The sequence below is a fragment of the Lathyrus oleraceus genome, chromosome 2 (genome assembly GCF_024323335.1).
Source record: "Lathyrus oleraceus cultivar Zhongwan6 chromosome 2, CAAS_Psat_ZW6_1.0, whole genome shotgun sequence".
Taxonomy (NCBI): domain Eukaryota; kingdom Viridiplantae; phylum Streptophyta; class Magnoliopsida; order Fabales; family Fabaceae; genus Lathyrus; species Lathyrus oleraceus.
The window spans coordinates 162,800,597-162,944,775 of record NC_066580.1 but is presented as its reverse complement, the minus strand read 5'-3'; positions in this window follow the sequence as shown (position 1 = coordinate 162,944,775).

Below are 144,179 nucleotides of genomic sequence, written 5' to 3'. Positions count from 1 at the left end.
AGGTGTAATTGAAATACTTCAAAATCGCGATGCTGATGATGAAGTCAATGTGATATCTCCGGTGTTTCGGATCCCAGAGCCTATTGTCATCAGGTATGATAGCAGCAAGCAGAAGCCTTCTCCCTCTTTGATTATTAAACCAGCTGGCCCTGTGCCATACTCTTATGATAAAGCGGTCCCCTATCGTTACAATGCTGTGGCATTGGAAGATGGGAAGGAGGTGCCCCTGCCCTCTACTTCTGTTGTTAATATTGCCGATGTCAATGGCCTGACTCGTAGCGGTCGTGTTTTCTCGGCTCCTCCGAAACCCCAAGCTGACACCAGAAGGGATGATGTTGCTGATTATGCGGAACGCTCGGTTGGGAATGCTGTTATTGCTCTGAATCCGACACTTGTTGCCAATAAACCCGCCACCGTTGTAAGAACTCCTGTCTCTGCTGGCCAGAGTGGCACGATGAAAGAAGATTGTGATGAGATGCTGAGGCTCATCAAAAAGAGTGAATACAACGTTATAGATCAGCTTCTACAAACGCCATCAAAGATCTTTGTGCTATCTTTGTTGATGAATTCAGAACCACACCGTGAAGCTCTGCAGAAGGTGTTGGATGTGGCGTATGTAGATCATGACGTCACAATAGAACAACTTGATAGTATTTTTGCAAACATTAGCGCTTGTAACAATTTGAGTTTTTGTGATGCTGATCTCCCTGAAGAGGGAAGAGACCACAATTTGACACTTCACATATCTATAAGCTGCAAAGATGATTCCAAGTCCAATATGCTGGTGGACACTGGATCATCACTGAATGTGTTGCCGAAATCCACTCTCGCTAGATTGTCATACCAGGGGCCTCCCATGAGGCAGAGTGGAGTAGTGGTTAAAGCTTTTGATGGATCCCGCAAAACTGTGATTGGAGAGGTTGAGCTCCCAGTCAAGATCGGACCAAGTGATTTCCAGATCACTTTTCAGGTCATGGATATCCATCCATCATATAGCTGTCTGTTGGGCAGACCATGGATTCACGAGGCAGGCGCCGTGACATCCACCCTACACCAGAAACTGAAATTCGTCAAGAACAAGAAGCTGGTGGTGGTAGGGGGAGAGAAGGCTCTCCTGGTTAGCCATTTGTCTTCCTTTTCTTACATAGATGCTGAGGATGAAGTTGGAACGCCGTTCCAAGCTTTATCTATTGCTGAGCCTACTAAGAAAGGAACTTCTTCATTTGCGTCCTACAATGATGCTAAGTTGGCCATTGAGCATGGAACAACTATCGGTTTAGGACAAATGATCAAGCTGGAAGACAACAAATCCCGGGCTGGCATAGGGTATTCTTCTGGCGCTTTCAACAAGCATGGGCTGTTTCAGAGTGGTGGATTCATCCACACCGTTCAAGACGAGCAAGCTGCTGCTGTTGAGGAAGAGGATACAGAGGAAGATTCTGGCAATTTTGTCATCCCTGGAGAGGTCTGCAATAACTGGGTCGCTGTTGATGTTCCAACAGTTGTCCATTAGTCAACGTAATGTTCACTTTGTTCAAAAACCCTTCTCCCATGCCAAAAGGCGGAGTGATGACATTGTTGGCTCATAAATACAATGATATTTTCATTCAATAAATTCATGTTAAATGTTTGTTTTTCCAATTATTTTCACTTTTCGCTTTTTGCATGAAATTGGTGATCACATAAAACCTTACAAAATAGAATAAAATCAATCTTTTCATCTGCATAATGATTTGCCTTGTTTGAATTCTAAAATCTCTTTATATCCAAAATCATTATGCAGGTTGATCAAACCCATTTTACATAATGATCCAACACCATTTCCCAACTTTGAGTTCCCTGTATTTGAAGCTGAAGAAGATGATGTTGAAGAGATTCCTGACGAGATTACCCGTCTGCTTGAGCACGAAGAGAAGATCATTCAGCCGCATCTTGAGAATCTGGAAACAGTCAACTTGGGGTCTAAGGATTTTGTGCGAGAGGTGAAGATTGGGGCACTCCTAGAAGAATCTGTTAAGAAGGGGTTGATCGAGTTGCTACGAGAATACGTCGACGTCTTTGCCTAGTCATATAAGGACATGCCTGGTCTGGATACCGATATCATGCAACATTTCCTACCTTTGAAGCCTGAGTGTGTGCCTGTGAAGCAGAAGCTCAGAAGAACTCATCCTGATATGGCAATGAAGATTAAAGAAGAAGTTCAGAAGCAGATTGATGCGGGGTTTCTGGTGATTTCTACATATCCTCAATGGGTGGCCAATATTATGCCCGTGCCTAAGAAAGATGGAAAAGTCCGAATGTGTGTGGTGTAACACCCCGATAATAATATGTATTTATTTAAATTAAATTAATAATATGTTTATTAATTTAATTAGAATATTTGAATTATTATTATTATTTTGGAATAATAATTATTGGGATAATTATTTATTGGAATAATATATAAGTTGGAATTTAGAAAAATCCCATTTTTGGTAAAAAGGTTAATTTCACGTGAAAAGGGAAAAGAGGCAGAAAGGGCAAAAAGCAAAAGAACGAAGGTTGAAGGAAGGGAAAGCTTGGAGCTCAGAGACTGCCGGATTTACTCAGGTAAGGGGGGTTTATCATCGGTTAAAGGGTATTATCTGATAATATGTACTGGGTAGTGATAACCATTGGTTGTATCTCTGATTTGATGGATGCATGATAAATTTGTGAATGAAATTGGATGAACGAAATTGGATGATAATTGAAAAGAATTCGTACGAATTAGAAGAGATAATGTTAGGATTGGTGAAGATGAATAGGATATGATTCGTGTAGATGATATGGACGATTATTTTGTGTAATTTGGACTGTGGAAGGTTGGATCGGATAGGTTTCGTAACAGAGAAAGCCATAGCAGATCTGAGAGTTCTGGTTTCTGGTCATACGCGTATGGCACTAGGCAATACGCGTATGAGCTGGCTGATACGCGTATGGAGGAGGCCTTACGCGTATGGGAGAAAAAGATGATATTTTGAACATAAATTGGTCTCTGTTGGTACGCGTAATGGGAAGTTGTTACGCGTAGCGTACGCGTATGGGATAGGTGGTACGCGTATGAGTTGGGCGAGGAAATACGCAATACGCGTAAGCGAGTAGGCATTACGCGTAATGGAGTTGGCCAGGTTTGGGCAATACGCGTATGGCATGGACAGTACGCGTATGGGCAGAGTTGGGATTTTCCTGAACTGTTGTTGTGCAGTTTTTGGTTGTTTAGGCTGAGTGATGTACTTAGCTGAGATATGATGTTGTAGGGGTCATTTCCCGTTGTTTTGAGTGGTATAGGTATTAGTAGAGCGGGCTAATACTGTGGTTGATTATGTGGCATGATATGATGTGCTTTTGTGATTAATTATGTTGATGATGTGTGATGGTATACATGATGATGTGAATGTATACGTTTGTGAATAGACTGTATTATGGCTTAGAGTGTGAGCATGTGTCTATTCTTGATTATTGTTGATGTTGCATTGCTAGGTGATTAGCATGCATGTTGTGGCCCATTTGGGGTGGTAGCTAATTCCCATGGTGAGGAATTAGTGAGTATATCATTTGATTGTTGTTGTTGATGTTTGCATGCTAGGTGATTAGCGTGCATTTCATGGCCCATTTGGGGTGGTAGCTAATTCCCATGGTGAGGAATTAGTGAGTGAGTCACTATGTCTCAAATGAGTGGGACTAGTGAGCTTGGTAGCCGTGCCTGGGTTTGGACGGTGAGGTTGAACTATATGTTCACAAATAGTCGGTACCGCATGCATAGAGTCTCATTGCATAATGAATGTATGGCATATAATATGAATGGATGTATTCCAGTATTATATGTGTATTGTGTGTTGTGTTATTGATGTTGAATATGGTTGAGAATCTACTGTTGAGTATGATATTTGAACGAATATTGCTGTTGCTGAATGCGTAGTCTGATTAGGGTGAATTGATGTGTTAATTACTTGGCATTACATATTGTTCTATAATGCTTATTATATTGATTGAGGAACTCACCCTTACGCCTATTTTTCAGGTAACGAGAAATGAGTTGAGTAGAAGCTAATGCTTGGAGTCTAGAGTAGTTTCTTATGGGTCATGCTCTGATAGATGTAACATCGGGAGGGGATGTTTTAATTAATTCGATTTCTGTTGTTGAATGATTGACATGTATTGTGTACATGTTTTACATTGATGTTGAATTGATTCCGCTGCGATTTATGCAAAGAATCTTATTTTGATTAAAGAAATGAGCATGACAGGATATTTTGATAATTGTTGTGAAATGATTGTGTGACACCCTTCGGGGCATAATTACTCTGATGAATATATATTGTTATTTTAATTATAATAATTTGGGGTATTTAGAAGGGTGTTACATTAGTGGTATCAGAGCATAGTCGGTCGAGTCGAGTCGTAATTTTTCTGTTTCCCCTGTACGGGATAGGTGTTGTGTAACCCTATCAGTACTTATTGTTTTAGCTTGTTGGGTTTTCAGAATAGAGATGGCTGGAAGAGGTAGAGATGATGCTGCGATTGCTGAGGCTCTGGGTATGCTAGCTGGAGTACTTGGAGGGAATCCAAATGTTGTGGGAATGGGAGCTGCTCGTCAGTTGAGTGAGTTCCAGAAGAACAATCCTCCAATGTTCAAAGGAGCATACGATCCAGATGGTGCTCAGAAGTGGTTGAAGGAGATAGAGAGGATCTTCAGAGTAACTGAGTGTGCTGATAACCAGAAGGTCAGGTTCGGTACACATATGCTGTCAGAAGAAGCTGATGATTGGTGGGTTGCTACCCGCACTGAGTTGGAAGCTGCTGGAGATGCTGAGATTACTTGGGCTGTATTCAGAGAGAGATTTCTGAGGAAGTATTTTCCCGAAGATGTCAGAGGAAAGAAAGAGATAGAGTTCTTGGAATTGAAGCAGGGTAACCGGTCTGTTACGGAGTATGCTGCTAAGTTCACAGAGTTGTCTAAGTATTATACTCCCTATGCTGAGGCTGCTGGGGAATTTTCCAAGTGTGTGAAGTTTGAGAACGGGTTGCGTCCCGAGATCAAGCAGGCGATTGGATATCAGAGGATTAGAGTGTTTTCTGATTTGGTTGACTGTTGCAGGATTTTCGAACAGGATTCCAAGGCAAGAGCTGAGAGCTATCAGCAGAGAGTTGATAGGAGAGGCAAGAATCAGATGGATCGTGGAAAACCGTATGCAGCTGGCAAAGGTTTTCAGAGGCAAAGTGGGACGAAGAGGACTAGTGGGGGAGATTCTAGTGCTCCTGTTAAGTGTTACAGATGTGGTCAGGCTGGACATCGTATCCATGAGTGTACCAGTAATGAGAAGAAGTGTTTCAAATGTGGAAAAGGTGGTCATTTAGCTGCAGATTGCCGGTTGAAGACTGTGACTTGTTTCAACTGTGGAGAGTTGGGTCATATCAGTCCACAGTGTCCTAAGCCGAAGAAAGAGAATCAGTCAGGAGGCAAGGTTTTTGCTTTATCAGGTTCTGAGACTTCTGCAGATGATCGTTTGATCCGAGGTACGTGTTATATTAATGGCTTTCCTCTTGTAGCTATTATTGACACAGGTGCGACTCATTCCTTTATATCTTTGGATTGCGCTGTGAAACTTAAGTTAGAGATATCTAAGATGTTTGGAAGTATGGTGATTGATACTCCTGCGAAGGGTTCAGTAACTACTACTTCAGTTTGTCTAAGTTGTCCCTTGAGTATTTTTGGTAGAGACTTTGGAATAGACCTTGTGTGTCTTCCACTAGTGCAGATTGATGTTATTCTGGGTATGAACTGGTTGGTGTTTAACCGAGTTTCTATCAACTGTTTTGATAAGACAGTGATATTCCCTGAGATTGAGGAAAGAAAGAGTTTGTTTCTATCAGCAAGGCAGGTGAATGAGGCAGTGGCAGATGGGGCAGAGTTGGTTATGCTGTTAGCGACTTTGGAGGCTAAAGATAAACTGGTGATTGGCGATCTAGCTGTGGTGTGTGATTTTCCTGATGTGTTTCCGGAAGAAGTGAATGAATTACCGCCAGAGCGTGAAATTGAGTTCTCGATTGATTTGGTACCTGGTACGAGACCGATATCGATGGCTCCGTACCGTATGTCTGCTGTTGAGTTAGCCGAATTGAAGAGTCAGTTGGAAGATCTGTTGGATAAGAAATTTATTCGTCCGAGTGTGTCACCGTGGGGTGCACCAGTGTTGTTGGTTAAGAAGAAAGAAGGTACTATGAGGTTGTGTGTGGACTACAGGCAACTGAATAAAGTGACGATCAAGAATCGGTATCCTTTACCGAGGATTGATGATTTGATGGATCAGTTGGTTGGTGCAAGTGTGTTCAGCAAGATAGACTTGAGATCTGGGTATCATCAGATACGTGTGAAAACTGAAGATATTCAGAAGACTGCTTTCAGAACAAGGTATGGACATTATGAGTATTCTGTAATGCCTTTTGGTGTGACTAATGCGCCTGGAGTATTCATGGAGTATATGAATAGGATTTTCCATCCGTACCTAGACAAGTTTGTTGTGGTGTTTATCGATGACATTTTGGTGTATTCGAAATCTGAAGGAGAGCATGTTGAGCATTTGAGAGTGGTTTTGGGAGTTCTACGAGAAAAGAAGCTATTTGCTAAACTATCTAAGTGTGAATTTTGGTTAGAAGAAGTTAGTTTTCTTGGTCATGTGATTTCAAGAGGCGGCGTGGCTGTTGATCCTTCTAAGATAGAAGCGGTATCTAGGTGGGAAGCTCCGAAGTCAGTTTCTGAGATAAGGAGTTTTCTTGGACTTGCAGGTTATTATAGGAAATTTATTGAGGGATTTTCCAAGTTGGCGTTACCGTTGACAATGTTGACTAGAAAGGGGCAAGCGTTTGTTTGGGACTCAAAATGTGAAGAAGGTTTCCAAGAGTTGAAGAGAAGGTTGACTACTGCTCCTATTCTGATATTACCGAGTTCGTCGGAACCATTTGAGGTTTACTGTGATGCTTCATTGTTGGGTTTGGGTGGCGTGTTGATGCAGAATAAGCAGGTTATAGCTTATGCTTCGAGACAGCTGAGGGTTCATGAGAGGAACTATCCGACACATGATTTAGAGTTGGCAGCTGTGGTATTTGTTCTGAAGTTGTGGAGGCATTATTTGTATGGATCAAGATTTGAAGTTTTCAGTGACCATAAAAGTTTGAAGTATTTGTTTGATCAGAGAGAGCTGAATATGAGACAGAGAAGATGGTTAGAATTTCTGAAGGATTATGACTTTGGTTTGAATTACCATCCGGGTAAAGCAAATGTAGTGGCTGATGCATTGAGTCGGAAATCCTTACATATGTCTATGTTAATGGTTAAAGAGTTGGATTTAATTGAGCAGTTTAGAGATTTGAGTTTGGTGTGTGAGAGTACTCACAATAGTGTTAAATTGGGGATGTTGAAGTTGACGAGTAATATTCTGGATGAGATCAGAGAGGGTCAGAAATCCGATATGCTTTTGGTTGATAAGTTGACTTTAGTAAATCAAGGTCAAGGTGGTGAATTCAAAGTTGATGAGAATGGTGTTTTGAGATTTGGTAATCGGGTGTGTATTCCGGAGGTTACAGAACTTAAGAAGAGTATTCTTGAAGAGGGACATCGTAGTGGCTTGAGTATTCATCCTGGAGCTACGAAGATGTACCATGATTTGAAGAAGCTATTTTGGTGGCCGGGAATGAAAAGAGAAATTGCGAGTTTTGTTTATTCCTGTTTGACTTGTCAGAAGTCAAAGATTGAGCATCAGAAGCCGTCTGGGCTAATGCAACCGTTGGCTATTCCAGAGTGGAAGTGGGATAGTATCAGTATGGATTTTGTTTCTGGTTTGCCGAGGACAAGTAAGAATTTTGAGGCTATTTGGGTGATTGTTGACAGATTGACAAAGTCGGCTCATTTCATTCCGATCAGAATGGATTATCCGTTAGAGAGGCTAGCCGAGTTGTATATTGAGAAGATTGTAAGTTTGCATGGTATTCCGTCGAGTATTGTTTCGGACAGAGATCCTAGATTTACATCGAAGTTCTGGGAAGGTTTGCAGAGGGCTTTGGGAACTAAGCTGAGATTGAGTTCTGCATATCATCCGCAGACTGATGGTCAGACTGAGAGGACGATTCAGTCATTAGAAGATCTTTTGAGAGCTTGTGTTTTGGAAAAAGGAGGTGCTTGGGATTGTTATTTGCCTTTGATTGAGTTTACCTACAACAATAGTTTTCATTCGAGCATCGGTATGGCACCGTTTGAAGCTTTGTATGGTAGGAGATGTCGGACACCTTTATGTTGGTATGAGTCCGGTGAGGGTGCTGTGGTTGGACCGGAAATTGTTCAACAAACTACAGAAAAGATTAAGATGATTCAGGAGAAGATGAGAATTGCTCAGAGTCGTCAGAAGAGTTATCATGATAAGAGGAAGAAGTCACTTGAGTTCCAAGAGGGAGATCATGTGTTTCTTCGTGTTACTCCGATAACTGGTGTTGGTCGAGCTTTGAAGTCGAAGAAGTTGACACCTCGATTTATTGGTCCCTATCAGATTTTGGAGAGGATAGGAGAGGTAGCCTATCGTATCGCCTTACCACCGTCGCTTGCGAATTTGCATGATGTTTTTCATGTGTCTCAGTTGAGGAGATACATTCATGACCCGTCGCATGTTGTCCAAGTAGATGATGTACAGGTGAGAGATAACCTGACTGTTGAAACATCACCTATGAGGATTGAGGATCGAGAGTTGAAGCAGTTGCGGGGTAAAGAGATTGCCTTGGTGAAGGTAGCTTGGGGAGGACCAGCAGGCGGCAATGTGACTTGGGAACTGGAGAGCCAGATGAAGGAGTCTTATCCGGAGTTGTTCGCTTGAGGTATGTTTTCGAGGACGAAAACTCTTTTAGTGGGGGAGAGTTGTAACACCCCGATAATAATATGTATTTATTTAATTAAATTAATAATATGTTTATTAATTTAATTAGAATATTTGAATTATTATTATTATTTTGGAATAATAATTATTGGGATAATTATTTATTGGAATAATATATAAGTTGGAATTTAGAAAAATCCCATTTTTGGTAAAAAGGTTAATTTCACGTGAAAAGGGAAAAGAGGCAGAAAGGGCAAAAAGCAAAAGAACGAAGGTTGAAGGAAGGGAAAGCTTGGAGCTCAGAGACTGCCGGATTTACTCAGGTAAGGGGGGTTTATCATCGGTTAAAGGGTATTATCTGATAATATGTACTGGGTAGTGATAACCATTGGTTGTATCTCTGATTTGATGGATGCATGATAAATTTGTGAATGAAATTGGATGAACGAAATTGGATGATAATTGAAAAGAATTCGTACGAATTAGAAGAGATAATGTTAGGATTGGTGAAGATGAATAGGATATGATTCGTGTAGATGATATGGACGATTATTTGTGTAATTTGGACTGTGGAAGGTTGGATCGGATAGGTTTCGTAACAGAGAAAGCCATAGCAGATCTGAGAGTTCTGGTTTCTGGTCATACGCGTATGGCACTAGGCAATACGCGTATGAGCTGGCTGATACGCGTATGGAGGAGGCCTTACGCGTATGGGAGAAAAAGATGATATTTTGAACGTAAATTGGTCTCTGTTGGTACGCGTAATGGGAAGTTGTTACGCGTAGCGTACGCGTATGGGATAGGTGGTACGCGTATGAGTTGGGCGAGGAAATGCGCAATACGCGTAAGCGAGTAGGCATTACGCGTAATGGAGTTGGCCAGGTTTGGGCAATACGCGTATGGCATGGACAGTACGCGTATGGGCAGAGTTGGGATTTTCCTGAACTGTTGTTGTGCAGTTTTTGGTTGTTTAGGCTGAGTGATGTACTTAGCTGAGATATGATGTTGTAGGGGTCATTTCCCGTTGTTTTGAGTGGTATAGGTATTAGTAGAGCGGGCTAATACTGTGGTTGATTATGTGGCATGATATGATGTGCTTTTGTGATTAATTATGTTGATGATGTGTGATGGTATACATGATGATGTGAATGTATACGTTTGTGAATAGACTGTATTATGGCTTAGAGTGTGAGCATGTGTCTATTCTTGATTATTGTTGATGTTGCATTGCTAGGTGATTAGCATGCATGTTGTGGCCCATTTGGGGTGGTAGCTAATTCCCATGGTGAGGAATTAGTGAGTATATCATTTGATTGTTGTTGTTGATGTTTGCATGCTAGGTGATTAGCGTGCATTTCATGGCCCATTTGGGGTGGTAGCTAATTCCCATGGTGAGGAATTAGTGAGTGAGTCACTATGTCTCAAATGAGTGGGACTAGTGAGCTTGGTAGCCGTGCCTGGGTTTGGACGGTGAGGTTGAACTATATGTTCACAAATAGTCGGTACCGCATGCATAGAGTCTCATTGCATAATGAATGTATGGCATATAATATGAATGGATGTATTCCAGTATTATATGTGTATTGTGTGTTGTGTTATTGATGTTGAATATGGTTGAGAATCTACTGTTGAGTATGATATTTGAACGAATATTGCTGTTGCTGAATGCGTAGTCTGATTAGGGTGAATTGATGTGTTAATTACTTGGCATTACATATTGTTCTATAATGCTTATTATATTGATTGAGGAACTCACCCTTACGCCTATTTTTCAGGTAACGAGAAATGAGTTGAGTAGAAGCTAATGCTTGGAGTCTAGAGTAGTTTCTTATGGGTCATGCTCTGATAGATGTAACATCGGGAGGGGATGTTTTAATTAATTCGATTTCTGTTGTTGAATGATTGACATGTATTGTGTACATGTTTTACATTGATGTTGAATTGATTCCGCTGCGATTTATACAAAGAATCTTATTTTGATTAAAGAAATGAGCATGACAGGATATTTTGATAATTGTTGTGAAATGATTGTGTGACACCCTTCGGGGCATAATTACTCTGATGAATATATATTGTTATTTTAATTATAATAATTTGGGGTATTTAGAAGGGTGTTACATGTGGACTATAAAGACTTGAATAAAGCTAGTCCGAAAGACGATTTCCCTCTACCACATATTGATATGTTGGTAGATAATACAACTAAATTCAACGTCTTCTCGTTTTTGGACGGATTTTCCGGATATAACCAGATTAAGATGGCACCCGAGGATATGGAGAAGACAACATTCATTACACCTTGGGGAACATTCTGTTATCGAGTGATGCCCTTCGGTTTGAAGAACGCCGGAGCCACGTATCAACGAGCCATGAGTACCTTGTTTCATGACATGATGCACAAGGAGATTGAGGTGTATGTTGATGATATGATCGCAAAGTCGAGAACAAAAGATGAACATGTAGAGCACTTGTTGAAGCTATTTCAGCGTTAGAGGGAGTATAAGCTTTGTCTGAATCCTAACAAGTGTACATTTGGAGTCCGTTCTGGCAAGTTATTGGGCTTTATTGTCAATGAGAGAGGTATTGAAGTTGATCCTGCCAAGGTCAAAGCAATACAAGAGATGCCTGCGCCCAAAACTGAGAAGCAAGTCTGCGATTTTCTTGACCGCTTGAACTATATTTCCAGATTTATATCCCACATGACTGCCACATGTGCTCCGATATTCAAGCTCCTCCGGAAAGATCAGTCTCATGATTGGACCGAGGATTACCAAAAAGCCTTTGACAATATCAAAGAGTATCTGTCTGAGCCACCGATTCTGTCTCCACCTATGGAAGGGAGACCTTTGATTATGTATCTAACTGTTCTTGAAGACTCAATGGGTTGTGTATTGGGTCAGCAAGACGGATCAGGGAAGAAAGAATATGCTATTTACTACCTGAGTAAGAAGTTCACTGATTGTGAGTCTCGATACTCAATGCTTGAGAAAACATGCTGTGCTTTGGCTTGGGCTGCTAAGCGCTTACGCCAATATATGTTAAATCATACAACTTGGTTGATATCCAAAATGGATCCAATCAAGTATATATTTGAGAAGCCTGCTTTAACTGGGAGGATTGCCCGTTGGCAGATGTTGTTATCTGAGTATGATATTGAGTATCGAGCTCAGAAAGCTATTAAAGGTAGTATCTTGGCTAACCACTTGGCACATCAACCAATCAAGGATTATTAGTCAGTTCAGTATGACTTCCCAGATGAAGAGATTCTGTATTTGAAAATGGAAGATTGCGATGAGCCTATGCTCGATGAAGGGCCAAAGCCTGGTTCCCGATAGAGCATGGTGTTTGATGGTGTTATAAATCAATATGGAAATGGTATTGGGGCAATGATTATTACTCCTCAGGGCACACATTTTCCTTTTACAACAAGGCTAACTTTCAAATGCACGAATAATATGGCTGAATATGAGGCCTGTATTATGGGATTAGAAGAGTGTATTGATCTCAGGATCAAGCACCTTGATGTTTATGGTGATTCGGCCCTTGTTGTTAATCAGATTAAGGGTGAATGGGAGACGAATCAGCCTGGCCTCATCCCATATAGAGATTATGCGAGGAGGATTTCAACATTCTTTACTGAGGTTGACTTCCATCATATTCTTCGAGATGAGAATCGGATGGCAGATGCACTTGCTACACTTGCTTCGATGATTGTGGTGAGACTCTGGAATGAAGTTCCCAATATCACTATGATGCGCTTGGATAGACCAGCTCATGTATTTTCCGTGGAAGAAGTGAAAGACGATGAGCCATGGTATTATGATATCAAGTGCTTTCTTCAGAGTCAGATTTACCAGCCTGGGGCATCTCTGAAAGATAGAAAGACTTTGATGAGATTATCAGGCAGTTTCTACCTCAATGGCGATGTGCTTTATAAGAGGAACTTTGACATGGTTCTGCTCAGATGCGTGGATAGACACGAAGCAGACCTGTTAATGACTGAGGTCCATGAGGGTTCATTTGGTACTCATTCTAATGGACATGCCATGACAAGAAAGATGTTGAGAGCAGGCTACTATTGGCTGACAATGGAGTCTGACTGCTGCAAGTATGTGAAGAAATGCCACAAGTGTCAGATTTATGTGGACAAGATTCATATTCCCCCGACACTTCTGAATATGATTTCATCGCCATGGCCTTTCTCCATGTGAGGAGTTGACATGATTGGCATGATAGAGCCAAAAACGTCCAACGGTCACAGATTTATTCTCGTAGCAATTGATTACTTCACCAAGTGGGTTGAAGCGGCATCATACGAAAATGTGACAAGGCAAGTGGTTGTGAAGTTTATCAAAAATCAACTCATATGCCATTATGGTGTGCCAGACAAGATTATTACTGATAATGGATCTAATCTGAACAACAAGATGATGAAAGAGCTATGTAGTGAGTTCAAGATTGCACATCATAATTCTTCCCCTTATAGACCCAAGATGAATGGGGCTGTTGAAGCTTCTGATAAGAATATCAAGAAGATTGTCCAGAAGATGGTTGTTACGTACAAAGATTGGCATGAGATGTTGCCATTTTCTTTGCATGGATACCGTACATCTGTCCGCACTTCAACAGGGCCAACCCCTTTCTCTCTTGTTTACGGTATGGAGGCTATGCTCCTAGTAGAGGTGGAGATCTCATCAATGAGAGTCTTGATGGAGGCCAAGTTGACTGATGCTGAATGGGTTCAGAGTCGTTATGACCAACTAAATTTGATAGAAGAGAAGAGATTGACTGCCATGTGCCATGGTCAGTTATATCAGCAAAGGTTGAAGAAAGCCTTTGATAAGAAGGTCAAGCCTCGTGTGTTCCGAGAAGGTGACCTCGTGCTCAAGAAAGTTTTGTCTTTCGCGCCCGATTCCAGAGGCAAGTGGACTCCAAACTATGAAGGTCCATATGTTGTTAAGAGAGTCTTTTCAGGCGGTGCTTTGATACTTACAACTATAGATGGGGAGAATTTCACTCGTCCTGTGAATTCAGATGCAGTCAAGAAATACTTCGCCTAAAATAAAAATAGAATAGCTTGCTAAGTTGAAAACCCGAAAGGGCGGCTTAGGCAAAAATGAGCGTCTCGGTGAATTGAAAACCCGAAAGGGAGATCCAGGCAAAAATGAATATGTATCCCGCTAGATTGAGTATCTCACCCGGGGGCAATCTTGGCGAAAATTAGGGATTTGGCAAGTAACTGCGTCCTGACAAGACTTTGTTCTACAACTGTCATCTGTCAGAGATTCTCGCTCAGTCATCGTCAACTGAAGCTTCAAATACATCAGATTCAGAGTTGGTGGAGAAATGGTCATTATGTTCAATGTAGCCCTTTTCCAATATATATCACCAATTTCAAATTTGTAAAGATCCATGGAGTCTTGCCATTTGCGGACTACCATCCCATCAAATAAATTTGAGTCTTTATCCAATTCTTTGCACTCTTATTTGTTTCTATTCAACAAATATTTTGCATGTTTTAATTGAAAAATATCATTGTCTTAAATAAATAAAATTTTCATAAATTATTTTTAAATTAAGTGAACATTCACAACGGCAAAAACTATACTTGGGACATCTTCAGTTCTCTCCCAAGGATGGTATGATTCCCAAAAGGGTAAGACATTTGTTCATATTCCCAGCATACTTGTATCCTCTTCATTATCTTTCAGGTTGTCTCCTCCGCGAGCACAGAAGAAATTTGTACATCCCACCAAATCCCCAAAGGGTTTGGAGTTTTGGATGCGGTCTCAATCTTCTAGACCCCAGTGAGTCTGGATTTTGCATTTGTGCTATCAATTATATGGTTGTCATCCCTTGTGTGGATTGACCTAAAATCCCTTATAGATTGATAAATTGAATATGCTAATCTTTCCAAAGAAGTTGGTATTCCCTCACTTCAAGTTAGAAATTTCTCCAGAGTGAGCAGGAAATCCCCAGTATAAGCGGAGTCATCATCAAGTTTGATTTGTAGCTTTCCACTGTGGACTTGTCTACCTTTGATCACCAGAAAATTATCTCTTCGACCATCCTCGCCAGGGTTGATCCCACTTTTACTCCCCAGTATGGTCCTCAGCAGGGTATCCCCAGTAGTTGCCTACGGGTAATCCCCGATTCGGTCGTCAGCAGTGTTTCCCTAGTTGAATTGTCTGATTAGAGCCCATTTGTCATTTTCTCCTGAGCAGGGTGGTTGATGAAGATGTTATTCTTTCCTCCCCCAACGGAATGGTGTTCACTTCTCCTCGGCAGATATGATTTATTCAGCAGTACGAGGAAATGTGGCAGCATTGGAACCTTCTGATTGGTGGTTGTTCCCCACAGAGTTTCATTTCCCTCTTCGATAACTTCCCTAGTAGAGTTATTTCTATGTTGGATTTTATCCATGTTTAGATCCCTGCAGAGATCTTTGCTTCCTGGTATCGGTTGCCCCCATCAGTTTGGATGTTCTCCAGTGGGTCTGGCTTTCTCTCTTGAGATGTAGTACCAGATGTTTGTCCATTGATTCTTGGACCTGTTTGTGTTAGATATATCTGTTTGTCAGCATTCATCATATATAAACCACGCATATACATGCATATTCTTAACATTCAGATATTCATGTTGCATTCTTTGCCATTTATCTTTGTCTGTTGTCTCCTGCTAGTTGGTGATATATTTCTCCAAGCAGACGTTGGTGTGTGGTCTCTCCATATATAGAGTTAGCCCCATAGGCAGAAAGTGTCTACCCTTTCTCCCATATTCCCCACTGAGTTATGTCCTCGTGGATGATTGTTATTTTAGTTTCCTCCCAACACATATATTGGGATGGTGTTTTCCCCTAAGATATATCCTCATTGGGTCGTGTCTTGTTTCATTGTGTCTCTCTAGTTTGTTCCTAGACTGACTGTTCTTTTTATCTCCCATGCACTTCCCCGCAGTTTAGGTGAACGATTGCTCAGTAATCGGTAATTGTCCATCTATTCCCCGCAGTTTAGATGAACGATTGCTCAGTAACCGGTAGCTGTAAGTCCTATTCCAGTGGTTTTCTACCCTCATACCAGTAGTTGTAAACCCCATTTTATCCCCTTGCAGAGTTAACCTTATTTTTGTTCATCTTAAACTATGGCGGTTACTCTTCTGTGGTTTTCTGCCTAGTATCTGGTAGATGTAATCCCCTCCCTGTTGGTTATCTTTGTCCAATATTCGGTATTGATATTCCTTCACTTTTTGAGTATATCTCCCAGTAATCGGTGATATATCTCCCGGGTCATTGCCTTTGTCAATATATCCCCAACGAGTCATCTTTCATTTACCCTTGGTGGGTAATGATCGTTTCTCTCTTTGTTTGGTCATCATTTTATACCTAGTATTCGATATCCCGATGTCCTTTTCGTTCGGTTGATTTATCCTTTATTAACCCAGTAACCGGTTGTGGATAATCTTCCATGCGAGTATGCTATCTACATTCTGACGGTAATAGATAATATATCTCATGTGCTCTTTGGTCGAAGTCTTTTGTTCTTCCCCAGTCGAGTAAGATTCATATTTCCTTATGGAATCGAATGTCCATCCTATAACCGAGTTTGCTTTTTCAGACCTCTTTTCGGATGATGAGTGTCTTAGGAGTATTCCCCTAATTCACGCCTGGTTGGTCACCTATTATATGCCTAGTAACCGGTATCCCTGGTGTTCCTTCCCTCCTTCTCCCTATTATGAATTTTGTTCCCTGCGGAGTCAGATGTCCTGAGTCGAAGTATACCTTTTTAGGTCTTCCTCAGATATTTTTGGATGATTGATATCTATCACCCTTATACCGGTCTTAGATATTCATTCTCCCCGAGCGTGTTGTTCTCTCACCCTCATACCGGTGTTTTGATCACACGTCTCCTTGAGTTTATTACCCAGCAACCGGTAATACCTCATCCTATTGCTTCCTCAGATGAGTCCTGTTTGGACATTTCCCAGTGGAGTCCCTTAGTGGACTTTACCTATCTGAGTCCGGATTTTTATCCGAAGTATCCTTTGCGGATAGTTTTTGCTGTATTGGCATATTCCCCAATAGATGCAGCTCTGAGTCAGCTCGAGTCTTTCCATTGATTTATTTTCATGGAATCCCTCTCGTGTCTCTCAGCAAGTCTTAAGTCGTGACCTGCTCACGCATTTTATTCCCTTTCTTATCCCCATAAGAATCCCCAGAGTCTCTGTCCCATTAAGTGTATTACTCCTATGGATTTCTAGTTTCTCCTGATTTCTTTTCTTCTTCGTGGACACATATCTCCACAGAGTATTACCTTTTTGCATGCATACATTTGCATCATGAGGTCTCTTAGGGACCAAAATTCGTCTCTTTGTTATTATTTAAGCCCATTCTACCTCGTCGAGACGAAGATTTTAACCTTCACTTCTCCGGCTAGAATGACCTTAAATAGGGGCATCTGTAAGACCCCAATTTTGACCCTAAGATCCCTCATGGCATCATAACATTGCATTTGCATCTTGCCTCAAGGATCATAACATCTTGGCTCCTTACCTTTGGGTGGGAACTTTTGAAAGTTAGTTTGAGATCACCAAGCATTCTTGAATTGTATACTATTTCTTTTCTCATTTTATTCACTTACCAAAAGCACAAAAATATGTCACTAACATCTTTTGTTTGTAGCTTGAGCAACCACAAGATCCAAAGCTTCTAGAAGATCCTATGTCAATTGATATGGCCAATTGAAGATGAAAACAAGCATGGAAATGGTTCCCAAAGATCTCATCCTTCAAATATGCCTCCCAAGTATCTCAATTCATCATTTTGACCAAAGCAAACCAAAGGGTTTAAGGCTTGTTTCCCAGGGAAACCTTAATTCATCTGTGTATCAACTGTGCCTTGCTCATGAAGCAACCTTAACCCATGATCAAATGCAATAAAGGGAAGTTCTTTAATTCATCATTACATGCATATTTTAACTTATTTAAGTGTCCTCAATCATCAACTCATCAAGATATGAGGCATAGACTTGAGAAGTTGATCAGTCAATTCATCTGACTATTTTGAAGTACACTGAGACCTAACGTTTTATGTGTTTGTCAAATGGAGATGACCCCAAGAGAAAAAATGTTCTTCAGAACCATATGAACAACGTTCATGTTCATCAAAAATTGATTTGAAGCTTGGAAGGGCATCATCCATTTCAAAACATTATAGGTCATTTTGACTGAAACCCTAATTTTGGGTCAACTTCCCAAGGACATAACTCACTCATTTTTCATGATTTCGAGGTGGTATCGAATGCATTGGAAAGTTTAAGATGTCTACTTAAAATGTTATGTTGGGCAAAATTTCAAAATCCTAAAATAAATACATGTGATAATGCAAAACATTGAAGGTCACTTTGGACCAAAGGCATTAAAATGTGAAAAAGTCTAACTTCTAGTGTCCATAACGTCTTCATCAAAAATCCAAATGATTCAAATTTTAAATCCAAATTGATCGTCCTGAAAAGATCTACAACTTTGATGTTGAAGGTTTTGTCATTTGGAGCCCGCATCATTGAAACAGAAGTGCTTAAAGTTTGGCCATTTTTGAAAATCTCACATGTACATGTTTTGCACCCTACACTTCATGACCACTTTTCATCAATTTCCAAGTTTCAAATGAAGTTTTGATTAACATAACAAATGATCCTCATGCAAAAAGATTTCCAACCATTACTCATAAGGTTGTGTTTCAATTATGGACATGGCATTTTTGAAAGCATGAACAAGTTGGTATAATTTTGGAAACCATTTAAATTTGCATTGCATGAGCCAATACTACACCATTTGCACGTCCAATTTGCATTTGCTGATGATTAGCTGCCAAATCCAAGTGGAATTGGGCCCTTCATGCGCCTGTACATGCCCATGCATGAAGGCCTTTTCTATTCATGCAATGAAATGTTCATGCATATCAGCCATGCTTTTTCTATAAATACAATGCTCATGCCTCTCATTTCAGCAACCTAAAGGCGCCCTAAATGCTGCACGACTGATCCCTTAACCACACTCAAAAGGAACTCACCAATTTTCTCTCAATTTTTCAGATCTAGAATTCAATTTCATTGATTGTTTTTTAGATCTAAAGTTCCTTAGCCTTGCTCACTTTGATCCCTAGAGTATACTGCAAGCATCCATAGCAAGAAATTATGCTCTCAAACTCTGCAAATCAGAGGTTTAATTCAAACTTTATTTTCTTCGAATCTGCTCATATACTGATTGTTTCTTGTCATTGTTGTGTGATCTGAAGTCCTCTTCATAGACGCAGTTGATTTGAGCTTTGAATTTTCAAATTCTAGCAAGTTCAGTTGAACACCATAGAAATTCCATCTCTGAATTCTCTCAATGTAGAAACCTAGAGTGGATTTGGTTGGTATAGGGGTGATGTACATCGCCCTAGCTTTCGATTGGTACCTAGATCGTGGCATTAGGTGCACATTTATTTCTCTGTAAATTTTTCCTTCGCCGAAAGTTGGCCGGAGAAGACGGTGGCGCAGGTCACCGTCCGATCTCCAGATTGAATCTGAACCATCCATTTGCTTTTCCAGATTTAATCCAGGCCACTCAATGTTATGACTTATTTATTGGCCACGTGTGATTCAGTTGACTCGTGTGTATGGTGAGCGTGCGCTTCCTGGCCACGTGATGTTCCACGTCAATTAATGAGATCACATCAGACGCTCCACGCTTTTTCACATTTTTTAAATTCTGATTTTATTTTCTTTTATTTCTTTTAATTCCATTTCATTTTAAAAATTCATATCTCCTTCATTATTGGTCCAAAAAATGTGAGACCAATCTCATTTTTCTTCTTTTAATTTCTATTTCTAAAAATGATTTTTAATATTTTTTATTTTATCATTGGATATTTTTAGGAATGTTCTCTTTTCTGCTTATTTTTAATTCATTTTAAATAGTTTTTGATATTCAAAAAATACAAAAATATTTTTTCAACCTCTTTGAATGATGATAGATCTATGAAAAATATTCTCATCAATTTATTAATTGATTTGAGATTTATTTGAGATTTTAATTCAATTAGGTTATTTTTATGCATTTTTAATTGATTAAAAATAGTTTGTGACTTCTAAAAATGCTGAAATTTTTTGTCAAACTTTGTTTGACCTTGTTGAACTTAGGATAACTCACTTGGACTTTTCAAAGTTGATTTGAAGTGAGTTTGAAGTTTGACCTTTCTTTATTATTTTAATTCAAGTATTATTTTACTTATAAAAAAAATACCAAAAATATTTTATTTATTTCTTGACTTCTAATCTTCATCTTACTTTTGTTTACTATTGTTTGAGCTTGATCTTCTCTATCTTTGGTCAATGCTTGTTGATTATTTCATTTCATTTCCATTAATGTACTTTAATATTCATCTTCTTCTTCTTCTTCTTCTTTTTCTTTTTTGATCAATGAGTTAAAGATTGGTGGTTAGCCTTGATACATGGGAGGTTTAACCTTCCTTGATTCAAATCTAATTCAACTTGATCATGGATCAAGTGAATGGCTTTGCATTAAGGATAGGTTGCTTCCTAATCAAGCAAAGAACCTAAATCAATACAAGATCATTTCTCATCTTCTTTTTGGCATGGCAAGTTGTAGGAGTTTGATTCACTAATCAAAATCTCTAACTTGTGTTGTTGCCTACATTATTATTGACCGGCCTCAGATAGTTGTGACTTCTACATAAGTCCAATTACGATTGCTTAACATAACGCTAAATTGCCTTATGGCACACTAACTCTAACACTAACCATTAACCATTAACATTTAATTCTTGCTCTTTACATTTATGCAATTTACTATTCTTGTACATATTATTCATTTGCTTTTGCCCTTTGCTCATTTGAGCACATGTTTATGTTAATGCAATTTGCCTTTTGCTCACTTGAGCACATATTTGTGTATATATTATTGTGCTTGTCTTTTGTTTTGATTGTTGTGGACCAAATGCAAAAATGGACAAATGGACTTAGATTCTAGGACATTCCCTATGCAAAAATGGAGTAAAAAGGCCTTAATGTTGAAGATGGATTAGAAGGACCAAATCTCTAAACTCACTCTTGTCCATTCTTGATTTACTTCATGGAACCTTTTGATGTGTGTGCTTTTGTGCTAGGGAATCCTATTGGAGCCAAATTGAAGAATCATTGTCATGTGCTTCAAAAGAGAAAGATACAAGAGCTATTGAGGATCTTCTAAGAGCTTATTTGATTAATTTGATTGCTTGAGCTTTTACTTATTTGCTTGCATATTCCAAAGGATGAGAGCTACTTGGATCATCAATATGATCTCAAGAGAGGAACTCCATTTGTGGTCTTTTTTCTTATCCTTCATCTCTTTTATGATTAGGACTTTAGCCATTCTTCTTCTTCCCTCCACTCTAACCCAAGCCAAAACTTTTGTGCAAACATTAACACTTGTTTTCAAAGATTAGAAACCTAAGCATGACGCTTTTGATTTTCAAAACTTTCTTTTCATAATACTTATTTTGAATTGAATCTTTAAGTCAACTTTGACCATATTTTGTAAATACTTTTCATTGGTAAATATAACTTATTCAAATGCTTTTGTGGTTTCAATGGCCACTTTCTTATCAAAAACTTTTCATAACCTTTAGCTATTAGGTTTAAGTTATCCTTGAGGTAGATATAATGCTCACCTATATCCTTAGTGATGGACAATGAGTCTTCCATGCTTATTATAAGGTTAACCCCTCACTAGCATGTTGAAGCTATCCTCACATGGTGGATTTGTGATTTTTTTAGGTTGAGTTTTCTCCCTTGGATAACAAAAGACCTTAAGGCTTTTGGATCAATCAATCCACCAACTTGTTTTTTTTGAGATTTTTACCCCGAACTACGAGGTTTTGATCCTAATCTTTTTTAAGATGGTACGTAGCCAATGGGTTTATCCATTCAAACACAAATTGTAAATAACTTGTATATTATCTTCTCATCTCCTCAATCATGTTTGCACAAACAATTTTTTCACAAAATACCAACCTTACAACAAGTGTGAAAAGGGCTCCCTAGGAGTACCTAGGATGTTTTGGGTCCTTAACACCTTCCCATTGCATAACCAACCCCCTTACCCCGATCTCTGACATTTTTACTAGTTTTTGATTCGATAAAACTATTAGGTTTTTGTTCGCTTTCTAACCATTCCTTTGGATAAATAGAAGTGCGGTGGCGACTCGACTTGTATGGTTTACTTTTGATTTAGCCAATAAATCTAAAGATAACGAATACCCCGCTACAACACCCAACAAAAATGATTATGCGTAATCATTGTGTGAATGCTTAGAAAAAGATTGAAGATGATGAGTGATGCTTTGTATATTCTTAGTTTCAATTGTTGAAAAGGATGCATGAATACATACATACATACATACATACATACATACATACATACATACATACATACATACATATATATATATATATATATATATATATATATATAATATATATATATATATATATATATATATATAATATATATATATATATATATATATATATATATATCATATATATATATATATATATGATGTGTTGTGTGTGTGTGGGGGGGGGGGGGAGAGAGAGAGAGAGAGAGAGAGAGAGAAGAAAGAAATAAAAGGAAAACAATTTTATTTTTGTAATATCTTTACAATGTGTCGACCTATCGCTTGGATATCCCGACCTCTAACCTAGTTTTTCACATAAAAACTCAATTTTAACTTGTAAAATGATTTATAATCTGATTTTAAGTATCCTAAGATGAAAATGCACATCTAGACATAGATTATAAGGTCCAATATAGACAAATACTAAGTGTCCTAGTTTTGACATCATTCAAAACATTTATAAGTGGATAGTACACTCACATGATCAACAGGTGGAATGATGCAAGGGTGTGATACAGTGAGGTACCAGTCCGGGTAACCATCCTCACACTGCAAGTCATACTGAATCCTCACTGCGATATATATAATGGAACGAGCATAGATGATGATGTTACTCTTAAACCACATGTCAATTCCTGAAGCTGGAACATCCATAACTGGTCGTGGGATACCCTGACCATAACCATACTATCACATACATCTCTCAGGAAAGTGTCAGGAAACTAAGGTCTCCCACCATACATAACCAAAAATTAAAGAAGATTCATCAAATCCATGGTGGACTATATGAGTTGTGTATGGTATTCAGATGACATCATCTACTGTCAGTATATCGAGCCTTCTCATGTACTCCACAACACCACCTGGATATGCTTTCCTGACCTTCCATATCCTTGCCCTTGGGGCACCCGCAGGGGTTTGCTACATCCTTTGGTCACATATGGTGGGGAAATGCTCATATATCCAATAATGATAAAAGAACACAAATACAACAAATAATAATTAAGAAATGGTATTTGTAATAATTAAATAAGAACTAAACTACAAATAATATTTTATAGTATACTTGGAATAAAATCAAATAACCAGCAAGCTGTCTGGTCTCAAAGACAGTCACAACTTCAAATGTTGCCTATAGCATGGTCAATGCACCTCACCTCCATGCCCAACTGGTATCGTCAAGGCTACTCACAACCATAGGTACGATCATAAACATAAACTTGAGACTTATCCATAAAGAGAGTACATGCTACTAGATGTAACATGTACACCATAACAGCAACCTAATACGTCCACGCCTCCACAAGCTCATGGTATCTGTCTTGAAGAAAAGACATCCGAAGGTGATTTCCCATGTTAAAATCAAAATCCTATAGCACTTCAGCCTCAGTAACTCCCAAATCTTATGTAACCACAATACATGTAAGTGAAGGAGAAGAGCGATAAAAAACGCAGCGGAATTTAAAAATTTCTTCTTTAGTGATCCTTACGAATGGGCATGATCAGTGATAGAATCGTTACCTCTTGTGGCGATTGTAACCTTTAATGCAGATCTACGGAGCGATCACAAATGTTGAACGATGACAACGCCTCTACTCAGTCCATACGAACGAATTCCTTCAATCTCAGTGCTAACTGCCACGAATGAAGGCTTTGAGTGAGAGAGAGAGAGAGAAACGAAATTGCAACTGCACAAATGCTTCTGCATAAGGGTTCTATTTATAGAACCACTTGTGTGGGTTATAAGCTAAAAAGCCCACTTAAGTGTATGTGGCCCATATCTTATAATATGCCAAAATCACTTAAGCTCGTGGTACCTTACCATATTTCGTATTCTACTTAAGTACACCGCACCTTACGATGTTCTACAATTCAGTGCACCGTACCTTACGGTGTTCCTTAGTTACTCTATCTCCCATCAATCCATCCTTTTATGTGTGACCCTGTAGGTTTTCGCGGTATTGGCAATTATATTAAATCACGTATTTAACATAATAAACAGTGAGCGGTATCTAGCAACACATCACTGTTACCCAAGACACGAAAATGTCATGTGATCTGACAAATCCTTTTGTGATAATACTTATGTATACAATTACCCTTTTGCCCTTATGTCTATATTGAACACAAGGCATAGACCGTGTCATCCTTGTCCAGTTCAATATTGGGCCCATAGACATTTATCCTGTTACGCAGGATGGGCAAATTTCATCTAGGTCACTCATGTCCCTTAGCATGCTTCGTGGAGTACCCATCAACTGTCTTTATGGTCATCCAGTTACGGACAATGTTTGATCAGCAATAAGGCACTCGACTCTACATCTAGGGTCCATAGTGGTTTCAGGTCGAAGGGTGGTATACACCATTATCACCATGAGAATAACTTATGACACTTTGCATAACATTCTATATAGTATTCTCATAGTGGGTTAATCAAGTATAAATATTACTCTTAATATTCATTCCTATGTTTAAGACTTGATAACTCCTTATCCATGATCCATGAGATGTGATCATCAATATATATACATAATAGTCTTAATGCTTTAATGTTATCCCACTTCACAATAAAGCTCGACTACGAATACTTTAAGAATAATGTCCTTATGTTTAATGTGATCTCATGATTAAGTCACACTTGATACATTAAACGGACTAGCTATTCTAGGGACTTTATTAAACAAACATAATAAAGAAAAAGCCTTTTATTATTAATAAATAATTCGATACAAGTACCAAAAGTATTGACCTCTAGGGCTTACACCAACAGTAAGTTCCCAGTTAATAACAAGAGCGGTGCAAAATTTCTCAACAACATGGAGATGGAACAAGGATGAGACATCATCTAAAGTGATAATCATATCCCTAAATGGAAGATGAAAGGAAAATGACTCCTTGTGCCATCGCTAAATAAAAGCAGTCTGAAGTGAAGCGTCAAACATGGTAAGAGGGCATTCAGCAAATGATAGGAGAACAAAGTCAACAATAATTTGCTTGACCTGCTCAGGCATCTGAATCCTAGGGAAGTTCTTCATTTTTGACCCATGAGATGTCCCCTTCATGGGAGACGGTCCTATAACAGATAAAGTTAAAAGAATTATCAGTTAGCTTTCAACATATTATGGAACAATAATAATTAAATTAAAGTTAAACTGAATATATATATACACCTCTCTCTGCCATAATCGAGATGCCACATGGTCAACATACTCGGTAAGCACTGACCAATCACTGGGTTCTCCTAGGAACTCTCCATCAGTGTTCATAGATGACTCTATTGAAGCAGAAGTCGTAACCTCTATATCACCGGTAGCAGTAGCCTCATCAACAATAGGGACTGGATATGTGGAAGCCACCTCATCAACAATGGGGGGATCTGTCTCAGCTACCTCATCATCCACCTTATCAGAAATAGGGCCCACATTTATCTTGATCACCTCATCAGCAACATGTATCATATCTGTCTCTACCACCTTATCTGGGCCAATAAGAGCCTGAGCCTGCACCTATAGAGCATCAACTACCTCAACATCATCTATGGGTTGCTCGTCTAATCTCACCGCCCGACATCGGGTGCTATGGGGTGTGCAAAACTGCACCTTCTCAGCCAACCATTTCCAGTGTGAAATGGTTAGAACTACTCATCCAAGCTATAGATGGGAAGACTCGGTCTCAACAACCCTAGCCCTTGCATCTGCTCTATATGTGGCTCTGCCTACAATGGTGTCGTCCTTCCCCATGGTATTCACTGCAAAATAAAAAACACAAAAATTTGTGAACTACCAATTTATGTGAAATTTCCTTCCTATCACCGGAAATTTGGAACCTTTTCGGTATGATTTTATAAGTTTAACTATCAGAAATTCAGAAATTCCCGGTACAATTCCAATTTTTTGAACTACCAAAAATTATGTAATTCCCGGTAAATATATATGCAAAAATACCAGGATTTCTGAAATTTTTAATAAAAATCTAAAGGATTGTACCAAAGTTTTTGAAATTTCCGGTAAAACCCCTACATTTCATAAGATTTTCGGTAGAATTGTGAAATTTCCAGTATCGCTCTAGAGCTTTTGAAATTTGCCCAAATTCTGAGTGAATTTTGATAAATTTTTGAAAAATTTGCAAGGTTAATATAGTCAATTCATTGTGTTTATTAGGGTGCCGAGTTTAAATGGGTTGGGGGTGGCATGTTAAATGCTCTAAAATCATATATCACTTAGAGCTCTCAAAAAGGAGTTGAGCTTGACGAAGCCATATAATAGTCAGTGTTTTAACATGGATTAGACGTAAAAAATTGGCCAAATAATACTTTTATCTTGGGGATTATTCAATGATCTCATGACTATTCAAGTAATCTCAGAATTTTTTTAAATAACCCTTAAATTTGGATTCTAAAATTTGGATGTACTTAATACACAACAAACCCTTTCTACAACATGCCAAAGTTAAAGTTAAAGAAAATTTGGGCTTTAGAATTTGTATTAGTAAGTTAAAAAGATTTAACTCTAGACGCACCTCAACACATTACACATATACCCAATCTCAAAATCACATTTAAAAAAAATTGATTTCAATGTCTAAATTTGCTACAAAGATTGGAATCTGGATGCATCTGTTTAAGTATTTGTGTCTTTCCCACTCCCTTCCCATTTTCATTTATGCAAATAGAGCAAAATCAGAGCTTTCTCTCATTTTCTTTCTTAGAGCGTGTTCCATCATTTTTCAAGCATTCTCAGAGTTTTTACTCCATTGCATTAAAACTTAGCATGTTGCATTACGTGTCTATGAAGTTATACTCAATTACATTAGTAAATTACTCATTCCCTCTCTTTTTTTTTGATTTGACATGCATGCATTACCTAAATAGTTTATAAGTATGATACATTAGCATTCAATGTAATGGATATGTCATTTTTTTTCTTGAACTGTGTTGCTTTAAATTTTTGAACAATGAAGTTTAGGGTTCGTGCATGCTCTATTTCTGTTTTGTGTTTTCTGGTTTAGTGCAGCCTGAATTTTGAAATCTATACCTTATTCCGAAGAACAAAATCTGAAGTTACCAATTATATGTTTTTTGGATTGGTTTATTTCTATGATGGTTTTGCTTTGTTATTTTTGTTTTTGCACTATGTTATTACATGATTTTTCTTAGAAAAAATGTCTATCAACCAAGAAATACTGAGACATGGTAGAATGGACCAACATGTGAAACCTTGTTTTGTAGGTTATTAATCTAGGAATATCCATTTAAGATAAATATACTTTCGATGATGACTGTAAGACCCCAATTTTGACCCTAATATCCCTCATGCTATCTTATCATATGCATTAGCATTGGGATCACAACTTGGCATCCTCCTTACCCCTCATTCATTGGGTGTGCACTGGGAGAGATTACCAAGAACTTTATATTGTATCATACTTTGTTTTTTCATTATTTATTAACCAAAATACCAAAAATATGTCAAGGTATAGTTTGTTGCTTTTGCAGGTAGTGTGTATGCTCACCTATGCTCCATCAAGATCATATCTAGGGTTGGAGACCCTCAATGAAAGAAGCTCAATCAAGAACTATTTTAATTTGGCTCTAAGTTTCATATATGGATCCCCATGAGCTTCACATGTTGTTTTGATCAAGAGATCCCAAAAGCTTGGAGTTGATTTGCCTTGGAAACCCTAATTCATCTAGGTATCTTATGTGACTTCTTCAGCAAGTTTCTTCAACAATTGATCAAACACTTCAAGGGATACTTCAAATTACACCATCTTATGAATATATGATCCTCCATGAGTCCCAAAATCCAAGAGGATGTCAAGCTAAGAAGTTGGTTCATGGTGGTTGACCAGAGAAAGTCAACTAGTTAAAACTGGGGTTCCCTAGACCCTATCTACTACAATTTTTGTCATATGAAAATGATTACAAGAGAAACATTACTCTAAATCACATTACAAACAACTTTTATGTTGAGGTCAAGAGCTAGTTTTGCTTGGAAATTCACTTTTTATGATGAAAGATTATAGGTCATTTTGTCTAAACCCTAGTTTAGAGGTCAACTTCCGAAGGCCATAACTTGCTCAAGTTTTATGATATGAAATCCATTCAAATTACATGATAAATTTCAAGATGTCTAATTAAAATTTTATGTTTGGAGGAAGTGCAAATTCAACTTTCAAATGCATGTGCCAAGAGGAAACATTATAGGTCATTTTGAGCCAATACCATTGAACAAGTGATTTTCCTTAACTTATAAAATGCATAACTCCTTCATGCCAAATCCAAATAAGGTTAAATATGTGACCAAATTGAATAGGTTTTAAATATATACAACTTTGATGAAGGAACATTTCTCATTTGAAGTCCATAGAAAAAGTTATTTAAGGTGGAAGAAGTGATCGTTTGACTTGGGACTTAGAAAATTTTCAAATATGTTTGATTTCCCAAACTTCCACCTCATAATTAGTCATGATCCAAACTTCAAATGAAAAATATTTACAACATGAAAGTTGTTCCCCTTCATCTAACCTTTCCAAAACATCCAAGATCATCTCATTTGGATAAAAATTGAGGGACTTACGAATGTGTGTAAGTTAAGGTATCATTTGGATAATTTCAAGTTCCACTTTTCATATACATTTGCATGAGCTTTTAACATGATTTCAACATGAAGTACATTGGATTATGGATCAGAATACATCATTCCATGGGCCTAATGCACGCCCATGCATCCATGCAAGGGAGAATTTGAAAATTTTCCAAATTTGGAAGTGTGCAAATATCATTCATATTGGCTATAAATAGGACCCTTGATGATCCAAATTGGGATCTGTCTTGCCCAAGCTTCGACCCTCTCCTTCCCAAATCCCATTGAAAGGATAATCTTGAAGGTTTCTTGAGAAACCGAGTTTCAATTCTCCTTCTATTTTAGAATTGAAACTCCAAGAGTCCAAGTCTTCTAACCATTCAAATCATCTTCTGCATGCTTCTAGAGTCAAGCCAAGCCAAATTGGAAGCCAAATCAAGCAATTCTGAAGCTCCTCGAAGGTGAGATTTCAACAACTTCTTCTCTTCGATTCTCTCTCAATTCTCCACTATTCTTGTTAATTTTTGGTTTGCTGAAGTCCTACCAATGTAGGCAACAAGATTGAGTTGCTTTGAGGTTAAATCGAAGTAACTCAATTCATGATCCTCAAAATTCAACTCCCTGTATCTTTTCATATACTTGGAATTAGACAAAATTGAGGCCAAATTCGAGCTCCTGAGCATTTTTTCTTTGAATCCATGTCTTACTTTTTCATTTTGAAGATGGTTGGTGGTGAACCAGTCCGGTGAGGTCCACCGGAGAAAAAGACCAGAGCTCTGGCTCCGGTGATGAGGTGTCTTGCTTCCCAGCCACATGATCCATTTAAATTTTTTTAATCTTGTGCATTGTTTCTGATTACCACACGTGCATCTCAATTGACCAAGGCATATGTGGAATGCACGCTGATCACCATCTGATCTGCCACCTCAATTAATAAGGGAGATCAAATGGTCCACGTTTTTTTTGAATTTATGAATATTCCATTTAATTGCTTGTTTTTAATTAATTCATATTAATTTCATTATTGATCCAAAAAATATGGGACTTTCACCAATTTATTTTAAAATATTTTTCTCTTTCATTTTCTGAATTAAAATTATTTTTTGGATCAATATTGATATTTTTCCATGATTTAATTGTTTTTGTGAATATTTTTAATGGTTTAAAAATACTTATGACTTTTCAAAAATAATGGAATTTTTTCTCCAAGGTCCTTTGACCTTGTTTGACCTATGATAAATCTCTTGGCCATTTATTTGGTGTTTTGAAGAGGATTTAGGTTTTTGATAAAACATGATTTAAATTAATGCATTTTAATTTTATTTTTATTTGTTTAATTGTGTAAAAATCATGTTGAGCCATTTTTATTGACTTGTGAAGTTTGGCTATGTGTGTGGGCCTTGGTCAAGATTGATTTGACTTTTGTTGGATTAAAATCATTGGATTTAGGGGATTGATGAAATGTACATTTCATCTCCCAAAATGAATGAATGATTTTAATTTGATAAAATTCCTCCCATGACCAATTTGTGTTTTTTTCATTTCCCCTCCCTCTTCATCTTCAATCTCATTCTTTTAATATCCCTCTCATTGACCAATGACATCTCAATATCCTAAGGCTAATTGGTCCATCAATAAATTTGCGTTGGATGAACCAATACAAGTATGGATGAGATTAGGTCCATCCTTTGATAATTTTCTTTTTTGTGTGCGCTATGATTTAGGAATATAGTTCATTATACCATATCTCTAACATGCATTTACACCAAAATTTCTATTACCCGACCTCAGATAGTTGTGACTTTTACATAAGTCCAATTACGATTGCTTAACATAGCGCTATGTTTTGACCCAAAGGCATATCATTCTAGTAAGTGAGATTGTAAGTCTCCCGCCTTTCATGGTATTGTGTGGAAACTTGGCCTTTTTTCCTTCCTTTGGAAGATGTCTTGGTTCAAGGATCCATGCTTGTGAATAGAGGGTTGAGTGTTCTCCAAAGAATGACTTAAACATTTGAAAAGTAAAACTCCACTAAGATCTAATCAATTAACATTTGACTAACTCTTATTATTAATTGCTTTTAATTTCAAGTCATTTACTTTATGCCATTTAAATTCAAGTCATTTATCATTTGCCATTATACATATCATTTAACTTGTTTATTTTAATGTCATTTTCCCTTTGCTCACTTGAGCCATATATTGTGATTGTATATATTTGTTTGCATTATTTTGTTTGTGCTTGTGGTCTTAGGACCTTAAAATACTTAATAAACAACAAAAAACCCTAAAAAATGTTTGTGTGGACTGTTGGATTTGATCTGAGCTTTGGACTTAGAATTAGGCAACATTCCCTATGCAAAAGGACTTGGCCAATGCCAACTTTTCTGAAACCAAGTTCTTGTGATTTGGATTTTCATCTGGTACAAGTATTAATATCCACTTGAGTTCATATGCTACATGGTCTTGATGTAAATGTTACTTTGAACCTATGTCTAATGCCTTATTCTGAGCCATTCAAGGAGTATGTCATCTGATACATGAGGAAGATTATGAAGAAGACTATGAAGTTGCTAGCTTGGATGTAACTATCTTCATTTGATGCATTGCTCTTCATTGTGCTACTTGCTTATTGATATTGCTTGATTTAAAGTCCAAAGGAAAAATGGGTTTCTATATGACATTCTTGTCTATTGGATTGCATCCCATTGGTCAGATCTTTTTAACTCTTAACTTTTAAATTTTTGCTTAGGATTAGTCTCTTCATCTCCTCCCATTTCTTAAATTTCAAATCTCTCCCCCTTTTCAAAACTTTCTTTGCTTGTGATTTCAAACTTAGACCTAATTGCAAATTAGAAACTTTGGCCTTATGCCATTGCATTTTTTGAACTCTTCTTCTTAATCAAACTTGTAAATGAATCTAACCATATTAGACTTGAATTTCAAAGACAAAAAGAACTAACACTCATTCAAACTCTTTTAGGCCTTTTGCGCCTCTTTTAAACTTAAATTTTTGTTTAAAGCAATTCACTCACTTTGAAATTGATACCACGAACTACGAAGTTTTGATCCCTCATTTTATGTTGGTACGTAGGCACAAGTCCGAAGGTCTTGTCAAACACAAAAATATAATTAATGAATTCCTTTCTCATCCCTACACTCTATTTATTGCAAACATCTTTTATACCTAAATACATACACACATAAAAAAGGGCTCCCTAGGAGTACCTAGGACACTTTGGGTGCTAACACCTTCCCTCTGTGTAACCAACCCCCTTACCTGTAATCTCTGGCATTTTATTAGTTTTGATTTGAAAACTTCTTATCTTTGGGTTTTGTTCGTACTTTTCCCTTTTCCTTTGGAAACAATAAAAGTGCAGTGGCGACTATGGTTTTATTGACATTAAGTTTATCCTTATCTTAATGATCATGAATTTATCGTTACAGAAGTTAAGTGGCCACTCTGCTGGGGAGTTGTCCTCAATGGGTTTTGCCTACTTTTTTATGTGTATATAATTGTATATTTGATGTTTGTATATTTGTTTTGTGTGATATAATTTGCTTGTTGTGCTTGGTGATCTCTGAATGGTGAGATACTTTCTAACCCTAACTTGAGTGAAATTAAGATAGGAGGATGGTATAGTCATGTTCGACTTGTGTGGAGTAGTCCTTAGCAAGTTGGCTTGAGACCCATCTACTCAGTGGAGACCCTTTTGGAGCTAGTGATGTCACACAAGTCATTTGTGGTTAGGCATTACTTTCTCTGATTTGGGGTCCGAGAAGATGAGGACCGTAGAACATTTAACCCAACTTGGCCTCTTTAGGACGTAGTGCGGAGACTGTTCAAGTGTAGACTTGATAACAGTTGTTACGCGATACTACACTTAGACGAGTTTCTCTTGAGAATGTTATGGGTTGATGAGTCAGTCATCCTAACCTGTAATATTCGATAGATGGAATAAAGACTTTCGGAACTTTTTAGAACATGATCTACAAGTTTTTATCCTTAGTACACTCCTTTGGGACGGTTCTTAACCAAACTCCATGCTCGTGACTCACAATAAACCCTTGATTCTTGGTTGATCCAATCAACTCTTGTCAATATCAATGGAACTTGGGTGTCGATAAGGTGAAAACCATAATCCACCAAAATGGATGATTGATCTTGACAATGATTTGATTCATCCCTTGACGTTTGTTTGTTTGCCTTGTGTGTGATCCCTTATTTGTGATTGTTGCATTCATGCACATCATGACATTCATCACACAAAAAATAACTTCAAGGAACTGAGGTTTTATTTGCAAATATTTTCAGACCATGGATTATAGACAAAGGAACACTAAAAAGTATAGTTTCAGATGTCCCGATTTGAAAGAGCTAAGGAACCTATCATCTTTTGTATTAGATCCCTTGGACTTCAAACAACATCAGGGGAAGCTTTTGTATGTATTGTCTGCTGATGTAGTGGAAGGACTCTTGAGTGTGTTAGTTCAGTTCTATGACCCTCTCTATCATTGCTTTACTTTTCCCGATTATTAGCTTATGCCTATGTTGGAAGAGTATGCCCATCTCTTGGGAATACCTGTTTCTGACAAAGTGCCTTTTAGTTGATTATAGGAGATACCAAGATCTCATATTATAGCTGAAGCTCTTCATCTGAAGAAGTCTGAGATTAAGGCTCATTGGGTGAAGAAAGGAGGAATATTTGGGTTGAATTTTGAGTTCCTTATTAGGAAAGCTTTTGCCTTTGCTCAGGCCGGTAGTGTGGATGATTTTGAAGCTATCTTTGTGTTGCTCATCTATGGTTTGGCTTTGTTCCCTAACATTGATATTTTGTTGATGTTAATGCCATTAGAATCTTCTTGGTTGGGAATCCTGTGCCTACTCTGTTAGGTGATATGTACTTCTCTTTGAATTTGAGGAATTCTAAAGGTGGTGGAACTATTGTGTGCTGTGCTCCTCTTCTGTACAAGTGGTTTATTTCGCACTTGCCTCAGACGCATGCTTTTGTGGAAAATAAACAATGTCTATGGTGGTCTCAGAGACTCATGTCTCTCACTAATGATGATATGGTTTGGTATGATTCTGCATTGAGTGGCTTGGATATTATTGATAGTTCTGGTGAATTCTCTAATGTGCCCCTCAGTGGTTCACAAGGAGCAATTAGCTACAGCCCTGCTTTGGCTCATCGTCAACTTAGGTTCCCCTTGAGAGACAAACCTAATAACACTCAGTTAGAGGGTCTTTTCTATCAAGAGGGTAAAGATCCCCAACATTTGAAGCAGAAGATGGTACATGCTTGGCATAATATGCATATGAAAGGAAGATCCGAGCTTGGTCCGTGCAACTGTGTAGCTTTGGAAGCTTACACTACTTGGATGAAGAAGAGAGATTTGGAATTGAAGATGCCATATGCTTGTAAGAGACCCATGTCTATGGATGTGGTTGAGCCATTAACTCTCCCTAACCAAGATGTAGAGGAGTTGGAAGATGCGCTCGCCAAGATGAATCAAGAGAAAGATATATGGGAATAGCGGTTCCATGCTTTGAGTTGAAAGCATGAGGAGTTGCAGCTTGAGTCTAAGGACAAGGATGCACGTATTGAACTTCTTGAAGACCGAGCAGTGAAGAGACAGAGAGATCTAGAAGGTCCATCTTCCTCTAGTATGCCTCAACCTTCCGGTGCTTGGAAGAAGATTATTGACCAGCTTGTCCTCGAGAAGGCTCAGATGAAGACTTCTTTTGATTCCGAGATTTGACACATCAGAAGGAAGTACGCGCCTGCAGCTAGATCATCTGACGCTGTTGTTAGAGGATCCTTCGGATGATTAGTTACCTTTTCTCTTACACTTGTATTTTGGTTTCTGAAATTGTTCTCACTGTAATCCTTCCAAAATCATATGAATAAAAGAGACTTTTTATGGTCAATCAAATTTGTTATTGTTATTATTACATATTTGCAAATAAAATAGCATGTTACTTGAAAATAAAAACAACCAAAACATTGCATTTCATGCATCACTTGCATAACAGGTTTTCTTCTGCCAGATGTCTTATTGGTTATTCTTTTGTGCTTCAGCCAAGCTGACTCACCGATACAACACTTGCGCCAATCAACCGAGAATCATGGAACATTTGGAACAAGAGAACCGAGAACTAAAGGATGAGATCGCTCGTTTGACTGCCATGATAGAGTCTGTGCTAGCCGCTCCGAATCAACCCTCTCCGATGCCTGCAACTCCTCCTCCTCAAAGGACTATCATTTCAGAGGTTGCTAACTCAACTGTGCCTGCCACTCAGTTTGCTCCATCTATGCCTGCCGGATTCCAGTGGGGAATGACACCGAACTTTGTGCCTGAAGGGTTTGCGCCTACTTTTGCTTCCATACCGGCATCTAGCCCAGTCATGTCTGTTCCACCTCCAGTTTTTCACACTTTGCCTCGTGTCGAGGACACCATCTACCATTCGGAGCCGTCTGAGGGCCCTACTGTTTATGAGAAGATGAAGGAGATGAAGGATCAGTTCCTTGAGATGCGAAAGGAATTGAAGACATTAAGGGGAAATGACCTGTTTGGTAAGAGTGCTGCTGAACTTTGCTTAGTGTCGAATGTCAAAATCCCGATGAAGTTCAAAGTCCCTGACTTTGAAAAGTATAAGGGAAATACCTTTCCACTTAGCCATCTCATCATGTATGCCAGGAAAATGTCAACGCAAACTGATAATTATTAGTTATTGATTCACTACTTCCAAGACAGTCTGATCGGTGCCGCTCTGAGGTGGTACATGAGGCTAGATAGTACAAGTATCCGCATGTTCAATTATTTGGGTGAAGCTTTTGTGAAACAGTATAAGTACAACATGGACATGGAGCCTGATAGAGACCATCTGAGGTCTATGTCTCAGAAGGACAAAGAGACATTCAAAGAGTATGCCCAGAGGTGGAGAGAGCTTGCTGCTCAGATCAATCCTCCGTTGGAAGAGAAAGAGATGACCAAGATTTTCCTTAAGACCTTGAGTTTGTTTTATTATGAACGCATGATTGCTAGTGCCCCCAATGATTTTACCGAAATGGTAAACATGGGGATGAGGTTAGAAGAAGGTGTCTGTGAGGGACGTTTGTCTAAGGAAGAGGTATCATCGAGCAAGAAATATGGGAGCAGTTTCTCCAGAAAGAAGGATGGTGAAACCAATGTAGTATCTATGGGGAGGCAAAGGAGGCCTCATTTCAAAAGAAATCTGCAACCGCGTCAACATCATCATCAAATTTCATCTGTTATTCCAGTATTTTCAAACAATCAATCAGCACCAGTTCAAAAACAACGTCAACAACCGCTGCAACAAAGAAAAAATAACAACAACAACAAAATTTCGAGAGGAAGAAGGTCTCTTTTGACTCTATTCCTATGTTGTACGCCGAATTGTATTCGTCTTTGGTTCTCAAGAACCTACTCCAACCAAGAAATCCGCCACAAATTCCAGAACCACTTCCATGGTGGTATAAGCCCGAACTCCGTTGTGCCTTTAATCAAGGAGCTCCCGACCATGATATTGAAAATTGCTACCCTTTGAAGTATGAGGTCCAAAAGCTAGTGAAGAGTGGGATGGTGTCCTTTGAGGACCGTGCGCCGAATGTGAAAGCTAACCCATTGCCCGCTAATTCCTCTGTTAATATGGTAGATGGTTGTCCGGGAAGTTTCCGAGTGTTTGATATGCGACGTATTCGTCGGTCCTTGGTAGAAATGCATAAGACCCTGTGTACCATCAGTGATTGTGAGCATGGCCATGTCGGTTGTGCAATTTACAGTGTAAACCCCCGTGGGTGTTCAATTGTCAAGAGAGATATCCAGAAGTTGATGGATGAGAATGTAATACAGATTCAACAGTCGAAGGATATATATGATGTGAGTGTGATAGTACTAGTGTTTAAAACCCCTGAGAGGGTAGTGATTCAGTTTGACAACAACAATAGTAACAACGTCAACAAATCGGTATCGCCGTTAGTAATACGGTTAGCGAGCCCCGTCCTGTATGCATCCGATAGAGATGTTCCTTACCAATTCTGTTATGAATATAACCGATATAGAAAAGGTGACCCGTAGAGGTCGTGTGTTTGGACCTATCTTTCCAAAGGAGGTGATAGAAGATGTGTCTGTTAGTAAGAAGGTTGATGTACCCACAACAAATCCGGCTAGTGCTCCAAAGTGTCAGTCTGGTGAGTCCAGCAATATGAAGCCTACTGATGATGACAAGGTATTGAGATTGATCAAGAAAAGTGAATTTAATATGGTGGAGCAGCTGCTTCAGACTCCATCAAAGATTTCAGTGCTGTCTCTGCTCATGAATTCTGAAGCGCACAGAGAAGCATTGCAAAGAGTGTTGGAGCAAGCCTACGTAGAGCATGATGTAACTGTGGATCAATTTGACCACATTGTGGCTAACATTACTTCCTACAACAATTTGAGTTTTTGTGATGAAGAGCTTCCCGAGGAGGGTAGAAATCACAATATGGCACTACATATATCAATGAATTGCAAGGAAGATGCGTTGTCAAATATATTGGTTGATACCGGTTCTTTTTTGAATGTACTCCCGAAATCAACTCTGTCAAAGTTAATGTATCAAGGCACCCCAATGAGGTAGAGTGGCGTGATCGTCAAAGCATTTGATGGTTCTCACAAGACCGTCATAGGAGAAATGGACCTTCCAGTGAAGATAGGTCCGAGTGATTTCCAAATTACTTTTTAAGTAATGGACATCCACCCGACCTATAGTTTCTTATTAGGAAGGCCATGGATACATGGGGCTGGAGCTGTGACATCCACTCTGCACCAGAAGTTAAAATTTGTGAAGAATGACAAGCTTGTCATTATTGGTGGAGAGAAAACGCTGTTGGTAAGTCACATGTCGTCTTTTTCATATGTGGAAGCTGAGGATGAGATTGGAACTCCATTCCAATCTCTATCTATTTCTGAAGTGAAGAAAACTGGGGCACCCATGTCCTCTTTCAAAGACGCTCAGAAAGTTGTTGAAGATGGCAGTTCAGATCAGTGGGGACGTATGGTAGAGGTCGCCGAGAACAAGAGTAGAGCTGGTTTGTGATTTCACCAAGGGTCGTATTATGTCAAAGTTGAAGAGGTGCAACCTAGTTTCCGTAGCGAAGGGTTCATCCATGGTAATGAACAACACTCAGCTGTCGTGATCGAGGGTGATGAAGATGAAGACTGTGCCAATTTTGTGACGCATGGAAAGGCTTACAACAATTGGATCGCTGTTGATGTTCCTGTTATCGTTCATCGCTCTAAGTAATTTTTTTTATCATTTTAGAAGAATCCTTCTCCCATTCCCAAGGGAGAAGTGAACACTGTTATGCAATTCTATTCATCCACATTTATGATGTTTTATTTTTTACTTTTGATTTCCTGAAAATGGTAATCATATAAAACATAAATAAATAATAGTTGTCCACCTGCATAATATTTGGTCATAATTCACTTCTCTAAAATCAAAAAATCAAATCATTATGCAGGTTGGTTCCTAAACCCATTGAATACAATGATCCTACACCTTCTCCAAACTTTGAATTCCCTGTGTTTTAGGCTGAGGAAGAAAGTGATGAAGAAGTGTCTGATGAATTATCTCGTCTACTTGAGCACGAGGAAAAAGCCATTCAACCATTCGAAGAGCAGATTGAGTTAGTCAACTTGGGTTCCGAAGATGATGTGAAGGAAGTCAAGGTTGGGTCTCAACTGTGTCGAGAGGTTAAGAAGGGGTTGATTGATCTTCTTAGAGAATATTCAGATGTGTTTGCTTGGTCCTATCAAGAAATTCCTGGTTTGGATTCTGAGATTGTGGAGCATAGATTGCCGTTGAAACCAGAATGCCTGCCAGTCAAGTAGAAGCTGAGGAGAACTCATCCTGATATGGCAGTGAAGATCAAAGAAGAAGTACAAAAGCGGATTGATGCCGGTTTCCTTGTTACTGCTAAGTATCCGCAATGGGTGGCTAATATTGTGCCTGTTTAGAAGAAAGATGCAGAATTCTGTATGTTGGTTGATTATAGAGATTTGAACAAAGCTAGTTCGAAAGATGATATGTTGGTAGACAATACAACTAAATTCAAAGTCTTTTCGTTTATGGACGGATTTTCCGATTATAATCAGATCAAAATGGCACCCAAGGATATGGAGAAGACCACATTCATTACACCCTGGGGAACATTCTGTTATAGAGTGATGCCTTTCTGTTTAAAGAATGCTGATACCAATTACCAGAGAGCTATGACCACTCTTTTTCATGAATGATGCATAAAGAGATCGAAGTCTATGTTGATGATATGATTGCTAAATCCAATGATGAAGAAGAACATGTCGAGCATTTGTTGAAGCTTTTCCAGCGTTTGAGGAAGTACAAATTCCGCTTGAATCCCAATAAATGTACATTTGGTGTTCGTTCTGGTAAGTTGTTGGGCTTTATTATCAGTGAGAAGGGTATTGAAGTTGATCCTGCCAAGGTCAAAGCAATACAAGAGATGCCCGCGCCCAAAACTGAGAAGCAAGTCAGAGGTTTTCTCGGCCACTTGAATTATATCTCAAGATTTATATCGCATATGAATGCCACATCTGCGCCTATATTCAAACTTCTTTTGAAAGACCAGTCTTGTGATTGGACCTAATATGGCCATAAAGCTTTTGTCAGTATCAAAGAGTAACAACTTGAGCCTCCGATTCTGTCTCCACCTGTTGAAGTAAGACCGTTGATCATGTATTTGCCTGTGCTCGAAGAGAGTATGTGTTGTGTTCTAGGTCAGCAAGACGAAACTGGAAAGAAAGAATATGCCATTTACTACCTTAGTAAGAAGTTCAACGACTGTGAGACTCGATATTCTATCCTTGAAAAGACTTGTTGCAAATTGACTTGGGCTACTAAGCGTCTGTGCCAGTATATGCTGAATCATACCACTTGGTTGATATCGAAAATGGATCCAATCAAGTACATTTTTGAGAAGCCTGCTTTAACTGGGAAGATTTTCCGTTGGCAGAAGTTGTTGTCAGAATATGATATTGAATACCGACCTCAGAAAGTGATGAAAGGTAGTGTCTTGGCTGACCATTTGGCTCACCAACCTATTGAAGATTACCAGTCAATACAATATGATTTTCCTGATGAAGAGATTTTGTACTTGAAAATGAAAGATTGTGATGAACCATTGCTTGAAGAAGGGCCAGAACCTGGTTCCCGTTGGGGCATGGCATTTGATGGAGTTGTTAATCAGTATGGTAATGGAATTGGGGCAATGATCATTACTCCTCAAGGCACACATTTTCCGTTTACAACTAGATTGACTTTCAAGTGTACGAATAATATGGCTGAGTATAAAGCTTGCATTATGGGGCTTGAAGAGGCCATTGATCTTAGAATCAAGTATCTTGACGTCTTCGGAGATTCAGCTTTGGTTGTAAACCAGATCAAAGGTGAATGGGAGACGAATCAACCCGGTTTGATACCATATAGAGATTATGCAGGGAGGATTTCAACTTTCTTTATAAAGGTTGAGTTTCGTCATATCCCTCGAGATGAAAACCGGATGGCAGATGCTCTTGCAACGTTGGCTTCGATGATTATGGTGAAGTTTTGGAATGAAGTTCCTAATTTGACTATGATGCGTCTTGATAGGTCAACTCATGTGTTTGCTGTTGAAGAGATCAAAGATGAAAAGCCGTGGTATTTGGATATCAAGTGTTTTCTCCAAAGTCATATTTACCCACCTAGGGCATCTTTGCAAGATATGAAGACTTTGAGAAGATTAGCCGACAATTTCTACCTGAATGGTGATGTGCTTTATAAGAGAAACTTCGATATGGTTCTGCTCAGATGTGTGGATAGACACAAAGCAGACTTATTGATGACTGAAGTCCATGAAGGTTCCTTTGGTACTCATTCCAATGGACATGATATGGCTAAGAAGATATTGAGAGCAGGTTACTATTGGCTGACAATAGAATCTGTCTGTTGCAAGTTTGTGAAGAAATTCCACAAGTGTCAAATATATGCAGATAAGATTCATATCCCTTCGACGCAATTAAATGGAATTTCATCCCCATGGCCCTTCTCCATGTGGGGAACTGATATGATTGGCATGATTGAGCCTAAAGCTTCGAACGATCATCGTTTCTTCCTGGTGGCTGTTGACTACTTCACAAAGATGGTTGAAGAGACATCGTATGCGAATGTAACCAAGAAAGTTATTGTGAGGTTTATCAAGAATCATATTATATGCCGGTATGGTGTGCCAAGCAAGATCATTACTGACAATGGATCGAACTTGAATAATAATATGGTTGAAGCTTATTGCAAAGACTTCAAGATTGCACATCATAATTCTTCTCCCTACAAACCCAAGATGAATAGGGACGTGGAAGCTGCAAACAAGAATATTAAGAAGATCATTCAGAAGATGGTTGTAACGTACAAGGATTGACATGAGATGCTCCCTTTTGCTCTGCACGAGTATCATACATCCAGCCGCACCTCAATAGGGGAAACTCCTTTCTCGCTCGTTTATGGCATGGAAGCTGTGCTCCTAGTAAAGGTTGAGATCCCATCATTGCGTGTCTTGATGGAAGCCAAGTTGACTGAGGCTGAATGGTGTCAAACCAGGTATGACCAGCTAAATTTGATTGAAGAGAAGAGATTAACTGCCATGTGTCATGGTCAGTTATATCAGCAGAGAATGAAGAAAGCTTTTGATAAGAAGGCCGAGCCTCGTGTTCTCCTATAAGGTGACCTTGTGCTCAAGAAGATTTTATTTTTCAAACCAGATTCTAGGGGAAAACGGACTCCTAATTATGAAGGCTCATATGTTGTTAAGAGAGCATTTTCAGGCGGTGCTTTGATCCTTACAACTATGGATGGTGAAGTACTCACGCGTCCTGTGAATGCTGATGCAGTCAAGAAATACTTCGCCTAAAAAGAAAAGAACAACTCACTAAGTTGAAAACCCGAAAGGGCGACTTAGGCAAAAATGAGCGTCTCGGTGGATTGAAAACCCGAAAGGGCGATCCAGGCAAAAGTTAGAGACATAAAACAGAAAAATTATCCCGATAAATTGAGTACCCCACCTTGGGGAAATTTATGCAAAAATTAGGGATTATGGCAAGTAATTGCATCCTGTTGATCTTCAGTCTTGAAGACATTCTTGAGCACAAAGTTTAGTTCTGATTCATCTTCAACTGAAGCCAAGAGCACAATGGATATTGAAGTCGGTAGAAGGACTAGTGATCATTGTATTCAATGTATCCATTTTCCATGTAAATTACCATTTTTCAACTTTTGTAAAGATCTATGGAGTCTTGTCATTTACAGACTACCATTCAAGTAAATAAAGTTGAACTTTTTATCCAATTGTTTCTACTCTTATTTATCTTTCAGTCAAATAGAATCAAAATTTTATGATGATCATTTTGAAATTGAATTTTTAAATCAAAATAATGTTTTCTTAAATAATAAAAGCAGTTACTTTTAAGAGCAATCAATTTCATTTGAGGAATATCATCAGCGTTCTGAGAATATGTGAACCCTAAAATACGAAGCATTGTTGGTTTTCCCCGAGCAGTTGGTGTGATTTCCGTTTCCTCGCCAGCAGCATTTCAGCATCTCCAACCGATCCTCGTTGATTTCCCCAGCCGAGTTTGCATTTGCCTCCTTTGAGTTTTAGGCACATTTTCTCAGCAGTTTGCATAGATCCATCACAAGATTGTGTTTCCCCTCAAGTCTCCAGCAGATTCCAGTTCAACATTGATTCTAGAGCAGTATGTTTGATCCTCTATAAGGTTGTCTCCCATTTGATATGGTGTTGGCCTAAAATTCCTCGCAGAATTGATGGTGCAGATCCTCGGCAGATTTTCCCCTTTTTCCCTAGCCAAGGTTGAGCCTTTGAGATGGATAATTAGCGTTCATTCTTTATCTCTCTTTCTCTAGTTTATTCCCTCCTATTGAGATTGGATGAGTTATTGTATTGATGATTCAGATCGGTGACGTTTGTATCCTTGTTGATCATTTTGTCAGCATAATCATCATATATACATATACATATACATATACATATACATATACATATACATATACATATACATCCATTATTACATTATTTCATTTTGAGAGTCATTATTTCTCTGATCCCCTGCTATGGTGGTATCCTTCCCCCCCGTGTAGTTTTGGTGTGTCTGTCCTCTTTCAATTATAGAGTGTCAGCCCCTTAAGTAGAAAGAATTCAACCTTTCTCATTCCCCACTGAGCTATTTCCTCGTGGATGATTATTATTTCCTCTTCCTCCCCAGTTGATTATCTGGATGGAACCACTCCCCCTGAGTTATATCCTTATTGGGTTGAGTCTTTAATTGACCTTTTCTTTCTAGATCTTGCCTATACAAATGCTTTTGGGTCCCTTGAGAGTCTGTTACCCTGTAACCGATAATATTCGTCTCGATTTGTAAGTACTTTACTTTTTCCTAATACCCGGTAAAAGTAATCTATTTCCTCTTTCTCCCTAGAGGATTCGTTTTCATGTTTCCCCAAGAAGTCTATCCTTGATATGTTCATCCTAACCGATGAAGGATATTTTCTTCCCCTGACTTGAGTCTAACCTTGATATGTTAATCTTAACCGATGACTGATATTCTCATTTTGGTATTCTACCCAGTAAAAATGTAGTTGTAATCCCTATTTCCTTCCCCAGAGGGTTAATCCTTGATATGTTCATCCTAACTGATGACAGGTTTCCTTCTCTTTTCGGTCTCCTGCCCAGTAACCGGTAGTTGTAAATCCTGCTTTCCCCTTTGCTGAGTTTATCCTCGATATGTTCATCTTAACCGGTGAAGGATATTCTCTTTTTTGTTTTTCTCTCTAGTAACCAATAAATATAATTCCTATTTCTCCCCTCTGAGTCTATCCTCGATATGTTCACTTCAACCAGTGACAGATATTCTCTTTTTGGTATTCTATCTAGTATCTGATAGATGTAATTCCTACTTTTTCCGGCAGTCTATCCTTGATATGTTCATCTTAACCAATGACGAACATTCTTCCTTTGAGTTTATCCTTGATATGTTTACCCTAACCGGTAACGGATATTCTTCCTAATTCCCTAGGTGGTCTATCCTTGATATGTTCATCTTAACCGATGACATATATCTTTCTTTGAGTTTGTCCTTGATATGTTCACTTTAATTAGTGATAAATATTCTCCCTCTTTGGTCTTCTGCCCAGTAACCGGTAGTTGTAAATCCCATTTTGGCTTTTCCCCAGCTGGTTATTCTTACCCAATAACTGGTAATGAATACACCTCTGTGTTACCTTCAGCGAGTCATCCTTGATAAGTTTACCCTAACCAGTAACGGATGTCCTCTCTATCAGAGTTTGTTATCTCCTTACCCAGTAACCAGTAGTAGATAATATACTTCTGATACTCCTGTGTTGAAGATCGTTTCTTCCCCCAGTTGAGTTTGAGTGCGTATTTCCTTAGTGAAATCGCTATTTCCTGTTTGGTTCAGGCATTTCAGTTTTGTCCTGATTTACCCGTTTCCGCTGCAGATTTTTCCTTTTATCCCCGACTGAGTTTTTCCATTGATTTATTTTCATGGAATCCCTCATGTCCCCCAGCAGTTTTAAGTCGTAGCCTGGCCTACGCACAACTCCTTATCCCCCAGAGTCTCTGTCTCCCTAGTGAGTTTTCCTTATGGAAAGCATTGTGCTCATGCGGACTTTCAGTCTCTCCAATTTCTTTTCCTTTGTGGCAACATTTTCCCCTCAGAGATTACTTTTTAGCATTTCATATCATATGCATCATAAGGTCTCTTAGGGACCAAGATTTGCTTCTATTGTTGTAATCTTCGTATCTCCTTAGCTAGGACGAGCTTAAATAGGGGTAGCTGTAAGACCCCAATTTTGACCCTAAGATCCCTCATGATATCTTATCATATGCATTAACATTAGGATCACAACTTGGCATCCTCCTTACCCCTAATTCATTGGGTGTGCACTGGGAGAGATCACCAAGCACTTCAGATTGTATCATACTTTATTTTTTCATTATTTACTAACCAAAATACCAAAAATATGTAAATTATAATTTGTTGCTTTTGCAGGTAGTGTGTATGCTCACCTATGCTCCATCAAGATCATATCTAGGGTTGGAGACCCTCAATGCAAGGAGCTCAATCAAGAATTGGTTTACTTTGGGTCTAAGTGTCATATATGGATCCCCATGAGATTCACATGTTGTTTTTATCAAGAGATCATCAAAAGTTTGGAGTTGATTTGCCTTGGAAACCCTAATTCATCTAGGTATCTTATGTGACTTCTTCAGCAAGTTTCTTCAACAATTGATCAAACATTTCAAGGGATACTTCACACTACATCATCTTATGCATATATGATCCTCCATGAGTCCCAAAAGCCAAGAGGAAGTCAAGCTAGCAAGTCGGTTCATGGTGGTTGACCAGAGAAAGTCAACTCGTCAAAACTGGGGTTTCCTAGACCCTATCTCCTATAATTGTTGTCATATGAAAATGATTCCAAGATCAAATTTACTTTAAATGACATTCCAAACAACTTTAATGTTTAGGTCAAGAGCTAGTTGTGCTTGGAAATTCATTTTTTATGATGAAAGATTATAGGTCATTTTGTCTAAACCCTAATTTAGAGGTCAACTTCTCAAGGCCATAACTTGCTCAATTTTTATGAGATGAAATCCATTAAAGTTACATTATCAATTTAAAGATTTTTACTTAAACTTTTATGTTTGGAGGAAGTGCAAATTCAACTTGCAAATGCATGTGCCAAGAGGAAAAATTATAGGTCATTATGGGCCAATACCATTGAACAAGTGATTTTCCTTAACTTCTAAAATGCATAACTACTTAATGCCAAATCCAAATAAGGTCAAATTTGTGACAAAATTGAAGATATTTTAAAGATCTACAACTTTGATGAAGGAACATTTCTCATTTGAAGTCCATAGAAAAGGGTATTTAAGGTGGAAGAAGTGAACATTTGACTTGGGACTTACAAAATTTTCAAATATGGAAGTGTGCAAAAGTTGTTCCCCTTGATCTAACCTTTCCAAAACATCCAAGATCATCTCATTTAGATCAAAATTGAGGGACTTGCGCATGGGTGTAAGTTAAGGTAACATTTGGATAATTTCAAGTTCCATTTTTCATATACATTTGCATGAGCTTCTAACATGATTTCAGCATGAAATACATTGGATTATGGATCAGAATACATCATTCCATGAGCCTAATGCACACCCATGCATCCATGCAAGGGAGTGTGCAAATATCATTCACATTGGCTATAAATAGGACCCTTGATGATCAGAATTGGGATCTCTCTAGCCAAGCTTTGACCCTCTCCTCCCCAACCCCCATTGAAAGGATAATCTTGAAGGTTTCTTAAGAAACCAAGTTTCAATTCTCCTTCTATTTTAGGATTGAAACTCCAAGAGTCCAAGCCTTCTAACCATTCAAATCATCTTCTGCAAGCTTCTAGAGTCAAGCCAAGCCAAATTGGAAGCCAAATCAAGCAATTCTGAAGCTCCTCGAAGGTGAGATTTCAACAACTTCTTCTCTTTGATTCTCTCTCAATTCTCCGCTGTTCTTGTTGATTTTTGGTTTGCTGAAGTCCTACCAATGTAGGCAACAAGATTGAGTTACTTTGAGGTTAAATCGAAGCAACTCAGTTCATGATCCTCCAAATTCAACTCCCTGTATCTTTTCATATACTAGGAATTAGACAAAATTTAGGGCAAATTCGAGCTCCTGAGCATTTTTTTCTTTAAATCCATGTCTTACTTTTTCATTTTGGAGATGGTTGGTGGTGGATCAGTCCGGTGAGGTCCACCGGAGAAGAAGACCGGAGCTCTGGCTTCGATGATGTGGTGTCTTGCTTTCCAGCCACATGATCCATTTAAATTGTTTTAATCTCGTGCGTTGTTTGTGATTACCAAACATGCATCTCAATTGACCAATGCATATATGGAACGCGCGCTGATCACCATCTGATCTGCCACCTCAATTAATGAGGGAGATCAGATGGTCCACATTTTTTTGAATTTCCGAATATTCCATTTAATTGATAATTTTTAATTAATTCATATTAATTTCATTATTGATCCAAAAAATATGAGACTTTCACCAAAAAATTTCAAATATTTTTCTCTTTCATTTTCTGAGTTAAAATTATTTTTTGGATCAATATTGATATTTTCCACGATTTAATTGTTTTTGTGCATATTTTTAATGGTTTAAAAATACTTCTGACATTTCAAAAATAATGAAATTTTTTCTCCAAGGTCCTTTGACCTTGTTTGACCTATGATAAATCTCTTGGCCATTTATTTGGTGTTTTGAAGAGGTTTTAGGTTTTTGATAAAACATGATTTAATTTAATGCATTTTAATTTGATTTTTAATTGTTTAATTGTGTAAAACTTATGTTGAGCCATTTTTATTGACTTGTGAAGTTTGACTATGTGTTTGAGCCTTGGTCAAGGTTGATTTTAATTTTGTTGGATTAAAATCATTGGATTTAGGGGATTGAGGAAATATACATTTCATCTCCCAAAATGGATGAATGATTTTAATTTGATAAAATTCCTCCCATGACCAAGTTGTGTTTGTCTCATTTTTCCTTCCTATTTATCTTCAATCCCATTCTTTCCCATCCCTCTCATTGACCAATGACATCTCAATATCCTAAGGCTAATTGGTCCCTCAATAAATTTGTATTAGATGAACCAATACAAGTGTGGATGAGATTAGGTCCATCCTTTGATCATTTTCTTTTTTGTGTGTGGTATGTTTTAAGAATATGGTTCATTATACCATATCTCTAACATGCATTAACACCAAAATTTCTATTGCCCGACCTCAGATAGTTGTGACTTCTACATAAGTCCAATTACGATTGCTTAACATAACGCTAAATTTTGACCCAAAGGCATAACATTCTAGTAAGTGAGATTGTAAGTCTCCCCCCTTTCATGGTATTGTGTGGAAACTTGGCCTTTTTTCCTTCCTTTGGAAGATGTCTTGGTTCAAGGATCGATGCTTGTGAATAAGTTCAAGGATTCATGGTTGAGTGTTCTCCAAAGAATGTCTTAAACAATTGAAAAGCAAAACTCCAGTAATATTTAATCAATCAAAATTTGACTAAATCTTATTATTAATTGATTTTTGTAAGACCCTAATTTTGACCCTAAGATCCCTCATGGCATCATATCATTGTTCACTGCATTTGCCTCAAGGATCATAGCATTGTGGCTCCTTAACCCTAGGGTTGGGACTTGTGTGAGTTGGTTTGAGACCACCAAGCATGCTTGAATTGTATATTATTACTTTTCTTATTGTGTTTACTAACCAAAAGCACAAAAATATGTCACTAACTTGTTTTATTTTGAAGCTCAAGCAATCATGAGATCCCTTGCTCCTAGGAGGATCCTATGCTCATTGAAGTGACCAGATGAAGATGAAAGCAAGCATGAAAATGGTTCACAAAGCTCTCAATCATCATATATGTCTCCCAAGTATCTCAATTTGCCAATTTGATCAAGATAAACCAAAGGGCTTGAGGATTGTTTCCCAAGGAAACCCTAATTCAACTGTGCATTGACCGTGCCTTGCTCATGAAACAACCTTAAACTATGATCAAATTCAATCAAGGGAAGTTCTTTAAGTAATCATTTTATATATATATGAGCCTATGTGAGTATCCTCAATCATTCATTCATCAAGATTTGAAGTTTGGACTTGAGAAGTTGACCAGTCAAGTCATCTAACCAAATTGAAATCCACTAAGACCTAACTTTTGATGTGTGTGTCAAATTAAGATGACCCCAAGAGAAACAATGTTCTTAAGAACCATATGAACAACTTTAATGTTCATCAAAAATCCATTTGAAACCCTAATTTTGGGTCAACTTCCCAAGGACCTAACTCCTTCATTTTTCATGATTTTGAGGTGAGAGGAATTGCATTGGAAATTTTAAGGTATATACTTCAAATGTTATGTTGGACAAAATTTCATAATCCTAAAATAAACACATGTGATAATACAAAACATTATAGGTCACTTTGGACCAAAGCCATTGAATCTTGAAAAAGTCCAACTTCAAGTTCCCATAACTTTCTCATAAAAAATACAAATGATGCAAATTTTAAGTCTAAATTGATCGTATTTAAAATATCTACAACTTTGATATTGGAGGTTTTTCCATTTGAGGCTTACATCATTGAAACAGAAGGACTTGAAGTTGGTCACTTTTGGCAAAGGCATGTTTTATACATCAAACTTCATGACCAGTTTTCATAATTTTCCAAACTCCCAATGGATTTTTGCCCAACATAACTTTTGTTGCTAATGTCAATACCTTTCCAACCATTACTCACATGCCTATGTTTGGATTTCCCATGAGTGACTTTCGAAGAGGTGAACATTTGGGATCAATTATGCATTTCACATTAAATTTCCATGCACAAGCCATTGCCATTCAAATTGCACGTCCATTTCCATTTGGTATGAGCTCAACATTCATTTCCATTAGCTTTTGGGCCTCACATGCGCCTGTACAGGCCCATGCATGGAGGACCCAAAGCTTCATGCACACGGTTTTGGATCCTGATTGCTTGCAGCTACAACTATAAATACATGCCTTGCCTCATTCAAATATCATCCTTAATTCAACCTGAAGCTCTGTAGAAATTTAAACCCAACCACACTAGAGGAATTCTGATTTTATTTTCTCAAATTCAAACTTGAATTTTAACTTCCTTGGTTGATCTTCAATTTCTAATTCCTAAGCCTACCATTATCTTCATCTCCTGTTAAAGTTGGAAGCAAGAATTGGAGAGGATCATGCTGTTTAAAGCTTCACTTCAAAGGTTTAGCTCAAACTGTTTTGATCTATATCTCTTCATATAATGTGATTTGCTTGTGTTTGTTTGGTTCTCTGAAGTCCTCGTGTGAGAGGCAAGCCAAAGGTGGCTTTGATTTTGTGAATTGATGCATTTCAGATTGAACACCTGGATTTTCCATCTTAGATTTCTCATTCCATAGAGATCTTGAGGATAATCCAAGGTTACAGGGGTGATGCACATCACCCCAGCTTCATTTTGGTATAAGGATCATGCATTTTGGTTGAGGTTTGAAAACCTGCAACTGGTGGCCAGAAACAGTTAGCTCACCGGAGAAGACGGTGGTTTCCACCACCGTCCCCACGTGGAACACCCTGGGCCTTTGGATCTCATGTCCGCGTTATAATCTCATCCATCCATCCTCTTGATTTTTTTTTTAATTCAGCGTCTGATGCTTTTGACTCATGACCACAATGCGCGCGCCTTAGAGCCATTGGATTTATCCATGTCAATTAATGAAGTGGATCCAAGCGCTGTGGATTTTCCAGATTTTCTAATTTCTGTTTTATTTTCTTTAATTCCTTTTTATTTTCAAAAATTCATAACTCTTTTATTTGGAATCACAAAAATATGAGACCAATTGCAAAAAATTTCTTTTAAAATCTAGTTTCATAATCTGATTTTTAATTATTTTTGTGATTCCATTTAATATTTCTTGTGAATTATTTTGTTTTCAATAGTTTTTAATTCATTTTAAATACTTTTTGATATTCAAAAAGTTCCAAAAATATTTTCTTAACACATATGGATGATGATAAGTCTATGAAAAATATTCTCATCAATTTCTTAATTGATTTGAGATTTATTTGAGATTTTAATTCATTTGTGTCATTTTTCTTGATTTTTAAATGTTTAAAAATAATTTCTAATGTCAAAAAATGTTGAAATTTTTTGTCAAACCTTGTTTGACCATGTTAGACTTATGATGATTCAATTGGACTTATCCAAGTTGATTTGAATTGAATTTGAAGTTTGACCTTACTTTGCTTATTTTATTTTATGCTTTATTTTAATTCCAAAAATCCAAAAATATGTTTGACCTTTGATTGACCTCTAATCTTCACTTCTCTTCTGTTTACCATTGGTTGAGGTTGATTTCATTCACATTTGATCATTGTGTTTTGTTTATGTAATTTGATTTCTCATTTTGTCCATTTCATTTCATCTTCATCTTCTTCTTTTTATTTTGGCCAATGAGTTAATGATTTGTGGTTAGCCTTGACATATGAGAGGCTTAACCTTCTTTGATCCAAATCAAATTCAACTTGATCAAAGATCAAGTGAATTGGTTTGTGTCCAAGATAGGTTGCTTCTTGGTCAAGCAAAAAACTTAAAATCCATACAAGGCCTTTTCTTCTTTTCTTTTGGCATGGCAAGTTGTAGGAGCTTGGATTACTAGTCATGATCTCTAACTTGTGTTTATTTGCCTATAGTTTTATTGACCGGCCTCAGATAGGTATGACTACTACATTAGTCCACTTACGATTGCTTAACATAGCGCTAAATTGCCTTATGGAGCACTAACACTAACTTTAATTCAAGCATTTAATTCTTGAAATTTACTTTAATGCAATTTAATTTCTTGCTCATTTATTCATGTTGCCTTTTCCCTTTGCTCACTTGAGCTCATATTTTATGTTTATGCTATTTTCCTTTAGCTCACTTGAGCTCATTATTGTGAATAAATATATTGTGGCTTTGTGTTTGTTTTGTTTGTGTGAACCCAATGCAAAAAGGAGAAAGGACTTAGAATTAGGACCTTACCTATGCTTAATGGAGTTCAAGAGCAACTAGGCCTCATGCCTTTAGAATGCTAAACTTGTTGAAGAGCAACTAGGCCTCATGCCTTTAGAATGCTAAATCTTGAAAGTTGACTCGAAAGGATCTCTAATCTAAACTCATTCTTTGTCCGTTCCTCTTATTGCATCGTGAACTTTTTGATTGTTTTTTCTTGTGTGATAGGGATTCCAAACTTGAGATAGTAAGAAGGACCATTGTCATGAATAGCCAAGTTAAGAGAGACAAGCCAAATGGAGATCTTAGGAGCTTGATTGAATATTTTTTTGATTGCTTGATTGTGTGTGCTAAGTCCAAAGGAAAGGAGCATCTTGAATCATCTTTATGACTTCAAGAAAGGAACTCCAAGGGTTTTATCTCTTCTCTCATCTTTGCAGGTTTAGGACTAGCCTTCTCTTCTTCTCTCCACTCTAACCCAAGCCAAACTCATTTTGTGCAAACATTGACATTGTTTTCAAATTAGAAACCTAGGCCTTATATGCCTTTGATTTTTCCAAACTCTTTTCATTAATACTCATTTTGAATGAATATTAATTCAACTTTGACTTCATTTTGTGAATACTTCTAACTTGTAAATACAACCCACTTCAAGTTGTTTTTGTGGTTCCAATGGCCACCTTTGTTAAACCTTTTTTCATAAACATTAGGCATAGGTTTGAGTTATCATAGTGGTTGATGTAAACCTCACCTTGTCCTTAGTGATTGGTCTATAAGTCTTCCATACTTATTATAGGATGGATCCCTCACTAGTATGTTGAAGCTCTCCTCACATGGTGGATTGTTGGTTTAGGTTGAGTTTTCTCCCTTTGATAACAAAATACCTTAAGGCTTTTGATCAAATCAATTCACCAACCTTTGAGATTTCTACCCCGAACTACGAGGTTTTGATCCTACCTTTGTGATGGTACATAGGCAATTGATTTATCCATTCAAACAACAAAATTGTAAATAATATGTATATTCTTTTCTCATCTCCTAAATCTTGTTTGCATAAATCTTTTCACAAATACCAACCTACCATATAACTTTGAAAAAAGGGCCCCCTTAGAGTACTAAGGATGTTTTGGGTGCTTAAAACCTTCCCATTGCATAACCAACCCCCTTACCCAAATCTCTGACATTTTTGTTAGTTTTTGATTTGATAAAACTATTTGGCTTTTGTTCGCTTTCTAACCTTTCCTTTGGATAAATAGAAGTGCGGTGGCGACTCGAATTGTATGATTTACTTTTGATTTAGTCAATAAATCTAAAGGTAACGAATATCCCGCTACAATTTTAATTTCAATTCATTTACTTTATGCCATTTAAATTCAAGCCATTAATCATTTTCCATTATACATATCATTTAACTTGTTTATTTTAATGTCATTTTCCCTTTGCTCACTTGAGCCATACATTATGATTGTATATATTTGTTTGCATTATTTTGTTTGTGCTTGTGGTCTTAGGACCTTAAAATACTTAATAAACAACAAAAAACCCTAAAAAATATTTGTGTGGACTGTTGGATTTGATCTGAGCTTTGGACTTAGAATTAGGCAACATTCCCTATGCAAAAGGACTTGGCCAATGCCAACTTTTCTGAAACCAAGTTCTTGTGATTTGAATTTTCATCTGGTACAAGTATTGAGATCCACTTGAGTTCATATGCTACATGGTGTTGATGCAAATTGAAATTCTGGTATCAGATATAAGATGTCGAAGGTAATGTCACGACACTAATATCTGTTAACACACAATGGATAAAAAATAAAGAATGGTAAAGCAAATAACACAAGCAATTGTTAACCCAGTTCGGTGCAACACCTACGTCTGGGGGATACCAAGCCAGGAAGGAAATTCACTAAAATAGAATTAGTTCAAAGACTCTCCGTACACTTCAAAAAGTTACAGTCTTTCTCACCTAATCTCTACCCGTGCAATTTCTACCTAAGCACTCTTAGATATGAGAACCCACTCACTTCCCTACAATCACACACCACTGATTTTAAACAACGATCCCTTGTGAAAAGAAAATACTTTTCAATTACACACTCTTGATTTTACTTCACAGTTTCAATCAAGAAGACACACTCTTGATCTTGCTTCACAACTTTGATCAAGAAGACACACACTCTTGCTTAACAGCTTTAGAGTGACAAATTACAACCACAAATCAGTCCAATTCAATCATCAATGGATGACTTGAATGACCTACAAGTCTCACGACTAAACAGACACAAACCCTAGCTCTCTCTTTGAATTTCGCTCAGTATTGGTTGTGTGTTCAAACAGGTTTTCTAAGTCCCTTTTTATAGAAGCTTTCAGCTGGGCTTGGACATCTTGAAAACACTAAATCTATTTTCCAATCAAATCTTTTTATAACAGCTGGTTAGATCTCCTTGGAAAATAAGTAAATCTGGTTGTAATCCATGATTGAATGCGGCAACTAATCCTATCTTCAATCATACAAAGATTGCCATTAATTGTGCAATCACAAAACACCAAACATTCATACTGAATGTTCTGTGTACAGGATGTCATGACATCGAGTCTGACATCCTAGAAAAATCCTGCATAATCCAATAATTCCTTTTATAACTTCCAGCAGGTACAACCATATCAGATGCCATGACCTTGTGTATGTCATCTGAACCAATCCTGCTTGAACATGTCATTCATTTAAGATCCAGCAGGTACATCCAATATCAAAAGCCTTGTCATTGTATGTGGCATTCTGAAACAATCTGCATGAACATGTTCTTGAACTCCAGCAGGTACATAGGATATCTTGTGTTAAGAAATCACACATAACATCTTGTGAACACTCTTTGATTTACCAAATTTGCTGCCAACACTTAAAATCAACACAAATGTTACTTTAAACCTGTGTCTAATGCCTTATTCTGAGCCATTCAAGGAGTATGCCATCTGATACATGGGGAAGATTATGAAGAAGACTATGAAGTTGCAAGCTTTGATGTGGCTATCTTTATTTGATGCCTTGCTCTTCATTGTGCTACTTGCTTATTGATATTGCTTGATTCAAAGTCCAAAGGAAAAGTGGGTTTCTATATGACATTCTGGTCTATTGGATTGCATCCCATTGGTCAGATCTTTTCAACTCTTAATTTTTAAATTTTTGCTTAGGATTAGTCTCTTTATCTCCTCCAATTTTTTAAATTTCAAATCTCTTTCCCTTTTCAAAACCTTCTTTGCTTGTGATTTCAAACTTAGACCTTATTACAAATTAGAAACTTTGGCCTTATGCCATTGCATTTTTTGAACTCTTCTTCTTAATTGAACTTGTAAATGAATCTAACCATATTAGACTTAAAATTTCAAAGAAAAAAAGAACTAACACTCATTCAAACTCTTTTAGGCCTTTTGTGCCTTTTTTAAACTTAAATTTTTGTTAAAAGCAATTCACTCACTTTGAAATTGATACCACGAACTACGAGGTTTTGATTCCTCATTTTATGTTGGTACGTAGGCACAAGTCCGAAGGTCTTCTCAAACACAAAAATATAATTAATAAATTTCTTTCTCATCCCCACACTCTATTTATTGCAAACATCTTTTATACCAAAACACATACACATATAAAAAAGGACTCCCTAGGAGTACTTAGGACACTTTGGGTGCTAACACCTTCCCTCTGTGTAACCAACCCCCTTACCTGTAATCTCTGGCATTTTATTAGTTTTGATTTGAAAACTTCTTATCTTTGGGTTTTGTTCGTACTTTTCCCTTTTCCTTTGGAAACAATAAAATCTCGGTGATGACTCTGTTTTTATTGACGTTAAGTTTATCCATAACTTAATGGTCATGAATATACAACTACAATGACAACTAAATTTTGATGATGACAACTAGTTTCTGATGACAACAACCAAAGTTATGTATAAATTGGTTAAAGATGCAACCAAATCATTAGGGTTTGATGACACTCTGTCATTGCATATTTTCTGTCGATGAAACAAATAAAAACAAGTCGAAAAGGATCAAATTTTATGAATAATGGCCAAAGAATGGAGCAAAAATGACCAAGTATGAAGAGTTGAGGACTTAGAGAAATTTGGCTGAAAAAAGAGCAAAAGCGAGAACCCTGCTAGAACAACTACGTCCTGCATCACGAGCTATCGCGGGTGTGATAGAAAAGAGGAAAATTGGTATCACATGCCATCTTGTGCGTGGAAGAGCTGCCAACGCAGCATCACGTACACGATGGGCTCTTTTTCTTGGCAACTTCTGACGCATTTTGATACGATTTAATGGCTATAAAAAGGGAGAATTTGGAATTTTTAGAGGTTATATGATTGAAGACTGAAGAATACGATTTACAATACCATAAGTAGGTTTTGGAGCGCATTCGAAGCTATTGGAGGCCAAATCTTCAAGGAATTCTTATGAAATCTTATTCTTATCAATTGGCATTGTAATTTTATCAGTATGAGTAGCTAAACACTTTTAGTTAAGTTTTGTCTGATATACCTATTTTGAACCTGTTGTGAGATATGTTAAATTTGATGTTGCTTGAATTATCTTAGTTGTATTTCTATTTAACTGCTTCTTTTACTTAAAGCGCATTATTTGAGATATTCTATTAATGTGATTATGGATGTATAAGGAATACTGATCCTTAACCTATGTGTTTGATCTAGGGAAATTATCGTACTTACGCCTGTTGAATAGGTGCATGAGACCTCGAGTAGTGGCCTTAGAGTTAACATATTGTATCATTGCCTGATTTCAATTATGCCAGTTGAATATGGATATGAGACCTCTAGTAGGAACCAATGAGTTATACACCAAGGGATTGAGTATAGTGGTCTTGTTAACTTGCCATAGAAATATAATGACGCTTGATTTATGTAATGCATTAGACATTAACAGGGGAGAAATAGGCGATTCTAGGAAAAACCTGACCACTTTCTCTAAATTGTCAAAACACTTCTTTTTATTTTCACTTGCAAACTTGAACCCCCTCCCAATTGTTACTTTTTATACTTGCACAACTACATCTTTGTTAAATAGCAGTCCCTGTGGATTCAATACTCTTTTTATTACCGTGACAATATTGGTACACTTTCCGAGAAGTCATCACGTTTTTGGCGCCGTTGCCGGGGACTGTTGATAATATTAATAAGGCAACACTTGTGCAACTTTTTTAAATTTAGTTTTTTTCTTCGTAAATTATTTAATTATTGTGCTACTGAGGTATTTCTTATTTATGTATGTGCAACTCAAGATCAAAATTGACACCACTTGATCCTAAAATTGAAAGGATTGCACGTGCCATCAGAAGAGCATTTAGAGAAGCGACTCTAACTCAAAGGACGTTAGTAGAATAAAATTTACTGATTTCTTCGGGATCCAAAGATGAAATCGTCATGGCATCCGTACAACCACCATCAACATAGGGGACTACTGCAAAAGGTCTTACGAAGGACAAACTTATAGAAGGTTTGTACCAGCAAACCCGCTAACCTTGACATACAAAATTATGTGCTTCCAGGCATGAGAGATAATCCGTTCGACGAGAATGAAATTCGAGAGCTGTGGGAGCACCTTGCTCGCTTCTACGAAATAACCTCAATATGCAGGCCAATTGATGTCACTGAAGACCAAGTCAAGTTAAGGTTGTTTCGTTTATTGCTAATTGAAAGAGCTAAATATTGGTTGCTTTTCCTTCCAAATGGAAGTATAGGGACATGGAAATAGCTGTAGGACATATTCTTTGAGATTTTTTTTACTACCACTCAGTTTGCTGAACGAAGAGCTGAAATCACAAACTTTGAGCAGCAGGAAACTAAATTGTTGTATGACTTATGTGAAAGGTTTAAACTTTTATTATGAAGGTTACCAAATCATAACATGAATAACATGGAGCAAATGCAGAATTTTCTTAAAGGTCTCAAGGGTCAAAGGCGCATGCTTCTAGATGCTTCTACAGGAGGCACAACCAGGACTATGATAGAACCACACGGTAAAGACTTGATTGAAAAGATTTTCTTAAATGAACATCATTCAAAGAGTGAAAGATCACTGAAAACTGAAATTGCAGGCACACCAAAAGGTATGTTAGCTATTGACACTCATACCACGCTTTTAGCTCAAATTGAATTACTGAATAAAAAGCTAGCTAAAAGCAGCTTGAGTCAAGCTATTGTGAGTCAAGTACAAGAAGTGAAATGTGATTTCTATAGAGAGGTACATGCAAATGGAATGTGATATTTGGAAGGGTTGAGTGAAGAAGCTCAATTTGCAAATTTCCAAAAAAATAGTCCGTATTCTAACACCTATAACCCCAGATAGAAGGATCATCCAAACTTCAGATGGAGGAATAATCAGAATACAAGTGATAATCAGGATGTTCAGCAAAATCAACAGGCTCCCACCCAAAGGAAACCTTCACTACTTGAGGAGACCCTTAACAAATTCATCCAGGCCACTCAAAGCAGTTTTGAATAGGCAAATAAACAACATGACCAATGAGTAAGAACCATGATGCATCTATAAAAAAAATTGGAGATGCAAATTGGTTAGCTATCTCGGAAAATAGCCTATTTACCTAGTTCTAGTGGAGGATTTACAAGTAACATTATGGATAATCCTAAAAATGAGATATGCAAGGCTTTAGAAGCAGGTTTTGAGGTAATCACCAACATAGGTGAGGATGAAGTAATGGAAAAGGTCTTGATTGAAGAGGACGAATTAGGGTCCGAGAAAGAGGAAATTGAAAACTAGAGTGACCAAGCTGAGAAGAGGGTCACCATTGAGCAATTGGTAAACAAAAACTCCCCTTGGAGAATGACTAAGAAACAAATTCTTAATGACTCTAACCTAGAGCTACTCGATTACGTGAAACCATCATATCCATTCATTAAGAGGAAACCACTACAAGAAGATGAGTCAGGGTTGTTTACTAGGTTTAAAGAGTTCTTAACCTAGCTTCATGTAAGTATTTATTTTCATGAAGTTTTAGCATCGCCTGCGCGATGGATGCATGACGTGCACGATGAAAACATGAATTTTCCTATAAATAGAGACTTTCAAATCTCTTTTCCTTACAACCCTTTTCTATAATTTCCTCTTAATCCCAAATATTCTCTAATCACCATCATCTACTTAATATTTTATCTTGTGCAATTGTTATTTTTGTATGTTATTGTAAACATAATGGCTTCAAAAAGAGGCATAGTTACAAGAGGTTCATCATCACACACTACTCCCGCGCAAATGCTCAAACTTTTCCAAATCAGAAGTTTCTTTCTGAAACAAATGCTGAAAAATATTTAAAGTTGCTTGACTACCATATCATGAGAGAAATATATTTTGCATGCGATGATCTAAGGGGTTTCAAAGAAGTGGTGGAAATGTTGCAACATCGATAATGGGTAAGTTTTAATGATTTAATACAGAACACCAACAAAACCATTTGCCTTGAGTTTTATGCAAATGCTGATTTTAGTGATGCGGGCTCTTATACTTCATATGTGAGAGGTAAGTACATTGACTACTCTGCTAGTGTTATTAATTCTATTTTGAATCTCTAACCTCCCCCCGTGTATGCTCTTAGGACTTATAGAAACGAGCATCGTGTTATAAACGAAAGCATGTCCCAAGAAATGCTTGATGCTTTCTATAGACTTGGGGCTGAATGGGTGATTGAGTATGGCTTATCGCTGTGACTTAGAACAACGGAATTTTGCCAAATTCCTAGGGCATGGACCTCAGTCTTTGTGTAAACTCTAGAAGCCGCTTCTAATCAGTCAAAATTTATTATGAAGCAGTGCTTACGACTCTTGTCTCTTTTAAGGGGTGAGAATATTAATGTAGGGTCTTTAATTTGTGAAAATATTAAATATATGTCTAACGCTGCAGAACAAGCTTATGGGAATTTTTGTGTTACTAATGAATTGTGCAGGAGAGCCGGAGTAACCACCTGCCCAAATGACGAGATGATAGGTCCAAAGTCACCTACCAACGCGTCGATAATTAGGAGGCTTCAACATAATCACCCAGGATAAGCAACTCAACAAGATCAAGATGATAATGAAGTAGGAAACAAAGAAGAATTCTACCAACCTCATGCGCAACAACACGTGATGCAAGTTCAAGAAAATCAACAAGCATCCAAATTTCAAAGAAGGACAGAAGCTCATGTAGTGGAAGTAAAATGGTGGATGACATAAGTTTCACCCACCTTGTATGATGAACCCTCAAGATTCTCTCAAGTATCTAGAGACTTCTACAACCAACAAGAAGACCATATACCTGCCCAAAGTTTTAGAGTGCGCTTAGCAAGCGTCGAAGAAATGGAGAATTATTTCAGAAATCAAGTGAAAGAGAAAGAAAGAAGAAAAGAGCACATGAGAGCATAATGGACCCGACAAAACAATGAATTCAATAACACCATGAATGCCATGCGTGATCTTTTCTGCAGTGATGACATGTGAAAAAGACATGTAACAAGTTTTAAATTTCTAGAAGTGTCTTATTTACTTTTTAATGTATTCCAAATGAAGTGTAATATCACTTATAAGTACTCTTCCCCATTGTATGATGTTAATCGTGTTTGTCTTTAATGAATGAGCTTGCTACAACTGTTTCTTTTAGATTTATAAAACTTGCAAATTTAACATTGAGCAGATGAACCAAAAACACCATTAGATGAAACTTGATCATCAGGAAAATGACTTACAAATTGAAAGCAAAGGATGAAAAAGGATTCAACAAAATCGTACTCAACCTTTAGATACCTTAACTAGTAAGGTTTGAGCCAACTTATTTCTACTATTCATTATTCCTTTCATTAAGTGCATCCATGCATGATTGCTTTATTAGGTTTGAATTATTTCTGATTCAATTTGTCTGGTTTGATTTACACACACAGAGGCAGTTACTTTCTATAAATTATGAGACTTTTTTAAAACCACCCTGTAGTAATAGGTAAAGTCCTTTGCTAACCACTTTGAGATTATCAATTCTTTCGGTGACTTAGCCTTATTCATTAGCCATATGACTTGAAAGATTACATTTTCACTCTCTCTTTGGAGTTAGGCAGAATTTTTTAGTTCTAAAGCTGTATGAAAAAGAATAACTTTGGGGTTGCTCTTGGAAGTGAGCAAGGTTAAAGTTTGGGGTTGGGGTACTAGAGAAAAAATGGTCAAAAATTCAAATTTATTGAGAAAATAAGAAGTTAATAACTTCCTAAAAAAAGAAAGAGAAAAAGAATGCAAAATGAATATTGAGTACCATAATAGTGATATCTCTAGTACCATTAATTAGGCAAATTGTTGGTATGATAAAAATAGGAGAACTAGGTACCTAACTCCAAAGGTTTAAACCAGTTTCCCAAAAAATGTCCTACCTAAACATAAGGCACATTACAACCGAAAAAGCCCTCAAGTATGTGTTTTGATTTATTTTACAAATTCTATTAGAAATTGATCAAACTTAGTATAAACCGTTGTGCATGTTGATTGAGATACTACCCTATCAATTGAATGAGTCATGGTGAAATGAGAGACAAGTTGAGTACTTGTCAAAAATTGGTGATGTTTTATGAATTTTCTAGATTGCAGTTGGAATCTAGAATGGCGGCCAAGTAAAACAAATTTCATATGGTGATGTTCACTTGTTATTGTTGCACCTTGTTTTTCTGTTTGGAGTTTGCAGTGCAGGCAAGTTACTTCAGGACAAGCAACAATTCAAGTTTATGGTTGTGATGACACTTTGTCATTGCATGTTTTCCTTCGAAGAAAAAAAGAAAAAAAGTTGAAGAGGATCAAATTTGATGAATAATGGCCAAAGAACGAAGCAAAAATGACAAAGTATGAAAAATTGAGGACTTTGAGAAATTTGGTTAAAAAAGGAGCAAAAGCGGGCAAGTTGCTGGAATAATCACACGCTATATCACGCGCTATAGAAAAGAGGAAAAGTGGTATCACATGCATGGAAGAGCTGCCAACGTAGCATCGCGCACGATGCGTATATTTTACACGTGTATGGGCCTTTTTCTGGGCAATTTCTGACGTGTTTTAGTATGATTTGATGTCTATGAAAAGGAAGACTTTTAACTTTTTTAGGTTTTTTAGGATTGGAGACCGAAGAGTACGATTTACAACACCAGAAGTGAGTTTTGGAGCATATTTGAAGCTATTGGAGGCCATATCTTCAAGGAATTATTATGGAATCTTATTCTTATCAACTAGTATTGTAATTTTATCAGTATTAGTAGCTAAACACTTTTAGGTAAGTTTTTGTATGATGAACCTATTTCGAACCTGTTGGGACATATGTTTAATTTGAAGTTGCATGAATTATCTTAGTTATATTTATATTTAATTGCTTCTTTTCTTGAAAGCATATTATTTGAGATACTCTATTAATGTGATTATCAACGTATAGGGAATACTGATCCTTAGCCTATGCATTTGATCTAGGGAAATTATCATACTTATACCGGTTGAGTAGGGATAGGAGACCTCGAGTAGTGGGCTTAGAGTTAACGTACTGTATCATCGCCTAATTTCACTTACAGCAGTTGAATAGGGATATGAGACCTCTAGTAGGAATCAATGAGCTATACATCAATGGATTGTATATATTTGTTTTGTTAACTCGTTGTGGAAATATAACAATGCTTGATTTATGTAATGCATTAGACATCAACAGGGGAGAAATAGAGGATTCTAGGGAAAACCTGACCACTTTTTTTAAATTGTTAGAACACTTCTTTTATTTCACTTGCAAACTTAAAAAACCTCTAATTGTTACTTTTTATACTTTCACAACTATTGCTTTGTTAAATAGAAGTCCTCGTGGATTCAATAATCTTTTTATTACTGCGACACTACCGGTACACTTGTCGAGAAGTCACCAGGGTTTAATGAACTTAACTATCTGATGATGACACCTAAATGGAATGTAACTCAAACATCATCTCAAAGTAAAATTCAAGCAAATGTTTACAAGAATGAAGTATCTGACAAGATGAAGTGTGTGAAAGCTCGCCTGGACGCGTCTGAGTGAATAACATTGCAAAAAATAAAGGTTTTCTCGTAAAACTATACGACAAGTAACAAATGTACTAAAATAACTTTTTATACCTATTTTTCTCAAGAAAATAGGAACTTTCAGAAAACTAATGGGATTTTTTCGTTCTTACCAATCGATTGACACTTCTTCCAATCGATTGGGACAAATAAAAAATATGCCCAAACAATTAGGATAACATCTTAATGAGTGGAAATAACTATGTATTTTTTCTTGTCTTTTAAAAAAAGAAAAACGATTATTTTTAGGTTAACCAATCGATTGGTGCATGATGCTAATCAATTGGCTCATTACTTCCAGCCATAAATTTTTTTATTTTTTGTGCCAACCTTTATCCTATAAGTAAAGGTCTATATCCACTTATTTTCACATCAAAAAATGTGAGTATTCATTCCTCACTCCTCACATTCTCTCTAAAATACATTTTATTTTACTTTCTCTCACTAAATTTTAGCCGTAGCACTTTCGAGAAAGTCATTTTGCAAGTGAGGAGGTTTTAATTCTGAAAGGGTGGATTTGTAAGTTCACCAAGGAAGTTTTATTTTACCTTGGTTGAAAAATTCACCCATTTAGTAATTATTTATTTGGGTTCGAATCTAAACTCGTGAAAAACTTTGGTTTGGGGATTATGTGATCAAGTCTTCGTTTAGGTTCGAAATCAACCCAATGTTAAAATCTCATAGGTTCTTGGTCAGCCCGATATACAATCAAGATTTTGTTCAAGCTTAGCCTGGTGTTAAAAGCTTGCTTCAGTTCAAGATCAACCCAATGGTAAAATCTCATAGGTTCTTGGTTAGCTTGGTATAAAACCAAGATTCGATTTGTGAGCTCAACCCGTTGTTAAAAGCTCTCACAGGTTAATGATTAGCCATCATAAAATCTTAGTTTGAAGCTTGAAAACAAATCTCTCCAACTTTATATTGGAATGAGACTAACCGCTTTGATCATTCGTTTGGAAGGAAGACTCGTTGCTTCTCTCAATGTTTACTGTTTGGTTGGAATTTAGTCACAAACTTCATTTTTCCTTGTATAAGGGATTTGAGAGTTCAACCTACTAAAGGCTTTTATCTTTATTAGATACTCTCAATATCAGATCTTGGGGACAAGATTAAGTCAATTTTGATTGAACCTGTATAATTCCTGGTGTTATTCTTTCTTCCCGTAAACTCTTTAAATTTTCGCACTTTACATTTTGCAACTTAAATTTTTGTTGCTTATTTCTAAAAATATTTCTAAAATGTTTTTAAACTCTGAAATTAATCCAAACTTTTTTCAAAATCAAGTTTTTTTGAAACACACAATTAACCCCCTTCTTGTGTGTGGAGTCACATGTTCAATACGTGGCATCAGAGCCTAACTCTTGTTTAATTATGAATCGTCTCAAGAGAAGATGACTTCTAACACACCTTTAAGGGCATCTTTTCTAAATGCACCACCTCTTTTTAGTAGTAGTAAGTTTGAACTATGGAAAGCTAGTTTTAGAATATTTATACAAAATATTAATTATGAACTATGGGAAACTATAATCAATGATTCGTTTAACCCTTTGGACCAAAGAAGAGAAAATTTGAAATAAATTTCAAAACAAAAATTTTTATAGTAAAAGGAAAGGGTTGTGTTAGGCTTTCGACAATGTAGCAGTAAATTCATGATCATCAAACTATGGATAAGCTAGACATCAAATAAACAAGAGTTGCCACCGCGCTTTTATTGTTTCCAAGGGAAAAGGGAAAAGTACGAACAAAACCAAAAAAATAAGAAGTTTTCAAATCAAAACTAATAAAATGTCAGAGATTACAGGTAAGGGGGCTGGTTACACAGAGGGAAGGTGTTAGCACCCAAAGTGTCCTAGGTACTCCTAGGAAGCCCTTTTTTGTGTGCATATATTTTTGGGTATAAAAGATGTTGCAAACAAATAGAATGGGGGGGGGGGGGGGGAAAAGAATTCATTAATTATTTTTATGTTTGACAAGACCTTCGGACTTGTGCCTATGTACCAACATAAAAATGAGGGATAAAAACCTCATAGTTCGTGGTATCAATTTCAAAGTGGATGCATTATTTTTTAACAAAAAATTAAGTTTGAAAGGCACAAAGACCTAAAAAAAAGTTTGAATGAGTTATTCTTTTTGTATTTTTGAAATTTTAAGTCAAGTATAGTTAAGTTTATTTACAAGTTTGATTAAGAAAATGAATTTGAAAATGCAATGGCATAAGGCCAAAGTTTCTAATTTGCAAAAGTGGTCAAAGTTTAAAAATCAACAAATACAAGCAAAGAAGATTTTTAAAAGGAGGGAGATATTTTGAAATTAAAGAAGTCGGGAGGAGATGAAGAGACTAATACTAAGCATAAATTAAAAGTTAAGAGTTGAAAAGATCTGACCAATGAGCTGCAATCCAATAGACAAGAATGTCATATAGAAATCCAAATTCCCTTGGACTTTTAGAATCAAGCAACAAACAATGCACAAAATATCAACTTGAAGTGCAAGACATCAAATAAAGATAGCCACATCCAAGCTTAGCAACTCCATGATCTTCTTCAAATTTGCCCATGTAGCAGATGAATTCCATAATGCATAAATCACAGGTTCAAAACAACAGCTTCACAATGATCATGTTGTAGATGAACTCAAATGGATCTTCAATGATGTATCAGATGAAGTTTCAAACTACAAGCACTTGGTTACATGAAAGTTGGCATTGGCCAAGTCCTTTGCATAAGGAATGTTGCCTAAATTCTAAGTCCAATTGTCTCAGATCAACCAACAGTCCACACAAGATATTTTTAGGGTTTTTGTTCTTATTATGTACACTAATGGTCAAAGACCACACAAACAAACACAAACAAAATATATCACAAAAATATGGTCCAAATGGACAAAGTGAAAATGAGATTAACACAAACAATTAGAATGGTATGAATAATGATAAATGAATAAAGCTCAAAAATTAAATTGCATTAAAAGTAAATGACTTGAAATTAAATGTTAGTTGTTAATGAGTTAGAAGTTAGTATTGCTTTTTCTTTTCTTTTGTTTAAGTCATTCTTTGGAGAACACTCAACCCACTTATCACAAGCATGGATCCTTGAACCAAGACATCTTCCAAAGGAAGGAAAAAGGCCAAGTTTCCACACAATATCATGAAAGAGGGGAGACTTACAATCTCACTAACTAGAATGCTATGCCTTTTGGGTCAAAATTTAGTGCTATGTTAAGCAATCGTAATTGGACTTATGTACAAGTCACAACTATTTGAGGTCGGGCAATAGAATTTTGGTGTTAATGCATGTTAGTGACATAGTATGATGAACTATGCTCATGAAATATACCACACACAAAAAGAATATGCAAAGTGGGGGACCTAATCTCATCCCTACTTATGTTGATTTTGCAATCAACTAGCCTTAGGATATAGAGATATTATAGGTCCATGACATGAATGCATAAGGTAGGGGAATGAGATGAAGAGGGGGGGGGGGGGGGGGTGGAGGGGGGGGGGGGGGGGGGGATAAAACTCAAATTGGACAAAGGAAGACTTCTACCAAGCTAAGATCATTCATTCATTTTGGGAGATGGAATGTACATTCCATCAATCCCCTAAATCCAATGATCTTAACCTAACAAAGTCAAATCAACCTTGACCAAGGCCTAACAACACAAGTTAAACTCACAAAGTCAATTAAAATGGCTCAACACAATTAAATTGGCATTTAAACAATTAAAAATATTAAAAATAATGCATTAAATTAAATATGGTTGGTCAATTTCCTAAAACCTTATCAAAACACCAAAGAAATGGTCATGAGATTTATCATAGGTCAAACAAGGTCAAAGGACATTGGAGAAAAAATTTCAGAATTTTTAGAAAATTAAAGGTATTTTTAAATAACTAAATCATAAAATCAATAAAATCATGAAAAATATTAATAACGATCCAAAAAATGATTTTAATTCAGAAAATGAAAGAGGATTTTATTTAAATTTTTTTGGTGAAACTCTCATATTTTTTGGATCAATATTAAAATTAATATGAATTAATGAAAATCTAAGGAATAAAAATAAAAATCAGATAACCAAAAAAACGTGGACCACTTGATTTCCCTCATTAATTGAGGTGGCAAATCAAGTGGTGGAGAGCGCGTGTTCTATGATGCGCTTGAGTCAACTGATCACACGCTGGGTAATCATAATGTACGCTCCTGATTAAAATATTTTAAACTCATCTAATGGCTCTGAACACTTCCAGCGTATCGCCGAAGCCAAAGGCCGGTCATCTTCTCCGATGACCCTGGTCAGACTGGTTTAATCACCACCACATCATAAATGAAAAAAAGAGGATATGATCTTAAAGAAAAAATGGCGTAGATCACGAATATCACCTCAATTTTAACTAACTCCAAATATATAGAGAGATACATGGAGTTGAATTTTGAGGTGTGTCAATTGAGTTGCTTCGATTTGACCTCAAAGCAACTCAATCTTCTTGCCTACATTGGTAGGACTTCAGACAACCAAGGATCCAAGAGGATTAATGAGAATTGAGAGGGAATCAAAGAGAAGAAAAGTCTAGAAAAGTACCTTCAATGCTGTGCAGAACCGGATCTCTCTTGCTTCAATTCATGCTTGATCTTACTTATAGAGCTTGTGGAAGTGGCTTAAGAGTGAAGCAAAGCTTTGGATCCTGGAGTTTTTAAATCTCCAAACAGTGAGATTCAAACTCAAATTTCAGTTGAAATTTCTCAGGTTTTCCTTTGAATTGAGAGGGTTTGGAAGGTTGGGAGGAAAGCTGGCGCGCAAGGTCCTTTGATTTGAGGCATTATACCTCAATTTATAGCAATGGGAAGTGTTATTTGCACACTTGAAAATTCTCCAAAAGTGGCAATGCAATGCACATGCTTGCATGGGCGTATGCAGGCCCATGAAGCTTGGATGGAAAGGCAAAGTTGTTTGAACATTTAAATCATAAATCTTGCCAACTGATACAGGCCTATTTAAGCCATGCGCATCCCCTCAAACTTTGTCCAAAATGAGTGAATTAAGACTCTTTGGAAAGCTTAGATCAAGATGAACAACTCTTATCTTGAACACTTTTCCATTTGGAACTTTTATCATAGTGAATTTTGAGGTGGAAGTTTGGAAATTTCAATATGTCAAAATATTTTCTAAGTATCAAGTCACATATTCAATTATTCCACCTTGCCTAACTTATTATGTGAGATCCATATGAGAAAAATGTCTTCATAAAAGTTGTATATATTTCAAAAACATTAAAAATGGTCATAAAGTTTACATAATTTGGATTTAGGATGAGTGATTTATGCATTTTTGAAGTTGAGGAAAATCACTTGTTCAATGGTATTAGTCCAAAATGACCTATAATGTATCCTCATATCACAATGTCATAAAAGTTGATTTATCTCTCACTCCAAACTAAAAAGTTTAATTATACACCTTGAATTTGATTGTGCAACTTGTAAATATTTCATCTCATAAAAATATAGCAGGTTATGGCCTTGGGAAGTTGACTTTCAAATTAGGGTTTAGACAAACTGACCTATAATGTTTCAACATAGAAAATGACTTTCCAAGATAAATCAGTTCTAGACTTAAACATGAAAGTTGTTTGGAGTGTAATTTAGAGTAACTTTTCTCTTGGAATGATTTTCATATGATGAAAATTGTAGGAGATAAGGTCTAGGGAGACCCAACTTTGATCAGATGAATCCATCTGGCCAACCACCATCAACCAATTTGCTAACTAGCAATTCTCTTGACTTTTTAGGCTCATGGTAGATCACATATGCATAAGATGATGAATTTTTAAGTGTCCCTTGATAAATTTGATCAATTGGCGAAGAAGCTTGTTAAAGAAGTTACTCAAGATACCCAGATGAACTAGGGTTTCCAAGGCAAGCCAACTCCAAACTCTTGAAGAATGCTTGACCAAAATAACATGTAGAGATCATTGGGACTCATACATGATGCTTAGAGCCATTGTGGATAATTCCTTGGTTGTTCTCTTAGCAATGAGGGTCTTAAACCCTATATGTGAACTTGATAGATCAAAGAGGATCATGCCCTATCTACAAAAGAGTTAGCAAATGCAAAGACATAATTTTGGTATTTTGGTTAGTAAAATGATAATATACAAGTATGATAAAATCACATGGTGTTTGGTGATCTCTTCCAAAACAAACCCAATGAAAGAGGGGTAAGGAGAATGCCAAGGTATGATCCCAATGCTAATGCATATGATGAGATTGCATGAGGGATCTTAGGGTCAAAATTGGGGTCTTACAGTTGCCCCTATTTAAGGACATTCTAATTGAGGAGGTGAAGGTTAAAATCTTCATATCAACTCAGTAGAATGGGCTTAAATAAGAACATATATAAACAAATTTTGGTCCCTAAGAGACCTCATGATGCATATGATGTGAAAATAAACTGTTTGTGGGGAAATATTGCCACAAAGGAAAAGAAATCGGAAAGACCGATGGTCCGCATGAGCATAATGCATTCCATAAGGAAAACTCACTGGGGAGGCAGAGACTCTAGGGGATAAAAAAGGTTATGCATAGTCCAGGCTACGACTTAAAGACTGCTGGGAGACTAGAGGAATTCCATGAAAATGGAAAGACTCAGCCAGAGAGACACAAGAACATTTGCAGGGGAAACAAATAGATCAGAATAAAACTGAAATACTTAAGTCATGCAGAAACAAAGATTTCACCAAGGAAATGCGCACTCAACTCCACTGGGGAAGAAATAAACTTCAACACAGGAGGAGCAGAAACTTATTATCCATTACCTGTTACTGGGTAAAGGAGATAATAAAATTCTGACAGAAAAGACACCCGTTACCGGTTAGGGTAAACATATCAAGGATGACTCACTGAGGGCCACCAAGAAGTGAATTCATTACCAATTACTGGGTAAGAATAGCCTTGCTAGGGAAAAGCCGAAAAATAGGATTTACAACTGCCAGTTATTGGGCAGGAGACCAAAAAGAGAGAATATCCGTCACTGGTTAAAGTGAACATATCAAGGATAAACTCAAAGGGAAGAAAATCCGTCATCGATAAGGATGAAGATATCAAGGATATACTTTCTTGGAAATGTTAAGAAGATACTCGCCAACGGTTAGGATGAACATATCAAGAATAAACTACCTCAACAAAAAGTAGGAATTACATCTATCGAATTCTGGATAGAATACCAATCGAAGAGAATATCCTTCATTGGTTAGGATGAACATATCAAGGATAGACTCCGAGGGGAGAAATAGGAATTATATCTATCAATTACTGGATAGAAGACCAATCAAAGAGAATATCCTTCATCGGTTAGGATGAACATATCAAGGATAAACTCTACAAGTGGAGAAAAACAGGATTTACAACTACCGGTTACTGGGCAGAAGACCGCAAGAGAATGAAACCCGTCATCGGTTAGGATGAACATATCAAGGATTGACTCTCTGGGGAACAAAATAGGGATTACGACTACCTTTTTACTGGGTAGAATACCAAAGATGAGAATATCCGTCACCGATTAAGATGAACATATCAAGGATAGACTCAAAGCAAGGGAAGAAAATATTCGTCATCGGTTAGGATGAACATATCAAGGATATACTTCCTGGGGAAACATGAAAATGAATCCGCTAGGGAGAAAAAAGGTTACTTTTGCTGGGTATTGAGCAAGAAATAACAAACTGCAAACTAAGAAGAATATTACCAGTTACTGTGTAATAGACTCTTAGGGGACCCAAATCATCTATCTAGGTAAGATCTAGAAATAAAAGGTCAATCAAGACTCAACCCAATGAGGACATAGCTCAAGGGGAGTGGTTCCATCCAGATAATCAACCGGGGAGGAAACTGAAACAAATCATCGTCCACGAGGAAATAACTCAGTGGGGAAAGGAGAAAGGTTAAAGTCTTTCTACTTAGGGGGCTGACACTCTACAATTGATGGAGGACAGACACCAATCTTGCATGGGGATAAAGTACCACCATAACAGAGAATTAAAAAATCACGAGAATGAATCAACAAGTGTGATGATGTGATAATGAAATTATATGAGTGTATATGTATATGTATATGTATATGTATATATGATGATTATGCTGACAAAACGATTGCAAAGGATACAAAAGTGTCACAGATTTGAATCATCGATATAATTCTCGGTCAATCCACAAGAGAGGGAAACAACTGCTGGAGAAAAGAGAGATCAACCTCCCAAAGGCTCAACCCTAGCTAGGGAAGGAAGAGATCTGTTGAGGAAAACTGTTATCAAGCCTATGGGGAATTTTACGTCAACACCATATCGAATGGGAGATAACCATGCAGGGGATAAACACAAATAGCTGCTCAGAAACCAGGAGGAAACTCTGTCGGGGAGCGAATCTGATGGCGATTGGTGGGGAAACCGAAGTTCTGTCGGAAACCAAATATAAGACCGGATGGGGAATAAATACTAAACTCCGCAGGGGATCAATCAACCAACTCAGCTGGCGACTTCACCGGGGAAATGGCGATCAATATCATCTGGACAAATCAACAAACACCGAGTGCTGAATAATGCTGTCGGGGATGAAAGAGAAAATATGCCTACTGCTTGGGAAGAACCAATAATGCTCCACACTTAGGGCTTACTGCTTTCGAACCACTGTTGATATTCCCTTTAAATGAAATCGATTGCTTAAAATTTCATGCTTTTATATGCTTAAGAAAAATGATTTTAATTTAAAAATTAATTTTCAAAAATGATCATAATAAAATTTAAAACTATTTGAGCTGAAATAAATAAGAGTAGAAACAATTGGATAAAAACTCAATTTTATTAAATGGAATGGTAGTCTATAAATGACAAGACTCCATAGATCTTTACAAAGCTGAAAATGGTAATTTACATGGAAAAGGGTTACATTGAATACAATGATCACTGTTCCTTCTACCACCTCTTGATTTCCACTGTGCTCTTGGCTGCTGCCACTGGGGATAATGAATCAACATCGACTGTTATGTTCAAAAATGTCTCCAAAACTGAAGATCAGCAGGATGTAGTTACTTGCCTGAATCCCTAATTTTTGTGTAAATAGCCCCAAGGTGGAGTACTCAATTTATCGGGATAATTTTTCTGTTTTATGTCTCTAATATTTGCCTGGATCGCCCTTTCGGGTTTTCAAACCACCGAGGCGCTCTTTTTTTCCTAAGCCGCCATTTCGGGTTTTCAACTTTGTGAGTTGTTCTTTTCTTTTTAGGCGAAGTATTTCTTGACTGCATCTGCATTCACAGGACGAGTGAACTCTTCACTATCCATAGTTGTAAGAATTAAATCACCACCTGAAAAGGCTTTCTTAAAAACATATGGGCCTTCATAATTAGGAGTCCATTTGCCCCTAGAATCTGGTTTGAAAGATAAAATCTTCTTAAGCACAAGGTCACCTTCTCTGAATACGCGAGGTCTGACCTTCTTATCAAAATCTTTCTTCATCCTCTGCTGATATAACTGTCTATGACACATGGTAGTCAATCTCTTCTCTTTAATCAAATTCAATTAATCATACCTGGTCTGACACCATTCAACCTCAGTTAACTTAGCTTCCATCAGCACACACAATGATGGGATCTTAACGTCTACAGGGAGCACAACTTCCATACCATATACAAGAGAGAAAGGGGTTGCCCCTGTTGAAGTGCGGATAGATGTATCATATCCGTGCAAAGCAAATGGGAGCATCTCACGCTAATATTTATACGTTACCACCATCTTCTGAATAATCTTCTTGATGTTCTTATTTGCAGCTTCAACAACCCCATTCATCTTAGGTCTGTAGGGAGAAGAATTATGGTGTGCAATCTTGAAGTCTTTGCAAAGAGCTTCCATCATATTATTATTCAAGTTTGATCCATTATCAGTAACGATCTTACTTGGCACACCATAACGATATATGATCTGATTCTTGATAAACCTCACAATAACTTGCTTGGTCACATTTGCATATGATGCCGCTTCAACTCACTTTGTGAAGTAATCAATTGCCACCAAAATGAAACAATGTCCGTTCAAAGCTTTGGGATCAATCATACCAATCATGTCGATTCCCCACATGGAGAAGGGCCATGGGGAGGAAATGACGTTCAACAGTGTTGGAGGAACATGAATCTTATCCGCATATATTTGACACTTATGGCATTCCTTCACAAACTTGCAACAGTCAGATTCCATTGTCAGCCAATAGTAACCTGCTCGCAACATCTTCTTTGCCATTGCATGTTCATTGGAATGAGTACCAAAGGAACCTTCATGGATTTCAGCCATCAATGGATCTGAGCAAAACCATATCGAAGTTTCTTTTGTACAAAACATCACCATTTAGGTAGAAATTATCGGCTAATCTTCTCAAAGTCTTCTTATCTTTCAAAGATGCCCCAGATGGGTAAACCTGACTTTGGAGGAAACACTTGATGCCATAATACCACGACTTTTCGTCTTTGACCTCTTCAACAACAAATACATGAGCTGGCCTATCAAGACGCATCACAGTCAAATTGGGAACTTCATTCTAATATTTCACTACAATCATGGAAGCTAACGTTGGAAGAGCATCTGCCATCCGATTTTCATCTCGAGGGATATGATGAAACTCAACCTTTGTAAAGAAAGTTGAAATCCTCCTCACATAATCTCTATATGGTATCAAACCGGGTTGATTTGTCTCCCATTCACCTTTGATTTGATTCACCACTAATGCTGAATCTCCATAGACATCCAAGTACTTGATTCTGAGATCAATGGCCTCTTCAAGCCCCATAATGCAAGCTTCATATTCTGCCATATTGTTTGTACACTTGAAAGTCAATCTAGCTATAAATGGAAAATGCGTGCCTTGAGGAGTTATGATTACTCCCCCGATGCCATTACCTTACTGATTAACAACTCCATCAAATACCATGCCCCAACGGGGACCAGGTTCTGGCCCTTCTTCAAGCAATGGTTCATCACAATCTTTCATTTTTAAGTACAAGATCTCTTTGTCAATAAAATCATACTGCACTGACTGGTAATCTTCAATCGGTTGGTGAGCCAAATGGTCATCCAAGACACTACCTTTAATAACTTTCTGAGATCGATATTCGATATCATACTTTGATAATATCATCTGCCAACGGGAAATCCTCCCAATTAAAGCAGGCTTCTCAAATATATACTTGATTGGATCCATTTTCGATATCAACCAAGTGGTATGATTCAACATATATTGACGCAGACGCTTAACAGCCCAAGCCAATATGCAACAAGTCTTCTCTAGCATAGAATACCGAGTCTCACAGTCGGTGAACTTCTTACTGAGGTAGTATATTGCAAATTCTTTCTTTCCAGTCTCATCTTGCTGACCTAGAACACAACCCATACTCTCTTCAAGCACAGTCAAATACATGATGAATGGTCTTCCTTCAACAGGTGGAGACAAAATCGGAGGCTCAAGCAAATATTCCTTGATACTGTCAAAAGCTTTATGGCAGTCTTTGGTCCAATCACAAGACTGATCCAATCGAAGAAGCTTGAATATAGGCGCACATGTGGCAGTCATGTGGGAAATAAATCTTGAGATATAATTCAAGCGGCCGAGAAAACCCCTGACTTGCTTCTCAGTTCTGGGTGCAGACATTTCTTATATTGCTTTGACCTTGGTAGGATCGACCTCAATACCCTTCTCACTGATAATATAGCCCAACAACTTACCCGAACAAACACCAAAAGTACACTTATTGGGATTCAAGCAAAGTTTATACTTCCTCAAACGCTGGAATAGCTTCAACAAATGTTCAACATGTTCCTCTTCATCAATAGATTTAGCAATCATGTCATCGACATAAACTTCAATCTCTTTATGCATCATATCATGAAAAAGAGTAGTCATTGCTCTTTGATAAGTTGCATCAGCATTCTTCAAACCGAAAGGCATCACTCTATAACAAAGTGTTCCCCAAGGTGTAATGAATGTGGTCTTCTCCATATCTTCGGGTGCCATCTTGATATGATTATATCCAGAAAATCCGTCCATAAACAAAAAGACTTTGAATTTAGCTGTATTGTCTACCAACATATCAATGTATGGCAGAGGGAAATCATCTTTTGGACTGGCTTTGTTCAAATCTCTATAATCGACACACATACAGACTTTTCCATCCTTCTTCGGAACAGACACAATATTGGCCACCCATTGCGGATACTCAACGGTCACCAGGAAACCGACATCAATCTGCTTTTGCACTTCTTCTTTGATCTTCACTGCCATATCAGGATGAGTCCTCCTCAACTTCTACTTGACTGGCGAGAATTCTGGCTTCAACGACAATCTATGCTCCACTATCTCAGAATCCAAACCAGGCATGTCTTGATAGGACCAAGCAAACACATCAGAATACTCTTGAAGAAGATCAATCAACCCGTTATTAACCTCTGGACATAGTCGAGACCCAATCTTGACTTCCTTCAAATCATCTTCGGAACCCAAGTTGACTAGCTCAATCTTCTCTTCGAACGACTGAATGGCTTTTCCTTCACGCTCAAGAAGACGAGATAATCCATCACTCACTTCTTCATCACTTTCCTCCTCAACCTCAAACACAGGGAATTCAAAATTTGGAGAAGGAGTAGGATCGTTGTATTCAATGGGGTTAGAAACCAACCTACATAATGATTTGATATTTTGATTTTAGAGAAGTGAATTTGTGACCAAATATTATGCAGATGGACAATTATATTATTTATTTATGTTTTTTGTGATTACCATTTTTAGAATAAAGCAGAAAGTAAAAACAAAACATCATAGATGTGGATGAATAGAATTATATTTTATTAATGATCAAATTGAAAATGCCTAGACAATGTTCACTTCTCCCTTAGGCATAGGAGAAGGATTTTCAAAAAACAAATAAAAGAAATTATTTAGATCGATGCATAATAACAGGAATATCAACATCAGTCCAATTGTTGCAAGTTTTTCCATGCATCACAAAATTGGTGCAGTCTTCCTCTTCGTCATCCTCTAGCACAATAGCTAAGTGTTGTTCATTGCCATGAATGAACCCTCCGCTACAGAAGCTAAGTTACGTATCATCAGATCTGACAATTGACGAACCTTGTTGGAAACCCAAACCGGTTCTGTTCTTGTTTTTGGAGACCTATACCATCTGTCCCCACCGATCAACATTTCCATCTTCAACAATCTTCCTTTCATCTTTGAATGAGGACATGGGTGCCCCAACTCTCTTTTCAACAACAATAGATAAGGCCTGGAACGGAGTTCCAACCTCATCCTCAGCTTCAACATAAGAGAAAGATGACAGGTGGTTGACTAACAACGCCTTCTCCCCGCCAACAATGACTAACTTCCCATTCTTGACAAACTTGAGCTTCTAATGCAACATGGGGGTAACAGATCCCGCCTCGTGGATCCATGGCCTTCCCAACAGACAATTGTAGGCCGGGTAGATATCCATTACTTGAAAAGTAATTTGGAAGTCACTTGGACCTGTCTTCACCGGAAGGTCCACTTCACCAATCATAGTTTTGCACGAACCGTCAAAAGCTTTGACGATCACGCCACTATATCTCATAGGCGCTCCTTGATATACAATGTTGACTTCGGAAGCACATTCAATGAAGATCCGGTGTCAACTAGCACATTCGACAAAGCATCATCCTTGCTGTTCATGGAGATGTGCAAAGCCAAGTTATGATTCCTACCCTCCTCGAGGAGTTCTTCATCACAGAAACTGAGATTATTACAAGAAGTGGTGTTAGCTACAATATGATCAAACTGATCCACCGTAACATCATGTTCCATAAGCGCTTTCTCTAGAACTCTTTGCAGTGCTTCTCTGTGCGCTTCTGAGTTCATCAACAGAGACAGTACTGAAATCTTTGAGGGGGTTTGGAGCAGCTGCTCCACCACATTAAACTCACTCTTCTTTATTAGTCTGAGTACCTTATCATCGTCATTAGGCTTCAAGCCGCTGGATTCACCAGACTGACACCTTGGAGCACTAACTGATTCTACAACAGGTACATCCACCTTCTTACTGACATTCGAATCTTCTACGTTCTTTGGGAGCACCGACCCAAACACACGACCACTACGGGTCACCTTAGTAACATCAGCAATGCTTACAACAGAACTGGTCGTAGGTAACGGAACCTCTTGACCATCTTCCAACATAGTCGCATTATACTGATAAGGATCAGCTTTATCGAATGCATACGGGACTGTACCCGCTAACCATATAACAAACGACGATACCGATCTCTTGCTGACACTGTTACTGCTACTACTATCATACTGAATGACCACTCTCTCAGGACTGTTGAAAATTGGTACTATAACATTGATATCGTCATCTATGTGAGTGGGGTAAATCCATCTTAGAGTGTTCATCGGCTTTTGACCTTGCTATAGCTATTACCTGGTTTAGAAAAAGAGAGGACCTTCTTATCACATATAAGAGTGGGGTGACGTGTTCTCAAATAGATTTTTTCCATATTTGAAAGGCGGACAAGAAGATTTGTCTGGACTGTAAAGTTATTCTAGGAGAGAGCTTGACTGCCCAACATCGAGTATTGGTTATGGATGTAATAAGCAAGAGGAAAGCTAAGAGAATAAGTCACATGGGATAACCACAAATTAAGTTGTAGCATTTAAAGGGTGAAAAGTAAGGAAGATTCCATATAAGATCTTGGAGGGATGGATTGAGAAACCACAAGGAAGTGAAAATGCTATGTGGAACAAGATAACCAGAGAGATTAGAAAAGTAAGTAAAGATACATTGAAAGAATCAAGAGGTTTTGAATACAAGTGGTGGAATGAAAATGTTCAGAGTAAAGTTAGAGTTAAAAAGGATTATTTTAAAGAATGGTCTAGGTGTAAAAATTCCGAAACTTGGGATAAGTATAAGAAAGCTAAGAATGAGACCAATAAGGCGGCGATTAAAGGAAGAACCCAAGCTTTTGATGGATTATACCAATCGTTGGGAACCAAGGAGGGAGACAAATTGATATATAGACTTGCTAAAGGAAGAGAAATAAAAACAAGAGGTTTATATCAAATAAATTAAGTGTGTTAAAGATAAAGAGGGAAAGTCTTTTTCAATAAAAGGATATAAAGGATAGGTGGAAGACATATTTCTACAATTTATTTTATGAAGGACATGATATCTCTCTAGACTCTAGCATACTTGACATTAGAGAAGAGGATCAAAACTATAATTATTACTGTTGAATTCAAAAACAAGGGCTAAAAGAAGCATTGGAAAAGAAGAGCAATGGTAAGGCGGTTGGGCCAGACAGCATACGTATTGATGTGTGAAAAGCTATTGGATACAGAGGGTATTAAGTGGCTCACTAAACTATTTAACAAAATTATAAGGTCAAAGAAAATTCCAAATGAATGGAGAAGAAGCACTTTTGTTCTAATCTATAAGGATAAAAGGGATTTATAAAATTATGAAAATTATAGTGGGATTAAGCTTATGAGTCATACCATGAAGTTATGGGAAATATTGATTGAACAAAGACTAAGAAAAGAGATTCAAGTCACTGAGTATAATTTGGTTTTATGCCTGGGAGGATGACCGTGGAAGAGATATATCTACTACGACAGGTGATGAAACGGTATCATATGGACCAACAAGACTTGCACTTAATTTTTATTGACTCAGAGAAAGCGTATGATAGAGTACCTAGAGAGATTTTGTGGGAAGTGTAAGACCCTAATTTTGACCCTAAGAATCCTCATGCTATCTCATCATATGCATTGGCATTGGGATCACACCTTGGCATTCTCCTTACCCTCCATTCATTGGGTTTGCATTGGGAGAGATCACCAAGCACATTTGATTCTATCATACTTTGTTTTTAATTATTTACTAACCAAAATACCAAAAATAAGTCAATGTATAATTTAACTCTTTTGTAGGTAATGTGTGTGCTCATCTATGCTCTATCAAGCTCATATCTAGGGTTTGAGACCGTCAATGTAAGGAGTGCAATCAATAAATGGTTCACATTGGCTCTAAGCATCATATATGGATCCATATGTTCTTCACATATCATTTTGATCAAGAATTCATCAAGAGTTTGAAGATTGTTTTCCTTGGAAACCCTAATTCATCTGGGTATCTTGTGTGACTTCCTCAACAAGTTTCTTCAACATTTGGTTAAATATTTCAAGGGAAAATTTATATTACATCATCCTACACATTTATGATCCTCCATGAGTCCCAAAAGTCAAGAGAATATCAAGCTAGCAAGTTGGTTCATGGTGGTTGACCAGAGAAAGTCAACTGGTCAAAACTAGGGTTCTCTAGACCCTATCTCCTAAATTTTTTGTCATATGAAAATGATTACAAGATAAACGTTACTCAAAATGACATTACAAACAACTTTAATGTTGATGTCAAGAGCTAGTTTTGCTTGGAAAGTCATTTTTTATGGTGAAAGATTATATGTCATTTTGTCTGAACCCTAGTTTGGAGGTCAACTTCCCAAGACCATAACTCCTTCATGCCAAATACAAATGAGATCAAATTTGTGACCATATTGAAGCGGTTGGAAAGAGTGACAACTTTGATGAAGTAACTTTTCTCATTTGAAGTCCATAGAAAAAGTTATTCAAGGTGGAAGAAGTGAACATTTGACTTGGGACTTAGAAACTTTTCAAATATGTTTGATTTCCCAAATTCCACCTCAAAATTCATCATGATTCAAGCTTCAAATAAAAAAGCCTCCAACATGAAAGTTTTTCCCCTTGATCGCATCTTTCCAAAAAATCCAAGATCACCTCATTTGGCCAAGGAATGAAGAACTTGCGCATGGGTGAAATATGAGATACCATTTGGATGATTTTCACTTCCACATTTCATACATGAGTGCATGGCCTCACAACATGATTTCAGCATGATTCTCACTTTTTGGACCTGAATACATCACTTGATGGACCTATCACACGCCTATGCAAGCATGCAAAGGAATTACTCAAATTTTTCCATTTTTGGAAGTGTGTGGAAATGAATCTCTTTGGCTATAAATACAACCCTCATTGCTCATAAGTAAATACCTCATGCCCAAGCTTTGAACCTGCAATCCAAACCCTTTCCATTAAAGGATAATCTTGAAGGTTTTCTTTCGAAAATCGAGTTTCAAATCTCCATCTATTTTGAGATTGAAACTCCAAGAGTCCATACCTTTTCTTAATCCTATCACTTCCAACAAGCTTCTGAAGCAAGGCCAAACACAATTGGAATCAAGATCGAGCAAGTTTGAAGCTCCATTAAAGGTGAATTTTCAGAAACTTCATCTCTTCGATTCTCCCTTAATTCTTCACCATTGTTTATGATTTTTTGTTGTCTGTAGTCCTATCAATGTAGGCAAGAAGATTGAGTTGCTTTGAGGTCAAATCGAAGAACCTTAGTTCATGATCCTCAAAATTCAAATTCCTATATCTTTTTATATACTTGGAATTCGAGAAAATTGAGGCCAGATTCGTGCTCCTGAGAATTTTTCCTTCAAATTAGTGTATTCACTTTTCATTTTCCCTGGATTTGAGCCTGAACTAGACCGGTGGTGATCACCAGAGAAGATGACCGAAGCTAGGGCTCCGGTGGTGCACTGGATCAATCCAGGCCATCTGATTTGGTTCTCATGTTCTAATCTCACGCGTCCTAAGTGGTTACCATGCGTGTGCACGCATTGATTGTAGTGTTTGGTGGAAGCACGTGCTTGGCCATCAGATTTGCCACCTCAATTAATGAGGGAGATCTGATGACCCTTGTTTTTTTGATTTTCTTTTGATTTTCTGTTTTTCATTTAATCCTTTTATTTTGATTAATTCATATTAATTTCATTTTTAATCCAAAAAAATGGAACTTTCACCAAAAATCTTCAAATATTCTCCTCTTTCATTTTATGAATTAAAATTATCTTTTGGATTAATTTTGATATTTTTCATGATTTAATTGTATTTATGCATATTTTTAATTGTTTAAAAATACTTCTGACTTTTCAAAAATTATGAAATGTTTTGTCTAAGGTCCTTTTACCTTGTTTGACTTAGCATAAAACTATTGGCCATTTATTTGGTGTTTTGAAGAGGTTTTAGATTTTGACAAACCTAAATTTAATTTAAATGCATTTTTTATTGGATTTTTAATTGATTAATTTTGTATAAATTAGGTTGAGCCATTTTTATTGACTTGTGAAGTTTGACTATGTGTTTGGGCCTTGATCAAGGTTGATTTGACTTTTGTTGAGTTAAAATTATTGGATTTAGGGGATTGATGAAATGGACATTTTATCTTCCAAAATGAGTGAATGATTTTAATTTGATAAAATTCCTCCCATGACCAATTTGTGTTTCTCTTATCTCCCCTCCCTCTTCATATTCAATCCCATTCTCTCTCGTCCTTTCCATTCGCCAATGAAGTCTCAATATCCTGAGGCTAATTGGTTCATCAATAACTTTGTGTTAGATGAACCAATATAAGTATGGATGATATAGGTCAATCCATTTGATCTTTTCTTTTTCTGTGTGTTGTATGTTTTAGGAGTATGGTTCATTATACCATATCTCTAACATGCATTAACACCAAAATTTCTAATGCCCGACCTCAGATAATTGTGGCTTCGACATGAGTCCAATTACGATTGCTTAACATAAAGCTAAATTTTGACCCTAAAGGCATAACATTCTAGTAAGGGAGATTGTAAGTCTCCCCCCTTTCATGGTATTGTGTGGAAATTTGGTCTTTTTTCCTTCCTTTGGAAGATGTCTTGGTTCACCTATCCATGCTTGTGAATAGAGGGTTGAGTGTTCTCTAAAGAATGACTTAATCAATTGAAAAGCAAAACATCACTAACATCTAATCAACTAACATTTGAATAACTTTTATTATTATTGCCTTTATTTTCAAGTCGTTTACTTTATGCAATTTAAATTCAAGTTATTTACCATTTCATTTGTCATTTACACATCATTTAACTTGTTTATATTCATGTCATTTTCACTTTGCTCACTTGAGCCATATATTGTGTTTGTATATATTTGTTTGTGTATTTTCTTTGTGTTTGTGGTCTTAGAACCTTAAAATACTTAATCTACAACAATAACCCTAGAAAATGTTTGTGTGGACTGTTGGGTTTGATCTGAGCTTTTGGACTTAGAATTAGGCAACATTTCATATGCAAAGGGACTTGGCCCATGACAACTTTTCTGAGACCAAGTTATTGTGATTTGAGCTTTCATATGATGCAAGTATTATGATCCTCACGAATTCATCTGATGCAAGTATTGGGATCCTCATGAATTGTTTAAAAATACTTCTGACTTTTCAAAAATTATGAATTTTTGAGTCTAAGGTCCTTTGACCTTGTTTGACCTAGCATAAATCTCTTGGCCATTTATTTGGTGTATTGAAGAGGTTTTAGGTTTTGACCAAACTAAATTTAAATTAAATGCATTTTTATTTGATTTTTAATTGATTAATTATGTATAAATTATGTTGAGCCATTTTTATTGACTTGTGAAGTTTGACTATGTGTTTGGTCCTTGGTCAAGGTTGATTTGACTTTTGTTGAGTTAATATCATTGGATTTAGGGGATTGATGAAATGGATATTTCATCTCCCAAAATGAATGAATGATTTTAATTTGATAAAATTCCTCCCATTACCAATTTGTGTTTCTCTTATCTCCCTTCCCTCTTCATCTTCAATCCCCTTCTCTCCCATCCTTTCCATTGGCCAATGAAGTCTCAATATCCTGAGGCTAATTAGTTCATCAATAGCTTTGTGTTAGATGAAGCAACATAAGTATGGATGAGATAGGTCCATCCATTTGATCTTTTCTATTTTTGTGTTTGGTATGTTTTAGGAGTATGGTTCATTATACTATATCTCTAACACGCATTAAGAGCAAAATTACTATTGCCCGACCTCAGATAGTTGTGACTTTTACATAAGTCCAATTACGATTGCTTAACATATAGCTAAATTTTGACCCTAAAGGCAGAGCATTCTAGTAAGTGAGATTATAATTCTCCCACCTTTCATGGTATTGTGTGGAAATTTGGCCTTTTTTTCCTTCCTTTGGAAGATGTCTTGATTCAAATACCCATGTTTATGAATAGAGGGTTGAGTGTTCTCTAAAGAATGACTTAATCAATTGAAAAGAAAAACATCACTAACATCTAATCAACTACCATTTGACTAACTTTTATTATTATTTCCTTTAGTTTCAAGTCATTTACTTTATGCAATTTAAATTCAAGTCATTTACCATTTCATTTGTCATTTACACATCACTTAACTTGTTTATATTCATGTCATTTTCACTTTGCTCACTTGAGCCATATATTGTGTTTGTATATATTTGTTTGTGTATTTTGTTTGTGTTTGTGGTCTTAGAACCTTAAAATACTTAATCTACAACAAGAACCCTAAAAAATGTTTGTGTGGATTGTTGGGTTTGATATGAGCTTTTGGATCTAGAATTAGGCAACATTTCATATGCAAAGGGACTTGGCCCATGCCAACTTTTCTGAGACTAAGTTATTGTGATTTGAGCTTTCATCTGATGCAAGTATTGGGATCCTCATGAATTCATCTGATGCAAGTATTGGGATCCCCATGAATTGTTTAAAAATACTTCTGACTTTTCAAAAATTATGAATTTTTGAGTCTAAGGTCCTCTGACCTTGTTTGACCTAGGATAAATCTCTTGGCCATTTATTTGGTGTTTTGAAGCGGTTTTAGGTATTGACCAAACTAAATTTAATTTAAATTCATTTTTTATTTGATTTTTAATTGATTAATTATGTATAAATTATGTTGAGCCATTTTTATTGACTTGTGAAGTTTGACTATGTGTTTGGGCCTTGGTCAAGGTTGATTTGACTTTTGCTGAGTTAATATCATTGGATTTAGGGGATTGATGAAATGGACATTTCATCTCCCAAAATGAACAAATGCTTTTAATTTGATAAAATTCCTCCCATTACCAATTTGTGTTTCTCTTATCTCCCCTCCCTCTTCATCTTCAATCCCCTTCTCTCCCATCCTTTCCATTGGCCAATGAAGTCTCAATATCTTGAGGCTAATTAGTTCATCAATAGCTTTGTGTTAGATGAAGCAACATAAGTATGGATGAGATAGGTCAATCCATTTGATCTTTTCTTTTTTTGTGTGTGGTATGTTTTAGGAGTATGGTTCATTATACTATATCTCTAACACGCATTAAGACCAAAATTTCTATTGCCTGACCTCAGATAGTTGTGACTTTTACATAAGTCCAATTACGATTGCTTAACATATAGCTAAATTTTGACCCTAAAGGTAGAGCATTCTAGTAAGTGAGATTGTAATTCTCCCCCCTTTCATGGTATTGTGTGGAAATTTGGCCTTTTTTCCTTCCTTTGGAAGATGCCTTGATTCAAATATCCATGTTTATGAATAGAGGATTGAGTGTTCTCTAAAGAATGACTTAATCAATTGAAAAGCCAAACATCACTAACATCTAATCAACTAAGATTTGACTAACTTTTATTATTATTGCCTTTAGTTTCAAGTCATTTACTTTATGCAATTTAAATTCAAGTCATTTACCATTTCATTTGTCATTTACACATCACTTAACTTGAGTATATTCATGTCATTTTTACTTTGCTCACTTGAGCCATATATTGTGTTTGTATATATTTGTTTGTGTATTTTGTTTGTGTTTGTGGTATTAGAACCTTAAAATACTTAATCTACAACAAGAACCCTAAAAAATGTTTGTGTGGACTGTTGGGTTTGATATGAGCTTTTGGATCTAGAATTAGGCAACATTTCATATGCAAAGGGACTTGACCCATGCCAACTTTTCTAAGACCATGTTATTGTGATTTGAGCTTTCATCTTATGCAAGTATTGGGATCCTCATGAATTCATCTGCTACATGGTCTTGATGCAACTATACTTTGAACCTGTGTCTAATACCTTATTCTGAGCTAATAAATGAGTATGTCATATGATACATGAGATGATAAAGAAGATTGTTAGCTGCGAAGTTGCTTGCTTGGATGTGGCCATGTTTATTTGATGCATTGCTTGATATTGCTAATTGCTTGCTAATTATTGCTTGATTCAAATTTCAAAGGGAAAATGGGTTTTCTATATGACATTCTTGTTTGTTGGGTTGCATCCCATTGGTCAGATATTTTCAAACCTTAACTTTTAATTTTATGCTTAGGATTAGTCTCTTCATCTCTTCCCACTTCTTAAATTTCAAAATCTCTCCCCCTTTTTAAATACTTTCTTTTCTTGTGATTTTAAACATAGACTCTTTTGCAAATTAGAAACTTTGGCCTTATGCCATTGCATTTTTTAAAACTCTTTTCTTAATCAAACTTGTAGATAAATTTAATCATATTGAATTAAAATTTCAAAAATACAAAAAGAACTAACACTCATTCAAACCTTTTGTATGCTCCTTTGTGCCTCTTTTAAACTTATTTTTTTATTAAAAGCAATCCACTCACTTTGAAATTGATACCACAAACTACCAGGTTTTGATCCCTCATTTTTATGTTGGTATGTAGGCACAAGTCCAAAGGTCTTGTCAAACACAAAAATATAATTAATGAATTCTTTTCTCATCCCAACACTCTATTTATTGCAAATATCTTTTATACCAAAAACACATACACACATAAAAAAGGGCCCCCTAGGAGTACCTAGGACACTTTGGGTGCTAACACCTTCCCTATGTGTAACCAAACCCCTTACCTGTAATCTCTGGCATTTTATTAATTTTGATTTGAAAAATTCTTATCTTTGGGTTTTGTTCGTACTTTTCCCTTTTCCTTTGGAAACAATAAAAGCGCGGTGGCGACTCTGGTTTTATTGACGTTAAGTTTATCCATAGCTTAATGGTCACGAATTTACCGCTACATAAAGCCTTAGAGAAGAAAGGGGTTAGGATTGAAAATATTCGAGCTATCCAAGATACGTATGAAGGGGTATCGACTAATGTGCAGACACGAGGTAGAGAGACATGAGATTTCCCCATTACAATAGGTTTACACTAAGGTTAAACCATAAGCCCATATATTTTTACTTTAATTTTGGATGTACTCACATAGCACATCCAAGAGCTAGCCTCGAGATGCATGCTTTTTGAAGATGATATAATCCTATTGGGAGAGTCGAAGAAGGATTTAACAAAAGGTTAGAGACTTGGAGGCGAGCTTCAGAAACACATGGGTTTCCCTAAAGAACAAATAAGACAAAGTATATGGAATGTAAGTTCAGCAAAAGAAGAAGCATTTCTAACTTAGAGGCGAAAGTTGGAGACCATATCATCCCATAAGTCACACAGTTTAAATATCTTGGGTTTGTAATACAAAACGATGGAGAAATAGATGGGGATGTAAACCATTGAATTCAAGCCAAGTGGTTGAAATAGAGGAGGGCTTCAGGGATTTTATGTGATACAAAGGTACCACTCAAGTTGAAGGGAAGGTTTTATTTAACAGCGGTAAGATCTGTAATGTTGTAGGGGATAGAAATTTGGGCGCTTAAGAATCAACAAGATGATAAAGTAAGCGTAGCAGAGATGAGGATCTTACATTAGATGTGTGGAAAGACTAAACATAATAATATTAGAAGTGAAAATATTAAAAAGAGTGTTGAGGTAACACCTATAGAATAAAAAATGGTGGAAAATAAACTTCGGTGGTTTGGACATGTAGAGAGAAGATCTTTAGATTTTATGACAAGCAGAGTAGATCAGATGGAGATGGGTCAAATAGTTAGAGGTAGAGGAAGACCTAGGAAAACTATAAAATAACTTATTAAGAAAAATATTGAGCTTACCAATTTAGATAAAAGCATGGTCCTGAATAGAACTTTATGGTGGAAGTTGATCCATGTAGCTGTCCCCACTTAGTGGGATAAGGTTTGGTTGTTGTTGTTGTTGTTTCTCTCTAGATGATAGTAAATTCGTTTATGTTCAAAATTTCCAAAATGCCAAAGAAATGTGGGACACTTTTGAAATGATATATGGAGTTTCTCTAAGCATCAAGCAAGAGGAGATGAACACACGAGGCAAAAAAAATGAAGATACCACCTTTAAATGATTTTTAAAGGTTAGAAACATTAGAAATTATATTAGAACATTTGTCGCTAACCAATGTCTAGGAATTAAGAATTGGATGTTTAATCTAGCTCCTAAACCAAAATATGGGAACCTTCATAAGTTTCACGAAAAATCAAGAAAGAAGGAAATCATAGGGAAATTGAAAGGAATAGTTGAATTACTTAAAGATGAAGGAGCAAGACCAAAAAATGAAGAATCACCAACTTCATCAAAATCTTATCAAACAACTCCAATAGTTTCATATTAGAGAACATACTCAATATTTGAATGATATTCAAAAGATTCAATATCAAGCAAAGGAAACTCATGTGTAAGAAACTATGAATAAGTTCAAATGGAATCTCCGATAGAAGAAAAGGAGGAGAGATATCAACCTTGGGGAGAAACGTAGAAGAACCTTATTTCAAAGAAGAATATGAAGTTTGCTTAAATGCATACTACGGGGAAGATAATGATGAGGTAACTAAACAATCCTATAAGAAACTATTCAGAATAATTGTTGAGTTGTTTAAAGAGAATGATAAACTTAGAAAACACAACTTAGATATTAAGGAGTATTTAAAACTCTATTGAAGAAAGCAATAAATTGTTTAATTTAGAAATAACTAAAATTAGAAACTCAAGAGAAACTTGTGTCTCCTTGAAAAACGAAGTAATTGAATTGCATGAAACCCTAGGTAAGTTTATCCAAGGGAAAAAAGCTTGAATTAATCACATCAAGTCAAAGGCCTTCCTTAAATAAGAATTGATTAGGATTTAAAAATGATATAAAACCTAGTGAAGGTGTAGATCATAAGAAAAAGAACCGTTTTATTTATAGATGCACACACTACAAAAGATTTGGATATTTAGAGCGTTTTTGTGTTACACGTTGAAATGATATAAAGGTAAGAACCTTAGATGCTTTGGAAAAATTATTGCACCTAGATCCAAGAAAATTTGGGTACCAAAGGTGAAATCTTAATTTTTTGCAGGTATGCTTTGCAACTCAAAGCTTTAACGATCATTAATGGATTGTACAAAGAAAAAAGTATACTTCCAAGCATGTAGTATTTATGAAGTCTTTGATCCATGAATATACAATGATAGTGAATATCAATGACAATTATTAAAGCAAGAGTTTTGAGGATATCTCAATGTTTGTGATCCTTAGTGGTCTTTGATCATGTATTTTTGATCCATCTTTTCAATCAGTACATTCATGGATTAGTTGGTATTTTTGATCCATTTTTTATCCTTAGTGGTCGATTGGAACACCAAATTTGTCTATATTTTCAATCAGTACAATATCCTTTGATTCCTTGCCAAAAATACATGATCAAAATGTTAGAAGACACATTATATATATGTATTCATTTCACATTCTTTTGTATTGCATATTTCTATTTTTAGTGTATGAGTGTGAGACCATTATCTCAAAATCATCATGAATTCTAGAAGGCTAAGATTCTCCTCCAGTCTTATCTCTAACTGTTTCACCACTCAACAACAAGAAATGAGATTTATCCAAGAGCTTGCCAATCGATATCTTGTGATAATTCACACCCTAGATTCATAAACCTTTAAAGAATTCAAAATCTTAAAAACTTTTGAACATCTAAACCTATCCACCATTCTTTGTAGCTTATCCAAAAGAGTATACCCATCACTAGTAAATATGCTCTTCTCAAATTTGTACTTCATTGATGGAATAGTATAATCTAAAGTAAAAACGCATATGATATCTCTGTCTGTGAAAGAGTTTGGGGAGATTTTGGAAGAGTACAAAGATAAAGGATACAACTATAATCATAAGATTTCTATATCCTCTCTAATGAACAATCTAACACCCTCCATAGCAAATCTGTTCACTGCTGGATCATTTACCCTGATAGTAGAATGATCCATTACATGATCAACCATATAAAGTTTCCAAGGGAAAGTAACTTTGGCCTCATAACCCAAGTAGTTGTTTAAGCCATATGGATAATAGAGAACAAGATTAAGGTAAACTAGGAAAATCACTATGCCAAAAGAGTGTTTAGGAAACACCCCTTTACCAATTCTTATTTATAAAAGCATTGCGAAAAAGCACGAGACAGTAATAGACAGTGCTTTTGAAATAAGCATTGGCTAAGGTATCTATATGATACAGTGCTTGATTATATAAGCGTTGTTGTATGTTTAATTTTTTTTAGTGTTTTAATATATTAGAAAACACTTTCTTTTAGACATTGCCTAAAATAAAAAAGCGTTGCCTTAGATTGTATATTAGACAATGCTTATAATTCAAAAAAAAGCGTTGCCTTAAGTTGTACATTAGACAATGCTAAAAAAATAAACAAAAACATGCTCTCTAATATTGAAAATTTATTAATGCCCCATTACCAACTCTTATTAAAAAAAGTGTTGTATAATGTCAAAAATATTAATACCTCTTTACTAGCTCTTATTTTTGAAAGTGTTGTCTAATGTTAAAAAAATTAATGCACCAATCAATAAGCACTTCCAATCAATTAGGACAACTAAAAAATGCACCCCAAACGATTACGACAACATCTTAATGATTAATAAAGACTATGTATATTTTCTTGCCTTTTAAAATAAGAAAAACAATTATTTTAAGGCGAACCAATCGATTGGTGCATAATTTTAACCAATTGGCTCATTAATTCTGGCCACACAAATTTTCCTTTTTTGTGCCAACATTTAGCCTATAAATAGAGGTCCCTTCCCACTTATTTTCACATCCAAAAAATGAGCTTTCATTCCCCACTCCTCACACTCTCTGTCTCTCTCTCTTTCTAAAATATATTTTGTTTTACTTTCTCTCACTAAAGTTTAGTCGTAACGCTTTCAAGAAATTTGTTTTGCAAATGAGGAAGTTGTAATTCTGGAAGGGCAGATTTGTAAGTTCACTAAGGAAATTTTGTTTTGGGATTGTGTGATCAAGTCTCCGTTTAGGTTTGAGATAATCCCAATATTAAAATATCATAGGTTCTTGGTTAGCCTGCCATAAAACCAAGATTCAGTTCAAGATTAGTCCGGTATTAAAATCTTTCTTCATTTCGAGATCAGCCCGGTGGTAAAATCTCATAGGTTCTTGGTTAGCCCGGTATAAAACTAAGATTCGGGTTGTGAGCTCAGTCCGATGTTAAAATCTATCTCAGATTCAAGATCATCCCATGTAAAATCTTAGTTTGAAGCTTCAAGACTAACCATTTCAAGTTTCTTGTGGAAAGGAAATTAACCGATTTGATCCATCATTTGGAAGGAACGCTCACATTTATCTCTGTATTTTCTATCTGGTTGAAAGTTAGCCTGAAACTTCACCTTTCCTTGTTTAAGGGGGTTCGTAATTTCAACCTACTAAAAACTCTTAAGTTTATTGGATACACTCAAGATTAAATCTTGAGGACAGAGGACTAAGTCATTTTTACCATACATGTATAATTTATAGTGTTCTTCTCTCTTCCCATAAACTCATTATATTTCTACACTTTACGTCCTGCAACTTAAATTTTTGCTGCTTATTTCTAAAAACTTTTCTAAAATGTTTTTAAACTATGAAATTAATCCTAAAAGTTTTTTTTCCAAAATAAAGTTTTTATGGGACACACAATTCACCTCCTATTGTGTATGGAGTCACATGTTCAACACATTATGATATCATTCACAGGGAGAAAGTTATACCCTCATAACCTACGGTTAAAGATCCTTTATTTGGAGGGATCGTTTTCCCGGGTTCATGTTGATGGACATGTGACGCCATACACAAGAGGACGGGGGGGGGGGGGGGGGGGGGGGGGGGGGGGGCTAAATTGTGGAGGTTTGGAAAATGTTGATTTAAAAATAAGATCATTTGAGAAATCATAGCTTAAAACCATTTCAAAATGGTTGAGTAAATAAGAACCAGAAAAATAAAATAACTGGAAAATTAAAGAGATAAGGGAAGATAAATATGACTAGAGAATTATACAGGTTAAGCCTAGAAGACATAATATTGTCCCTGAGAATTGATCTTGAGAGTATCCACTATGCTTTAGAGATTTTAGAATGTTATGCCCATTAACCCATGAAATTCTGACAAGCAGATCCTTGATGTCGTACACGATGTCACGACCTCAGGATATATACATTATCACACTACAAACAATAACAAGATTAAAATAACAGTAAATAATAAAATCAGTTGTTAACCTAGTTCGGTGCAACGTCACCTACATCAGGAGGCTACCAAGCCATGAAGAAAATCTACTATCATAGAATTAGTTTGAAATCCTGAACAACCTCAGGTTTTATAGACTTCTCACCTAATCTCTACTTATGGAAATTTCTATCTAGGACACTCCTAGATATGAGACCTGTTGGTGTAAGCTCTAGAGGCTAATAATTTTGGTACTTGTATCGAATGATTTATTAATTATAAAAGGCTTTTTTCTTTATTATGTTTGTTTAATAAAGTCCCTAGAATAGCTAGTCCGTTTAATGTATCAAGTGTGACTTGATCATGAGACCCCATTAAACATAAGGACATTATTCTTAAAGTATCAGTAGTCGAGCTTTGTTGTGAAGTGGGATAACATTAAAGCATTAAGACTATTATGTATATAAACTAAGGATCACATCTCATGTACCCTTCAACCTGAAACCACTATGGACCCTAGTTGTAGAGTCAAGTACCTTATTGCTGATCAAACATTATCCGTAATTGGATGACCATAAAGACAGTTGATGGGTGCTCCACGAAGCATGCTGAGGGACATGAATGACCTAGATGGAATTTGGTATATCATAAGATATGGGCCACATACACTTAAGTGGGCTTTTTAGCTTGCAGCCCGCACAAGTGGTTCTATAAATAGAACCCTTGTGCAGAAGCATTGGATTAGATGAAATTTCGTTTCTCTCTCTCTCTCCCCCCCTCTCTCTCTCACTCAAAGCCTTCATTCGTAGCAGCTAGCACTGAGATTGAAGGACTCCGTTCGTGTGGACTGAGTAGAGGCATTGTCACCATTCAACATTCATGATCACTCCTTAGGTCTACATCAAAGGTTTCAATCGCCACAAGAGGTAACGATTCTACCATTGTTCATGCCCATTCGTAAGGATCACTAAAGGAGAAATTTTTTAAATTCCGTTGTGTTTTGGATCGCTATTCTCCTTCAAGACCCTTATCACTTCCCTCAACCACACGACAATAAAAAATTAACAAACACAATCCTCTCTTGCTTAAAAGCTTCCGAGGGATTGTTCGTTACAACTCAATACACAGGTCCAATTCAAGTATCCAGGAGATATTCGGATGGTACACACAAAACACACATATAAAACCCTAATGATAACAATATACTGCACTGTGTAGCAGTAAATTCATGATCATCAAGCTATGGATAAGCTAGACATCAAATAACAAGAGTCGCCACCGCGCTTTTATTGTTTCCAAGGGAAAAGGGGAAAAGTACGAACAAAACCCAAAAGTAAGAAGTTTTCAAATCAAAACTAATAAAATCTCAGAGATTACAGGTAAGGGGGTTGGTTACACAGAGGGAAGGTGTTAGCACCCAAAGTGTCCTAGGTACTCCTAAGGAGCCCTTTTTGTGTGCATATGTATTTGGTACAAAAATGATATTTACAAACAAATAGAATGGGGGGATGAGAAAAGAATTCAATTAATTATATTTTTGTGTTGGACAAGACCTTCGGACTTGTGCCTATGTACCAACATAAGAATGAGGGATCACAACCTCGTAGTTCGTGATACAAATTTCAAAGTGGATGCATTGCTTTTATCAAAAATTAAGTTTGAAAGGAACAAAGGCCTGAAAATGGTTTGAATGAGTTAGTTCTTTTTGGCTTTTTGAAAGTTTAGGTCAAGTATAGTTAAGTTTATTTACAAGTTTGATTTAAGAAAAGAAGTTTGAAAATACAATGGCATAAGGCCAAAGTTTCTATCTTTTTGCAAAATGGTCAAAGTTTAGAACCAAAATAAGTTCAATCAGAGAAAATTTTTAAAAGGAGGGAGATATTTTGAAATTAAAGAAATGGGGAGAATATGAAGAGACTAATCGTATGTACAAAATTAAAAGTTAAGAGTCGAAAAGATCAGACCGATGGGTATCCATCCAATAGGTAAGAATGCCACATAGAAACCCCAAATTCCCTTAGACATTTAGAATTAAGCAACACACAAATGCACAATTATATAAATCTTGAAGAGCAAAGGCATCCAATAAAGATAGCCACATCCAAGCTTTAGCCACTCCATGATCTTCTTCAAATTAGTCCATGTAACAGATGAATTCCACAAGTCACAGGTTCAAAATAACAGTTTCACAATGATCATGTTGCAGATGAACTCAAAGGGATCTTGAATGATGTATCCGATGAAGTTCCAAATTGCAAGCACTTGGTTTCACAAAAAAAAAGTTGGCATTGGCCAAGTCCTTTAGCATAGGAATGTTGCCTAAGTTCTAAGTCCATTTGTCCAAGATCAAGCCAACAGTCCACACAAAAGTTTTTTAGGGTTTTTGTTGTTATTAGGTACATTAATGGTCAAAGACCACTCAAACAAGCAAAGTATACACAAACAAGATATATCACACAATATGGTCCAAGTGGACAAAGTGAAAATTGCATTAACATAAACAATTAGAATGGTATGAATAATGGCAAATGAATAAAGGCTAAAATTAAATGACATTAAAGTAAAGGGCTTGAAATTAAAAGTTAGTTGTTAATGAGTTAGAAGTTAGTATTGTTTTTCTTTTGCTTTTCATTTTTAAGTCATTCTTTGGAGAACACTCAATCCACTTATCACAAGCATGGATCCTTGAGCCAAGACATCTTCCAAAGGAAGGAAAAAAGGCCAAGTTTCCACACAATACCATGAAAGAGGGGAGACTTACAATCTCACTAACTAGAATGCTATGCCTTTTGTATCATAAATTTAGCGCCATGTTAAGCAATCGTAATTGGACTTATGCAGAAGTCACAACTATTTGAGGCCGGGCAATATAATTTTGGTGTTAATGCATGTTTGAGACATAGTATAATTGACTATGCTCATGAAACATACCACACACAAAAAGAATATGCAAAAGAGGTGGCCTAATCTCATCCATACTCATGTTGATTTTTCAATCAACTAGCTTTAGGACTTTGAGATATCATAGACCAAATGAGATGAATGCATAAAGAAGGGGAATGAGATGAAGAGGGAGGGGAATAGATCAAAACTCAAATTGGTCAAAGGAAGACTTTTACCAAGTTAATATCATCTATTCATTTTGGGAGATGGAATGTACATTCCATCAATCCCCTAAATCCAATGATATTAGCTTGACAAAGTCAAATCAATCTTGACCAAGGCCCAACAACAAGAGTCAAACTCAAATAAGTCATCAGAATTGGTCAACACAATTAATTGGCATTTATTCAAATTAAAAAGACTAAAATAATACATTTAAATTAAATATGGTTTGTCAAATTCCTAAAACCTCATCAAAACACCAAAGAAATGGCCATGAGATTTATCATAGGTCAAACAAGGTCAAAGAACCTTGGAGAAAAAAATTTCAGAATTTTTAAAGACTTCAAAGTATTTTTAAACAATTAAAAATAATCACAAAATAAATTAAATCATGAAAAATATTAATAATGATCCAAAAAATTATTTTAATTCAGAATATGAAAGAGGAAATTATTTGAATTTTTTTGGTGAAACTCTCATATTTTTTGGATCAATATTAAAGTTAATATGAATTAATAAAAATAAAAGGATTAAAACAAAAATCAGAAAATATGAAAAAGCGTGAGCCACTTGATCTCCTTCATTAATTGAGGTGGCAGATCAAGTGGACTACAACGCGCGTTCCATGATGGAACCTAGTCAGCGCACCACACGCGTGGTAATCAAAACCAACGCCTTAGATTAAAATAAAATGGCAAGATCATGTGGCTGGGAGACGTGCCAACACAGCTCCGGTCTTCTTCTCCGGTGGACCTCACCGGACTGGTCCACCCTCAACCATCACTAAAATAAAAAAGGAGGATATAATCTGAAAGAAAAAATGGCGTAGAGCACGAATTTTGAGGTGTGTCAACTGAGTTGCTTCAATTTGACCTCTAAGCAACTCAATCTTCTTACCTATATTGGTAAAACTTCAGACAACCAAAGATCCAAGAGAATTGCGTAGAATTGAGAGAGAATCGAAGAGATGAAGTTTTCTGAAAATTACCTTCAATGCTATGCAGTTCTTGGTGTTGCTTGCTCCAAACACGATCTGGTCACACTTGAGAAGCTACTAGGAAGTGATTAGAGAGGTTGCAAGGCTTTGGATCCTGGAGTTCTTGAATCTCCAACAGTTGAGATTCAAACTCAAATTTCAAATTGAAATTTCTCAGGTTTTCCTTTAGAATGAGAGGGTTTCAATGGGGGCAAAGATGGCGCGCAAAGTGTTCTTCAAATGAGCTCAGAAGCCTTCTATTTATAGCCAAATGGAATGATATTTGCACACTTCAAAATCTGTCCAAAATTAGAAATGTTGATGGCACGAGTGCATGGGCATGTGCAGGCCCATGATGCAATGCAAAAAGGTCCAAAATGATTCCAATTGAGGTCTGAATGGAAGCTTGATTGGCAAAGCAAAATGAACTGAAGTTTTGAAGTTTGATTCTTTCAAATTATGCGGCCCTGTTAAAGCCATGCGCAGACCTAGAAAAACTCATCCAAAATGCATGAACTTGGGTTCTTTGGAAATCTTGGATCAAGGGGAACAAGTTTGATGTTCAACACTTTTCATTTGGATCTTGGAACATGGAGAATTTTGAGGTGGAAGTTTGGAAATTTCAACATGTTGAAATTTTTTCTAAGTGTCAAGCCATATATCTCAATATTCCACCTTGCTTAACTTTTTATGTGAGCTTCAAATGAGAAAAGCATCTTCATAAAAGTTGTAACTCTTTCAAAGACCTTAAAAATGGTCACCAATTTCATATAATTTGGATTTAGAATGATTGAGTTATGCATTTTTGAAGTTTGGAAAAATCACTTGTTCAATGGTATAGGTCAAAAATGACCTATAATGTAACCTCATATCATATGCTCATAAAAGTTGAATTAGCTCTCACTCCAAACATAAATGTTTAAGTAGACATATTGAATTTTATTATTCAACTTGAAAATCTTTCATCTCATAAAAAATGAGCAAGTTATGGCCTTGGGAAGTTGACTTTCAACTTAGGGTTTAGACAAAATGACCTATAATGTTTCAACATAGAAAATGATTTTCCAAGCAAACCTAGCTCTAGGTATCAACATGAAAGTTGTTTGGAATGTTATTTAGAGTAACGTTTCTCTTGGAATCATTTTCATATGGTGAAAATTGTAGGAGATAGGGTCTAGGGAGACCCAGTTTTGATCAGATGAATTCATCTGGCCAAACACCATCAACCAACTTGCTAACCTTCAATTCTTTTGACTTTCTTGGCTCATGGTAAATCATATATGCATAAGATGATGAATTTTGAAGTGTCCCTTAAGAAATTTGATCAATTAGTGAGATAGCTTGTTGGAGAAGTTACTCAAGATACCCAATCAAACTAGGGTTTACAAGGCAAATCACCCTCAAACTCTTGAAGAAAACTTGATCAATATAACATGTAAGAATCAATAGAACTCGTATATGATGTTCCTAACCATTCTTGGATCAACTCATGGTTGTGCTCTTTGTCATGAGGGTATAAAACCCTAGATATAAACTTGATAGATCAATGGAGATCATGCCCTACCTACAAAAGAGTTAGGCAAATGCAAAGACATATTTTTGTATTTTGGTTAGTAAGATGATGATATACAAGTATGATACAATCACATAGTGCTTGGTGATATCTCCCAAAACAAACCCAATGAAAGAGGGGCAAGGAGGATGCCAAGGTATGATCCCAATGCTAATGCTTATGATAAAATGCATGAGGGATCTTAGGGTCAAAATTGGGGTCTTACAGCTGCCCCTATTTAAGGACATTCTAACTGAGGAGGCGAAGGTTAAAACCTTCATGTCGACTCAGTAGAATGGGCTTAAATAACAACATAGAAACAAATTTTGGTCCCTAAGAGACCTCATGATGCATATGAATGCAAAAGTAAATTCTTTGTGGAGAAATATTGCCATAAAGGAAAAGAAATCAGAGACCGAAAGTCCACAGGAGTATAATGTATTCTTTAAGGAAAACTTATTGGGAAGACGGAGACTCTGGGGGGTAAAGGGATTATGCGTAGGTCAGGCTACGACTTAAAATTGCTGGGGGACTAGAGGAATTCCATACAAAATGGAAAAGACTCAGCCGGGGAACAACAACATCTGCAGGGGATACGAGTAAGTCAGGATAAAACTGAAGTACTTGAATCATGCAGGGAAAGTGATTTCACTAAGGAAACACGCACTTAACTCAACTGGGGAAGAAATAAACTTCCACACAGGAGGAGCATAAATCTATTATTTACTACCTGTTACTGGATGAGGAGATAATAAAGATCTGACAGAGAGGACATCCGTCATCGGTTAGGATAAACATATCAAGGATGACTCGCTGGGAAATACTAGAAGGGGGTATTCATTACCGGTTACTAGGTAAGAATAGCCTTGCTGGGGAAAACTGCAGAAAACTAGGATTTACAACTACCAGTTATTGGGCAGAAGACCAAAGGTGAGAATATCGGTCATTGGTTAGGATGAACATATCAAGGATAGACTCAACAGGGAAGAAGATCTGTCATCGGTTAAGATGAATATATCAAGGATAGACTTGCCTAGCAATGTCAAGGAGGATACCCGTCATCGGTTAAGATGAACATATCAAGGATACACCAACTGAACAAAAAGTAGGAACTACATCTATCGAATGATGGATAGAAGACCATCAAAGAGAAAAGTTGTCACTGGTTAGGATGAACATATCAAGGATAGACTCTGTGAGGGGAGGAAATAGGAATTACACCTATCAGTTACTAGATAGAATACCAAGAGAGAGAATCCGTCACTGGTTAAAGTGAACATATCAAGGATAAACTCTGCGAGAGAAAATGGGGTTTACAACTACCGGTTACTGGTTAGAATACCACAAGGAGAAGGAAATACGTCATCGGTTAAGATGAACATATCAAGGATTAACTCTCTGGGGAACAAAATAGGGATTACAACTACCTTTTTATTGGGTAGAATACCAAGGATGAGAATATCCGTCATCGGTTAAGATGAACATATCAAGGATAGACTCAGGCAGGGGAGAGAAAGATATCTGTCACCAATTAGGGTGAACATATCAAGGATATACTTCCTGGGGATCAAAGACAAATGAATCCATTAGGGACTCCACTGCTAGGAAAACTAGGATACTTTTGCCGGGTATTGGGCAAGAAGTAATAAACTGCAAACTAAGAAGAATATTACCAGTTACTGGGTGATAAGCTCTTAGGAGACTCAAAGCATCTATCTAGGTAAGAGCTAGAAAGAAACAGTCAATCAAGACTCAACCCAATGAGGATATAGCTCAAGGGGGGTAATTTCGTCCAGATAACCAACTGGGAAGGAAACTGAAATAATAATCATCCACGAGGAAACAACTCAGTGGGGAAGAGGAGAAAGTTTAAAGTCTTTCTGCCTAAGGGGCTGACACTCTACAATTGAGGAAGGACAAACACCAAACTCGTATGGGGATAAAGTACGGCCATATAGAGAATGAAAATCTCAAATCGACAAATCAATATGATGGTGCCAATATGCACATTATGAAATTATATGAATGTATATGTATATATATGTATATGATGATTATGTTGACAAAATGATCACGAAGGATACAAAGGTCTCAAAGAATTTGAATCATCGGTACAATCCTCTGTCAATCCACAAAAAGAGGGAGATAATTGTTGGAGATCAGAGAAATCAACAAACCAAAGGGTCAAATCTAGCCGAGGGAGGAGATCTGTGGAGGAGAGGAATCATTATCGAGTCTGCAGGGAATTTTAGGTCAACGCCATATCAAATGGGAGACAACCATACAGAAGATAAACACAGAATAGCTGCTTAGAAACCAGGAGGAAACTCTGACTGGGAGCGAGTCGGATGGTGACTGGTGGGGAAACTAATATGATCTACTGGAGAAAACATCTTACTCTACTGAAGATCAACCCTGCCGAAGAAACGTGATCTCCGTTGGGGAACACAGAAACACTGCCGGGGAATTAATATGCCGCAAGGTACTGAATCAACCAACTTAGCTGGGGAAAAGAAATTGGAACTCTACTAGGGAACAAACACTCTGCAGGGGAACCGGATCAACACAAACAACTAAGGATACCCAAAGGGTTAACTTCTTGGGGAACCTCTAATCTTTCGCACCTAAGGACTTGCTTCTCTTTGAAGTGTTGTTGATACCTCCTTTTAATTGCTTTGAAAATTTCTTGTTTTTATATGTTTTAAGACAAAAGATTTTTATTAAAAGTTTTAAATTTCCAAAATGATCATAATAAAATTTAAACTATTGGCTGAAGTAAATAAGAGTAGAAACAATTGGACAAAAGCTCAACTTTATTTAATGGGATGGTAGTCTGTAAATGACAAGACTCCATAGATTTTTTACAAAGTTAAAAATGGTAATTTACATGGAAAAGGGTTACATTGAATACAAATGATCCTTAATCCTTCTACCAACTCTTGATATCCACTGTGCTCTTGACCGCTGCTGGGATGATGAATCGACGTCAACTCTCATGCTCAACTAAGGTCTTTTCAATACTGGTCGGTCAGTAGACTGCAGTTACTTGCCATAATCCCTAATTTTTGCATAAGTTGCCCCAAGGTGGGGTACTCAACTTATCGGAAATTTTTTCTATTTTTATGTCTCTAATTTTTTCCTGGATCACCCTTTCAGGTTTTCAATCCACCGAGACGCTCTTTTTTGCCTAAGCCGCCCTTTCGGGTTTTCAACTTAACGAGTTTTTCTTTTCTTTTTAGGCGAAGTATTTCTTGACTACATCTACATTCACAGGACGAGTGAACTCTTCACCATCCATAGTTGTAAGAATCAAAGCACCGTCCGAAAAGGCTCTCTTAACAACATATGGGCCTTCATAATTAGGAGTCTATTTCCTCCTAGAATTTGGTTTGAACAATAGAAACTTCTTGAGCACAAGCTCACCTTCTTTGAATACACGAGGTCTGACCTTCTTATCAAAAGCTTTCTTCTTCCTTTGCTGATATAACTGACCATGACACATGGCAGTCAATCTCTTCTCTTCAATTAAATTCAGCTGATCAAACCTAGTCTGACACCATTCAGCCTTGGTCAACTTGGCTTCCATGAGTACATGCAATGATGGAATCTCAACCTCCACGAGGAGCACTGCTTCCATACCATATACAAGAGAGAACGGGGTTGCCCCTGTTGAAGTGCGAATGGATGTACGATACATATGCAAAGAAAATGGGAGCATCTCATGCCAATCTCTATATGTGACAACCATCTTCTGAATAATCTTCTTAATGTTCTTATTTGCAGCTTCAACAACCCCATTCATCTTAGGTCTGTAGGGAGAAGAATTATGATGCGCAATCTTGAAATTTTTGCAAAGGGCTTCCACCATATTGTTATTCAAGTTGGATCCATTATTAGTAATGATCTTGTTCGGCATACCATAACGGAATATGATCTGAGTCTTGATAAACCTTACAACAACTTGCTTGGTTACATTTGCATACGATGTCACTTCAACCCATTTTGTGAAGTAGTCAATTGCCACCAAAATGAAACGATGTCCATTCGAAGCTTTGGGCTCAATCATCCCAATCATATCAATTCCCCACATGGAGAAGGGCCATGGGGAAGAAATAACATTTAATAGTGTCGGAGGAACATGAATCTTATCAGCATAAATTTGACACTTGTGGCACTTCTTCACAAACTTGCAACAGTCAAATTCCATTGTCAATCAATAGTAACCTACTCGCAACATCTTCTTCGCCATTGCATGTCCATTGGAATGAGTACCAAAGGAACCTTCATGCACTTCAGTCATCAACAAGTCTACTTTGTGTCTATCCACACATCTGAGCAAAACCACATCGAAGTTTCTCTTATAGAGTACATCACCATTCAAGTAGAAATTACCGGCTAACCTTCTCAAAGTCTTCTTATCTTTCAATGATGCCCCAGATGGGTAAATCTGACTTTTGGAGGAAACATTTGATGTCGTAATACCATGGCTTCTCATCTTTGACTTCTTCAACAACAAACACATGAGCTGGCCTATGAAGACGCATCACAGACAAATTGGGAATTTCATTCCAATATTTCACCACAATCATCGACGCCAATGTTGCAAGAGCATCTGCCATCCGGTTTTCATCTCGAGGGATATGATGAAACTCAACCTTTATAAAGAAAGTTGAAATCCTCCTCACATAATCTCTATATGATATTAAATCGGGTTGATTTGTCTCCCATTCACCTTTGATTTGATTCATAACCAAAGCGGAATCTCTGAAGACATTCAAATACTTGATTCTGAGATTCATGGCCTCTTCGAGCCCCATAATGCAAGCTTCATATTCTGCCATATTGTTTGTACACTTGAAAGTCAACCTAGCTGTAAATGGTAGATGCGTGTCTTAAGGAGTAATGATCACTTCCCCAACGCCATTACCATACTGATTAACAGCTCCATCGAATACCATGCCCCAACGGGAACCAGGTTTTGGCCCTTCTTCAAGCAATGGTTAATTACAATCTTTCATTTTCAATTACAAAATCTCTTCATCAGGAAAATCATACTGCACTGACTGGTAATCTTCAATTGGTTGGTGAGTCAAATGGTCATCCAAGATACTACCTTTGATCGCTTTCTAAGATTGGTATTCAATATCATACCTTGATAACAACATCTGCCAACGGGAAATCCTCCCAGTTAAAGCAGGCTTCTCAAATATATACTTGATTGGATCCATTTTGAATATCAACCAAGTGGTATGATTCAACATATACTGACGCAGACGCTTAGCAGCCCAAGCCAATGCGCAATAAGTTTTCTCAAGCATAGAATACCGAGTCTCATAGTCGGTGAACTTCTTACTGAGGTAGGAGATTGCAAATTCTTTCTTTCCAGTCTCATCTTGCTGACCCAGAACACAACCCATACTATCTTCGAGCATAGTCAAATACATGATCAACGATCTTCCTTCGACATGCGGAGACAAAATCGGAGGTTCAAGTAGATACTCCTTGATACTGTCAAAAGCTTTCTGGCAGTCTTTGGTCCAATCACAAGACTGATCTTTCCGAAGAAGCTTGAATATAGGTGCACATGTGGCAGTCATGTGAGAAATGAATATGGAAATATAATTCAAGCGGCCGAGAAAACCTCTAACTTGCTTCTCTATTTTGAGCGCAGACATCTCTTGTATTGCTTTAACCTTGGCAGGATCGACTTCAATACCCTTCTCGCTGACAATAAAGCCTAACAACTTACTAGAACGAACACCAAAAGTACACTTATTGGGATTCAAGCGGAGTTTATACTTCCTCAAACGCTGGAATAGATTCAAAAAATGCTCAACGTGTTCCTCTTCGTCAATCGATTTAGCAATCATGTCATCAACATAAACTTCAATCTCTTTATGCATCATATCATGAAAAGAGTAGTCATTGCTCTTTGGTAAGTTGCACCAGCATTCTTTAAACCGAAAGGCATCACTCTATAATAGAATGTTCCCCAAGGTGTAATGAATATGGTCTTCTCCATATCTTCGGGTGCCATCTTGATCTGATTATATCTGGAAAATCCATCTATAAATGAAAAGACTTTGAACTTAGCAGTATTGTCTACCAACATATCAATGTTTGGCAGAGGGAAATCATCTTTCAGACTGGCTTTATTCAAATCTCGATAATCAACACACATGCAGACTTTTCTATCTTTCTTTGGCACAGGCATAATATTGGCCACCCATTGTGGATACTTAGCGATTACAAGGAAACCAATGTCAATCAGGATGCGTTCTTCTTAATTTCTGCTTGACTGGCGGGAATTCTGGCTTCAACGGTAATCTATGCTCCACAATCTCAGAATCCAAACCAGACATGTCTTGAGAGGACCAAGCAAACATATCTGAATACTCTCGAAGAAGATCAATCAACCCCTTCTTGACATCTGGGCACAGGCGAGACCCAATCTTGACTTCCTTCACATCATCCTCGGAACCCAAGTTGACTAACTCAATCTGCTCTTCGAACGGCTGAATGGTCTTTTCATCTTGCTCAAGAAGACGAGATAATTCATCACTCACTTCTACATCACTTTCCTCCTCGGCCTCAAACACAGGGAATTCAAAATTTGGAGAAGGAGAAGGATCATTGTAGTCAATGGCGTTAGGAACCAACCTGCATAATGATTTGATATTTTGATTTTATAGTAGTGAATTTGTGACCAAATATTATGCAGATGGATAATTATATTGTTTATTTATGTTTTTTGTGATTACCATTTTCAGAATAAAACAAAAAGTAAAAACAAAACATCATAGATGTGGATGAATAGAATTAATTTTATTAATGATCAATTTGAAAATACCCAACAATGTTCACTTCTCCCTTAGGCATAGGAGAAGGGTTTTAAAAACTTATAAAAGCAATTACTTAGATCGATGCAAAATAACAGGAATATCAACAGCAGTCCAATTGTTGCACGCCTTTCCATGCGTCACAAAATTGGTGCAGTCTTCCTCTTCGTCATCCTCTAGCACAACAACTAAGTGTTATTCATTGTCATGAATGAACCCTCCGCTACGGAAGCTAAGTTGCATATCTTCAGACCTTGTAGCTGATGAACCCTTCTGGAACCCCAAATCGGTTCTGCCTTTGTTGTTGGAGACTTCTACCATGCGCCCCCACTGATCGACGTCGCGTTCTTCTACAATCCTCTTGGCATCTTTCAATGAGGACATAGGTGCCCCAACTCTCTTTTCAACAACAATAGATAAGGCTTAGAACAGAGTTCCAACCTCATCCTCAGCTTCAACATAAGAGAAAGATGACAGGTGGCTAACTAACAGCGCCTTCTCCCCACCAACAATCACAAGTTTTCCATTCTTCACAAATTTGAGCTTCTGGTGTAATATGGAGGTAACAGCTCCCGCCTCATGAACCCATGGCCTTCCCAACAAGCAACTGTAGTTCGGTGGATATCCATTACTTGAAAAGTAATCTGAAAATCACTCGGACCTATCTTAACTGGAAGGTCCACTTCACCAATAATTGTTTTACGCGAACCGTCAAAAGCTTTGACGATTACACCGCTATACCTCATAGGCGCTCCTTGATATGATAGATTTGATAGAGTTGATTTCGGAAGTACATCCAGTGATGATCCGGTGTCAACAAGCACATTTGACAAAGCATCCTCTTTGCAATTCATGGAAATGTGCAAAGCCAAATTATGATTTCAACCCTCCTCAGGAGTTCTTCATCACAGAAGCTAAGATTATTGCAAGAAGTGATGTTAGCCACGATATGATCGAATTGATCCATTATAACATCATGTTCTACAAACGCTTGTTCTAGAACTCTTTGGAGTACTTCTCTGTGTGCTTTAGAATTCATCAACAGAGACAGTACTGAAATCTTCAAAGGGGTTTGGAGCAACTGCTCCACCACATTAAACTCACTCCTTTTGATTAACCGAAGTACCTCATCATCGTCGTTAGCCTTCAAATCACTGGATTCACCATACTTACCCTTTGAAGCACCAACTGGATCTACAATAGGCACTTCCACCTTCTTTCCAACAACTGATTCACACCGGCCCAAACACTCGACCACTGTGGGTCACCTTGGTAACATCAGCAATGCTCACCATAGAGATAGTCGTAGGCACGGGACCTCTTGACCACCTTCTATCATTGTAGCATTATACTGATATGGCACAGCTTTATCATATGAATACGGAATTGGGCTCACTAACCGTATAACCAACAGTGATACTAATCTATTGCTGACATTGTTACTATTGCTGCAGCCGTATTGGATTACCAATCTCTCTGGCTGTTTGAAAATGGACACTATGACATTTACATCGTCATCTACATGACGGGATTGAACAATCTGAATCATGCCTTCATCCATCAATCGTTGGATGTCCCTTTTCACAACTTCGCAACCCCTCGGGTTAACACTACAGATAACATAACTGTCATGGTCGTGTTCACAATCACTTACTAAACAAACATCCCTATGCATCTGCACCAAGGATCACCGGATAAAACGTACATCAAAAACCTTAAACTCGCCAGGACAACCATCCACCATATTCATAGAAGAGTTCCCATGAGCGGGTAATGGATTCACTTTCACATTCGGCGCACAATCCTCGAAAGACACCATTCCACTCTTCATCAGCTTCTGAACCTCATACTTGAGCGGATAACAATTCTCGATATTATATCCGGGTGCTCCTTGATGAAAAGCACAATGGAGCTCAGGCTTGTACCCCCAAGGAAGTGGTTCTGGAATCTGCGGCGGGTTTCTCGGTTGGATTAGGTTCTTGAGAACCAAAGATGGGTATAATTCTGCATAAGACATAGGAATTGGGTCAAAAGAGACCTTCTTCCTTTCGAAGTTTTGTTGATGATGATTTTTGTTGGTATTGTTGTTGTTGTAGGTGTTTGCTCGTTGTTGCAGTTGTTGTTGTTGACGTTGTTGTTGTTGAATTGGTGTTGATTGTTGATTAGAAAACACAGGGATAACTGAAGATACTTGATGATGATGTTGACGGGATGTTGGATTCCTTCTGATCTGAAGCCTCCTTTGCCTCCCATTTCTTATTGCATTCGCTTCATTGTCCTTTTTCTTCCCAAAATTGCTACCATACCTCTTACTCAACGATGCTTCATCTTTTGACAAACGTCCCTCTCGGACTCCTTCCTCAAGCCTCATCCTCATGTTTACCATCTCGGTAAAGTCACCGGGGGCACTAGCAATCATACGTTCATAATAAAATGAACTCAGGGTCTTCAAAAAGATCTTTGTCATCTCTTTTTCCTCCAAAGGAGGAGTGATCTGGGTAGCCAATTCCCTTCATCTCTGCGCATACTCTTTAAACGTCTCCTTATCTCTCTGAGACATAGACCTCAGCTGGTCTCTATTAGGCTCCATATCCACATTGTACTTATATTGCTTAACAAAAGCCTCTCCTAGGTCATTGAAAGTACGAACGCTGGCACTGTCTAATCCTATATACCAACGGAGCACATCACCGGTCAAACTGTCTTGGAAGTAGTGAATCAATAGTTGATCGTTGTCAGTATGGGTAGACATCTTGCGAGAATACATCACTAGATGGCTGAGTGGACAAGTGTTCCCTTTATACTTTTCAAAGTCAGGCACTTTGAACTTCACCGGGATCTTGACGTTGGGCACTAAACACAACTCAACAACACTCTTTCCAAACAAGTCCTTACCTCTTAGCGTCTTCAATTCATTGCGCAACTCAAGAAACTGATCTTTCATTTCATCCATTTTCTCAAAGACATCCGAACCCTCAGACGACTCAGAGTGAGAAATGGTGTCCTCTACACGAGGTAAGGTGTTCATAACGGGAGGTGGCACAGACATGACCGGGCTAGATGTCAGCATAGAAGCAAAAGTAGGCGCAAAGCCTTTAGGCATAAAGTTGGGCGGCATTCCCCACGGGAATACGACAGACATAATGGGTGCAAAATGAGTGGTAGCAGCAGGCATGGTAGAGTTAGTCACCTCTAAAATAACTGTCCTCTGAGGAGGAGGAGTTGCGGGCGTTGCAGAAGCTTGGCTCTGAGCGGCAAGAACTGACTCCATCATGGTAGTAAGGTAGGCGATATCGTCTTTAGGCTCTTTGTTCTCTTGCTCTAGATGCTCCATAATTCTCAGATGATTTCCGCGGGTGTTGTACCGATGAGTCAGCTTGGCTAAAGCACAAAAGAAAATCCAATGAGACATCTGGCGAAAGAGAAACGTGCTTGTGCAAATGATGCATGAAATGCAATGCTTGTTTATTTTTGTTTTCAAGGAAATTACTATATCATTTGCAAATACGTACATATATATATATATATATATATATATATATATATATATATATATATATATATATATAATATATATATATATATATTATATATATATATATATATATATATATATATATATATATATATATATATATATATATATATATATCTATATATATATCAACAATTGCAATAATTTTTATATGACCAAAAAATCTCTTTTCATTCATATAATTAGAAGGATTACACTGAGTACAATTTCAGAAACCAAATGAAAAATACAAGAGAAAAGGAGACTAGTCATCCCAAGGATCCCTAACAACAATGTCAGAAGACGTAGCTGAAGGTGCGTACTTCCTTCGAATGCGACAGATCTCAGTCTCAAAAGAAGTCTTCATCTGAGTCTTCTCGAGGACAAGCTGATCAATAATCTTCTTCCAAGCAACGGAAGGCTAAGGCATGCTAGAAGATGAAACCTTTGGCTCTCTCTGTCTCTTTGTCACTCGGTCTTCAAGTAGCCCAATAAGTGTATCTTTATCCTTAGACTCCAACTGTAACTCTTCATGCTTCTTGCTCAAAGCACGGAAACGCTCTTCCCACAAGTCTTTCTCTTGCTTCATCTTGACGAATGCGTCTTCCAACTCCTCTACATCTTGGTTAGGGAGAGTTAATGGCTCAACCACAACCAAAGAGATAGGTCTTTCACAAGGATAAGGCATCTTCAACTCTAAAGCTTTCTTCTTCACCCAAAGAGTGTAAGCTTCCAAAGCTACACAATTGTGCGGACCAAGCTCGGATCTTCCTTTCCTATGCACATTATGCCAAGCATGCACAATCTTCTGCTTCAAATGTTGGGGATCTTTGCCCTCTTGATAGAAAAGACCTTCTAACGAAGTGTTATTAGGTTTGTCTCTCAAGGGGAACCCAAGCTGATGACAAGCCAAAGCAGGGTTGTAGTTAATTCCTCCTTGTGTACCAACGAGAGGCACATTAGAGAATTCACCACAACTATCAATAATGTCCAAACTGCCCAAAGAAGGATCATACCAAACTATATCATCATTAGTGAGAGACATAAGTATCTGAGACCATCGTAGATATTGTTTGTTCTCCACAAAAGCAGTCGTTTGAGGCAAGTGCAAAATAAACCACTTGTACAGAAGAGGAGTGCAACAGACAATAGTTCCACCACCCTTAGAATTTCTTAGATGCAAAGAGAAATACATATCACCCAACAAAGTGGGCACATGATTCCCAATCAAGAAAAGTCTAATGGCGTTAACATCAACAAAGTCGTCAATGTTAGGGAACCAAGCTAATCCATAAATGAGCAACACAAATATAGCTTCGAAAGCATCCACACTACCAGCTTGAGCAAAAACAGTAGCTTCCTTGATGAGGAAATCAGATGGCAACCCAAACAATCCTCCTTTCTTCACCCAATGAGCCTCTATCTCAGACTTCTTAAAGTGAAGAGCTTTCAGCAATAATACTAGATCGGGGAATCTCCTCCAATCCACTAAAAGCCACTCTACTAGAAACAGGTATCCCCAAAAGATGAGAATACTCCTCCAATGTAGGCACAACCTGAAAATTTGGGAAAGTGAAGCAACGGTAGAGAGGATCATAGAACTGAACCAAGACACTCAAAAGTCCTTCAACCACATCATCAAACAAGATAGACAATAGCTTCCCATGACTTTGTTTGAAGTCCAAGGGATCTAATACAAAATATGCTAGCTTCCTTAACTCTTTCAAGTCGGGACATCTGAAACCGTACTTCTTAGTGTTCCTTCGTCCACAATCCATGGTCTGAAAATATTTGCAAATAATACCTCAGTTCCTTGAAATTTTTGTGTGATGAATGTTATGATGTGCATGAATGCATAAATGCAACAATCACAAATAAGGGATCACACACAAGGCAAGCAAACAAAGGTCAAGGGATGAATCGAGTCATTGTCAAGATCAATCATCCATTTTGGTGGATTATGGTTTTCACCTTATCAACACCCAAGTTCCATTGATATTGACAAGACTTGATTGGATCAACCAAGAATCAAGGGTTTGTTGTAAGTCACGAGCATGGAGTCTGGGTAAGAACCATCCCAAAGGAGTGAACTAAGGATAAAAAACTATAGATCATGTTCTAAAAGTTTCCAGTGTCTTAATTCCATCTGTCGCAACCTGAAAAATGGAATGCGAAAAAAAACAATCGGCGAAGAAAGACAGGAGAGTCGCCACCGTGCATCATTTATCCCAAAGGAGGGAAAGGAAACGCTCGAAGTAAACCTGGAAAAAGGAAAGGACAAGACGGGGTCTCGCAACCAAATCTTGGGTTCAAGAGTCGATTATGCGAAGGGAAGGTATTAGCACCCCTACGCATCCGTAGTACTCTACGGGATCCACTTTTATAGTTCTTGTCTAAAGGGTGTGGGTTTATCTAATGTGTTATTTACTAAATAAAAAAGGGGGTCAAAAGAAAATGACTCGCACGGATGTCGCATCCACTGCATACGTATCTCATCTGAATATGAGAATCAGAGTCTTCGTAGCTCGGCTACCTAGGGGTTAAGGGTAATTGTGCTCGCTAAGACATCGCGTCTTATGCCTACGTATCTCATCTGGAATGAGAATCAGAGCAAGCCGTAGTTCGGCTAACTACGGGGTTATGGATTGGGTTTTGGACGAACGACGTTACTACGCAATCTACCGGATGCTCGACCTTTGGAGACTTACTCACCTGTAGTAGAAGGAGTAAACGTGTGTTTAGGAGAAGAAAAATCAATGAAGGGTTAGGGTTTGGGATGCTCATGCAAAAAGGCTGTCCTTGACGAAGGAACCTATAAAAAATAAACACACAAAAACATTACCTCCTATCGAGGTCTTCCAGCTAGGAAAGCAGTAAAATGCGGGAAAACGTAAAAGTACCACACGGATAAAGATCCAAAGTAACAGTAATTAACGGAACAAGGAAACCCTGAGATCCTTCCAAGCTAACATCATCAAAGAAAGTGGGTCAGTACAGGTAATCGGAATGAAACCTCCAGGCGGTATCCCACAAATAAAATGGAAATCCACGCAAGTTATCCCTGCAAAAGTCATGTGAGCCCTCACAAAAACTCAACAAACAGGTTAGTGAAACACGATAAGCATTTTTTTCATGGATAACAGTATGGTTTCAGAAAACTCAAACCTTGTGGCATACACTTCAGAAATTAAACGATTAGGCATTCAAGGCATTATTTATACATTCATACATAATTATGAACCCGTGGGAAAAAACCTAATGAAATTCATCCATCATACCTCAAACATTCAGAGTATTCAACTTCAAAGCACAAAGGTAATGGGAATAAGGGAAAACCTGATTGGAGAGCTTGATTGAAATTGAGTTGCACCCGTGAGGTTTACAAAACAATCTTCAGGGTTTATGTGAGGCAGAGGTGATTCTGTGCAGTTGAGTTCCCTTCAGGGTTTGGAGGCTGCTCTGAGTTCTCTGTCAGGTAGTCTCCCCAGGTTTTGTCCAGGGTTTTGTTCCAAGGAAACCTCAGAGTATTTTGCTTCTCTTCCTTTTTCTCAAGTGAAACCTTGGTATTTATAGACTGAATTTCATGGCTTTGTGGGCTCAAATGAGAGAGACCCAAGTCCAAAAAAATTTTTGTTATATTTTATTTTATTTTATTTTATTTTTCGTTTTTTTTTCTAAAAAAAAAAATAAAGCTTCTTGGATCTGATTCTGATTGACATGATGAAATGCAATATGAAATGTTAAATGACCTAAAAATGAATGCATGAATGAGGAGGGCAAATTTTGGGGTGTTACACCATCTATCGGATATTACAGGTTAAGATGACTGACTCATTGACACATAATATTCTCAAGAGAAACTCGTCTAAGTGTAGTATCGCGTAATAACTGTTATCAAGTCTACACTTGAACAGTCTCCGCACTACGTCCTAAATAGGCCAAGAGGGGTTAAATGTTCTAAAGTCCTCAGCTTCTCGGACCCAAATTAGAGATAGTAATGCCTAACCACAAATACTTGTGTGACATTTCCAAATCAAAAAGAGTCTCTACTGAGCAGATGGATCTCAAGCCAACTTGTTAACGACTACTCCACACAAGTCGAACATGACTATACCATCCTCCTATCTTAATTGCACTCAAGTTCGGGTTAGAACTTATCTCACCACTCAGAGATCACCAAGCACAACAAGCAGATTACATCACACACATATATATATACAAACATCACATATATACAAATATATACACACAAAAAGTAGGCTAAACCCACCGGAGACTAGTCCCCAGCAGAGTCGCCACTTAATTTCTGTAGCGGTAAATTCATGATCATCAAGCTATGGATAAGCTAGACATCAAATAACAAGAGTCGCCACCGCGCTTTTATTGTTTCCAAGGGAAAAGGGAAAAAGTACGAACAAAACCCAAAAGTAAGAAGTTTTCAAATTAAAACTAATAAAATGTCAGAGATTACAGGTAAGGGGGTTGGTTACATAGAGGGAAGGTGTTAGCACCCAAAGTGTCCTAGGTACTCCTAAGGATCCCTTTTTATGTGCGTATGTATTTGGTACAAAAATGATGTTTACAAACAAATAGAATGTGGGGATGAGAAAAGAATTCAATTTATTATATTTTTGTGTTTGACAAGACCTTTGAACTTGTGCCTACAGACCAACATAAGAATGAGGGATCAAAACCTCGTAGTTCGTGATACAAATTTCAAAGTGGATGCATTGCTTTTATCAAAAATTAAGTTTCAAAGGCACAAAGGCCTGGAAATGGTTTGAATGAGTTAGTTCTTTTTGGCTTTTTAAAAGTTTAAGTCAAGTATAGTTAAGTTTATTTACAAGTTTGATTTAAGAAAAGAAGTTTGAAAATACAATGGCATAAGGCCAAAGTTTCTATCTTTTTGCAAAGTGGTCAAAGTTTAGAACCAAAATAAGTTCAATCAAAGAAATTTTTTAAAAGGAGGGAGAGATTTTGAAATTAAAGAAATGAGGAGAATATGAAGAGACTAATCCTATGTACAAAATTACAAGTTAAGAGTTGAAAAGATATGACTGATGGGTAGTCATCCAATAGGCAACAATGCCATATAGAAACCCCAAATTCCCTTGGACATTTAGAATTAAGAAACACACAAATGCACAATTATATCAATCTTGAATAGCAAAGGAATCAAATAAAGATAGCCACATCCAAGCTTTAGCCACTCCATGATCTTCTTCAAATTAGTCCATGTAACAAATGAATTCCACAAGTCACAGGTTCAAAATAACAGCTTCACAATGATCATGTTGCAGATGAACTCAAAGGGATCTTGAATGATGTATCAGATGAAGTTCCAAATTGCAAGCACTTGGTTTCACCAAAAAAAGTTGGCATTGGCCAAGTCCTTTAGCATAGGAATGTTGCCTAAGTTCTAAGTCCATTTGTCCAAGATCAAGCCAACAGTCCACACAAAAGTTTTTTAGGGTTTTTGTTGTTATTAGGTACATTAATGGTCAAAGACCACACAAACAAGCAAAGTATACACAAACAAGATATATCACACAAAAACCTGCTAATTGATCTTCATCCTCATGCCACCAGCTATGTAACCTTTGGTGATGGAGCAAAGGGTGAAATCAAAGGGATTGGAAAGCTAAACTGCCTTGGAGTCCCTAACCTTGACAATGTCCTACTTGTTAAAGGACTGACTGCAAACCTAATCAGCATCAGTCAACTATGTGACTAAGGTCTAACTGTAAACTTCACAAAAACTGAATGTATGATTACTAATAAAGAAAATGAGGTGATCATGAAAGGAGTCAAGTCTAAGGACAACTACTATATGTGGAGTTCTCAAGAAACTGGTTATTCATCAATGTGTACTCTGACCAAAGAAGAAGAAGTGAAGATATGGCATCAAAAATTGGGCCATCTGCATCTTAAAGGAATGAAGAGGATTATATCTGTTGAAGCTATCAGAGGAATCCCAAACTTAAAGATTGATGAAGGAAGAGTTTGTGGGGAGTGTCAGATTGGAAAACATACAAAGATGTCACATCAGAAGCTCAGACATGACACCACTTCCAGAGTGCTGGAACTTCTCCACATGGACTTGATGGGACCTATGCAGGTGGAAAATCTTGGTGGGAAAAAGTATGCTTATGTGGTGGTGGATAACTTCTCCAGATACACCTGGGTCAATTTTATAAGGGAAAAATCTTATGTATTTGAGGTATTCAAAGATCTTTGCCTAAGACTTCAAAGAGAAAAAGAAAGTCAGGTTATAAGAATCAGGAGTGATCATGGAAAGAATTTGAGAACAATAAATTTGCTGGATTCTATGCATCTGAAGGAATTAGTCACGAGTTCTCATCTTCCATTACCCCTCAGCAAAATGGTGTGGTAGAAAGGAAAAATAGAACTCTCCAAGAATCTGCTAGAGCTATGATTCATGCTAATAAATTTCCCTATCACTTCTGGGCTGAAGCTATGAACACAGCCTGCTATGTTCACAACAGAGTAACCTTGAAGAAAGGGACTCCTACTACTTTATATGAAGTCTGGAAAGGAAGAAGACCTACTGTCAAATACTTCCATGTGTTTTGTAGCAAATGTTATATCTTGACTCATCGTGAACAAAGAAGGAAGATGGATCCCAAGAGTGATGAAGGAATATTTCTGGGCTACTCAACAAACAACAGAGCATTTAGAGTCTTTAATTCCAAAATAAAAGTAATGATGGAATTTATCAATGTTGTGGTTGATGATCAACAGACTGATGTCACAGACGATGTTGAGACATCTCTAAATGATGCCCCAGCTGATTTCCCAGACAAAAGTAATGAGAGTGATCTCACTCAAGCTGAACATGAAGTTGACAAAATTAATAAGGGACCCTCTATCAGAATTCAGAAGGATCATCCCAAAGATCTCATTATAGGAGAACCAAATAAAGGGGTCATAACTAGATCAAGGGAAGTGATCTCACATGGTTGTTTTGTGTCCAAGATTGAGTCTAGGAATGTCAAGGAAGCCTTAACTGATGAATTCTGGATCAATGCCATACAGGAAGAGTTAGGCCAATTCAAGAGAAATGAAGTATGGGAACTGGTTCCAAGACCTGAAGGAATAAATGTTATTGGAAAAAAGTGGGTTTACAAGAATAAATCTGATGAACAAGGGGTGGTTACTACAAATAAAGCAAGATTAGTAGCACAAGGATGCACTCAAGTTGAAGGAGTTGACTTTGATGAAACATTTTCCTCTGTAGCTCGCCTTGAGTCCATTAGATTATTGCTTGGAGTGGCATGTATTCTGAAGTTTAAACTGTTCCAAATGGATGTAAAAAGTGTCTTCTTGAATGGTTACTTAAATGAGGAAGTGTATGTTGAACAACCTAAAGGGTTTACAGATCTAAATCTTCCAAAGCATATGTATAAGTTGAGGAAAGCCCTCTATGGTTTGAAATAAGCTCCTAGGGCTTGGTATGATAAACTCACATTGTTTCTCATTAACAATGGATACAGGAAGGGAGGCATTGACAAGACCTTATTTGTTAAGAATGAAGGAGGAAAACTCATGGTGGCTCAAATATATGTGGATGATATTGTGTTTGGTGGGATGTCAGATCAGATGGTCGAACATTTTGTTAAACAAATGCAGTCTGAATTTAAAATGAGCCTTGTTGGAGAGATGACCTATTTTCTTGGGCTACAAGTCAAGCAGATGGAAGATTCTATCTTTCTATCTCAAAGCAAATATGCCAAAAACATTGTTAAGAAGTTTGTCATGGATAATGCAAGTCATAAAAGGACACCTGCTCCTACTCATCTGAAAGTCTCTAAAGATGAAAATGGTGTTAGTGTAGATCAAAGTCTCTACAGAAGCATGATAGGGAGTCTACTATATCTCACAGCAAGCAGACCAAACATTGCTTTTGCTGTAGGTGTTTGTGCTAGATATCAAGTTGAACCAAAAGTCAGTCACATAAACCAAGTGAAAAGGATACTGAAATATGCCAATGGCACCAGTGACTATGGGACGTTGTACACTCATGGTTCTGGATCTATGCTGACTGGATACTGTGATGCTGATTAGGCTGGAAGTGCTGATGATAGGAAAAGCACATCAGGAGGATGCTTCTTCTTGGGAAACAACTTAATATCATGGTTTAGTAAGAAACAAAATTGTGTGTCTCTGTCCACTGCTGAAGCTGAATACATAGCAGCTGGAAGTAGTTGTTCTCAACTGGTTTGGATGAAACAGATGCTGACTGAATACAATGTCACGCAAGATGTCATGACATTGTACTGTGACAACCTGAGTGCTATAAATATTTCTAAGAATCCTATTCAGCACAGCAGAACAAAACATATTGATATTCATCATCATTTTATTAGAGAACTAGTGGAAGATAAAATCATAGCCCTGGAGCATGTTGCTACTGAAATGCAGTTAGCTGATATATTTACAAAGGCTTTGGATGTTAATCAATTTGAATGTCTAAGAGGGAAATTAGGGATTTGTATCTATAAAAATTTGTAGCAATTAATTTGGAGTGGGAAAGGTAATAAAAGTATTGTCTGCCCACTTAAAATAAAGTGCCCCATTTATGGTAAATCATCACCTATTATTGGAACTTCCATCTATTGCCTTTTCACACACAACCTTTACTCAAACATTTCCACCTTCCTTCAACTTCATCAACCTTCTCTACTAGGGAAACAGAAACGTTTCCATAAGAACAACAAGATGTCACAACATCCTTCACCATCTGGTTCTAAAACTACCAAACCTGCGCACAAAGATAGAACACCCTCTATGGACTTTCTTAATGAAGATATTTTGGACGTGATTCCCCTGTCTGTCATTCCAGGCAACGCTCCTGGTTCATCCTCCACTGCATGCCCTACTCAAGGTAACAATTCCAATATCCCCCCCAACTCTACTTATACTCCTAGTTCTAAGGATGACATGCATCATACTAATCATGTTATAAGGAACCTTGTCACGAGAATCCTCAATGAAGGACACTCTGTAAAGGGAGTTTCTACTCTTCTATCAAAGAGGGACCCCTCTTCTGAGGTTGGACCTCACAATGAGAAGGAGGATGATTCCTCTAGGTCTGAAAAAGATATAGCTGCTTAAGGATTATGCTATTTAGGGAAAACTTTGTCTAGTAAGAAATATTTGGCATCACCTACTGCCAATGCTTCACAGTCTAAGAAGAGTGATTCTATAAAGAAGGTGATTGACTTAGAAGATGAGAGTTCGGATGATGAAGATGATAGCTTGCTTCATCACTTGAAGCCTAGTGTGGCTAAGAGGATGAAGACTAGAAATGGTATGTCTATGGCTGAAATGATGTCAGCCAAAACTGCGAAGAAGGCTACTGGTGTAGGCCCCTCAAAGTCTTAGAGCAAGGTTGAGGTGAATAAGAGTAAAGTGAGTGAGAGTTCTGACTCAGATGAAGATGTTGAAGAAGATGTCCCTGACATCTCCCCTGTCAAGAGGACAACTGTTAGGAAATCCCCTATAAAAGTTGTTGTTGTACACCTGGATAACATCTCTTTCCATCTTGAAGATGGAGCAGAAAAATGGAAGTTTGTAATCCAAAGAAGGGTGGCCGTGGAGAGAGAACTGGGCAAGGATGTTGTGGAGGTCAAAGAGGTCATGGACCTGATCAAAACTGCTGGATTAATGAAAACTGTTGCTGGGTTAACTCAGTGTTATGAAGGACTGGTGAAAGAATTTGTGGTGAACATCCCTGAGGACATTACTGATAAAAAGAACAAAGAGTTTTGTAAAGTGTTTGTAAGAGGGAAGTGTATCACTTTTTCTCCAACTGTGATTAATAAGTTTCTAGGAAGAGGAACAGAAGGTGCTTGTGAACTGGAAACCACAGACAATGAGGTCTGTAGGGAAATAACTGCAAGACAAGTCAAGGAGTGGCCTAGCAAGAAGCATCTTCCTGTTGGAAAGCTAACTGTGAAATATGCTATTTTGCACAAGATAGGGTCAGCAAATTGGGTACCAACCAATCACATCTCTACAATCTCAAATTCCCTGGGAAGGTTTATCTTTGCTATTGGAACCAAGCTGAAATTTGATTATGGTAGATTCATGTTTGAACAAATTGTCAAACATGCTTCTACAAATGCAGTGAAGTTGCCCATAGCTTTTCCCTCAATGATTTGTGGGATAATCCTGAGCCAGCAACCTGGAATTCTGAGCACAAATGATCTTACTAGTAGAAGAAAACCTCCTCTATCAGTTCATTACAAATTGTTTGAAGGCAGTCATATCAATGACATTGTCAGGACATCTGCTGTGAAGAAGCCAGCCTCACAGGGTGGTCTTATTGCTGAATTGAAAGAAACTTGTAAAGAATTGGATACATGGATAAGGGTGGCAAAAGCCAGGAAAGAAGCTTTGGAGGCTATGATTGAAAGCTTAGAGCAAGATGATAGAGATAATGTTGGACATGCCAAGGAAACAGAAGCCCAAACCTCATGCAAGCTCCTCTGACTAGTTTTGTTGAAGTTGTCCCCCACTTTTCTGATGGTGTGTTGTGATGGATGTTCTTTTGGTGGTTCTTTTGACAGTCATGTTTTGATGCCTTAATGTATTTTTTCTGGGTTCTTTTTCATTTTTCTAGATTTTTATCTCAGCTTGTATAGTTGTGTACATTTGTGGTTCTGTAACACCTAACAATATGCTTTGATATTCTGTGTGACATTCTGTTTGACTAATAGACATTTATTTTGTCTCATTGGTCTCTTTGATCTCTTTTGGCTAAAAAAGGGGAGAAGTAGCTAAAGTAGTTGTAGCTAGAGTAGCTATACTATAAACAGATGACAGATGATGATGATGAAGAGGATGTAATCTGTTGATGACAAATGATGTTGAAGAGGATTGAAGAGGAGATAATCTGTTTAGTATAGGTAATGTTGAAGGTGATGTCATATGGGGAGGTGTATGTTACAGGTGATATTGAAGGTGATGTCTGTGTTGAGGAGACTGAGGGGGAAGAGGAGCACAAGCGCATGTGTGTTTTAATACTTCTGCTGCTAAAACCGCTGATGTGATTATTCTCTTGTCTTGTGAAATAAATGGTCTGATGTATGTTTTAGCCAAAATTTTCCAAAGGGGGAGTTTGTTGGTTCTAGGTGTTGGCAGCAATTTTGGTAAAACCTAGAGTGTTCACAAGTTGTCACAAGTGTTGTCTTGACATAAGATAACATGTTCCTGCAAAGTATTTAAAATGTGGATGTGCAGGATTTTACTGAGATGTCAGACCCGATGTCATGGCATCTGTATACAGAACATTCAGTATGAATGTATGTATTGTGTGATTGTACTTTTTATGCTAATCTCTGTGTGATTGATGTGATGATTGAACGCGCCTTCAATCAGTAATTAAAATCAAGGTGATTTATTTTCCAGCAAGATATGATCAGCTGTCATGAGAAGATATGAATGGAAAATAGTTTTAGGGTTTTATGTTGTCCAAGCCCAATCAAACGATTCTATAAATAGGGCATGGGAAAACCTGGTTTTAACACACAAGAAATAATGAACAAAATATTGAGAGAGAATAAGGGTTTTAGTCTTGTGTGGTCGTGTGTATTGTGAGCCATTCATTCATCCTTAGATGATTGAATTGGACTGACTTTTGAGTTGTAATTCGTCCACACTAAGCTTTGAATCATGAGTGTGTGTTTACTTGGTTGAAGCTTTTAAGCAAGATCAAGTATGTGTTCTTGAAGAGTGTCTTATTTTCATTGTAATATTTGTTTTTACATCACTGCTGTGATTGAGGGGGAGTGAGTAGGATCTCATATCTAAAAGTTCTTAGATAGAAGTCACACGGGTAGAGATTAGGTGAAAAGACTGTAACTTGAAGTTGTTTACTGAGAGTCTTTGAACTAATTCTATTTAGTGGATTTCCTTCCTGGCTTGGTAGCCCCCAGACGTAGGTGAGTTTGCACCGAACTGGGTTAACAATTGCTTGTGTCACTTGTATTACTGTTCTTTATCTTTTATCCTGTTTATATTGTTCAGATATTAGTGTCGTGACATTACCTTCGACATCTTATATCTGATACCAGAATTTCACTTCTATTTTCAAATTCCTTTCAATGGTCACTTAGAATTTTGATAATTTCACTTTCCTTCTCTCTTTGAATCCTTTGACATAAATCTTTAAACACCTCAAAGACATCTTATTTTTCTTGGATGAAGTTCACCCATGTGAATCTTGAAAAATCATCAACAACAACATATGCGTACCTTTTCTTTTCAAGGCTCTCAACCTACATAGGCCCTATTAAGTCCATATGAAGAAGTTCCAGAACTTTTGAAGTCATCTAATGTTGTAACTTTGGACATGACACCTTGATTTGCTTCCCAATTTAACACTCACCACAAATTTTACCTACTTCAATCTTGAGTTTTAGAATACCTCTGATGGCTTCATTTGAAAAAATATTTTTCATGCCCTTCAGATGTAGATGTCCAAGTTTCTGGTGCAACAGGTTAACTTCGTCTTCTTGGGATATCAGGCATGGGAAAGTGTCGTTTGTTTCTTTAGAAGACCATAAGTAGCAGTTATCCTTAGACCTGACACCCTTTATTAGCACTTAATTTTTCTCATTAGTGACAAGACACTCAGATTTTGTGAAGTAAACTTTAAGACCCTCATCACACAGTTGACTAATACTAATCAACTTAGCAGTCAAACCTTTTACCAACAGGACATTATCGAGACTTGGGAAGCCGATTGAGTAAGACTTGATGTTTTCAAAAAAGTTCCTTTAATTTCACCTTTAGCACCATCTCCAAACGTGATAAGCCGGTTGAGTAAGACTTGACGTTTTCAAAAAAATTATTGACACCTGTCATGTGTCTGGAACATCCACTGTCAAAATACCAGTCTTCTTGAGCTGAATCTCTAAGAGAGGTGTGAGCTATAAGGATGGTGTTGACATGCTTGGGTATCCATTCTTTCTTTTGATTAGCCCTAAGTTGTGTTGGGTACTTGGGATAGCCATACAATTTGAAACATAACGGATTTATATGACCATATTTTCCACAATAATGACATATCCATCGTGAAAACTTTCCTGTAGTTTATAAGTTTAGATTACTAACATGATGTTGAGCCAGAGGTTTAGACATAACACGTGTAGACTCCCTCACTGAAAGAACAAAGTGGTCATAGATGATTCTCCTTGGTTGTGCAGAGATTATTTTTTAAAGTCGATCCCTCTCAAATCTCCAGCTGCTTTTCCAATTTGCAAAACTTCATCTTGTTAGAAATTTTTTTGATTATGCAATATATATCTAAGTTTTGAAGATAACTAAGAAAAGAAACAATTTGGTACCCTAATAATTTTCTCTAAGTGTGCAGGTTTCTAGGGTAAAATGAATCTGAGGAAACTAATATTTGGTATCTGACGTAGTCCAGAAAAGATGATTCAGCACGAAGAAATCAGATCTAACTCTGAACAAGAACACTTCTAAGAAGCAATCACATACAGAATCTGACGTTGTAGTTCAACTTTGATATCTGAAAACTTTACATCTGAAATATTTGCAAGATAACATCTGAAGACTATTCAAGATCACATCTGAAGCTTATTCAAGATAACATCTTAAGATTATTCAAGAGAATCTATCTGAAGACTATTTAAGAGAATATCTGAAGACTACAAGGCTCTGCTCAAAGACTCTGATTCTCGCTCAACTCTCAATTTGATATCACCGGATCATAAAACATAATCAAGAAGCATTCTAAGTATATTACAATTCTCTTTAAGGAAATTATGGATTATTGTTAATACCTTAGGATTGGCATTAATTTTGTAAAACAAATAATGTAATCATCTCTGTTGTTTTAATATGTTGGGTTGAAGAAGTTCAACATCTGGACCAACATGTCATGTACGATGTCACAACATCATGTCTGTGACATCGCACATGTGTAGAAAACTGAATTAATTAATTCAGTATATATTCTGGGATTAGTAAGGATATTTGGTGAATATCCTAACTCCCATGTGGAGGTCTTAAAGACTTAATCAGAATATATATAGGCTCTAAATATGGAGATATATATGGAGAGATTTTAGGATTGAAGACCTTGTTTGTAGCAGAATTTTTCTGCTGAAGTTGTAACAGCAAAGAACAAGTCTGCTGCGATTTCTGAAGACCCAAATCCAGTTGGGTGATTAGGTTATAAATAGCATATTGTAACCTAGTTTTTGTAAGCCTCTTAGAATGAAAATTTAGGGGTGTGTGTGAGGTAAACCTCCCAACCTGTGGGAAGGTTACCATGTGTTTCTCAGTGGTAAAAGCTGAGAGTATTTGTAACTCAAAGCCTGTAGGCAAGAGTGATTTTGTTCTTGAATGAAGCTGTGAAGCAAGTTCAAGGTGTGTTAACATTACATTGTATTTGTAGTGATAGGAATGGAAACTGGAGGTTTCGATCTAGGAGTTCCTAGGTATAAATTGCATTGGGTAGGGATTAAGTGAAGAGTTGTAAACGGGGGAGTTTAACTCTGAATTAATACTGCTGATAGTGGATCTTCTTCCTGGCTTGGTAGCCCCCAGATGTAGGTCATGATGGACTGAACTGGGTTAACAATTTCCTGTGTTTGTTTTCCTTCTGCATGTGTTTTTATTACTGTCATAACTCAGCTGGTATTCCAATCAGCTTATCAAGATGATAACAGACCTGGTATATAGCCTTCTGTTTGAATGTCAATCAGAATGTTGTAACATTCATCAGTGAAAACATATACTGAACAATAAGCAGGTTAGGTTCAGTTCAGTATTTATTTAAGTCTGTTCTCTTCAAGGATAACAGACCTGGCCGAAGGATCATTGTGAAACTGTTAAACTGGATGTTTTGACAGTTGATACTGAAGGCTGATACTGAAGTAGAGACTAGTTGGTCTTTTACAGTACTGCAAACTTAGCACAGCCTGTTTCCAGGTACATTACAGAATCAACATATGTTCTGACTGTCGAACTGAATGTTGTGACATTCATTCCCAACAGCATGTGCTAAAGTGTAGGATGATTGGTTTTTCTGTTTCGGTATTTTTCTCAGGCTATTCTTCAGGGATTCAATAGCTGAACTAAAATCCAGGAAACCAACTACTAACCAACAATTAATGAACCTAGCAAATAGCCTAGCTGTTAGCAATCTAATAAGTGGAAATTAGATTAATGTGTTCAACCTTTAATTCAGGAAATACAAGTAAAAGACAAACACACTGGAACAATGTAACAGATGATGTCCAAAATCAACAGTAAGACATCATGCTGATAACTGTGTAAGAAAACAACAGAAGTGATTGCTAGGATTGATCTCTGTTGAGTCTTTCTTCCTGATGCACAGAACCAGGTGTTAATCCATTCTAGGGTGACATAGAATGAGATGTCGTGACATCTGTGAACGTGTGCATATTAGTACAGTGGTTAATAACTGTCTTGCTGTATTAGGTACAATGTTAGATCAGATGTCATGACTTGGAGTAGAACATCTGAATTCTGACTACACCAGAATTTCAAATGGTATCAGAGCAGGCATCCTGTCTGTTTCTGGATGAGATCCATGGGTGATACTTTCTGGTATCTTGCAAGGAGCTATGTTAGTACTGATGCTGGAACCGGTGAAAGGTTCTGTAATCTCCCTGAGTGGTCCCTTGAAGTAGGTGGATGGACTGTTCATGACGGGAATGGTGTGTACCTGTCTCTGGAGGTTGGCAATTGGCCTATGTGTGGAACAGCTGTGCTAGTATTGAATCATATTCAAGCCTGGTATGTTCTTGGAGGCTGATCTGGTGAAGGGTGTGTACATAAGTTGAGTTGTATTATGATTTCCGCTGCATAATACCTGGCAAAACTCAAACTCTGATGTAGTTTCTCCTCTTGTGGATGAAAGGTTGCTGTATTCAAGATTTCATCATAACCTACTGAAGATGTCAAAGATACTTGAGTCTCCTCAAGTCCACCCATCATGACGTTCTCTCTTCAGGATGGTGGAACTAATGTTCTATGTGATGTTAGAACATGCTGTTCAACAAGTATGCACCTACTGGTTGAAGAGCAGATGTTTTTAGGCGTCAAACAAAGGAATACTTTTGTTTGGAACCTACTCCTGACCTGGAAGAGGAGACATCTGTGTGAGCTAAGTTGACTAGGGTAGGGTCAACTGTGTGTATGCTCAAGAAGGTCACTTTTAGAAGTCTAATCTCTAGAAGTGGAGCTGGTTGAGATGTGACATTGTGCAATCCCTGCTGTGTGCCTTATTCCTGTAGACTGATCAGGGTTGGATAGTTGTTCCCTGAAGTACTAAGGTGTACTGGAAGACAAGTCCCCTGGATGATAGAAGTCAATAATGGGGTAACCTGACTGCTATTCCATCTAAGAGGATTGGGACCATGAATCTTGCTATTCAAACACCACGATCAGAAGTGGCAGTTCTTTCAAGGAGGGAGAATATGAAGATTCAGAGGTTGGCTGAGGTAGTATGCTCTAGCAATGCATATCTACTATGGACTGGTGTTGTTGTCTTTCACTAATACTTATGGTCAGCTGAAGTCTGATTGGTGTGATTGGAGTATGTCCAGGTATACCTCATAGAGTTAGGTGCCACTGGTAGGGATGGTGTATGTCATGTTGAGACATGTCTGTACAATGCATGGATATTGGTGTGAAGTTTCCATGATTGTTAATTTGAGGGGGAGTTTTGGTTAACCTCCTCACATTTGGTTAGCCTAGGGTCTGGTTGGCTGTTGACCTGTGTCACATGGGTTCTGGTGGTGGTGTGACACATGTGCAAGGAAGAATTCATCTCTCTCATTCCTAAGGGTGAATTTAATCTGAGAAGATTTTCAACACTGTTGAAGTGCTTGCAAGCAGAAGATGTTGACACTAGAAGAATATTTTCAAAGTAGTCTTATGGTGGAAGTATCTGAAAGGAATACTGGGAAAGGATTTAAGATCAATGTCAACTTGTGCCAAGTACAAGTATGTAATTGATTATCCTTGGAGCTCAAGATAACTGATGTTCTTAAAGATGTTGGAACATCTCTTCTTCAAGACCCTGTGCAGAATCACAGGAAGGATAGTACATGGGTTTATGATCTATCTCTTTGGTGGCAGCAAAAGCATATGATCTCTGAAAAGGTTTCCTGGCAAGAAACATGATTCAGTCTTGGTATGTACAAGAAGAAGAAGACATCATAGTCTTGATGGTGGTTACTTGGATCAGTTTATTTCTGATCTAGGTAAGGAAGTGCATTAGCTTATGCACACTGTGGAGTCAAGAACAAGTGGCAGCAGTCTTGACATCATGGAAACAGCCTTGCTTTAGGATGTGGAATCCTTGGTATAGCTGAAGGGTTAGTTTCCAACTGGTCCTTCTGAAGACTCATGCATCAGAGTGTCTGATGTCTTTGGAGAAGAAGCAGGGATTCATCAAGGTGTGAGCTTGGATGACTTAACTGCAAACCTGCAGGATGGAGGTTGTTTACTCAAACTTGGTTCCACAATCAAGTCTATGAGAACATTGAACTCTTGTTCTGTGAAGGGAGGAAGTTCTTTCAAGTGGCAGAAGAAGGAGCTGAATTCAACAGCTAGATGTCAAAACACAATGTTGTGACATTTGGTTCAACCTCAGATTCTTAGTTGGTGAAGTGACACATCAACTTGAGATAGAAGGGTCTACATGGTTGTAGATTGGATACTTCAAAAAGGTCGTTCTCGTTGCAGCTCTTTGGAGTTGCTAGATAGAAAGGATGCTACATGTTCATGTCTTAGAAAACTAAGTTTTGTTCAACATGTAGCTTGAAGTTCAAGTCTCACTTGGAAGGTCAGAATATCGTTGGGAGAGGTCTGATAAACGTGGAGAGGTCAAAGAATGGCATTTGACTTTTTCATATGAGGATTCATGAAGGAGGTAATCAATCAATGGCATTTGGTCTATCTCAGAAATGAGTTCGAAGAATCAAGATAATCCACATATGGCAGCTGATTATTCTTGAGGAAAGTCTGAGACAAATTACTTTTGAGCAGAAAAGTAGTAAGTTGAAGACAAAAGGAGGTGTTTTCTATTCATCTCTTGGAGCTTGTGGTAGGAGTTCTGAGCTATCTATGGAAGATTATCTCTTGTAATGGGATGAAAATGTATATGTCCCAAGTTATGTCTGGGTTCTTCTTGATCAAGCTGGTGACTCAGTGATATCTGAAGACATGAAGATGCGTCTTATGTTTTCCATTCATCAAGTTGTTTGGACTCTCTTTGAATCAGGTAGTATGTGAAGGTCCAACCTTGGGGTGTTGGATATGCTCATGTGTGACCTCCAAGTTTCAAGAGGAGAGCAAGTTGTCCATGACAGGGGGAGTTTTGTCATCAAGCTTGTGGTCTACGTATTCTCATATAACTATGTATGTCAAGGCTGAGTGAGCAGAAGAATGTCTGACCGGATGTCATGACATTGCCCTGGACAATGCTGTTAGTTTCTTCTGAATCTTAAAGTCATTAGGAATTATAAGGGTGATGTGTCTAATTCTGATAAATCAGAATAAGCCTGATGGCTACAGCTGTGTGGTACAGGGGGAGTAACCATCTGCTGAAGTGTGGGAATTTGGCTATAGCAGTGCCAGATGTCAAGTCTCGACTGGAGGTATGACAGGGGTCTTGGGAAATGTTGAATACTGGCAGAATGCAGGAAAAATCCGCGTGGAATGTTAAGACATCGCGTGCAACGTGTCTGACTGCATATATGGAATAGTCTCCATGCACTGGAACTGCTGTTTTGGAAAAGAAACAGTCAAGAGCTATAAAAGGTATTCAAAGATAGTCTGAGATTTTGTTGGTGATTCTCTGACTGTTTCTCAGCAAAAATTAATGAATCTTGACCAAGCATTTATTCCTACCGTTAATTCCTAAGCACGGGCTGGACTATTTAAAGGATGTAATAGCCCTCTTCTTCTCACAAGAGAAACACTCCATTCCCTCAGAATCATGGGGTTTGTTAAGATTTGGGAAAGTTGCGCCTGGATCTGGTTTTGTGAGGGGTGCCTTTACAAATGTTTAGCTAAAAAGGGGGAGAGAAATACAGTCCTGGGGTTGAGAATGTACCAGAAGCAAGCTAACTGTGGTAGCAAACAGAAGTTGGTGTCAGGCACAAAATCCACCAACTGGGTATATCACTTGTGTCTTGTGATCTGAGTTAAGAGGACAGTTGTGTCTTGTGATCTGAGTTACATTATCTATGTACTCAGCATTACATATTCTTCCGGAAGCTCTCCTGTTGAGGGGAAGGGTTCTGGTACAACTGATCCGTGTACCTCTACTTCCTCATGTACACCAACTTTGGTGTTTGTGGTGGTGGAGTCAATGACAGAGATGAAGAGCATACCCATATTGGGATGTTTTGTCCAGTGTAATGTTTATTTGTTTTAGCTAAAATTTGCCAAAGGGGGAGATTGTTAATACCTTAGGATTGGCATTAATTTTGTAAAACAAATAATGTAATCATCTCTGTTGTTTTAATATGTTGGGTTGAAGAAGTTCAACATCTGGACCAACATGTCATGTACGATGTCACAACATCATGTCTGTGACATCGCACATGTGTAGAAAACTGAATTAATTAATTCAGTATATATTATGGGATTAGTAAGGATATTTGGTGAATATCCTAACTCCCATGTGAAGGTCTTAAAGACTTAATCAAAATATATATAGGCTCTAAATATGGAGATATATATGGAGAGATTTTAGGATTGAAGACCTTGTTTGTAGCAGAATTTTTCTGCTGAAGTTGTAACAGCAAAGAACAAGTCTGCTGCGATTTCTGAAGGCCTAAATCCAGTTGGGTGATTAGGTTATAAATAGCATATTGTAACCTAGTTTTTGTAAGCCTCTTAGAATGAAAATTTAGGGGTGTGTGTGAGGTAAACCTCCCAACCTGTGGGAAGGTTACCATGTGTTTCTCAGTGGTAAAAGCTGAGAGTATTTGTAACTCAAAGCCTGTAGGCAAGAGTGATTTTGTTCTTGAATGAAGCTGTGAAGCAAGTTCAAGGTGTGTTAACATTACATTGTATTTGTAGTGATAGGAATGGAAACTGGAGGTTACTATCTAGGAGTTCCTAGGTATAGATTGCATTGGGTAGGGATTAAGTGAAGAGTTGTAAACGGGGAAGTTTAACTCTGAATTAATACTGCTGATAGTGGATCTTCTTCCTGGCTTGGTAGCCCCCAGATGTAGGTCATGTTGGACTGAACTGGGTTAACAATTTCTTGTGTTTTTTTTTCCTTCTGCATGTGTTTTTGTTACTGTCATAACTCAGCTGGTATTCCAGTCAGCTTATCAAGATGATAACAGACCTGGTATATAGCCTTCTGTTTGAATGTCAATCAGAATGTTGTAACATTCATCAGTGACAGTGTATACTAAACAATAAGCAGGTTAGGTTCAGTTCAGTATTTATTTAAGTCTGTTCTCTTCAAGGATAACAGACCTGGCCGAAGGATCATTATGAAACTGTTAAACTGGATGTTTTGACAGTTGATACTGAAGGCTAATACTGAAGTAGAGACTAGTTGGTCTTTTACAGTACTGCAAACTTAGCACAGCCTGTTTCCAGGAACATAACAGAATCAACATATGTTCTGACTGTCGAACTGAATGTTGTGACATTCATTCCCAACAGCATGTGCTAAATTGTAGGATGATTGGTTTTTCTGTTTCGGTATTTTTCTCAGGCTATTCTTCAGGGATTCAATAGCTGAACTAAAATCCAGGAAACCAACTACTAACCTACAATTAATGAACCTAGCAAATAGCCTAGCTGTTAGCAATATAATAAGTGGAAATTAGATTAACGTGTTCAACCTTTAATTCAGGAAATACAAGTAAAAGACAAACACAGTGGAACAATGTAACAGATGATGTCCAAAATCAACAGTAAGACATCATGCTGATAACTGTGTAAGAAAACAACAGAAGTGATTGCTAGGATTGGTCTCTGTTGAGTCTTTCTTCCTGATGCACAGAACCAGGTGTTCATCCATTCTAGGGTGACATAGAATGAGATGTCGTGACATCTGTGAACGTGTGCATATTAGTACAGTGGTTAATAACTGTCTTGCTGTATTAGGTACAATGTTAGATCAGATGTCATGACTTGGAGTAGAACATCTGAATTCTGACTACACCAGAATTTCAATTATGTTTCAAGACTTCTATGGAAAGGACAAGAAAGTTAATACATTTAATTCCGATAGTTGGCAAGAAATCTCCCTTGATTTCCCTCCAATGGGACCATCTCGAAGTATTATATAAAGGTCTTATCACAACATACTCAGGACACCTTACTCCATAACACTTCGATCTAAAACTCTCAAATACACAACATATTTTCATATCTCTCATTGTAATATTAAGTAATCACACAAGAGTCGTTGCTCATACTGTGTGATTATTGTTTCATTTTTCTTAACTTGTCTTTATACTACTTATCTAGGAGCGTTAAGATAAAACACTTGTAATTCTCCAAATTTATTGATATTCCTCTAGTGACTTGTTTGAATCTGAAAAGTTGAGAGGGCTAAGAGATTTTTAAACTCTTAGACGTTTTTGTAATCTATTGAGATTATTGGATTAAGTACTTATTGAAGGCGAAATCACCTTGGTCGGGTGGACTGGAGTAGCTTTGATTTTCAAGCAAACCAGGATAAACTCCTTGTGTTGTTAGCATTTATTTTTGTGTGTGTGGTGTTGCAAAAAGTTTTTTATTATTGTGAAAACAAGTAAAACCCCTCTTTCTTGTTTTTCTCTACCTTCATATCTAACATGTCAGATCCTTTGTTTAGCATTCTTACAGTTTTTGTCATGTTATCAAGCTTGGAAGTCAACAATATAATAACATTTTGGAGATCAGAGATGGTGAATTAAAGTCTTTCTCTTTCAGCCTGCATTTGAGATATAGTGTTCTTCTATTTTTCTCCCAGCTAGCATGCTTCTTCCCTTCTTATGCAAAGTTCTCTATAGGATGCAACCAGTTACTCATAAGATAGTTCTTCGTCACACAAATCTTCATCATATTCATATCTTCTAGTCAGAGCAGTAACATGTTTATCAGCTTCATCCCCAAGTTCATTTTCAGAGTTATTCTCATTGAACCAAGAGACAAACAATCCTTTTTTTGTTTCTTGAGATAGGTATGACATTCAACTCTAACGTGTCCAAATCCTTCACGCCCATGACACTGAATTCCTTTACCTTGATTGGATCTCTCTTTAGTTCTTGTTCTTTTCTGGAAATCATTGATATTCCTGATGTCAAAAGGGATGTTCTTGACATTTGGTATTGACTTCATGTGAATTCTCTTTAGAACCTTGTTAAATTGTCTTCCCAGAAGAACTATAAAATTGGTCATTCCTTCATCAATAGCCAAGTCACATTGATTTTGTTCATCTTCAGTGTTGGATACAAATGATATGCTCTTGGTTTTCTTTTCAGATCTATCATTAATACCCAATTCAAAGGTTTGGGGAGACCCAATAAGTTCATATACTCTTATGATGCTGATGTCATGAGCTTCCTTAATAGTTGAGACCTTCATGTCAAAAATTTTAGGTAGAGACCTTAGGATTTTTCTCACCAGTTTTTCTTCTGACATACTTTCTCCCAAGGCACTAGATGAGTTAGCTATTTCAAAAATAATCATGTGAAAATCATGAATATTCTCATCATCTTTCATCTTTAGGTTCTCAAATCTAGTGGTGAGAAGTTGAAGCTTAGACATCTTCACTTTGGATATGCCTTCATGAGTAGTTCTGAGGATTTCCCATGCTTATTTAGCTATAGTACAAGTATTTATCAACTTGAATATATTTGTGTCCACCCCATTATATAGTGCATTCAAGGCTTTGGAATTTCCAAGGGGCAATTCATCTTTTTCCTTAGAACAATCCTCTTCAGGTTTTAGTTCAGTAGTAGCCTTCTTATATTTGTCATTCACAACAGGATGTTCCCATCCTCTAATGACAGCTTTCCATGTCTTGTTAACCATGGATTTTAAGAAAGCCACCATCCTTGCCTTCCAATAGTCATAGTTGGATTCATATAAGATGAGGGGTCTATTGATAAATCATCCTTCCTTGTCCATGGAGCCAGAAAGTATCTTCCCTGATGTCGTACACGATGTCATGACCTCAAGGTCTGCATATTATCACACCAGAAAAAATAACAAGATTAAAATAACAGTAAATAACATAATCAGTTGTTAACCCAGTTCGGTATAACGTAACCTGCATTTGGGGATTACCAAACCAGGAAGGAAATCCACTATCACAAAATTAGTTTGAAGTCCTGAACAACCTTAGGATTTACAAACTTCTCACCTAATCTCTATTTGTGGAAGTTTCTATCTAGGACACTCCTAGATATAAGACCCCACTCACTTCCCTCAACCACACGACAACAAACAACTAACAAACACAATCCTCTATTGCTTAAAAGCTTATGAGGGATTGTTAGTTACAACTTAATACACAAGTCCAATTCATGTATCAAGGAGATACTCGAATGGTAAATACAAAGCACACACACGAAACCCTAATGACAACAATATATTGCACTGCTTCAATACTTACTTAGGAAGTGACCTATTATGAATGCAAAGAACTTAGACACTACAAAAATGAATGTCCAAAGGTAAAGAAGGACAGCTCCAGAAAGGAAAGTTTTAAGAAGAACTCTTTCAAAGAAAAGTAGAAGGGACTCATGGTAACATGGGACAACTCTAAATCTGAAGTTTCAGAATCTGATTCTGAAGAGGAGCAAGCAAACATAGCATTCATGGCCACTACTTCTAGAAGTTTATCAGAAAGAGAGTCTAGCTCTTAAGAGGTATTCTCTGAATTTTCTCATTCTGATCTAGAAGCCTGTTTGTCAGAATCTCTGAGCCTATATCAAAAGATTCGACAGAAATTCAAGAACCTGAAAATGGTTCATAAAGAGACTGTTGAAGAGTTGGATAAGCTTGAGAAAGAAGTTTCTGAACTCAAACAAAATAATTTTATTCTTGAAAAAGAAAATAAATTTTCAACCAAGAAATATTCAAAACTTGAAGAAACTCTTTCTAAAGCACCCACTACTTGTGACATTATCATATAGAAATATGAAAAAGCTTTTCAGAAACTTTTGAACAACAGACTTGAAAGAAGCAAAATGGCTTCTATGATCTATGGTGTTAGTCAAAATGAGTCTAATGAAGATGATCTAAAACCTTCTATAGAAAACAAATCTAAATCTCGTTTTTCTTATCATTATACACTTGCACAAACACATAAGTTTAATAATGCTAGAAAACCCAAAGTTTTCAGAAACTCTGGGAGAACTAATCCTAAAGGACCCAAAAGATTCTAGGTACCAAAAGATAAAATAGTGTATGTTACAGATATCCTGTGCAGCAAGTTAAAACACCAATCATGGTACCTGGACTCTGGATGCTCGCGACACATGACTGGAAGAAAGCATATGTTCCAAAACCTGGAACTTAAAGATGCTGGCTTCGTAGGCTTTGGAGGAAATCAGAAAGGAAGAATCATAGGATCTAGGATAGTTGGTAATGGATCTCTTCCCTATATTTTTGATTACCTATATGTTGAGGGATTAATGCATAACATGTTATCCATAAGTCAATTAAGTGATAAGGGTTATGATATATTCTTTAATCCAAAAACGTACAAAGTTGTTAATCAGAAAAATGGCACAATCCTTTTCATAGGAAAGAAGAAGAAAAACATTTATAAAATAAAGCTTTCATATTTGAAAAATCAAAATGTAAAATGCTTAATGTTTGTAAATGAAGAGCAATGGGTGTGGCATAGACGCTTGGGTCACATTAGGTTGAGGATCATTTCTCAACTAAATAAACTTGAGCTAGTCAGAGGCCTACCTAAGCTGAAGTTTTCTTCAGATGCTCTTTGTGAAGCATGTCAGAAAGGTAAATTTTCTAAAACCACTTTCAAACCCAAAAATGTTGTTTCTATCTCCACACCTCTAGAACTTCTACACATTGATCTTTTTGGACAGGTTAAGACATCGTCATTCAATGGTATGAAGAATGAACATGTCATTGTTGATGATTATAGTCGTTCGACATGGGTAAAATTCTTAAGGCACAAGAGTGAGTCACATTCTGTGTTCACCAGTTTCTGTTCAAAAGTGCAAAATGAATTTGACTCTAAAATCATCAGAGCCAGAAACGATCATGGTGGCGAATTTGAAAACAAACTTTTTGAAGAATTTTTTGAATCTAATGGAATATCCCATGATTTATCCTGTCCTAGAACTCCACAACAAAATAGAGTTATAGAAAGGAAGAATAGGACTCTCTAAGAAATGGCCAGAACCGTGAGCAATGAGGCTAATGTGGCTAAGCACTTCTGGGAAGAAGCTGTGCATGCAACATGTTGCATTCAGAATAGAATCTCCATCAGACCTATTCTGGAGAAGACTCCTTATGAGCTATGAAACGGAAGAAAACCCAACATTTCTTATTGTCATCCTTTTGAGTGTTCTTTTTTTATTCTGAATACTAAAGATAATTTGAACAAGTTTGACTCTAAGGCACAAAAGTCTATTATGTTGGGATACTTAGAACATTCTAAAGGATATAGAGTATACAATATAGAAACACAAATTGTGGAAGAATCAATACATGTCATATTTGATGACAAGCTTGTCTCTAAAAAGTCAAAGCTAGTTGAGAACTTTTCAGATCTGGAGATAGGTTGGAACGCAAAAGTACATCTGGAGGAAACCTCATCTCATGGGCAAGAAAAAGACAATCAACCATTGCACTGTCAACTGCAAAAGCAAAATACATTTCAGCTTCACTGTGCAACACTCAGATGCTCTGGATGAAGAATCAACTTGAGGACTTTCAGATATATGAAAGTAAAATCCCTATCTTTTGTGATAATACTGCTGCTATATGTTTAAGTGAGAATCATATTTTACATTCTAGAGCAAAGCACATAGAAATTAAACACCATTTTATCAGAGGCTATGTTCAGAAAGGGATAATTACTTTAAAATTTATAGATACAGACCATCAATGGGATGATATATTTACAAAACCCTTAGCTAAAGATAGATTTCTTTTCATTCTGAAACATTTAAATATGGTAGATTACCCAAAATGAATTTGAACATGTGTTTCTCCTCTCTAATGTTAAACTAGACTCTGACCTAAACATATGTTGTTTATCTAATTCTATTTCTAATACTTCTACAAGTTAGAAGACATTTGGATTAGAATCCTTATGAGTTAGAAAACTTTTGGTATTCTTGACTCCAGAAACATCAACATGTGGTCTCTCAAACGTGTGGCCTTGGATCTTCTAGACAATTGTCTAGCTTAGAACTCAAGGGTCAAACTGTTAAGATCCCCTCGAGGAGTGTGCATATTTTTTATATTAGACACCCATCATTAGCTGCATTTAATGCTCCCACGCTTGTCAACTCAAATTTTAGCAATAATAATTACTTTTGTTCCTTCTTAAACTAACACTATCGTTTTGCATGTGTGTTGAACTTGTATATATATATATATTCCCATGATTACCACATTCACACTTTTCACTCTTACAAGTTACACAAACCCTTACCTTCACTTCTCTGCAACCTCTCTTCAACTTCATCTCCTTCAACAGCATTATGAGTCCTCAACAACAACAAATCTTTTAATGCTCCCAACAGATGGATGCTACTGAGCAACAAGTTGAATCATCACAACAAGTTGCAACCTGTATTATTGCGCCTTCAACAACCTCAAATCAAGAACCCCATATTCTTGATCGTCCTCCTCACATCAACCTTGTTACTCTGTTTGAGAAACTTGAATTACTTTGTGAGCTATTGGTTGATTTCGACAATCTCAAGAAGAATGGTATGAATTTAACACAAGAGTTGGAGAACCAAGGGGGGTCTAACTACTTCAAACGTATTTATGGACCCATTTACACATTCCTGGTGAAGGAATTATGGAGATTCGCTAATTGCGATGATAACTGCATTGTATCCTATGTTCTGGGCATCAAGACTGTGATCACAGAGAAATCCATAGCCAAGCTTTTGAACATGGAAACAATTGGGGGAAGAAGAATTTATAACATAAACCCTGTGGCAAAGTATATGTCCCAGGAAGTTATCCCCACCATCTTCTCTCAGAACCCAGAAGGGAAATCCTCCAAGAATAAAGAGCTTCATCAACATTTGAGAGTTTGGCTGAAGATCATTATGGGAACAATCCATCATCGTCCTGCTTCCAACTCCTATGATTACATCAATATGAACTAGAAATGCATTCTCTATTGTCTGCATAAAGGTCTGAAGTTGAACCTTTCGTCTCTCCTCTTCAAGTATCTGAGGGACTCCGTCAGAGACACCAAAAATAACATGAAGCCCGGGAACTACATCCCTCTGGGAAGACTCATTTTAGACGTTCTAATAGAGAATGGTGTGGTGGACCATCTCATCTCCCTCAATATGATGGAAGACGTCATTGTGGACGTGCGGAATCCTCTGAATAGGAGGAATCTGAAAAGCATGAGTTTAATTGACAAGGTCAGAGTCAAACCCACAAAGGACACCTCTTGGGAAACTCTGAAGGATCAAAGGGAGATATCTAATTGGATGTACCTATTCTCTAAGATTAATCCCCCGGAGGTCATCACCTGCTACCTTTAGGATCTGGAAGCCAAGAGCATTGACATTTCTGGATTCGGCTTTGGATTAGCTACCAGATCAACCACCTAACTTCATGAAGAGGAAGAGAGAACCCTCTAAGAAGAAGAAGAGGAAGAAGAAGAAGAATAGTATGAAGTAGGGTGAATCTTTAACAACTCAAAGGAAACATGTGCCTCTGAGCTCTTCAGCACCTGGTAAGTCCCCAATCTCAGAAGTTCCTAATATCTCTAGTTTTAGGCAAATACTCGCATCACTACCTCAACCACCCCCCACCACATCCCTCTGAACCTACCATTTCTTTACCTACACTTTCTAAACCTCAAACTTATGAACCCCATACTTCTGACCCTAACCAATCTTCACCTCCACTACCTCAATTCAATCTCACAACAACATACATCCCCATATCTGAAGCCATCATGTTCAACGAACCCATATCACCCCTCCTCTACCCCTAATTCCTCTCCCTACTATGACCTAACATCTAACTCTGAACATTCAGATATACCTGACCCAACCTCCCCAACTCTTGCAGAACTTCAGGCCACAACTGACTCTGAAAAGACTCAGTATGTACCAGAACCTTTTGAAACCATTCCACCTCCCTATTAACCCACTTCTGAACCTTCTGGACCCACCTCTCAAGCCTCTGAACCTGACCTCACTCTTCTTACCATTGATGAGGCTTTTGACAAGTTCTTAGAGAACTCCACTTCAAGACTCAGGCAATTATCTGACGAATCCAGGGTCAGTGGTAATCCTTCTAAAGTAAGGGTTCAATGGAACGGGTTTCTCGGGTGGATGACATCTGAAGTCTTTAAGCTGAAGGGACTTTCTGAACAAGTCAGAAATGAATACATCAGAGGTGTTGAAGAGAGGTATGAGGCGCGTTTGGCGCAGGAGGCTGCGGAAAGGGCACAGAGAGAAGATGAAGAAATAGATGTTGCTAAAGATGCTGCTAAGGAGGGTGCTGAGAAATCTGCTGCAAAGGCTGAAGCAAAAGCAAAAGCTGAAGCTGAAGCAGCACTAGCCGCTAAAGATGCTGGCAAAGCTACAGAAGACGCTGAGAAGACATCTGAGGTTGCTATGACTCGAGGTGAGTTATCAACATCTAACATGGCTCCTCTAGTCCTCAAGACTCTGGAAGAGATACAGAAAGAACAACAACTGGTCAGAGCAATACTCGATCAGCAGGATCAAGTCAACTCTAGAATCTAAAATTTGCTTGCTCAACTACTTCAGAGGATGCCTCCTCCTTCGAACCCTTAGGCACTCTGGGATTATTTGCTTGTATTTTTCTAAGAGTTTTTTCCTCTGAGGCATTTTTCTTCTATGCTCTTCTGCTTTGTATCTCTCTGACTTATCAATGAAATTGTGCTTTCTGTGAATTTATCATTTGTTTTTTTAACTTTTTGAGTCTGACAAAAAGGGGGAGAAATAAATAGAAGTATTTTTGATGAAATAACATATATAATTCTCAGAACGCACTACTTACATTCTGACATTAAAATCATGTGCAATCAAATTGGTTTTACAGGATCTATCTTAACAAGAAAAAATGAATATGTATATGAAAACAAACAAAAACAAGGCAAGCAACCTAAGAAGATCTGGTAAGAAAATCTCTACCCTAGAAACCCTTTTCTGATACAAATGTCTTTAATTTTTTTTTAAGTATCAGACTTAGTGGGAGGTTGCTAATCTCAGAGGGAGTTATACTATATCTGGCTCTGATTCATTTAATTCAGTTTCCTTGAAAAGTACCAATGTTTCATCAAAATTCTAAGTTTTTGTCATCATCAAAAAGGGGGAGATTGTTAGAACAAGATTTTGATTCTGCAATATATCTCTAAGTTTTGATGATAACAAAGAATGAAACAATTTGGTAACCTAATAATTTTATCTAAGTGTGGAGGTTTCTAAGGTAAAATGAATCTGAGGAAACTAATATTTGGTATCCGACGTAGTCCAGAAAATATGATTCAGCACGAAGAAATCAGATCTGACTCTAAACAAGAACACTTCTAAGAAGCAATCACATATAGAATCTGACGATGTAGTTCAACTTTGATATCTAAAAACTCTACATCTGAAGACTCTGCAAGACAACATCTAAATATTATTCAAGATCACATCTGAAGCTTATTCAAGATAACTTCTGAAGACTATTCAAGAGAATCTATCTGAAGACTATTTAAGAAAATATTTTAAGACTGCAAGGCTCTTCTCAAAGACTCTGATTCTCGCTCAATTCTCTATCTGATATCACTGGACCAGAAAAATTAATCAAGAAGCATTCTAAGTATAATACAATTCTCTTTAAGGAAATTATGAATTATGTTCCAAGACTTCTATATAAAGGACAAGAAAGTTAATACCTTTAATTCCCATAGTTGGCAAGAAATCTCCCCGGATTTCCCTCAGACGGTATTATCTCAAAGTACCATATAAATGCCTCATCACAACATACTCAGGATACCTTAATCCATAACACTTTGATCTACAACTGTCAAATACACAACATATTTTCATATCTCTCATTGTAATATTTAGTAATCACACAAGAGTCGTTGCTCATATTGTGTGGTCATTATTTCATTGTTCTTAACTTGTCTTTATACTGCTTATCTAGAAGTGTTAAGATAAAACACTTGTAATTCTCGAAATTTGTTGATATTCCTCAAGTGACTTGTTTAAGTCTGTAGACTTGAGAGGGCTAAGAGATTGTTAAACTCTTAGACGTTTTTGTAATTTATTCAGATTATTGGTTTAAGTCCTTCTTAAAGGCGAAATCACCTTGGTCGGGTGGACTGGAGTAGCTTTAATTTTCAAGCGAACCAGGATAAACTCCTTCTGTTGTTAGCATTTATTTTTGTGTGTGTGGTGTTGCAAAAAGTTTTTTATTATTGTGAAAACAATTAGAACCCCCATTTCTTGTTTTTCTCTACCTTCACATCTAACATGTCAGATCCCTTGTTTAGCATGCTTACAGTTTTTGTCATGTTATCAAGCTGGGAAGTCAACAATATAACAACATTTTGGAGATCAGAGATGGTGAATTAAAGTCTCTCTCTTTCAGCCTGCATTTGAGATATATTTTTCTTATGTTTTTCTCCCAGCTGGCATACTTCTTCCCTTTTTATGCAAAGTTCTCTATAGGATGCAACCAGTTACTCATAAGATAGTTCTTCATCACACGAATCTTCATCATATTCATATCTTCCAGTCAAAGCAGTAACATGTTTATCAACTTCATCCTCAGGTTCACTTTCAGAGTTATTCTCATCGAACCAAGAGACAAACTATCCCTTTTTTTGTTTCTTGAGATAGGTATGACATTCAGCTTTAATGTGTCCAAATCCTTCACACCCATGACACTGAATTCCTTTACCTTGATTGGATCTCTCTTTAGTTCTTGTTCTTTTCTGGAAGTCATTGATATTCCTGATGTCAAAAGGGATGTTCTTGACATTTGGTATTGACTTCATGTGAATTCTCTTTAGAACCTTATTTAATTGTCTTCCTAGAAGAACTATAAAATCGGTCATTCCTTCATCAGTAGCCAAGTCACATTGATTTTGTTCATCTTCAGTGTTGTATACAAATTCTATGATCTTGGTTTTCTTTTCAGATCCGTCATTAATACCCAATTCAAAGGTTTGGAGATACCCAATATTTTCATCTACTCTTATAGTGTTGATGTCATGAGCTTCCTTAATATTTGTGACCTTCATGTCAAAAAATTTAGGTTTAGACCTTAGAATTTTTTTCACCAATTTTTCTTCTGACATCCTTTATCCCAAGGCACTAGATGAATTAGTTATTTCAAGAATACTCATGTGAAAATCATCAATATTCTCATCATCTTTCATCTTTAAATTCTCAAATCTAGTGGTGAGAAGTTGAAGCCTAGACATCTTCACTTTGGATGTGCCTTCATGAGTAGTTCTTAGGATTTCCAAAGCTTCTTTAGCTATAGTATAGGTATTTATCAGCCTGAATATATTTTCGTGCACCCCATTGAATAGTGTATTCAAGGATTTAGAATTTCCAAGAGCCAATTAATCTTTTTCCTTAGACCAGTCCTCTTCAGGTTTCAGTTCAATAGTAGCCTTCTCATCTTTGTCATTCATAATAGGATGTTCCCATTCTCTAATGACAACTTTCCATGTCTTGTTATCCATGGATTTTAAGAAATCCACCATCCTTGCCTTCCAATAGTCATAGTTGGATCCATGTAGGATGAGGGGTCTGTTGATAAACCATCTTTCCTTATCCATGGAGCCAGAAAGTATCTTCCCTAAATCTCACCCAGAAACAGAGAAGGATACCTACTCTGATACCAATTGAAATTCTGAAAAGCAGATCCCTGATATCGTACATAATGTCATGACCTCAGGGTCTGCATATTATCACACCACAAACAATAACAAGATTAAAATAACAGTAAATAACACAATCAATTGTTAACCTAGTTCAGTATAATGTCACCTATATCTGGGGGCTACCGAACTAGGAAAGAAATCCACTATCACATAATTAGTTTGAAGTCCTTAACAACCTCGGATTTTACAGACTTCTCACCTAATCTCTACTTGTGGAAGTTTCTATCTAGGACACTCCTAGATATAAGACCCCTCTCACTTCCCTCAACCACACGACAACAAACAACTGATAAACATAACCCTCTCTTGCTTAAAAGCTTCTAAGGGATTGTTAGTTACAACTTAATACACATGTCCAATTCAAGTATCGGGAAGATACTCGAATCGTACACACAAAGCACACACACGAAAGCCTAATGGTAACAATATATTGCATTGCTTCGATACTATATTAGGTTTAGAACCTCTCTATAAATATAAGTGAAGAGGCATGGGCTTCGGTCTTGATTTGTAGCAGATCCAAGATCTCTGCACAATCTTCAAAATATATGATCTCAATCAAATCAGATGTTTCCTAAAATGTCTTGACATTGTTACTTCGTATATAAGTCAAGACACAATATTCTTTAGGTACAAGGAAAACGCTCAATAATGTTCAACGACTAAATCTCCAGAGATTCTTCAGATAAAACATTAAAGAGACTAAATCTCACAAAATGTTTAAGCTCGGACACGCTGTAATGTTGAAACACCATATCAGGACATCTTGTTTATCATCTGTCCAAAATGCTTGTTTTTCCAAAATGCAACCAATCACAATATGTCAGACCAAACAACCCACTTATAGAAGGAAATGAAATTTCAAGCAAACTTATAACCAAGCATCAAACAAGGTTTTAAGCGGTTAGTCTCCAAACCAAACATAGATTTTGCATAGGCTGATATCGAACCAAGATGGAGTTTTGAGTTGGCTATCCTTTTAACCAAGTTGGGGTTTTACTTTGGCTGACCACAAAGTGAACCTGGATTTTTACTAGGCTGGTCTCGAACCTACTGAACTTTTACACCAGGTTGAGCTCAGAAACCAAGCGAAATTTTACACAGGCTAATCTCGTACCTATAAAGCTTTTAACCGGAATGATCTTACAAATTTTTGGGAAGATTTTTACTTGTTTATCTTAATGAACCAAAAGAGAACTTTTGCATCAATGGTGAAACTCATGAATCAGACAAGGACTTACTAAGACAATCCCCAAGTACAAACGAGAGATTTTAACTAGTTTAGATCGTAATCAAAATAACAATTCACTCTTGGTAAATTTACAATTTTGCCATCATCCAAAATATTATTTCTCACTAGAATCAAGAACACTTTCAAAGCATTAAGGATAAAATATACCAGAAAATAAGAAAGATTTTGAGAGGTGATGAGAGAAATGAAAAATGAGTTTTTTTCACATTTTTTGGATGTGAAAAAGTGATACAGAATCTCTCTATTTATAGGTCAAGGCGTGGTATAAATTTGGAAAATTCATATGTCAATAACTCATATAATTCACTGTGCTAATTGATTAGGCACCTTAAATAATCGATTGTTGAGGCCTAAAATGGAAGGTTTTGATATAAAGTTGTTACAATCATTAAGATATTTTCACAATCGATTGTAGACTCAATTAGACATCATGTAACTGATTAGGCAACCTATCTAATCGATTAGACAGATACAAAAAGTCTCCTAATCAATTAAACACTCCCATTATTAAATAGCTAGGCCTCAACAATATTTTTTCTGGTGATTTAATTTAAAAAAGAGAGGGGATTCTCAAATATTCTTAATGTGTGTGTGTGTGTGTGTGTGTGTGTGTGTGTGATTTAGAAATAATATTTGACAAAACGACTAAACAAGTTTTTGCACTTCCTCTCTTTCACACTCTGAGGCTTCAAGTCTTGGAATCATTATATTTGAATTTAGCATCACACAAGAACATTGAGTCTTCTTGAAGATTCTTGAGATATCTCTATGTTCATTACCATCATATGGTAGTTTGGAAGTTTAAACCACTGATGATCCTTGAAACCTAAGTCTTCACTTGAAAGTCTCTCGACTATAATGTTGACTTTAAACATATATCTAGCTTTATTAAGAGTATAGATTAATTAACCATCTCGTGCATCTTGTCCGCTTGAGCTATCTTCAATAGTTGCTTGACTTTTGAATGTTGTCATCACTAAAACTAAGTAGCTATTAATTGACTTACATCCTTGATATCCATCAGATTTACCATATTGGATCATTTCTTGATTATATCTACAAACATATATATTCACACATGTGTCTCCAACATCGTCTTCCCGGATTCATGTATCCCATGCTGCCCCATAAGCCTCTTTTCCTTCCCAGAAGCCCCAACTGCCTTAAATGCTATCGTGTCAGATGGTTTCCAAAGAGGCCCCTCATAAATTTCACTGCTTCCTCGGTATCTAGACCATGTTGTCTAGGCATGCGTGGGAAGAAGGGGTAACACAAATATTTAATTATACCTTTAAACATCTATGTTATAATATTTGAATTGTATGACGATGTATGTATTTATTTTTTGTAGTACAGTGATACATTAAAATATATTTGAAGTTGCACGTCTCTAATATATACAGGGGGAGCACCCCAATACATTTTTGTTGCCAGTCTCTTAAGCTTTGGTTTAATTTATTATTGTTTATTAAGTCTCATTCATAATTACACATATTTGGAATAAGTTATGAATCCATTTATTTTAGCATGCATAAATGGATTGTTTATGTTTGAGTATGATCCTTATGTGTTAAGTCAATTGCTTGAGTTAATAGAACAAGAACTATATTTGAGGCTGGTCCAAGTTATGTGGGAAGTTAAATCTCAAACTATTTTGAAAAACTTGAAAGTTTTAGATTTATTGTGTATGACTCGAGTTACTCACAATTTATGACTAGAATCAAATCAAACATAGGAGAACATGAAGATTATGGTGTCTGTGATTCAAAGCACAATTTACACATGATTCTAATCATGCAACTTTATGACTCGAATCACAAGTTGTCCATGACTCGAATCACATATCTCATATTAGCCACTGCCTCATATGATTCAAATCACACATCCTACATGACTTGAAACACACACTATTTCACCTTTTCCTGTTTGGTTCTGACTAATTTGATTCAAATCAAGAATTATACATGACTCAAATCATAACTTTAACGTGACTCGAATCACAGGAAATGAGTCACTTTTCTTTATGTTGATATTTTCCACACTACTTACTCATTTGACTCAAATAACAAATGCTCTTAACTCGAATCTAATAACCATTTTCACCTATTTTTGTGCATAATCTCCAACACATATAAATTCATTTTTTCACTTCGTTTTCAAAGAGCATTCTCATAACCAAAATTGTGATTGTCTGAAATCAACAACCTCTCATTTTTTAAAACTCACAAATCACTTGCAAACAAAAATTATTTCATCTTCAACCTCTAGTTTGATTTTAGATTTTGATCATGGATATTTGTAATTATTGAGGGAGACATGTATTAAAACTAACATTTCTTGAAGGTTTGGTCAAGATTTTCCGGAAGCTTACAAGATTGTTGTTATTGTGACTAGTAGTGACAAATTCCAATGAAAATAAAGAAGTTATTCTTGTAAGAACAAATCTAATATCTACAAGTTATCTCTAAGACTTTGATGATAACAATGGATGAAATAAAAATGGTACCCTAACAAAATTATCTTAGTGTCCAGGACTTTAATCAAAGAAGTCAGATAAACACTCATCAGATACAGATACTAGTTAAGAATAATCACTTAGAAGATACTTAGAAGAAGCTCTGACTCTGAATAAAGGAAGCGCACAAAGCGTAACAAACAAGAGAGATCAGACACTCTAAAGCGGAAGAGCGCACTCTAGGATCTGAAGCTTTTACATTCTGGTGAATTCATCAGGAAGACGTCAAGAACCTCTGAAGACAGTCAGCTGCAAGCAACTATCTGAAGATATACTTGTTGAACAGAAGCTCTGATATCTGAACATTTTGATTCAGAAACTATCTCGAAAGACTTAGCTATGAAGACTTCCACTTATGGCAAGAAATTATTTTTGGAAGAAAGTTATAGCGCCTCAAAACTGCTTTGGAAAGAACACAGAGAGTAATGCCATTAATCATCCATCATTGCTACAGGTCCTGTCATTCAACGGTCTTCTCACCACTCATATATAAAGGATGGATCACTTCACTAAGAAAACAACAAAAAAAACACGAGAATACAACACTACTTTCGTATCTATTATTCATTCTCTTTCTCACATGAGTTGCTGCTCTAAAAGTGTGAACAATTCTTTTGCTCTTACCTTGTGTAATCTCTGCTTACCTAGAAGCACTAAGCATTACTGTAATTCTATTTATTTGTTGAATTCTCCTCAAGTGACTTGTGAAGTCTGTAAACTTGAGATGGCTAAGAGATCTTTATTCTCTTAGACGATTTTTTTTATAATCTTTCAAGATTAGTGGATTAAGTCCTTATTGTAGGTGAAATCACCTTGGCCGAGTGGACTGGAGTAGCTTTGAATTCCAAGCGAACCAGTATAAAAATTCAGTGTTGATATTTTTTTTTTGCGTGTGTCTCATTTCCAAAAAGTTTTTTTATCTTTAAAACAATTCAACCCCCCCTTTCTTGTTTTTCTCTACCTTCAATTGGTATCATAGCTTTGGATCTATTATTGATTTTCTAATCAAACACTTAACAGTGTAGAGAAATCCAACGTGATAAAAAACACTATAGCTACAATGATAAACCTCCAATCTTTGATGGAGAAAAAATTGATTACTGGAAAGACAAAATCGAAAGTTTCTTTCTGGGTTATGACGCTAATCTATGGGGCATAGTTACTATTGGTTACATACCTCCTGTATCTGATGCTGGTATTTCCATTGCCAGAAACAA